At 38.5% G+C, this 144,179-nt stretch overlaps 4 protein-coding genes, 4 long non-coding RNA genes and 3 pseudogenes across 13 annotated transcripts; 8 read left to right on the top strand and 3 right to left on the bottom strand.

The window, feature by feature from the left end:
- Positions 1 to 4,970: 4,970 nt before the first annotated feature.
- Positions 4,971 to 9,175, top strand: LOC120292857 (annotated as a pseudogene).
- A 173-nt stretch (positions 9,176 to 9,348) lies between these two features.
- LOC120292858 lies at positions 9,349 to 9,886 on the top strand. Its single transcript, XR_005550473.1, has 2 exons — positions 9,349 to 9,437; positions 9,523 to 9,886. It is a non-coding gene; the product is annotated as an uncharacterized LOC120292858 (long non-coding RNA).
- Positions 9,887 to 11,101: 1,215 nt separating this feature from the next.
- LOC120292856 lies at positions 11,102 to 12,200 on the top strand. Its single transcript, XR_005550472.1, has 3 exons — positions 11,102 to 11,250; positions 11,700 to 11,777; positions 11,858 to 12,200. It is a non-coding gene; the product is annotated as an uncharacterized LOC120292856 (long non-coding RNA).
- Positions 12,201 to 13,113: 913 nt separating this feature from the next.
- On the bottom strand, positions 13,114 to 15,613 carry LOC120292855 (annotated as a pseudogene).
- A 297-nt stretch (positions 15,614 to 15,910) lies between these two features.
- On the bottom strand, positions 15,911 to 21,319 carry LOC104444704. The gene is given in 11 exon segments (XM_039310819.1): positions 15,911 to 16,050; positions 16,176 to 16,334; positions 17,331 to 17,507; positions 17,622 to 17,965; positions 17,968 to 18,257; positions 18,299 to 18,633; positions 19,533 to 19,597; positions 19,818 to 19,899; positions 20,324 to 20,393; positions 21,041 to 21,069; positions 21,182 to 21,319. Coding segments are annotated over 10 exon segments (1,668 nt in total). The 3' UTR covers positions 15,911 to 16,050; positions 16,176 to 16,196.
- A 17,909-nt stretch (positions 21,320 to 39,228) lies between these two features.
- On the top strand, positions 39,229 to 47,178 carry LOC104441298 (UTP--glucose-1-phosphate uridylyltransferase). 6 transcript variants are annotated; one of them, XM_039311419.1, is made up of 21 exons: positions 39,238 to 40,142; positions 40,447 to 40,559; positions 40,945 to 41,035; positions 41,747 to 41,807; positions 41,904 to 41,981; positions 42,064 to 42,114; positions 42,219 to 42,271; positions 43,052 to 43,124; positions 43,248 to 43,305; positions 43,489 to 43,535; positions 43,606 to 43,671; positions 44,550 to 44,582; positions 44,699 to 44,736; positions 44,823 to 44,877; positions 44,986 to 45,042; positions 45,141 to 45,224; positions 45,308 to 45,406; positions 45,489 to 45,593; positions 46,179 to 46,250; positions 46,342 to 46,387; positions 46,609 to 47,178. In XM_039311419.1, the coding sequence occupies exons 1-20, from the start codon at positions 39,469 to 39,471 to the stop codon at positions 46,366 to 46,368; spliced, it is 1,935 nt and encodes a 644-aa protein (XP_039167353.1). In that variant the 5' UTR covers positions 39,238 to 39,468; the 3' UTR covers positions 46,369 to 46,387; positions 46,609 to 47,178. The 6 variants fall into 6 exon arrangements, 5 of the variants coding, with proteins under 5 accessions (XP_039167353.1, XP_039167351.1, XP_039167352.1 ...); XM_039311417.1 differs by having other exon boundaries at positions 46,538 to 47,178; XM_039311418.1 differs by having other exon boundaries at positions 46,489 to 47,178.
- Positions 47,179 to 50,357: 3,179 nt separating this feature from the next.
- Positions 50,358 to 52,905, bottom strand: LOC104442838 (annotated as a pseudogene).
- Positions 52,906 to 63,609: 10,704 nt separating this feature from the next.
- On the top strand, positions 63,610 to 67,925 carry LOC104441297 (50S ribosomal protein L3-1, chloroplastic). Its single transcript, XM_010054383.3, has 2 exons — positions 63,610 to 64,216; positions 67,398 to 67,925. The coding sequence occupies exons 1-2, from the start codon at positions 63,676 to 63,678 to the stop codon at positions 67,685 to 67,687; spliced, it is 831 nt and encodes a 276-aa protein (XP_010052685.1). The 5' UTR covers positions 63,610 to 63,675; the 3' UTR covers positions 67,688 to 67,925.
- A 5,133-nt stretch (positions 67,926 to 73,058) lies between these two features.
- LOC120292742 lies at positions 73,059 to 76,009 on the top strand. The gene is made up of 3 exons (XR_005550339.1): positions 73,059 to 73,188; positions 74,345 to 74,406; positions 75,508 to 76,009. It is a non-coding gene; the product is annotated as an uncharacterized LOC120292742 (long non-coding RNA).
- A 16,440-nt stretch (positions 76,010 to 92,449) lies between these two features.
- Positions 92,450 to 96,508, top strand: LOC108958990 ((-)-germacrene D synthase). The gene is made up of 7 exons (XM_039310632.1): positions 92,450 to 92,657; positions 94,092 to 94,380; positions 94,567 to 94,942; positions 95,172 to 95,390; positions 95,481 to 95,619; positions 95,710 to 95,958; positions 96,067 to 96,508. Exons 1-7 carry the CDS (start codon positions 92,517 to 92,519, stop codon positions 96,358 to 96,360), a joined length of 1,707 nt encoding a protein of 568 aa, XP_039166566.1. The 5' UTR covers positions 92,450 to 92,516; the 3' UTR covers positions 96,361 to 96,508.
- A 31,733-nt stretch (positions 96,509 to 128,241) lies between these two features.
- LOC120292787 lies at positions 128,242 to 137,018 on the top strand. Its single transcript, XR_005550395.1, has 2 exons — positions 128,242 to 128,582; positions 129,199 to 137,018. It is a non-coding gene; the product is annotated as an uncharacterized LOC120292787 (long non-coding RNA).
- Positions 137,019 to 144,179: the final 7,161 nt, after the last annotated feature.

The following is a 144,179-nucleotide window of genomic DNA, read 5'->3' as shown; positions in this document are numbered from 1 at the left end:
ATTTTGTGTTGAATTGAATTATTTGTGAAATAGGGAATTATTCTTTAATGGAATAATCTTTGGTTATTAATTGGAAAATAACCTTAGGGTGTCGGTTGTGACACCAAAAGTGTTTTGGTGGACTATAGATAATTGTGGGATTTGTGAAAAAAAATTATAATATTTTGTAAGGCGATCGTGTAATGCACGCATTGGTATTTTTATCAGAATTAATAAAAATGGTGATTTGATTAAATGATCAACTTTTAGCATACTATGAAAGTATGGCTGGCAGTTTCTGGTGAGCTATAATATACTATATTGATAATTGCAGCAGCTTCTGGTGAGCTATAGTATACTATATTGATAATTGCGCACCTTCCTGTAAGCTATAGTATACTATATTGATAATTGTGCACAAGTGTGAAGCATAAATAGTATACTATATTAGTATAATTGCGGCATCTTATGGTGGCATATATAATATACTATATCTGAATTGAGGCAGCTTTTGGCGAGCATAAATCTATAGTATATTATCTCGCAAGTGAGGCAACTTACGTGAGCTATATACCTATTATCGCATAATAAGCAATCCTAAGTATGATCGGACTTATAGGTAGTATTGATTGAAACAGCCGGGGAATGGTCATCGTTGACATGTAATCGACTGTCGATTGATCATTGTTTGATCGATGTCGTGGAATGATTGATTGAATTGAAATGACCGATGAATGGTCGATTGAGATGAAATCGACCGGGTCGATTGATCAAGATATTGATCTCGATTGCTAGGGTATCTAACGAACTATGTTAATATGCAAGTGGAATCTAAGGCCAAGGTAGTGTGCATAGGCAGCCCAAATAGTGTATTAATTCACTAATCGAGTCTTAGGAGGTAGAACTTGCTAAGACGTAGTCTCATCCCGGTTCTGAGGCAACATTTCAGGACCCTGATGAGGAGCCTGAGGAGAAAGAACTTGAAAAGGAGCAGAAGGAGAACCCGATGATCCCAGTACGACCCGAATGAGGACCGAGATCCTAAGAACCCTGGTTATAAGTGGTTGAGTGTTAGACTAGGACTCGTGAATAATATTATATTATATACTATAAGGTGCTTGTATAAAAAGTTTGGTTGTGAATTTTTAATATAGAAAAATATGACCCTACTTTTCTATCCCATTTCTTTATTGTCTTGGGATTATAATTGCTTTGTATGTGCATATTAAAATGAAAAGAGGGTCGGTGATACGTCTTTGGGACATCGCATTTAAATTCGGCCAAGGTAGGGATGTGCGCGTCTTGCGAGGATCGGGCGTGACAAATATATCCTAGCCGATGTTGCTGAATGCTCGGTCATTATTAACAATGCGTCAAATATGTAGCTATTAATCATGTCTAGCTAGACAATCATAAGAACCAATCACAAAACCAACCTATCACATTCTTCTAACAATGCCGGTTCATGTTCATGAGGTAGATTCAAGACAACCAAAATATTGCAACTCATAGATGTAAGCAATAGCTTTAACTGGTTCATTGCCCGACACCATTAGATCAACTTGTCGTACAGAAGAAAGGGAAAACATTGATCCCCTCTCATCGTTGATAAGTAACAACAAAAGAGATACAAATCATATAGAAGTTGAGAGAAAAGATAAAAGAACACGGCTTAGATAAAGCAGCGATAAGAGGAATTTTCTAGACACATACTTATGTTCCAATGGGCTCTCTGCTAATTTTAATTTTATGAAGTGCATCTTTGACATCATTGGATGCAGCAGCTCTCTTCAGTTCTTCATCTAATGTAAAATTGAACCTTGCGCCAGAAATGAACACAAAATGATGAGCATTGAGGCACAAAAATGACTATACCATAGATAAAAGAAGCAAAAGCTCCCTTTTTGATCTCTACAAAATCTTGTACAAATCAAAGAAAATGAGCCTCCATATTGCATGGCAGAGAATGAAAAAGAAAGTAAGCTTCTTTTGTAAGATGAGCAGCAAAAATGCAAAGGTTTACAAAGCTCATCTAAAGAATAAGGAAGTAAACTCTCTCAATTCAGGGATTGTGCAGGGATGCAGAAAGATCCAAGAATCTTTGAAAGAAAAAAATCATACATAAAGTACAAACAGTAGGCTAATGGTTCCGGCACACTCTAGTGTAGATATGTATTTCATGCAGTCATTACTTCCTTGATTCAAACGTTTACCTACTTGTGTAATCACATGTTTACACACATAATACATCCATTTTGTACATAAAAAATGATGTGAATAGAAGGAAGACTACATTTGGTGCATACGGGTGTAATCGAGCGGTGATATGCAGCTATTATACAATTTCATGCAACTACTCCAAGGCAACAAACTATGGAATTCATGAAGGTTGCATAATAAATGGTCTTAGGCACACCAAAAAAGAATATCCAAAACTAAATAAATTAATAAAGAAAAGGTCAACAAAATTTAAATAATACAACACCAAAGCGAATGGCAGGAAGAAGTCACAGAGGATCATCCAGAAACGTTTCCTTTGGAGCTAGAGTGTTACAATTTTTTTCTTGATGAGATCGTTGAGTCTTGTACAGTGAACAAAAATTCGAAGATAGAAGAATTTAATATAGTCTAATTCCCAAAAACTTCTCATTGAGGAAGAAAACCAAGTCAAATTTATTCTAACCTCTCCCAGTTAAATCTTCAACCGAGCTAGTGTTGATATTGTAAAACATGCTGTCGGACAAAAATTTAGGTCATCAATTATTGGATCAATAAAGGCGGAATGGTATGAATAAGAGTTAGTTTTTGATGGAGACCAAGAATAAAGAGGTGGTAATAACTAGACTTCAGCAACGTCTCAAATTTAGAAACTCTCATGTGCTCGATCCTATTGGCATCGCTGGAGAACTAGCTATGTTCTGGCATGAACGCATTTTAATACATATGGAGCGAACCACTTAGAACTTTTTTTATACAACTTGCACGGATGCTCAATCTGGGATCTCTAGGCGTCTCACTTGTGTCCATGCACCAGCAACTTATCAATTTTGCCAACTACTTTGGATAGATCTTCGACAAATAGCTTATTCTTGTTGAAGCGAGAGCACCACTCCTTCATCTTCTTCACAAAGGACAAGGTCGAGATTGAGGAGGTGCGCATGGTCGTTGTGTGGCTCTCCCATCCGGGACTAGAGACCAAGGGCCTCTGGCGCCCTATCGCTAGGGATTGGTCAGTCAAGCCCTTGTAGTAAGGACTAGATTTGCAGTTCCGGACGTCGACAACGGCCTGCCTCCGGTTATGCTCCTGGAGATTCTCCTCAGTCAGGTTAGAGTGCGCCGAAAGCTCGCTCCGGTGGCCCCCAAAGGAGGGAAGGTTGGCGAAGAGCTTCTTGGTCCATGAGGCAGATAGTGGGAATGGCGACGAGTATGTGGATAGGGATGACCGCGGCATTGCATTTGCCGAGTGAGCAGCTGTTTGATGAGAGCTATGGAAGAGTGGTGGATGGCGTGGCGAGCATAGGAATGTGGTTATAACCTAGGCAAGGTAAGACAAGCGGCCAGCGATGAGTCCTAGGACTCTTGCTTTGTTTTGGCGACGGAAACTATGCCAAAACATTCATGACGGTACGACGACGACACGAGTTGAATCTTTGTATGATAATAATCAAGGCTGGAGCTTTTGGTCCTACTCTCGCTTCATTGGATTAGTTTTGACAATTGCCAGCTAAGGAAGGAGCATTCGGGCGATTTTCCGACAAGGGACGAGGGGAAGATCCGAGACATTGTTAAGATTCTTCATTGGGAAGATCCGAGACATTGTTAAGATTCTTCATTATTATATATGCATTTGCATGTAGACGGGATGGTGGCTTGGATGAATGTCGTGTGTTTTGCTAATAATGTAAGATACGTGTGAATGGGAACTTTGCACGTAGTGTATTTTACTATGAAAATCCCATTTTTTACAATTTGAATAGTTTTCATCAATGGCAATTGTTGACACCTAAATTTTTGCTACCCGTTTAGTCATTTGTCGTATTAAGAAATTAGGGATTAATTAACTGCATAGCATTTAGTTGTAGGTACATTTATTTTTTATTTGCATTTTATTGGACCGGTGGTGAATGGGTTTAAATTTATGTTTATGAGCTCTAATTGGGTAGGCCGGGCTAGGCCCACGAAAAGAGCAAATTAGCCCAAGCCCGTTGCTTTTTAATTAATTATCTTATGAGAAATTGAGATTTGATGCGATATTACGGTGGTTTTTGACATTTAAAAAAATATATTGCAATCTTATCTTTAGTCTTTTGCTGGTTAAATCATTCGGAATATTACGGAGGATAAGAAATAATCTAAAATATTTTGTTGTGGATAGAGATTTCGAAAGATTTTAGAGTTGGATAATGGATCTTGAGTGAATCATCTAAAAAATCTTCACAAAATTTTTTTTAAATTATTTTCAATCGCTGAGTCAATATATGAAATCTTCATTGGTAGAGCAGTTGATTCGTTTTGCTCTATAAAAGGGGGCTTGGAGGTCGAAGTGAAGAGGAGAGAGCTTTTCTTCCTTGTCCATCTTCAGCAAAGAGAGCTTTTTCTTTTTCTTTTTCCTAACAACTACATGGAAAAGAAAATATTGGGTGGGTTTAACCCAACACGTAGGCGGTGGGTTAAACCATTCGATGGTCGACACGTGGCGTCACGTTGGCGAGGGTGTCGGCGTTCAAAATTCGTGCGGGCGCGTGTGGGGCCCAACCACTCGATGCTCCCTGCTCTGCGACGCCTGCGCCCCCTGTCGAATCGTCCTCTCTCTCCTCTCTCTCTCTCTCCCCCTTCTCCGTTCCGTTCCGTTGCGTGCGGGGAGAACAAAAGTCGCATCTCTCTCTCCATTCTCGCGCACAGCTGCTTCTCTTCCCCTCCTCTGCTCTCTCTCTCCATTCCGACGAGCCCTCTCTCTCCATTCTCGACTCCGACGCCCCTCAAGCCGGTTGCCTCCGTCGCCCCCGACTCCGGCCGCCGACGACGCCGCCTCCTCCTCCGCCCCCGACGCCCTCTCGCGACTCCGACGCTCCTCAAGGCGGTTGCCTCCGACGCCACCTCCGCCTCCGCCCCAACGCCCTCTCGCGACTCCGTTGCCCCGACTCCGACGCCGACGCCCACCTCCGCCTCCGCCTCGGCCGACGCCCTTTCCACCTCCGCCGAAACCTCGACCGATCGTTCGGCTGCAGACTCTGCTCATATCTCACAGCGTCCTCGTCAGGTCGATGTTTGCCGCACCGCCGTTCACCAGATGAGCGGTCACCAGGTCTCTCTCCGTCCCCCGTCCCGCTAATCTAGCTCCTTTACGTCTCTTCTCGTTTTTTTGGTCCGTGTTTATCCGTGTCTTTATCTCCAGCCGATGGCGTTGGAGGAGAGATTCTAGTTTCTCTGGCTTTGCTTTAGTGTTCCTTGATTCTGTTGGGGACGCCCGTTTTCGAGAACGGGTTGCCTTTGTAAGTGAACCGTAGTTGAGAAGTTTAAACTAGTTGAACTTGAAGATTTGTAGCAGAGTTCTGAATTTGGCCATCATGTGTTTGATTAGAAATAGGTTATTGACCACGATGATGGGATGCCTCGAGTAAGGATAAAATGTAACGTGGCACCTTTTTGGATCATTGGTAACTTGATACTCTAAACGTCTTTCGGTTGTAAATCCATCTATACCGTTCATGTATGTATGGTGTCTCCTTCTGAATCATCTATCAAGGTTTCGTTTGCTTCATTAAAACACGCGAGTCGCATCACAATAGGAGAAGGGTCCTCTTATGGAAACAAATAAATCCGAGCACAAGTGGTTGGCATTTAAGTTTAGATTCCTTTAACAGCACTAAGGATTATCTTACAAGCCTCTGATACTACAGGGAATGCAACGCACCTATAGAGTAACAAAGACCTGCAGAAGTGCTATTTCGCCTATTTGAGAAGTACATGGCCTCTGATTGAGTTGAAAAAATATACATACTCTGATCATTTTCTAAATGGTCCAAAGTACAATGGGCGTTTTGAAATTTCACTTTCTTAGCGATGCCTGCGTTACATGACATGACTGCCAACCCCAATGGGAATAAAACCTTACTCCTAGTTTTGTTGATTTTCCGCTTGATATTAGCAGACTTTAATGAGACCTGTTATTGTTGAATGATTGATTGAATTCATGTGCCTGTCAAACTTTGCTTCTCTCTCCTTGGTAGTTATTGTCAACTACATCATATTGAATGTGCTAGATGAGTCCCAGGTACACTAGGTGACAGTGAGATTCTGCTGTTTGAGCATCTACATGTGATCTCATCTCAAGTTCTTGAGAAAGAAAGGAAATTCATAAAGCATTTATGATTGTTCTACATCAATGTGAATATTGCAGGCGGATGAATTAAATTAGAAATGCTGAGCATGATCTACATCGAGTTGAAAAAAGGCTATTACTTGAAGAGCATGTATGTCATTGTATCATAGTCATTAAACTAATGTCCAAAAAGAGTATGTGATAAGTAAGCACTGGTATAAATAGAAATTTTTTTCAAGCTACCCATTAAGTTCACATTAAATATTAAAATTAGATGAAGTACAAAAGAAAATAGAAAGACCTAACTGAAGTAGAAGACGGTCCTGTCAATAGCATGATAGCATGATTTAGAACAAGTCTGTTCATGTTCTCACATGAAATTCAAAGCATTCAAAAAGTGTCCTCTTCATATTTTTGGGTTAAAAAGAAAAAAAGAGAACACTCTTTGGCCTTACAGCATATGTCAACATCTCACAGTCATACTTGTCTTCTTATCATTGGCCTTATACATCTCAGTGTCCATAACTAACTCTCATTGACTAGGAAAATCGTCTAGATACCCGTTCTGCTTCAAGCATTTTGTTTAGTCATTACCTGTATTTTAGTTTCAGCAATCCAAGTCCTTGGACTTCTGTTATCCATGGAATAATCTACTGTCCAATTGCTGTGAGAACCTGTAATGTATCTATTTCTGTGTGGTAGCCTAGGAATTCAAAGGGATGTTGTATGATTGTCTATTTTCACAAACGCATTCAGTATGGGGACATATCATTGTTACAAAAAGATGCGGCGCTTGTTTTGGAAGTAATGTGGATTGCAAGGAGATTATGGACATTTTTATTTTCTTACACACAAGAAAAAATCAATGATGTATTTAAATTATCTTCTCAGTTTACTGAGAACTTTTTAATAATTTCAACATCTATCTATACTAACAATATCAAAATACTCATGTAATTCTTTTCTCATGTGTATATAGAAGAAACCATACTACAACATTTGATAATTTACATATCAGACTTTCAGCCTCATAGATTTCTTTTATTGCTTACATATATCATCTTTAATCTCCATTGAGCTCTTAAAGAGCTGGGACATTGGTTTGTCTTTTCTCAATCTGTAGGCGTTAATTACTCCTTTTGAGCTTTACCTTCTACGCTGTGCAGACTTATTCCGAGTCTCGGGGGCACAATTTTACATTAAATGCCACATGCATGTGCGGACGTGAGTGTTCCACTAAAGAACTGTGCCATCGTTTTGATGAAGAGATACCTGAAAGTGCTAGGCAACCTTCAGTCTACCCTAGGAATTTTGTAGAGTTTTGCTCATACAAGGCAATGAATGCGGCAACAAAAGCTCCTGATTCCTCTTCGCCTGATGTAGCATGAGTAATAGGTAGAGATGGTTGGTGACAAAGCTGGAGGCATTTGTTCATCTAGTTTTATTAAGTGACTGTTTGTTTTTCATGTGGAATTTAGTCCCAATGTCACTCATTATTAGCCCGTGCATATTAGTAGTAGGATTATGTCATTTTACTCATAAACGATAATGATTGGGATATTTTATTTCCTTAGGATATAGGGTTAATTAGTGTAGGTGTCAATTTGAGATGGATATTGCTATTAAAAGTTTTGAAATAGATGAGCGTTGACGTTGTAGAGAACAGCCGAAATCACTGTCAAATGCATTTTTCTATACAAGATCTATACACTGCTTTGTAGTATTGTCTTCTTAGACTGAAAGTTGAAAAAAAGGAAAAGCATGTAACTGTGTGAAAGCTAACTCGAAGTCACTGTCAAATGCATTTTTCTGTCAAGAACAGCCGAAATGTGACTTCATGTTTCTCATATTTCTCATCCATGATCAGAGGAGGTCACGAGATGCATCCTCTGGGACAGCTGATCAGGTGGAAAAGCATGATGAACAGAAATCTGAGGTCCCAGAGTTCTGCATTGATGCTGGTTCAGCTGGAAACATTGCCAGGTTTATCAATCATAGCTGCGAGCCCAATCTATTTGTCCAATGTGTATTAAGTTCCCACCAAGACATTAAGCTGGCTAGGGTGGTTCTATTTGCAGCTGATAACATACCACCATTGCAGGTAATTCATTTTCTCTTGTGATGCACTCTTCGCTTGGTAGCTATAGACTTAATTAAATATATTCAGCAGCACTGTGTCAAGTCGTAGCTCTCTCTGTCTGTACTTATGTGTGCGCTTACGAGATATAGGTGCATGCACATAGCTGCTAGTCTGAAAGCCTTGCTTATTCATGAAACTGACTGCTTTTATTTTAGTAAACTTTTGCTGATAGATTTGTTGAAAGTGTGGACCACTGGTTCTCGCTAATTTTGAGGAACTGACATCTTTTAAGCGGGTTTGTTCTGGTTCTTCTCAGCATGACTGACTCCCAGTTATTTCGTCTGTAGGAGCTTACGTATGACTATGGCTATGCGCTTGATAGTGTTTTGGCCCTGATGGAAAGGTGAAAAGAATGCTATGCTACTGTGGTGCAGCTGATTGTACGAAGCGCTTGTTCTAAAACATTAAAACATTCCAAGTGCTTGTTCCACCTTCTGTGGTTCTTATGCTTTTCTTAGCCAAGCAAATTTTGTGGTAATGTGCTATTGCGTAAGCTTGTCTGTTCCTGTAATCTTGTCTCTGCCGTGACAGGTTTGATACAGTAGGTTAGATTCTATAGCCAGAAACGGAGAGGGAAAGCAAATAGGTTCTGTTGTGAAAATCAAAGAAGTGCACGTCATTTGTCGGCTAAGGAAGTTTTGTGTATTTAGGATCTGTCATTTTCCCGTGTTACGATACTTTGGGCTTTGATTGCCCACTATATCTGCAAATGAAAATTCAGGGGTGAGAGGGGAAGCAACAAAAGTGCTTTTCCCTCACTAAAAAGACTTGGTTTTGTAGAACCTGTGCGGTTGATTTCTTATATTGTGAGCCCTTTGGTTTCCTTTCAAGTCACTCACGCCATGCGGTCACTTGAGTGTCAAGTGCCTTGCTGCTTCCATCAAGTGGTCCTGGCTGAATTATCTTCCGGGAAGACAACTAGGCTTGTGAAATCTCATGCCTGACAGCACAATTTTGCATGACACTTCTGACCTGCATGTCAAGAGAAAACGCAAGGTAATTCTGATGCTTCTGAGAGCAGAGTATTGTCATCACTTTTTGATATAGATTTAGGGTGACCAAAAATGTCATTTTGTTGCAGATTGAAGAAGCCCATGGGTTAACAAGATTGATGAGCAGTGTCCACCATCCTTTCACTACATACCTCATAGCCTCGCTTTCTCTAGTGCTTCTATCAATTTCTCCCTTTCTGAGATCGGAAATGAGAATTGCTGTTCAAATTGTTATGGTGACTGCCTGCCTTGTCCAGTACCCTGTGCTTGTGCATGTGCAAATGGGGGTGAGTTTATATACACTGTGAAAGGTCTTGTAAAGGAAGCTTTTTTGTTGAAGTGTATTTCTGTCAATCGCGACCCTAAAAAGAGCCACCACTTATATTGTTGGGAATGCCCTCTAGAAAAGTCAAAAGATAACAACATTTTAGAACCGTATACGGGCCACCTGAAAGAAAATTTATCAAACAGTGCTGGAGAAAGTGTGGTTGTGGTAAACATTGTGGCAATCGAGTGGTGCAGCGGGGCATAAGTTATAATATGCGGGTAAAGAATTGTTTTCGTGTTATTTTAAAGCTTTTGCCGGATGAACTGCCTAAAGGTGCATTTGTATGTGAGTACATAGGTGAAATATTAACCATCAAGGAAATGCATGAGCGAAATTTGAAGAAGGGTGACGCTGCGAAACGTACTTATCAGGTGCTCCTTGATTCTGATTGGAGCTCCATGTGTGTGAAGGATGATGAAGCTCTTTGTTTGGATTCAACGACCTTTGGAAACATTGCTAGGTTTATCAACCATAGGTATTTGTTTGTTTTGAGAAGTAGCATTCTTATGTTTATTTGGTTTTGAGCTCTTAGATTGTTATTGCATCTGCCTTTAAGATGGAAATTCCTCAATATTGGATGGTTTAATTCGTAAACGTAGCTCCTGGCAGAAAGTTCACTTTTAAGCATAAGTCCTTTGGTCTAAAGCTTTGAGAATCCAACTTTCAGCTGCGCATTGCAAGCTTATCTCCTAAAACAGCATAAAAATTCAAGACACCTGGAAAGGATTTCCCTATTCATTCATCGTAGAACTCATGTATTAAACCTGGTGAAACTGAGTTATTTGCTTTGTCATCTGGTACTGCTATTGTTTCATGAGGGACTGTAGAAAGCAGACCTTGACTCTTCTCTTTCAAACGACCATCCCTTGGTCAAGAGAATCAAGTTACCTCCATACCTTCACTGAGATATCTCACACATTTTATGTTTTTAAATTGCTTATCAAAAAAAAGACATTCAGATTTTTGGCCACTGTATGTGTTATTTCAGAATTGCATGATCTCTGTGATTTAATTGTGTAAAGTACAATTTGAGATGGAAATTGCTATTAAAAGTTTTGAAATAGATGAGCGTTGACGTTGCAGAGATGAATTCTAAATGCCCCCAACTGCAATGCATGAGCTTAAAGCTTTGAGTCATAATAACTTCCCATTTTGATATAGGTCAAAGTTCTCAACAAACTTGCTTCAACTCGAGCTTCAGGAGTAGGTAGCGGCAGCAGAGTCTTGACAGATTTGGTAGAGGGTCTAGAAGAAGCAGCCGTTGCTGTAGAATTGAGGTTGAAGATCAACCAGAGTCATCCGGACTTAAAGGAGGGTACGTGGTTTCTTGGTTTTCTAGCAATGTCGTTTTCTTTTTCCTTCTCTAAGATCCTGATAGTGTAGAGGTTACAGATCTTTCTGAGACTATGGAGAGGCAGTGTTGAAGCACTTGGAGAACTCTATTGATTTGGACCCAAAGCTTCAGAAAGCTCCAGTAAATTATAAAGGAGTAAGTTTTGAATCGATGAAGTTATTCTTAATAGATTGGACCTCATCATTTCAGCAGCTATTTATATTGTGTATTATCGTGTTCATATGCTGAGGAGACAAGTTAATGCTCTAATTCTCAATTAAAGTACATACGTTTTGAATGCTCTTGGGGATGGGAGCAAGAAGGAGAGTTAAACGTCACAATGGAGTCCATGTTGGTTCTTGATTTGTATCTACAAGAGGAGTCAAAATTATAGTCCACAATGAGTTGAGCAAAATGCTGTGTGCTTACCAAAATAATATCTGAACTAGTGACCTCAGAGGAGTATTTTACTATAAAGTAAATGCAGGTCCATCATGCTATCTAGTTAATTCCTCTTTTCTTTTCTCCTGAATAGCGCAAGACACTGGGTGAGCTTTGCATTTTGCATGTGATGCTGATCTCTAGTCTGATTGCTGCTTAAACAGGTCCGGGTATCTGGGTTTGGAGGATGGTTCCTTCTGAGGCTCTCGCTTTATGATCCTGTTCTTCCTCTTAACATTGAGGTAGAGGAATCTCTTACACAAGCTACCATAAAAATGATTTTATTGGATTAAGAATTCAAATCAAAATTTATCTGCTGTAGGCACCAACTCACGATGACGCTGTAAAACTTGGACTTGCTGTGCTTGGGGCTATTAAGGAGTTTGCAGCTTTGGATACATCCGCTTTAGACAAGTTTGTTCAAGTATCATGAGCCGATGATGCAGAGCGCTTTGGTACAAGTATCTTTCGGCACATTAGACTAGCAGTTAAAGTTGGCTTTGGTGTCTACCTCTATACAGTACGTATAATCAGTGCGTCAATCTCTGATGCTGAGGAGGTTCATTTTCCAGATGGTTTTGGTCACAGGCACTCAAAATAGTACTTGATGGCTATGTTTACTTTAGTTTTTACTTATGTTCCATGTATGCAACAGGGATGTTCTGATAAATAAACGTTCTTCGACTACAGAATTTGTCGGAGGGATGTTTGAAGTTGTGATGCAACTAGTTTTTCTCGTTTTTATAATGTTCGATTAATTTTGATTGCGCGTATCTCCTGATCATTGTTCTTTACATGGAATGTACATTTTCTGTGCTTAAATGTTGTGATGTTTCCCAAAGACATCCCACGCATCTAATGTTTGTAATGATGAAGACTCATATTGGATGTCTTGATGAACTGACCTAAATCTCTTGCGTCCGACAACTCTGGCTCACGTCCCGTTTCTTTCTGGTTCATGAAACTATTTTCTGAGCGTGAACTTAGTATTTGGGAGGTGGAACAGAGGCTGTCTCTTCCAAGATACTGATTACTTGCCCCGCTGTTGATCTAATATTGAGGTCAAGCGCCATGTACCACGCCAAATGGGGATCACATCCTCTGAGATTGTAGGCTATGTCAGAAAGAGTCGAGAGTTTATTGCGGTTCACAGTGCAAAGGTTTTTTAGTTTCGTCTCTCTTTTACTTTGTAGTGATGGCTGATGATAGCAATGAGGTTCCGCATGATGAAAGCCACTGCATGAACAAGACTATTATTGTACTTCAGCAAAACATACCGAAGCAGAAATTCCAGGAGTTGTCATGTGTGGAATCTCTGCTACTACACATGACAGTCTTCCTACCCATTGTTTACTGTTCTTGACATTAGACAATGCCACCTTATTGCATACTCCAGGGATTCTTTGGATGTTAATGTTCATTCAATGGATTGGGTCTATAAATGATTACCTTATTGTATTCTGAAAAATCAAAATGAGGAGAAACATGAAATTCATGAGAGCCACTATAAGGACTTAATGGGAAAAAATAACTATGGGGGAGAGGGAGGAGAAACATGAATCCTGGATCGAGGCAAAGTATTCACCTTCTTAACTTGTATGAATTTATTGGAAAAGAGCATTTGATTCAGGCAAAAAGCAACATAATAAAGTACAGAACCTCCTCTCAGCACCACTTGATTATCGTTCCGCTGTAGCTCAATACTACTACAAAACACGAACGTCACAGCCAAAATCGCAGAGCAAGACTTGCAAATCATGCTCAGCGGCTATGAATGATGAAAGACATACATATGTAGTACCATAACTCACACCCACATTACAACTTGAGGAAAACGAACTCCTCAATTGCAGAGATGTCCCCGATCCTCTTCAGAGTCTCCTTGCTGGGCTGGTCATCAACTCCAATTGCCATCACGGCTTGCTTTCGCAGTGCAATCCTACCAACGCTCATGAAACTGACATTGACATTCTCTTCTCCCAAAATGGTTCCTACTGTGCCAATCATACCTGGCTGATCAACTTGCCTGCACAATATGATGCTTCCTCCAAGCTCACATCCACTTCGAAAGATCCCACCTTTGTGAGATGTGGGATCCCATCCTTCACCCGCCCCTCAACCGTGATCTCCCCAGAATCTGAAATGGCGCTGGCAAATCTTGATTCCACATTTGCAATCTGAACCTGGACATACTCAAGAGGACTCTCTGGTGAACCATCTAAGATGACCCGCTCCTCTGTTATTCTTAGTCCTCTCTGCTAAGCAGTAAAATCTGCATTGACCAAGTTCACAAAGACATCGAATATGGGTTCAATTATACCCTTAGTAATCATAGCACGGAGTAGTCTAGTGTCGAGATCATCAGGTGCTCTTGCAGAAGCATATGTCACTTTTATGGTTTTTACACTCTCCCACCCCCAACTAATTGAACGGCCAATCTCCCAAGCTTCTCAGCAAGTACAACAAATGGTTTCAGCTCTGTAAGAACCTGCAGCCAAAAAAGGAAATGTATAAAGAACTCAACATTTATGTTACTCAAGCATATCTTGAGCCAAGTTCTGCCTTCTGGATCTTAAACAAAGCACCCTCAGCCATCAAAATCGTCATTACAGTCATCCAGAGTTACTTGTCTATCACACCACATTATTGACCCACTTCCTAAAGGAATCGACCAAGGGAAGCATCTCTTACAGTCTTCAAAAGCTCACTTCCTCTGCTCATCTTGTACTGAGAGGAAGCTGGATTTGGGCCAAAGCCAAACATCAACGAAATTAAACAATTGTATACATATCGGATGATTCCAATCAACCACCTCAGTAAAAAATGTTTGCCAGAAAAGATCAAACTTCTACTGAGCACTGACAATCATTCTCCTCCACGGTACATATCAAACAATTGGGCCAGCATATTTTACGGTCCTCAAAATCTCACTTCCTCTATTCATCTCATACAAAAGGAAGCTGGATTTGGGCCAAAGCCAAACATCAATGAAATTAAACAATTGTACACATATCAGAAAATTGCAATTGATCGCCTCAGAACAAATCTTTGCCAAAAAAAGATCAAACTTCTAGAGAGCACCCATACTCATTCTCCTCCAAATCACACATCAAGCAAGTTCCATCACAACAATTATGCATCAGAGCCCAAGCCATGATGAGATATGTCAAATACTGAGAGCACATATATTGAAGATTGAGAGGAAACATATTGGAGGATAAAAAGTTAGAAATAGACCAAGAGATGCCAAACAGCCAAGTTGTAGAAAAAGTTCTTGATACCTCAGCAGGAACCATCGGCGCATTGACAGCAGTAGCAGCCAACTCTCCTTTTAGAGCTCCAATGACAGCTTCAGCAATTTCAATAGCCACTCCTTCCTGGCATGTCAAGTGACCGTTTTATATGCTTTCTAATAATATAGACAAAGTTAAAGTTGGGTAAACTGTAACTGTTCACAAACCTGAGCTTCTGTGGTACTGGCTCCAAGGTGTGGGGTCACCGTGACCCTCTCGTGTCGTACCAACTTGCTGTCCTTCGCTGGTGGCTCCTCTGTGAAGACATCAAGTGCCGCCTGCAACAAGGCTAGTATGTGCTTCACCTCCCAAGGCAACAAGAAGGAAACTCAACATTTCAGATATGAGATAGCAATACCTGAGCAACAGTTCCAGCATCCAATGCCCTCACAAGAGCTTCTTCATCAATCACTCCTCCACGAGCAACATTGACAATTCGAACTCCTTTCTTCATCTTTGCAAAAGTCTCATCATTGAGAACCTTTGATGTAGCAGGTGTCAGGGGCATGTGTAATGAAATGAAATCTGCAGTTGCTATGGCTTCATCAAAGCCCACAAGTTCCACCCCCACCGCGCGTGCTTGATCTGCGGGGGCATAAGGGTCATGTGCAATCACATGCATACCAAGACCTTTGGCACGACGTGCGACTTCTGATCCAACCTTTCCAAAACCCATAATGGCAAGCGTTTTCCCAACAAGGGACACACCCACATATTTGTTTCTTTGCCACTTTCCTGCATCAAGCAAAACAACCATATGTCAAAGACCAACATTGGTATAGCCTTAAGAAAATGTTGGCAACTCACTTTGTCCCCTATAAAACTTAAGCATTGACATAACTAAGGAGGCAAAATCCAAAAAACCCGTGCATCTCCTACCAATAGTAGCATGACAAGCTGCTTTAGCTCTTGTTTACTGATTGCACAACTCAATTATTCTTCTAGTTTTGCTTTATGGTATGATGTTGAGCAAACATGCATAGTGGTTGAAATTGCTATTCATATTGATCGTGCAGTGCCAAAGGTCAATTCCTTATCTCTAAAGACTTGAAGGCAACCCCTTGCTTGCAGCGGCCAATTCCATCAGCTCCAGCTGTTCATCCTCCATAAGCTCCATGGATTCCTCGGCAATTCTGCGAGCAGTGGCCTTCTCCACTGCAGCTTTTCGTCTCTCTTCTTCTTTTTCTCGACGAAGCTCTTCTTTTTGTCTCTTTTTCTCCGCCTTCCAAACAAAAAAAACCAGAGAAGATGGTAAAGAAAAGAGAAAAGAAGAGATGCTACTTAACCAATCAAATAAAGCAAAAGAAACTAACTAGTGAAAATGCAATGTCAAGCTCAAATACTTACCTTAGATTCTTTCTGCAAATACTACTCCTGTCGCTCTGATTCTCGCCTTTGCTCACGTAGCAATCTCTCCTCTCTCTGCTGTTCACGCATCAACCTTTCTTCTTCCTTCCTTATTTCATGATCAAATCTTTCCATATCTTTCCTCATTCGTTCCTCAGACTGCAATAGAAAAATACAGGATATCAGTACATGCCAAAGTTTTCTCCACAAAGCTCACATATCCTTAACACTCAGCACAACTCTTCAAAAAGGAAAAGGAGGAAAAGTGAGGGACAGGGAAAGAAAATCAGTCAATGTCCAAAGTTTTCTCTCGATCTTCTTCACATTAACAGGTTTCAGTATCCTCTGTTTTCTGCACCCACTCTCATTCCATCCACTTTCCTTCATTTCGCAAACAAAGACTAAAGAGAATCGAGCCAAAAGGAAACTCCTTTTGTCCCTTGTCACACTTTCATTGAGAACTCATGACGATCGGCGACCCAATGTGAAGGAAGATGGAAAGTATGATGACGAAAACAATGCCGAATACCTCAATAAAACTCCAACATTCATGCAGAGAATATCCACTTAGGTTTAGTGCGATGGTTAATCTTTCTTTGTTTAATATCAGTTCTAAATGTGACCTTGTAAGCAAAGAAGGTTGTTATCTTTAAACGAAATCAATGTCATGAGTTCCCACCCATTGTAAAACAAGGAAGTAGGTACATCGACTGAGCTCTAGTCAGTATGACAGTTGTCCTCCACGAATCAATCGAACAAGAATGCACACTAAACCACAGCGCCAATGAATCGCCAAGTCACACAGATTTGATAATGCAGGCTACCTTTCCTAATACATAACATGAGGAGGCAATTATATTGTTGATGCAGGGAATGACCTCTTAGTAAGACCAAGAAAAGGCTGCAGCGAGTGAACGATAGAAAATGCTGGATCAGCGGAGATTGACTAATCAATGTGTGATATTCACTAATCGACCATATATAATAGAAAACTTCCCAGGGCAAAACTCTGTCAACATCCACGGCCATGTACCGTTCCAAGTGATTCACAAAACACACACCTCTCTCATTCTTCCTTCTTATAGCCAGCACGGAAGTAGACTCCATGCTATTTATTTGATACATGTACAAGCACGAACGTCAGCTAAAGGTTACCTTTATACCCAGTAGTGCCATTAACTGAAAAATGAACTCTGGGTGACCAGGCCAAGCCGCTCCTGTGACCAAGTTTCCATCGGTGAAGCAGCGATCGATTGGATCAGGTTCTAACCATGTGGCGCCGGCTAGTACCACGTCGAGCTTCACAACAGGATATGCTGTACATTTCTTCCCCTGCAACAATTCACGATGAATACACCGGTTATACCCTGATGATCTCAAGATACAATAACACAGAATGCCATTCAACTTCAGAAAATTTTCATGTCAAATACAGGAAGACAATACCTGTGTATCAGTGGATGCGTTATCTAGGAAGCAAATTTTCTCAAATTCAGACTTAACAAAACTAGGATGACCAAGAGAAGTGGCAAGCAGCGCCCAGGCTTCCATAGCACTTTCTGCACTAGAGAAAAGAGTTTTCATCTCCTCCGACTTCTTTTCATCCAATGATGATACGTCTGATGAGACTGCAAGATTCTCACTCTTAGAATACACAGAATCATCACTTTTCATTTTATTATCATTCTTTTCCATAGAACGCGCTTCCTTATTTAGCCGAGAAACTGCCGCAGTCAAAACCATCAATGCCCCCAAAACAGAATCAGTTTGCTGCAACAAATCTTGTGTCACTTTTTTATATCCGGAATTGAAGACTGAATTGCACTTCTTAGAAGTGGCCCGCTCTCTGCGGAATCATCAATATCTTGTCTACTCGGCCTTGCAAGCCCAGATTCAACGTAAGCTTTTTCTGCAACTTTCCGGGATTGTATGCCAATCTTATTTAGTACATCAAAACCATCCCATTTTACATTCTCAGGGACAGGAAGACCAAGTTTCTGTACAACCTTCTGATTGATAACATCTGCAAAGTTCTTCCAGAAATGTTTGTCAAACTGTATGGATTCACCAACTAGCATTTTTCTCCATTAGCATTCTCAAATCCAGTTGAATCAGGGGAAGACTCAACAACAATGTTCTCTTCATTCAGTCTCTGGTCATTCAGCAATGGAACATCTACAGATGAAGACTTCTCAGGTGCAGCAGTGGCATTGACCGATTCCCCTTCTGCTACATATTTACCACTATTTAAAAGCTTATCCTTCCAAGGATATGTCTCATTAAAGGATTTCAACTGCCCAAAAGCATATTCAACAAACTGCCGAGCCAGCACACTATCAGACCCAACAATTGATTTCAAAGTAGACTCAAACCCATTTTGCCTGAGGAACTCTGAAACAAATGGGAGCTTCCACCACTTCTTTCCCTCATCAATTTCATCAAAACTTTTATATCTAACCTGAAACAGCATCACCAGTGAGCTTGCTCATTTTTCCGGCATAACATACAGAAGGACGATAACTGGTATCTTAGTAAAGCATGGAAAGAAATCCACAATAATGAAACCAAGGTTAGAATTCTCATAAATGGAATTCAGATACTCATCACCAATTTTGCCTGGTTCAGATAGGATTCTCTAATATTCCTACCAAAGTCCAATAGTGGAAATATTTTTTCTCCTCCCAGCATTATTGTCTGATTTCTGAAAGATTGTTATTAAACTTGTTTATTAGTAGTTCTTATTCACACTTCATACATGTGAGACAATATACAAGCACTGCGTGTTTGTGTCATATGCATCTCAGTAGATACTCGATTTTGACATACAAGATCAAATGGACAAACAACCCCATGATTGATTCAATGTCTTTGAAACAGATAAGAGGTTTACTTTGTATTTCAATGTCATCTTTTCCACCAATATAATAAAGCAAGTTTAGCCTATTGGAAAGGGCTGAGCTGGAGTGTGTGCAGACTTAGATGTCCAGGGTTCATAGCGTATTGGTGTAAACTGGTTCTTCAAGCATCTAAGATTTACCCAGCGACTGTTTCATAATAACAAAAGAGAAACGATGTTACAACATCTTGGAGAAAGCTCTTATACAGTAATTGCCAGGTACTCAAATAAGCAAACGTTAATAAAAGCTCTTGCTAATGCTCAATGATTCACAGATAGATGCTGGAAGCTATAGGCCTAAACGAAAACTCTACCTTCTAATTGGAACTTCTCTTGAACAATTACAAATCATATATAGATGTTTATTTCAAGAAGTCAAGAGTCTTCAAACAGAAATCCTAATCGTCCTTTTAAGAGAGCTTCCAACTATGTGATTGATATAAAAATGTTTCCACACTTACCTCTAACTGTATCTTCCCTCTACCACCCATTCCTTCTAATTCCACAACCATTTCATGTGAATCTCCTGGAAACAGACATGCTCATCAAGAAAAAGTACAATTTCCATATGATAGTCATTTCATCCATTGCCAAGGTCATAGAGTATCAAATAATGTTTCACAGGAGAAAAACTGATCTGGTATATTGCTCATTTATTTGACTTCTGAACCACCAAACTAAACCACCACCAGCATTGCACAATAAAGTTCAAAATACAAATCGACAACAAATTCAATGATTCTCACCATCACACAGAAGCTCCAAACAGATTCCTGCATTGCCCATTCGCTTGTGTGGAGTTACCAAGTTTGCATCCCAAGCTGCCACCTAGCATCACACCACAGTGAACAACAAAAAGATCAACAATTATTCAGCTTCAGTTCATGCATTTAAGGATAGCTGTATCCATTTGCTGAGCGCCAAAATCAGCAAGGACTTGTACCCAAAAAAAACAAAATGGTGGAGTTGCTTGCTTCGTGTTATGTTAATGCAAGATATATGGCACAATCAACTTGGGATTGTATCAAATAAGGCAACAAATGAGCAAATCTCCTTAGCATGTAAAAAGGAGTCCAAAAATTGATGCAGCAGTTGGCCCCCTCAAAATGGCGTTCATTCATTTATTACAAAAGTAGCATCACATATTTTTAGGATAAGTCCTTCCTAAACATGCCAGCAATTCGGTCTCCAGTTAGTCCACAGATGCAAAGTGGAAAGGAAGTAATGGATACCACTCTGGTAGAGGATTAACCTGGAGGTTTTTAGTCGAAGGGAGCTTAATGTTAAAAGTGAATTCCTCATTCCATGTTGGCTCTTTCTTCCTGTCAGCAAATTTGATTGACAAATAAAGTTGCAATAAGTCTGTAAATCCAGAGTAAACTTAATTTTTCCTCCATATGCATCATATGCTCTCATCTCCTGTATTCTGTATACAGTAGATAAACTAAATTGCAATTAGCCAATGTAAAAGAGCTAAAGATTATTGCTTCAGAAGCTTCAGCAAAATTGTTTTGCAGAAACTGATGGGGAATGCTAATAATATGTCTTATCATTTAGGTCATCATGCGAGAAGCACAAAAAATAATTAGTAGCTGATAAATATTGTATTTCTCATTTTAAAAGTGAAAGCACCCTTTAACATTTTAAGGGAAGGAATTCCATAGCCTGCACCAACTTAATATAACCGCTCCTTGAGTACGGCTTTGTCAACTTGGGAAATTACATGGGCCGTGTGGGGTATTTTAGAGAGGAACTGCTAGCTACGTTTAGTAAAGAAGTGTGGAAATAAGTACTTGTGGTCTATGCGGCTGCTAGAACTGCATAAACTCCCAGAATTTCCGTGGCAATGAAAGTGCCGTTTACAAAATTTTTAGTTTTTCCCTTGCATACACAAGTTTCCATGTATGCCAAAATACTCTATAAGGTGGTAGGATAAAGTAAAGGAAGTACCTTGACAATAAGTAGACACCCCATTGGACCAGTTACAGCTCGGATGCCCTGAAATATATACAATAGAGCAAAATGAATCTCATAGACAAGGAGACAAAACATAAAGCAAGAGATCCATGACATTTTCCTTGTTTAGTCATATAATCATGAGAAAACATACAGCTAGAACAGCATCGACTGGTGGAGAAGCAAAAACATCACCACATATTGCAGCTGCTAGCATCCCTTCACCCACGAATCCAGAATGAGCTGGCTCATGGCCGCTACCGCCAACTGACAAAGAAATAGCATAGATCATTGAACTGGAGATTCTTATGAATAAATCATGGCCCGCTGTTGAAGTCCATCACTTTCCTTCTAAATGATTGAACTGTAAATGAATTAATTGGGTAGATGAAGTAGAAGCTGTGGGGAATGAGGAGTTGCGAACAGATCAACGGTTTCTAAATGAGAGGTAAAAAAGTGTTTCTGAATATAGAAACATTGGCAGGAACTGAAAGATAACAACCATATCACGCTGATGCCATGGACATCACCGACAAAATAAGAATTCAAGAAATTCAATGCGCACAATTAGATTCTAAAACATTAACATAGAAATGCAGGAAGACAACATTAACCTGATATAACGACGACCTTGTCATATGTAGCAGGCGAAATATCAGCCCGCAACACGACCTTCACCTGCATTTCCACCAATAGGATTGGAATGGTCGTGTGAGTTACCGAATAAACTGTAAGACTAATGAAAGAAGCATAAAAAAAAAAATTTACGAAAGGGCGTCGGGGGCGGAGGGCGGCGTCGTCGGCGTCGAGTCGGGCGACGGAGGCAACGGCTTGAGGGGCGTCGGAGTCGGGGACGACGGAGGCAACCGGCTTGAGGGCGTCGGAGTCGGGGACGACGGAGGCAACCGGCGGACCCGCAACACGACCTTGAGGGGCGGAGGCGGAGGCGGAGGCGGCGTCGTCGGAGTCGCGAGAGGCGTCGGGGCGGAGGCGGAAGCGGAGGCGGCGTCGTCGGCGGGGCGTCGGAGTCGAGAATGGAGAGAGAGAGCTCGTCGGCGAGAATGGAGAGAGAGAGCAGAGGAGGGGGAAGAGAAGCAGCTGTGCGACTTTTGTTCTCCCCCGCAACGGAACGGAACGGAGAACGGGGAGAGAGAGAGAGGAGAGAGAGGACGATTCGACAGGGCGCGAGGCGTCGCAGGCGTCGCGAAAGCGGGAGCGTCGAGTGGTTGGGCCCCACACGCGGCCCGCGCGAATTTTGAACGCCGACACCCTCGCCAACGTGGCGCCACGTGTCGACCGCTGAATGGTTTAACCCACCGCCTACGTGTTGGGTTAAACCCACCCAATATTTTCTCCAGGGAAAAGGAAAAAGTCTGCAGTGAGGGAGAGAGAAGACCGGTGAGAGGACGTGCGAACAGAGAGAGAGAGGACAGCGAGGAGAGAGAAAAAAAGGAAAAACAAAATCTACTATTTCTCCTCTTTGGTGTGCCCCTCGCCGACCTTCAACGACGGCGTCACGGCGTTCGCCACCGCCGCCCGCCTTGCCGGCGACCCGTGCCGACTTTCCGTTGCTCCACCTCCGAACCTCTACCCCACCGACGCCGAAGCTGCCCGGTCCGACGAAGCCCCGCCTTGCTACACCACGACGCCGCTTCTGTTCTGCCCCCAGCCGAAGCGCACCACGATCGCCCAGCGTAAATCCAGCGATCCGACGTCCCTTGCTCGCTACTCACTGCCGTCTCGCCGGTCTCGCCGCGACGGGCAGCCCCGCCGCACACCACTACTGCTCTACCGATCTCGCCCACGACGCTCCTGCTCCGACGCCAGTAGATCCCGAGCCAGTCGACACGTCTCCGCCAGCCCAGTCGTCCGCGACTCCCCCTGCCGACGCCGCTCCTGCCCTGCTCTGCCACTCGCCCGCGATTGCCCAACAGATCTCGCCTTCGCTCGCCGTCCATGAAGCCCGACGCCGACGGATTTGAGACCCTCGCAGCAACCGCGACCCGAATGCCTTTGCTTCGCCTTACTGTCGCTGATTTGCAGCACCAGAAGTCTCGGCGTCCTTGCTCGCCTCCGCCTGACACCCAGCCGACGCCGTGCCGCTATCCCTGCCGTGTCCCGACACCGCTGGAGCCCACATCGTCGCTGCTCTCGTCTCCCCGGCAGCCCGAGCAGCGCATCTCACGCTCCGAGCAAACACACGCCATAGCAACCGCATGTCCGCCTTGCTCCGCCTCTGCCCGAGCCGAGTTGAGCCGTCGCCGTCCAGCCGCACCGGTGATTCACCTCGCCGGAGCCCTGAACGCCTGCGATCCAAACCCCCTGCTTGGTGTTGATGAATTGGCTGCCCTAGGGTCCGTTTGGAATCAGCTTTGGAAGGAGCTTTGGCCATCAAAAGCCCCTTGGGCCAAAATAAAGTGTTTGGGAAAAACTTTCCAAGTATCTTCAAGGCAAAGCCAACATTTTGAAGGCCGAAAAGGCGGTGGAGACACGCCTTGGGCTTTGCATTTTCGGCATGCTACGCCCGCCTTTGTGCACTTTTTTTTCCCGAAATTATCCTCATGAATTTTTTGATTTTCCGGGTGCGTGCCCTTGTCAAGCCTTTGTTCATCTTCTCCGGGCGTAGAGACGCGCGACCTAGGCGATCTTCGTTGGAGATTCGGGCGACCTCCGCGAGTCGCAGATCAGTGGCCAACGCACGCGGTCGCGGCGGCCGTCGCACCGCCGCACCGCGACCTTCGCACGGAGCTCGTCGGGGCCGCGCGACCCATAGTTGCAGGTCTGGTCGCGATCAGATCTGGTGCCGGAGGCTCGAGCGGCGACCAGATCTGAGTCGCGCCTCGCCGCCCCCGGATCTGGGTCGCGGCGGCGCCGTGCGACCTCCCGCGACCTCGCCGCCCGGATCCGAGGGCGGTGAGGTCGCGCGACCCCACCGCGACCCGGATCCAAGCGGCGAGGTCCTCCCGCAACTTCAACGCTCCGGATCGAGGTCGCGGAGGTCGAGGCGGCGTCGCGCGACCTCGCATCCCGTCATCCGGGTCGCCGAGGTTGAGGCGGCGTCGCGCGACCTCGCCGCCCGGATCCGGGTCGCGGAGGTCGCGCGCCGTCTTACGACCTCACCGCCTCAGATCCGGGAGTCGGCGGAGGTCGTCGGAGGTCGCCGGAGGTTGCGGCGGTCGTTGCCCTTGCCGGTCAATTTTTTAAAATTTTTCTTTTGTCAATTTTTTTTTTTTTTTTTTTTATCACAAAGATCCTTTGTAAATGTAATTCCTAAACACTATTTTGTTCAAAGTACTTCACAAAGGGGCTTTCAAAGTACAATTTACCAAACACGGTTGCATTTTAAAAAACACCTTTAGCTCCAAGGTCTTTGCATTTTCCTAAGGACTTTCCCCAAAAATAGTTCCCAAACGCACCCTATTTTCCTTAGGTCGTTTATTTTTCTTTTATTTTTATTATTTTACTTTACTTTTAGTTAGTTTTATTATTATTGTTTAAGTTTGAATATTGTGAGTTGACTTTTAGGGTATGAATATTGTAGGCATTACTCACAGGAGTTATCCCTAAAATTATTGTAATTATTAATCGACCGTAAGATGTCGGGTCATTTTTTTTAATTATATTAATTCTTGGGATTTGTTGATAGTACTTTAATTTTGAATCAATATAATTATTAATTTGATCCGTAAAAATTCGGATCAGATTTTTAGTTATTTTAAACTTTTGTCGTGATAATTAGGGTTAGGATAATCGTTAATTTGACATATGAGACAACAGGTTATTTTTCAATTATTTTAATCATTTATTTGATTGAATATCTTGATTGTTTAGATTTAATGTTTAGTTGATAATTGCTTGTTTTTGAAAACCTCTAAAAAATCTAAAAATATTTGAATTAGGATTCAATTTGTTTTGGAATATTTCTTGTTATCTTGCATATCTAGAATATGGATTTTATTTTGAATTTAGAAAAATATAAAAGAAAACAAAAAGTGCATTCATTTAGGTTGTTAGTTTTATCATTATTTGAATTGCATGTGAAATTTTAATTTCAAAATTAATATAAAAACACAAAAAATCATTATGCATATATCATGTTGAATTAGGGCATTCTTTGCACGTCATTGCATATTAGATAAATTGCATGTTAGATTAAGATAATATCTTAGTTTAAATTAGGATTTAATGTGACTTAATCATTAGTTTAAAATTAGATAGAATTTTAATCTAGCTAGATCATTTTTGCATTTTTAAAAATAGAATTATCAAATGCACGTCGTTTAGTTTTTATTAGGTTCATTTAATTAGAACTTCATCGTCATTAGACTAAGTCATTTAATAAATGTCGCATGACATATAACTCGCATACTAAATTGTATGCTGCATGTCATCTTAGTTTAAATAATTTGTATGTCATTGCATCGCATTGCATGTCATTACAATTAGGTCATTTAGATTGCATTTAATTATTGCATTTCTTCATGTCATATAGTTTAGGTCATGCTGCCATGTCATATTAGATTATTAGCATGCATCGCATGATTTTCATTAAGAAAAGCGAAAACAAAAATTGGGTAATTGCGTGTTAATTAGAAATCATATCTAGGGTTGCTGATGTGAATTATGATTTAACAATGCAAATGTTTTCGTTGCTTCTAGGTATGTTTTTGCAATATTTAATTGTTTTCTTGAGTGTTAAATTGGTGGTATGCGCACATGTATGATCACCTCACATGTTAGGAAGTTAAATTAAAATCAATTCAATTGCCAAACATTTTTGAAAATGAAATAAAAAGGTACCGAAAGGGCACTAGGATAGTCTTGTGTAACCAAATCCCCGAACTCATAAATCTCTGGTTCGTAGGAGTAAAGTAAATCTCCCGTTACTTTACTTGGGTTTCTAATCGACCCACCAAAAATAGATTAGTGGCGACTCCTGGTTGAAAATCATTTGCATGTTAAGAATTCAAACCTAAGTCGCGAATTGATATGAGCTTGGGAGAGCCCGAGCTAAGCTTAAAGATTTAGTAATCCATTAACCTAGTTTTAGGTGGTGAACCCGAAAAATTAGGTCGCGACAGCAATAAATACTTTTATTTGAGATTTTCTGCACTTTAGTGTGTGAATATACCATAAGCCTAAAGAAGGGCAGGGTGTGACTAATGCCATCATATTCTTGAAATTCTTACTACAATTGTCATCAACATATATTTATCTGCATCTATATATGAATAATGGAAGGTATTGCAAATAGAGTAATCTTAGGGTTTTAGCGCTCTCTTTTGCCATTTCACTTAATTGGCAACTATACTTATCTCTCCCATCATAACACTACCTATTTATTACTCATCTCCCTCCTTAATCTATCTTCATTATTTCTCAATTTAAGTTGCGACATCTCTATGTTTCAAAAGTATCTCTATCTTTACTAATGAAGTCATTTTTTGCTAATTTATTTGTTTGATTGCTCCAAATTCTTAATTTTAAGTTTATATTGTAATTCTTATATTCCACTAATATGTTCTCTTTTTACTTAATTGGGTAGCATATGATTAAATTATTCAAACAATCCGTGCAAAATGTGGGTTGAAGTCTATTTAGAGTAAATTTTTTGCCTGTGCTTTTTCCACTTTTTTTTTACTGCAGACGTCCCCTACCACCTTGAAGTGATCAGATTATCCCCGTAGGATTTCTGATTAGTCTTACTTTTTTTCCTTTTTTTGTCTGGCTTCAATTTCACTAAAAGACAAAACTAACCTTGTCCTCTCAAACAATTCTTTTTTCACCGTAGCTAATAGCTACTTTTTCTACACCTATTATATTTCAATATTTCCTTCATGTTTGCCTTCTTATGAGCATATTCTTCATTATCCATTGGCATGAGAGTTTAACCTTTTGTTATAATTTGAGCAAGTACAAATAATACAAGGTAAGAGTAGTTTTGCCTTTTGGTAAAATTGAAATAAAAAAAAAAAAAGAAAAACAAGGTAAGAAATAATCGTAAAAGTCATAATTGGGATTCGCAAGTGATATGGTGGTTATTTTAAGGTGATAAGGGATGTTTGCAGTAAAATGCAGCACAAGCTAAATTCTTTTGTAAAAAATAACATATAATACTCTTCCCTTATCAATGTAATGATTGATAAATCAAGCTAACCTCTATCGCGTTAACCTATAGCTGAGATTAGCCATCCAACGAGAGTACAAATGGGGGTCGAGGATCTTTAATCTCGTCAGAACCCCTCGGAACTTTATTTCGTCACAACCGTCAAAATCCATCCATATTTTCTGTTAATATGTGCGATGCATGTGATTTAAAAGATCGACTTGCATTTCTTTTTTAATCTTGAATACGTCTCCCGAAAATTTGAAAGTAGGAAATGTTTTTTGGCCCCTGAATTTTCAAATTGCACCCCCTCCAAAGCTGTGGATTAAAGTTTGCTCTCTCATAACAAATTTTGTACGAAAAATAAATTAAAAAAAAAAGAATTGATGATAGAGAGATATCATCATTACAATATCTTTGAGAAAATTATTCAAAAAATTCTAAACCTATTACACTTTTGTCAATCTAATTGTAAACATTTCAATTTTGTCGATTCAATCCTAAACATTTTCACTTCTTGCCAATTTAATCCATTCGACTAATTTTGGTTGTAAATTCTAAATCGACCGATACTAACATGGCACCATTCGACTAATTTTGGTTGTAAATTGCTAATATGGACCACCGATACTAACATGGCACTTTCTTTAATAATATTTTCATAATATTTTGAATTTTTTATGATTTCTTCTTCTTCTTCTTCTTCTTCTTCTTCTTCTTCGTCACCCTGGGTGAGGGTCAAGTTTATGACATCCTCGCCTAGACGTGGATTGGGTCGTGGCATGCATCCTCGCCTATGGTTGCCTATGGTTGGCCAGTCAGAATCATATGTTAGAGATAGATGATAAAATTCTTTAGAGTCTGAGTTAGAATTAGTTTGGCTAGGGGTTTGATAATAAGGAATGACACAAAATGTTTGTTGAGACAAATATTTATTTGCCTAGGAATAATTTTTGGCGAAATAACCCTTCTTGTTTTAGATGAAGCACTGAGTTGATTTTTTTATAGTTCGTGCATTTTTTCTTTCTTCGCAAAAATCACCATTTCTTCTTTCTTTAAAAATGCTTAAATCCATGCTTGGATTTTCCCACTTAGTATTTCTTAAAATGCTTTTTCTATTTGGAAAGTTTTTCGCAAGAGCCATCACAATCGTTTTTAGAACATTTGATCTTCAAATGCTGGTGTGAACAAGCATCATCAAGTTCTCAATTGCGTCGAATGTAGGTTTTCATCATCTGGCGTTTCAGACACAAATCATCAAGGCAAAGATGAATCTCTTACTAGATTTCTCCAAAGGGAATATTCACAATTCTCCTTTGTTTGTTGAAAAAGGATCTCTCAACTTACTGGGAAAGCTCTCTGAGAATATAGGCTAGGAAAACTTGCTTTAGATTTGCATTAGCTTCAAGGTCATAGAAAAGTTTAAACATTTTTCGATAATGTTCATCGAGGTTTCTTTTTTGGAGAGAGTAATATTTTCTTTGAAAATATTCTCTTCTTTTGAGCTTAAGGAGATCGATAGATTTTCTAATGAAAAAGTGATGGACAAATGTCATGGCTTGGCCAAAATCTTCCAAAAGCAAAAATTGAACATGGTTTTGTTTTGCAACTAATTGTCACAAATGTTTAAGACTCCCAGTGAATCTTATAACAAATTTGAGGAGAACCTCATACTTATCATGGTTTGCAAGATTTCAGGTATTTAGCCAAGAGTAGAACTTTTCGAATCTTTCTGACCATTTGAAATAAGGAATATCACCAATGGTGAAAAACTATTTGGAAGAGGAGGTTGGAGTCTAGGATGAGTTATTTGGTAGAATAACCTCTGGTTTAGAAGGGTTTGATTCCATTTCATGATCTAGAGGATCGGCCATAAATATCGAAGAAGTGGCTAGTCCAATAAAAAAAGAAAAAGGATTCAATAGCAGGAATTGAGGAGGAAGAGGAAGATGAAAGTGATACTAAATTTGGTTCCGAGTTTGATTCGATCAAAAGGATCAAATTTAGAGGAAGTTGATTGTAAGTTTTCAAGGCAATAGGATCATTAGGATCAAGTTGCCCATTCTGGGATTGCTCAAATCTCTTATGAATGATTCCAATAGATTAGATAACATAATTTGATCTAGTTCCTCCTTTGTGGGAGATATTCATGTAGAAAAAATGACACAAATAATCTCTAAACTTTGGCCCGATATGCAACATTATCCTTGAACTTTAACCTAATATGTAATATCATCCTTGAACTTTTGGTACATATTAAATTTATTTCCTAAACTATATGAGAATGTTCAATATTTTCCTTATATTAATTGAAACTCATGAATAATATCAAACATCTTCATATAATTTAAGAACTAAATTAAACGTAAACTAAAAGCTTAGCAACCACATCAAATGAAATAAAAATTTAAGAACAATATTGCACATTGAAATAAAGTTGAGAGATAGTATTGAAAAAGGTTAAATGTTCAATGATTATACTATATAAGGATATGTTCAGCAGAAGTCTTAAAACCTGTAAAAAAGTGCAATCAAGTCCTAAAACTTGTCAAGTTGGTTCAATTGAGTTCTTCCGTTAACACTATTAATTTATACTAACGGAAGTTGTTAACATGGCTTATTTTAATACTTTCTCTCTCCTACGTGGCAACTAGGGCAAGGAAGATTGTCCAAGTCAGCAAAATGACGTAGTTTTGGATATTGCTCATTATCCAAAACGACATCTCCTCTCTCTTTTTACGTTTTCCTTCCATCAAACCCTTCCCTTACCCTTGTGTTTTCCTTCGGTCCCTTCTTCCCCTTCCAAATCAACCCTTCCTTCGTATGAACCCTAAGCCCTAAATCTTGATGTAGATCATGATCCGGTGCCTTGTGAGTTGTAGTTCTTTGTCAAACGTGAGTACGAGTAAGTGCAACACTCGTCCCACAAGAGCCTTAGTGGTGGATCGAGCGGCGTCGATGATGGAGAAAGTCACTATGACCGAGCCACGCTTCTCCCCACTCGTCTGAGCTAGGTCTGTATCTTCGTTATCGATTTCACCGTAATTTGTTGATTACGACATTTTGGGTTTTTAGTTTTCGAAATCTAAGCCCTAAATGTGATCCGTGTGCCGATTATCCCCAAAATTTCATTTCGAAACTTGAATGATATCTGTAAATCTTGCAATTTAGTTGTCTGTCATTCAAGTTTTGAGCCTGCCTTCTATTATAGGTCCCTGTTAAATTAAGGTATTTAGAATAGCACTTTAGGATTGAAAAATATAACTTTTTTGGGAATAAAAGGTGAGTTTTGCTACGGCAAGTTTTGATTGTTTCCAATCTAAGATTGATTTTGTTATATTGAAGGCATTGCCACTTACATAGAGTGCATGAGTATGTGCTTTGCTTTGGTGAGACAATTTGATTATGAAAGTTTGGATATTAATCTAATAATTGTGATCATAGTCTGATCAGCCAAGCTCGTAAGTTTATGTTGTAGGCTTTTAGCCTTTAGATCAATGAAAAGATGCAAATGTGCTCCCTTATCGAAAAAAAAAAAATTCCTTAAAAAAAAAAAAAAAAAAAAAAAAGATGCAAATGTGAAAAAAAAAAAAAATTCCTTACCAAAAAAAAAAAAAAAAAAAAAAGATGCAAATGTGCTGTGTGCATTGAACTTGTGAGTGATTGTAATCTCTATGGACTAGTTTTGCAGCATGAAAACTAATTGTAATATTGGAAATTCAGTTTTGGGTTTCAATTCTTCAGTTTGTTGGTTTTCTCTTGCCATGCTATGTGATGGCCAGATGTTGGTACATGCAAAGCCATAGGAGATAGGTATACTGTTCTGTTTCACTTGATTGAATAATTAACTTGATGCTGAGAGCATTAGAGATGACTTGATGATGAACGAAAGATGTGGTTTATTTATCTTATGTAGACTATGAATTAAATAATGTTGCATTGCAATTGATCATAAGAGTGTTGATAATACGTCGCAGGATTGCTCAAAGATTCATGTGTTGGGGTAAACAAAAGAAGGAAAGAGGAAAGAGAAGATACATTTTTCAGTTAATTGCAAATTTCCCCAACCTAGTGTCTCTTGCAGTTGCAAAGAGCTCCCCATCTTGAATAAAGTTTATGTCACACGGGTATGTTTACCCTACCCATTTCTCTTTACAAGTGAACTCATTAATGGTTTTTAGTTGAAATTTTACGATTGAAAGTGTTATTTGTTTTTATTCCTTTGTAGGTCCAACGGGCAACAACAAAGTTTATGTCACTGTTTTCTTTGGAGGTAAATTTCAAGTTGGACCACCCTTAGAATATGTAGATGGAAGGGTCGATGTTGTTGAAGTAGAATTAAGTACGGGTTCATTATCCAAAATAATTGAAGCTGTTGAGGTTTTGTGTTGGCGTAAAATAGAAAAACTCTTTTATAGAGTTCCTGGAAGTAATATTCTTGAAGATGGAGTAACTCTTAGGTACTTATGAGATAACTCCGATGTGATAGATCAATTTTATTATCATCTTCACTCTGAAAATATCAAATTGTATGTTGAGCATGTCAATGATGAAGAGACGCTTGCTAAGATAGGGGGAGTTGAGATGGAAACTAGATGTTTGTTTGATGTAAATATGGAAAGTGTTGACAATGTAGCTGATAATGTGTTTGAAAATATAATTGGAAATGTCGATGGTGATAGGAATCAGGTTGAGGGTGAAAGTATGGATGCGGAACAATCGAGTGACAATGATGATTTTGAATTGTTTAATGCAAAAAGAAATTTAAAGGAATTTTCAGTGAGACATAGACTCAAAATTGGAACTAACATTGAAGAAACTTCCCAATTGGACATTGACTCTCAAACTCCATTATTAGTTGACCCTCTAATGGTGGATACTTATGGGTACGAAACATAGTACTATGATTCAGATGAAGAAGAAAGTCTTCATTCAGATTTAGATGATGAGAGCGAAAAAGAAGAAAATGATGTTATTTCAAGGAGGAGTAGGTTTCCATTATATGATTGAAATGGTAAGAATCAAGTATTTGTTATTGGCATGACATTTGAAGATTCAAGTGAGTTTAAATATGCAATTTTGAAGTACTCGATGGCTTATCAAAGAGCAATTAAATACACCAAGAACACCACTAGATTTGTAAGAGCTAGGTGCGCCCAAGCTAATTGTAACTGGATGATTTATGATGCTCTCAATAGCAAAACTGGATTATTTCATTTGAAAAAGTACATTGATGAGCATATATGTGCTATCACTTTTGAGAATAAGAGAGTTTCTAGTTCTTTCTTAGCTAAACACTTCATGATTCTCATTTCTGCAATGCTTAAAATCAGTGCATCTTCGTTAAAGATATTAGTTAGAGAACAGTTGGGGGTGAATGTCACTGTGAGTCAATGTAGAAGAACAAAGTTAAAAGTGTTCAAGGAATTACAATGCAATTATAAGGAGTATGCACTAATGTACGATTACTTGTGAAAAATGAAAGTTGAAAGACCACTACCAGATTCTCTATCATTATTTGATAGGGCTTATATTTGCTTTGATGCCCACGAGAAAGGATTTTTGGTAAGGTGTCGGAAGATCATTAGATTAGATGGATGTTTTCTTAGGGGATTGATCAAGGGTGAGTTGTTGTGTGCTGTGGGGAGGATGCTAACAATCAAATGTATTCAGTAGCATGGGCAGTTATAAGAATTGAGAATAATGACACATGGAGCTGGTTTATTAACTTGTTGGAAGAAGATCTTGGCATGGGTAATGTTAATGGTTGGGCCTTAATAAGTGACCAACAAAAGGCATGTAATACTACTATTGCTCATCTTGAATTTGTTTGCCACAATGTATCTAATGATTTCAAATATTAATATTTTCTTCTTCTTCTTCTTTTATATATATTAGGGTCCCATTCCTTCAATAGTTGAACTTTTGCCAAATATAGAACATAGAATGTGTGCGGGGTATATATATTCTAATTGGGGTCAAAAATACAAAGGAAAGCAATTGATAAGACAATTTTGGAAATGTGCTAAGAGTACTAATATGTCAGATTTTGGGGTGCATAGATAGAGATTGAATGAAATGACTCCACGGGGTCATAATGATTTATTTCAGATTGAGCCAAAACACTGGTCTAAAACCTTCTTTGACACCAACATGAAATCCGATGTTGTTGATAATAATTTTAGTGAAACTTTCAATGGTAGGTGTGTGGAAGCTAGGTGCAAGGCCATTGTGAGTATGCTAGAAGATATTAGAATCATAATTATGAATAGAATGCATAGTCAAATGGATGCATGTGCTAAGTGAACAAGGAATTATGGTCCAAGGATTGTGCATAAGTTACATTATAATACATTGGCTAGTAGATATTGCTATTTGATATGGAATGGAGATCAAAGATACAAGATTATGGAAGATGATGACAAATATGTTGTAGACTTGAATTTGAAAACTTGATCTTGTAGAGCTTGGGAAATTAGTGGAATTCCAAGTTACACCACAAGAAAAATGATCCAGGTGACTACCTAGCCAAGTGCTTCAACAAGAATAAATACTTAAGTGCTTATCAATTCATGATGCCTATTAAGAGAGGACAGAAATTTTGGGGCAAAACTAATAAAAAAGCTTCTTCAACCCCCATCGATCAAAAAGATGCCTGGTAGGCCAAAAATGAGTAGAAGAAAGCAACCACTTAAGCTTGTAAGATAAAACATAATGACTAAAGAGGGTAAGCGAATGACTTATTCTACTTGCAATGTGGTTGGACATGATTGCAAAGGATGTCATCTTAAAAAAGTATTTCTTAACTAATTGATTTTGTTGATTCTAAGCTTGTTGTCTTGTCATGAATGCTTAATATATGCTTTTTAGGGTCATGCAAATGCACCTGAAGCTCAACATTATGCTCAATCTTAAGCCAATTCTAGTGGACCAGTGGATCAAGGCCCAAAAAAAGACAAGTAATTTGTGATAGATTCATGCATTGTAAGTTATAAATGTGAAGGTTTTGATTTACTAATGATGGATATATATTTTGGCTAAAGAATGATCCAAAGGCCGTGTCATTGCTTCTGCAGAAGCTAGTGCACTTGTACAAGATAATAGTGAGCAAACAAATTCTTCAGCCAATGCTTTTATAGAAGTTAATGCACCAGTAGAAGATACTTCTGCCAATACTTTTGCGAAAGCTAGTGTATGAATTGAAGATACTCCAACCAATGCTTTTGCAAAAGGATGTGCACCAATACATGATACTTCAGCTCTTATTAAGGACAAGAGCATCTAAACTTGAGAAGAATTGGTTAATAGGCTTCCTTGCATATTTATTACATTCATATATTTCTCATCCCTGTCGGGTTCAATTCCTATTCTTCTCAATTGCTTACGATTAAGTTTCAAATGTCACATTGAAATTACCTTCTTGCTTTCCTTACATTTTTTTCTTTTTCTTATGATGTAACCATAACTTTGTCTCCTCAAAAAGGCCGAGATAAATATTCCACTGCAATGGTCTTAATAAAATTAGGAGGCCAAGAGTTGAATAATTACTTCACATTTTAGTGATCTTTAGAAAACAAACCTTGGTCATGTCTTAAGCATTCGCCATTTCCAAAAGGCATATCAATGCATTGAATAACAGCCCACAAGAAATTTCTAAGACTTCAAACCATGCAAATCGTATGAGGTCTTCCATCTCGATTGACCGTCACTTTCTAAATGAAGCATGGCTCAAGAACAAGCAAACATAGTGAAAAGATCAGCCCCGTACCCACATAATTAATATGCTCTTTACATTAGGGGTGATGAAACAACATAGTTTTAAGTATGTCTTTTGATAGAGAAAACTTCATAAATACAAACTCATTTGAAGTTTTCTATGAAAAAAAGAAAAACCAAAACACAGAAATAAGCTTTGAGAGGCAACTAATTTCTCTTCAAAGCAGTAGTAACACCTAGATGATTTTTTTTTTTTTTTGGGTAAGAAGTAACACCTAGATGATTTCTCAAGCCTGAAAAACAAAAACAAGCAAAAAAAAAAAAAAAAAAACCCTAACTTATCAATTAAATGGTCCACATAGTGACGTCATTGCCCAAAATTGGATTTCTGCACCATTATGGTGCAAAGGCAAAAACCCGTCCTTGATTTTCTCCGCAACTCTTTTTCCTTATGTTGTTGCACAATCTTATGGAGAATAGAGATCTCAAGATCCTTTTCGGATAACTCATGCTTCAATCTTTCAATCTCTTGCAAGTGGTTTTACATTGATTTACTATTTGAAGATCCTTTTGTGGAGAGTAGATAACTCAATCTCTTGCAAAGGCAAAATAACTTATGTTGTTGCAGCAGCTTTACCACTTCAAAATCAGGTACCTAGGAAATGAGAAAATCAAGAGAGGTCCAACATGTTAAACTCATCAATAATGCACAGAATGCATCATCTACTTGCTATAATTCCACCAAAGGGAGGTCCAACATAAGAGTGGAGGTAAGACTTGTAAAGCAGTATAGCACATCCAAAAAGGCAGAAAACTTAGATGTGAGCATTTGAGTGGAAATTTCAAAATAACTAGATGCTTTGGCTTTGAAACACTAGAAAGTAGATTATTACTAGATAGGCATAGAAAGTGGACACAATACATTAAAATTTCAAGTTACTTGCCTTACACAAATTATTTAAAAATGGCTTTCTCTATAAAGATTATGCATTTAACTTTTGTATTTATGTGTCAATGTTAATAAATGACTCAAATTTTCAGACTTTGGCCACTACCAATGCTCTTCCTTGTGAGTAGAAGCTAGTGAAAAAGGCAAACAAGCCTCTAAATCTTTAGAAAATGATGGCTCACGGCTCAATGAGAATGCATCCGACAAACAAGGCTTTAACATAAACAATGTTAAGTAATAAATTTTCCTTTGATGGAACATTTAAACATCTTCATCCAAATAGCATTCACTAAATGAAAGTTTCTAGTTTGTGCTCTTGCATTGGATGTGAAAGAACACACGAAATGAATTAAGCTTCTTTACATTTCCATGCAACATGAGTTTCCTAATTTTACAGGACAAAAGAGAATCGAAATAAAGCAATTAAATACAAACTTAGAAACAAGGTACTATGGAAGACTTAGAAACTTCTCACTATCTTTCACATTAAATATAATCCCCATAATGATATAACACATGCATAGAAAAAATGCCAATTGATAGAGCGTCTTTCCTTTCTTTACTCGTGCAAGCTTTTCCTTTAAAAGTTCATTTTTCGCCTTTTGCACCTTCATTTTAGCTATTAGTGAGCTCACATAATCGTTGTCGCATTTGGATTGGCTTGACTTCGATAGTGCTTGATTTCTTTCAAGGAGGTCGACTATCATGTCCCTTGCTTGATCCGGTATTTTTGGGTCAACCCACATGAAGAAATTGCAGCAACCTGAACCATCAAACTTAGCACATCCACAAAACCTTCTTCCTGCCTTTCTCTTTGTTTTTGCAATAAGAAGAGGTGATCAAAGACCACAATAGTAGGTTAACTCTTATTCGACCTCATTAGGAGTTACACCACTTAATTAGAAGTTGTTACCCTCATTCTTCTTGTTTACAAGAAAATTTCAAGGCGACCAAAGTCGAAAGAGAGTGTAGGGGTTGGAGTAAGAAAAAGCAAAGAAAAACTAAACAAGGAAACCTAAACAACAAAGACTCAACTAGACCGAAAGACCCTCCATCAATCAAAGATAACGGACCAAGTTACACCGGGGTATCCAAGACATGCTTGAATATCGCTTTGTCTTTAATTGCCTTACAAAGATGCATCTTCATCAGGATAAAGTGAATCGATTAGGAAAAAAAGCATATGACAGTTGCAAACTAGCAAAACCTACACCATAGGAGAATAAAGACAAGTTAATTCATTGAAAAGTATCTTGAGTAATGAGAGAAATTGTTTGAATACATTAAGCACCAACAACATTCAACTTATTTAGGATGGGGAGCTTTTTGCAAGCGCAAGAGACACCTGCACCAACAGAAAGCAGACACTCAAGGCGACCAAAGTCGAAAGAGAGTGTAGGGGTGCCATGGATCCAAAGAGCAGCAAAGAAAACTAAACAAGGAAACCTAAACAACAAAGACTCAACTAGACCGAAAGACCCTCCATCAATCAAAGATAGACGGACTCAAGTTCCAGCTCTGTTGCAGCCTTCTGTTCGTCGGGGTATCCAAGACATGCTTGAACGTCATCGCTTTGTCTTTAATTGCCTTACAAAGATGCATCTTCATCGCCAGGATAAAGTGAATCTGATTCCGGAAAAAAGCATATGACAATTGCAAACTAGCAAAACCTACACCATAGGAGAATAAAGACAAGTTAATTCATTGAAAAGTATCTTGAGTAATGAGAGAAATTGTTTGAATACATTAAGCACCAACAACATTCAACTTATTTAGGATGGGGAGCTTTTTGCAACTGCAAGAGACACCAAGTTGGGGAAATTTGCAATTAATTGAAAAGTGCATCTTCTCTTTCTTCTTTCATTCTTTTGTTTACCCCAACACATGAATCTTTGAGCAATCCTGCGACGTAATATCAACACTCTTCTGATTAGTTGCGATGCAACATTATTTAATTCATGGTCTACATAAGATAAAGAAACCACATCTTTCGTTCATCATTAAGTCATCTTTAATGCTCTCAGCATCAAGTTAATTATTCACTCAAGTGAAACAGAACGGTGTACCTGTTTCCTACGACTTTGCATGTACCAAGATCTAGCCATCACGTAGCAAGGCAAGAGAAAACTAGCAAACTAAAGAACTGAAACCTAAAACTGAATTTCCAATATTACAATTAGTTTTCATGCTGCAAAACTAGTTCATAGAGATTATAATCACTCACAAGTTCAATGCACTTAGCACATTTGCATATTTTCATTAATCTAAAGGCTAAAAGTCTACAACATAAAATTACAAGCTTTGCTGACTAGACTATGATCGCAATTATTAGATTAATATCCAAACTTTCATAATCAAATTGTATCACCAAAGCAAAGCACATACTCATGTACTCTATGTAAGTGACAATGCCTTCAACAAAACATAATCAATCTTATATTGGAAACAATCAAAACTTGCCATAGTAAAACTCACCTTTTGTTCCCAAAATGTTCTATTTTTCAATCCTAAAGTGCTATTTTAAATACCTTAATTTAACAGGGACCTATAATAGAAGGTAGGCTCAAAACTTTAATGACAGACAACTAAATCGCAAGATTTACGGATATCATTCAAGTTTCGAAATGAAATTTTGGGGATAATTGGCACACATATCACATTTAGGGCTTAGATTTTAAAAACTAAAAACCCAAAATCTCATAATCAACAAGTTACAGACGACAAAGATACAAACCTAGCTTAGACGAGTGAGGAGAAGTGTGGCTCAGTCATAGTGACTGCCTCCATTGTTGACGCCGCTCGATCCACCACTAAGGCTCTTGTGGGATGAGTGTTGCACATACTCGCACTTGCGTTTGACGAAGAACTACAACTCGCGAGGCACCAAATTGTGATCTGCGTCAAGATTTAGGGCTTAGGATTCATACAAAGGAAGGGTTGATTAGGACGGGGAAGAAGGGATGGAAGGAAAATGCAAGGGGAGAGATAAAGCATTATCCTTTTTTTAGTGGCATGTAAAAAAAGAAGAGGATATGTTGTCGTTTTGAATAATGAGCAATATCCAAAACTATGTTTTTTGTTGATTTAGACAATTTTCCTTGCCTAGTTGCCACGTAAGAGAGAGAAAGCATTAAAATAAGCCATGTTAGCAATTTTCGTTAGTATAAATTAACGGTGTTAACGGAAGGACTTAATTGAACCAACTTGACAAATTTTAATATTTCATTATTTTTTGTAAGTTTTAGAATTCAATTGCACTTTCTTAACAAGTTTTAGGACTTCTACGGGACTTCTACGGAACATATCCCTACTATATATTAGGCCAAATTCCACATGCTATATGCTGCGTTATGCGTTTATACCCTTATTCACATAAAATGGACGAAACGCGTGCCGCTATCACCAACCGGGTAATCGAGGGATTTTCGGAGGAACTCATTGGTCCGTCATTCAAAGATACGTGACCGCCCGTAGCTCAGGCATCCCCGGTCTCATCGGCTCTTCGTCTCCGCCTCCCTAGGCCGCGTCGCCTGGCAGTAGTAAACCCTAAACCTCAGTCCCCACCCCGCCGGCGCACCACCAGTCGCCATGGATTCCATCTGACATTCCCGAGCCAAAAATTCCCCGAAACCTCGAGAAGGAACTCGGAGCCAATCCAAAGCCGCCGAGGATGACGCTCCACTCCATCGTCATCCAGAAGCTCCTGAGCACGAACGCCCACCTCGGCCGCCGCGTCGCCACCCCCCACCACTTCAAGCTCTTCGCCTACGGCACCCGCAACGGCATGACCATCATCGACTCCGACCGCACCCTCGTCTGCCTCCGCAACGCCTGCGACTTCATCGCCGCCCTGGCGCGCCAGCGCGGCCGCTTCATGTTCGTCAACACCAACCCGCTGTTCGACGAGATCGTGGAGCAGATGACGCGGCGGATCGGGTGCTACTCCCCCAGCGGCAACGCGCTGTGGCGGACGGGCGGGTTCCTCACCAACAGCTGCAGCCCCAAGAAGTTCCGCTCCCGCAACAAGAAGATCTGCTTCGGCCCCACGCAGCCGCCCGACTGCCTCGTGGTCATGGACACCGAGCGGAAGTCGTCGGTCATCCAGGAGGCCGCGAAGCTGCAGATCCCCGTGGTGGCGCTCGTGGACTCCAGCATGCCGTGGGAGTGCTACCGGAAGATACAGTACCCGATCCCGGCCAACGACTCGGTGCAGTTCGTGTACCTCTTCTGTAATATGATCACCAAGACTTTCCTGCTCGAGCAGAAGAAGCTCGCTGCTGCCAAGGACCGGCTCGGCATCGCCTCTGCCTCTGCCCCTGCCTCTGCCCCCAAGCCTGAAGCTCGGTATGCAATTTTACATTTTGATGGACCGCGTGATTCATTCTTGTTTGGTTTGAATTTCTTCAAATGATTTCTGGGACTGCATTATGAGGATTGGTGAAAGCTGCGCATGTGGGGAATTATTCTTTCTTTCATTTGAATGTTGGAAAGTAAGATCTTTTCAAATGCCTAGCACTTTCCTTTGTTCATACAGCTCCTGGTGTGCTAAATGCCTAGCACTTTCTTTTGTTCATGGATGTTTAGAAGTTCTTAATGTTAGCAAGTGGCTGAGTTTTTGGCTTTTACATGATTGAGTTCTGGATTGAAGGGAGGAGGCGCCACGCATTGAAGAGAGCAAGAGCGAGAGTGATAGTGGGACCGAGTTTGCAAAGATTCAAGTGCCTATAATTCCTTATGAAAGATTATCTCCTTTTCCTGAAGGTATTGTCCAATCCTTCAGTGCAGCTTCTGTGTATACATTTGTGGCGATTCTGTTTTTTTTATCTGATTCCATAGTTACAATCTAGAAACTGATATGATGGATGTCATGTACTGCTCTTTTCACTGGTACAAATGGATATAATGGGCTATATCTTGTACTGTGGATGATATCGGTCCAATGTTCCATTTTTCTTTTTCCTGGTTTTCTATAGTCTAGTTTGCTTTGATTTTATTTTTTCATTTATTATTTCTGTACGCCTCCTGAAACTGCCGATAATAAACCTGTCTAATCTGATAAAGTCTCCCATTTTTCATACCAAAAGAGAAGGGAAATAAAACATGACCATTTTCATAAGAAGGTTTTTTGTTTCTTGGATTCATACAGATGTTGCTGAAACTAAGAAGCTTTTGGACAAACTTGTTATCCTGAAGTTAAATGGAGCTTTGGGAACAAAGATGGGATTTGATGGTCCCAAGTAAGCATCATTCTTTATCTGGAAATTTCTCAAAACTTGGTTTTATTTTTGGATCTCTGCCTGAAATATGTATTGTATAATTTATTATTGCAATTGTATCTTACTTAAGGTGGATGATTCGTGTTCGCAAAAATTTGTTTATTTTGGTTTTCTTTGTGAAAGTTGGCTTTCATTTATATGAGGGTACCCTTTGTTTTAGAAGTTTTCTGGTATGCTGTAAAATAGGAATCCTCAGCCTCCCCAAGGTTCTATGTTGGAGTAGTCACATCTACTGCATGAATTTAATTGGAAATTGGTGCAAAATGGATATGTCCTCTCACTTTGTGAAGGTAGGGGTATCAGATTGAGAACCTTTACCTTCCTTTTTGGGGTTTCTCTCTCTGTTTTTTTGTTTTTTTTTTTTTTTTTGGGGGGGTGGGTTTATGCTGGGGTTGTGAAGATTGGGGAATGGTGATTTGATGGAGATGGGAATGCAAATCTATGCAGAGCATATATGATATTTTGTATTCCCTAGAAAGTTGCTTGAGGTATTGCTGATCGTGCAAATCTTTAAAGTTGGTCAAGATTGCTTATCCTTTTTCCCAAAAGCTACGCCACATATTCTGTGATTGTCTGTAGATGTGAGGAAAAATAAAACATGATGAGAATCATTTACGTACATCGGCAGTGTTTGATATGTGATGTTATCAAGTTCCCTTCTTACTAGTGCAGATCTACCATTGAAATTGGCAATGGAATGACAATTCTGGGCTTGACAGCTACTCAGATTGAGGTATATTGCCGTTTCTGTCGGTGATATGTAGTTGAAATTGAAACTGACCACACTTGGCCTTGAAAGGTCTAATTCTTCTGTTTTTGCATGTTGTAGCATCTTAACTCAAAGTATGGATGCAATGTGCCCCTGCTTCTAATGAATTCATCAAGAACACATGATGCTACCCTTGAGGTGAGAACTTTTTCATCTGCTTGTATTAGTTCTTGATTTTGGGGACTCATGAAACTTTCTATGGTCTTGCTTCCTGATCCAGGTTTGGGGTAAATATTCCCAGCCAAAAATTGATTTTCATGCTTTTGAGATGGTTCGTGTTCTCTAGTCTTTGTTTTGCCTCAGTACACAAAGAATTATATCTGATATACTAGCTTTTGTGGAAGAATTTTGTTAATCCTTATTTTTTTGACACAGAACCAAAACTCCCAACTGAGATCATCTGGAGAGCAGAGCAGCAACAATGAATTGTACGTTGTTCTTTACTTTAAATGTACTTGCTTGTTATTTTGTTGTACAGAGTAAATTTTGATTGTCACTGCCAGAAGTGCTGTTTCCAATTAATTAATAGGCTTGACTGGTGCAAAGAAACATCAATTCTGTGCCTAGGTACTTGCAACCTCATGCTTTCCTTGGCAATTAACAAAACTGGAACTGTGACTAAATGGTCAAATTAAGTGAATCAAATTGTAAACGAATCAAGACCAAGTCAACAAGCTTAGTTCATTTTCAATTTGCACCTTCAAGTTGAATCATTTTGTGTACTGATTGAAACAGTTTGGATTGTGAATCATACAGTTCTACAGCAGACTATCAGGTTATGCTGCACCTTTTTCTTCTCCAATTTATAAGAATCGGCAATTGATAGTCACATCAATCCTTTTAGTTCTTGGACCACTTTGGAATAAATTCATTTGTGTATCCTTTTTTGGTATGAAGACACTTTCAGTTGTTGAATTTATCTGTTTCAGTAAATCTTGCTGAACTGCTGTATTCATTGCCCATTGATTCATATACATTACTATTAACATACTTGTTCAGATGCGAAACTTGGTCATAAAGTAATTAATTTGGGTAATTTCACAAAAAATTGCCAATGTTAACATCAAATTGTTGTTAGATCAACCAATTTTCCATGTACATCGAGTTCATTTTTTTATTTTTTTTACTTGGTCATTTTGGTTTATTTCGCTGATATGTTTCAACTTTTTGTCTCCTGGGAGAAGCCAACTGATATCTTTTGGTGATAGGGCATATGCTAACCAGGGTGCAGTAATTGTATCATTGATGAGAAGTGGAACCCTTGATGTGTTACTTTCACAGGTTAATATTTTTCTTTTTTTTTCCTATATAGTTGCTATTTCTTTTTTGGTTTTATACTATCAATGATATTAGAATCATAAGTGAGCTATTAATTTAGAGGTTTTAAAATGAGTTGTTTTTCAGGGTAAGGAGTATATCCTTGTGGCGAACTCAGATAATGCCGGGGCGATCATTGACCCAAGTATCCTTGTACTTATGGTGATTGTTGACATTTACTTTGACTTTGATCCTTGTGTTTTTCTTTTTTTTCACCCGCCCCCAAGTTTTTTTTTTGGGAAGGGGGGGGCTGCTTTTGGGGTTCTTCAGTTATTGACTGCTTGTGGATATTGTGCTATCACTTGATATCCTTAACGTCTGTTTACAGAGATACTAAACCACCTAAGTCAGAACAAAGTTGAATGTTGTATGGAGGTAGGTAGCCAAGATTGCTTTCTGTTTTCTTTATGTTTCATTAGCAATGACTCTGGAATTTTTTGTTCAGGTAAGGCCCACTACATCCATTGATGTTAATGGGAACTTTGCAAATTTCGAAGAGAGGAAGTTCCAGGTGGGTAGTATATTACTGCTTTACTGCTCCTGTGGTCCATTTTTTTTAAACTATGGGCCATAATGCGGATGTCGATTGAAAGCCTTGTTAAATTTTTTGGAAAAGCTTTGTTTTACTGATGAAGTGGAACATAATTTTGGTTGTGCAGTTGGAGTCTAAATCTCTTCTCTTCCCTATAAATAAATGACTCGGCAACACAAACATTAATGGTGCCAAGAGGAAAAACATTAGGTGTTTTTATCCAAAAAAATGTAGAAGTTTTTTAAGGAAAATCAATGGAAATGAATTTTAAGAATTGATTTATGTCTGGATAATTGTAAGAGGACGAAGTGGTTAGAAAATGGATTGGAGGTGCCCAAATTAGAAAAACTTGAAAAGTTCAGAGACACAATTCGTGGAAAAAAAAGGGAAAAAGAAGACAGTTTGTTGGGATCAAACAGTTAAATAAATTTGTTTTAGTCAGTACGTATATGTATATACATAGGTTTATCCTTTCCCCTCATTGTGCATCTTGATCAATTGGATCGTTTCTTAATCAGGTCTGAGGGGGTACATATACCACAGACTAACAGCTTTCTGCTTTGTAATCTCTATGCCACTGGCTGTACTTTCTGTTATGTAGGTGTGTCATTGGTAGGATTTGCTTCATCGCAAGTGCTGTTGTATTAGCTTGGTGAATAATGATACGATTGATTAATAATGAATAGGAAATTGTTTCTTCCCATTTTTAGTATAGCTAGTTCTAGTTCTTGTTGGAACAATCTGTGGGGATGATGGTATGCTTTGCTTATGGTGGGGAGTTCTTCAAAAGCTGAAATGTAGCTCGTCCTTCAACAATGTGAATAATAATGAGTTTGTCCTTTTTATGGTGCACTCAGCTTGGAGAAATTGCTCAGAAGCCTTCTGAAAGAGTAAGCATCCCAAACTGTGACTAAGGAAGGTTGCTTGTTATATAATTGCTTTCATATTTGCGGCGTATCATTGTATTACATGTCTAACTTCAAGCTTTTTCTTCATCTTTTCAAAGTTGTCAGAGAAGTTCAAATTGCTTGATACAAAAAACATGTGAGTAAAATTTTACTTCATTTTCATATGGCTTGCTAAAGCTTTGAAATAAGCCTGAAAGCTCAGTTCTCTACTTTGTTTTACAGGTGGATCAATCTGAATGCCATCAAAAGACTTGTGGAGACTGATGCACTGAAATGGGTAAGTTTATTTAATATTATGACAATTTTCTTTTGCTGTTTTGTGAATTAATATTTAGATACATATTTATGAAAAGAAATGGCTAACTTTTTGCTCTTGTTGCTGCAGGAAGTAGATGCTGGTTCATCTCTAATGCAAGAAACAGCAGCTAGTTCAATAATACGAGTAAACGCCTTTCTTCATATGAGTTTCTTTTGCAACCTTTGTTGCATTTGATTGGTGCTTTTTTCTTATGGAAAATTATTTTCTTTCCTTTGATCCAGTTTTTTGAGCATGCAATTGGTATTTCCATCCCTCCATCCTGTTATTTTCCTCTAAATTCAACTTCAGATCTGCTTCTTCTCCAGGTATTACAAACTACAGAACATTCTCCAATCTGCACGTTGTACTTGATATGAGTGCTATCTTTTACTCTAATGTTCATATGCAGTCGGATCTATATGCCACATCCAATGGAGTTCTAATTAGAAATGCTGCCAGAACTAATCCCAAAAATCCTTCTATCGAGTTAGGACCTGAATTTGATAAGGTGAAAATTACTTTAGTTGTGTATTCTTATACCGCCTGTTACGGATATTAATGTTATGTTTCATTATATCTGCCTTTTTCAGTTGGATAGTTTTGCAAGCCGCTTCAAGTCTATTCCCAGTGTAGTTGAGTTAGATAGCTTGAATGTCACTGGTGATGTGTGGTTTGGAAATGGCATTAAGCTCAAGGTATGGACACTCTGCTTGGCGTCTGTTTTTATAAACTTTGTCTGATTATTAAGGACCCACTACAATTTTAGATGGAGGAAATGGGTCCTACAGTGCAACCCATCAGACCATGGGTTAAACTGTGAAGATTCACTTACTCTGTTTATTCCATCTATAGAGTATGAGTTGCAAGAAAATCGATGTTTGCTTAAAGATGCAGTATTGGCAATAGTGCTCTATTTAGATCTAGACTATCATGCAGACTCCGCTTTCCATAGAAATGATGCTATCTCATGTGTTAAATTACTTTCAGATGTAATTTGTAATCAATCACTGAAGAGAATATACTGTAAACTTAGACATATCAGGATGGGCGTATCTTGTCTAAATTGTCATGTAAATTAATCAATTAGTATTGTCATAACCATTTTGTTTTGTCATAAGTTTGTAGGTATGGTACCATCTTTGTTGATCTCACTTAAATAGCAATGGATTTTCACTTATTTACTTCAATGTTTCACAGTAATTCTGCAACTTAAGAATGATGCTTGGGGTTGTCTCTCGGAATTATTACTTGTTCTTAATTTTTTTGTTTTCTGCCAAAAGGGGAATGTCAGCATTGTTGCAAGACCTGGGATGAGGATTGAAATTCCTGATGGAGTAGTACTTGACAACAAGGTATTGCTGTGGGATTCTTAGATTTGTCATGGATGTGCTCCTTTCACTCAGCTCAGTTCCTGCTCTCTAATTCTTTTGCATCATTATTCAGCTTATAAACGGCCCTGAGGATATATGAGAAGATGATTTCAAGGAATGTAAGAGCACAACATTTTCATTTAAAGTGATTCATTCTTAGATAGTTTTGTTCCCATTACCGTTTTCACTTTCAATTTATATCTATGTACTGTGAAATAAGGAAATAAAAACCCAAGCAACAAGCTGAAAGAGGGCTATTTATGTGCCAGCAAGCATGTGTTTGATCCCATAAAGGATGAGGTCTTTCTTTTCAACTGATTCGGCGACTTTTTCATTCAAGGCAATGCAATTTTGATGTCAATTAAATAAAGACAAAAGTCAATATCTTGTGCGACAAGAAAAGAGATCTGAGTTGTTCTGGGGATAACATTGGGGCGGCAGCTAAGCCAATAGAAGGCTAGAAGGTGGTTGCTGCGTGATCGACTGGATCCTTTGAATATCCACCTCCGGCCTCTTGCTTTATCATGTTGGCTGTTGCATGGTTGGTGATCACTCGTCTTTCGTCTTTCCATAAAATTGTCGTGTAATTTTGTAGAGAACTGCCCATGAGAGATTCAACAGGTACAAGCCTGCCATTGATGTTATTCGGGCGGTATCAACAGTTATTCCTTTTCTAGTTGCCTTGTATTTTCAGCTAAAATGCTTGATGAAAGCTTCCATCATCTATCTATTTACAATGTACTGTAAGGGGAAGTTCCTCATCTTGCGCCATGAAGAGAGGTGAGAGTCTAGAGAGTGCCTGCGGATTTCTTTTCACCAGCCCAACCTTGTTTATTTCTCCTCATTATATAATCATTTCCTTTGTGCTGGTATTACTTTTCAACTAATATTTCCACATAATTTTCTTTTCTTTATGTACTTTTCAATACGTGGATTTGCAGAATCTATTGGATAGATCCCATTTTCATTATCTTTAGTTGTACTTTTCAATATGTAAGTTAATTCGTGCTTGAAACGGCTTTAATATGTGTATAATGTATATTGTCAGGGCTACACATTGATCCAACCGATTTGCAATTTGACATGGGTAGTCATCGTGGTAATCTTCAAATATGAGAAATATTTTTGAACAAGTTACATGTGGTTGATGTATATTTTCATATTGTGATCATTAGTTTGAATTTTTATAAGCTTATTTGATTGCAAGATTTTATAGGAATGTAGGTAGTAATAAAATGCCTATTAGACGCGTTCTAATCATTATGGCACGGCAACATGTGCAATGTAAGCTTAAGGCGCATACCTTTAAATATTGAATCCTATAGGGGCAATTCAACAATTATTTTAATGAGTTCTCAGAGAATAAATGAAATTCTATCGACTTGAATTGCTTCCTATGGTTGTGTGGAAACTCTTTTCTTATTTTGCTTTTAGAAATTTCTTTTTTCTGGGAATATCATACATATCAAGCATGATATAGATATATAATAAGAAAAAGAAAAAGTACTCCCGATCATGTGTGCTTTAAGAGAGTTTGGTGTTTACCCACTGGTTTCGTGCTTAAATTGGTGGGAGCGTTTTACGAGTAAAAATCATGAATGGACATGGACCAGGTCAACGTGAGGGAGAACACATTCAAGATTGCCAATAACGCTCGACCATAAACCAAAAATCCTAAGAAATGAAATTTTTACCACTTGGTCTTGCTTAAGGGTGAGTATTGATCTTGGCTCCACCTGAAAATTGGCTCAAACCGGCTAGTTCAAGTTCGATTCTCTGGTGGGTATGCTCATCTGTCATTCTCAACCCTCCAAAGATGGTTGCCAAACTCATTGGTCTTGCAATAAGTTGTATTGGCTTCTTTTGGAGTTTGAGCCCTTTGGGATGACCGTCTTCCAGCGTCACGCATGGGTTAGCTCTTATTGGAACGAGTCTCGTTTTAGTTTCTTAATTTTTTGTTTAACTGATTAGATGCCTGAAATCTGTGATAGCTTGTCTGAAATGACGTGGATTTTTGTCCTTATAATTCTCAGAATTTCATATACTATTTCGGGTTTGACCGAAAAGTACAGTTCATTTTTCTTATAGCAGCTTCATAGCTTTTGTGTTGGGTGGGGCTAGTTCCATGCTCTATTCGGCTAGAATACACCAATCTTGATCGTAGTCACTACAATGCAACATTATACAACCTTAACCATTTCTCTCTCTCTCTCTCTCCAACTTTTATCATCCTCGTCCAATGTGACAAAGTTGTCGAGTTTGTCACTGCCTCACTACTTGGTTGACAATTTCGCCGTTGCCACCCCTGTGCTTGCCCAAGTGGTTGTTCAGGCCATCGTCACTGTGCAGAGCCACCTCCCGTATTTAATCTTGAAAGACGAGCTACACAAGATAATTTGCTTTGAGAATGACATTTGAATTTTGTTCATGACAACTCAATGTAACTTTCCATTTTCTTCAAATAACCCAATAGAAAGCTAACGACAAATTGAGAATCTCATTCATTGCAAAGTTCTTGCCCTTGATAGGGAAAATTGTTCAAAAAGTTCTAAATCTATTACATTTTTGCCAATTGAGTTCTAAATCTTCTTACTTGATCAATTTAGTCATAAATCTTTTCATTTTTTTACCAATTAAGTCTATTTGATCAATTTTGACTGGAAAATATCAATATGGACGCCAACGGTACCACGTAGGACCGTTGGCGCTAATGTGAATAATTTTTAATAATATTTTAATACTTTTTTGAATTTTAAATATTTTTTTTCTTTTCTTTTTGGCTTTCTTCTTTGCCTTTTCCGATGGCCAACCAACCGCGAGCCCTCGGTGATGGTCATCCACCGGCCGGGCGAGGGCTCGCGGCCCTCGCCTGAGCTAGGGCGGCGGCCTCGCTCGCCACAGGCGAGACCTGGCTAGGCAAAGGCGAGCCTCGATGAGGGGAGCCCTCCCCTAGGCGTGGCTCGGGAAGGGTCACTTGGCGAGGTTGACTTGCACCCAGGCCAGGGCGGCCTTCCTAGGCGTCGGTTGGGTGTTGGTGATGCTGGGCGAGGCTGCCTTGGCTTGGGTGAGGGCTAGCCTCGCTAGATCTGGCGAGGGAGCCCTCGCCTAGACTAGATATGGCAAGGTGGACACTTGCTTGGGTGAGGGTGAGCCCCAACGAGGGCTCCCCTTGCTAGATTTGGTGAGGCCGGCCCTCGCCCAGGCTAGGGCGGCCTCATTCGGTGTTGCTATCACCCGGTAAGGCCGCCTTGGCTTGGGCGCAGGTCTGCCTCAGGGTCGGCCTCACCCAGGAGACCCTTGCCGGGCCGCGCTTGGGTGAGGTCTCTCCTCGCTAGGGCTCACCCTCCCCTGGCAAGCATCGCCTATGGCGGGTTAGGCCAGCTGGCTAGTTGTGGCCACTGGAAAAGATAAAGAAGATTTTCACGGGTTTTTGGAACGGGTTTTGTGGATCGAGCCACCGCTTTATCTCTTCATGAGACCGCTCGCATGAAGTATTCCAATAATTTGGGTTTCGCTTTTGAGATCTCGGGCAATTTGGAGTCGATGGCGGCTTGTTTGCTGTTGCTTGTAGTTTGCCAAGGGGGCTGGATGTTGTCGAGCATTCTCGCCTTTGGATGAAGTATTCCAATAATTTGGGTTTCGCTAGACTTGATGTAAAAGATGATCGTAGCAAATGTAAAGTAAGCAATTCCAGCGGATGGATCAATGCAAAAGAAAAGGAACAGGGAGGTCATGGATCAATGCATAAGAAAAGGAACAGGGAGGTCCTTAACGGTTGGATCAATGCAAGTTAGTAAATGCAAATCATCAAAAAGAAAAAAAGAAAAAAGCTAATATCATTTTCTCAACGGTGCCTATAAAAATATTTCTGCGTTTCCACTATCACCACTAGTCCTATAACATTAGCCACGGAACATTTCAGTCGTATTGAAGAATATACATCATTTTTTGTTTCTTTACTACTAGTCCCACATATGAAATCAGGAAACCAAACAACAGCAATCACCAAAATTTTTACACATACAAAAAGTTCGAGCGGAACTTATATGAGCGGAGTGGTTTCCATCGACGATCGTGTTTGGATCGGCATCATGCTTTTAGCACTATGCAAAAAGATGACAAAAGCAATAGAGATAAAGGCCAAAAGAAAGAAAAAAAAAAAAAAAAAAAAAAAAAAAAAAAAAGCTTTCACCCACGATTAGGAATGGCTAGTAGCGCAAGTTGGACTGGCCAAGGAGGGAGGGAGTGAAGGAGAGAGAGGAGATGCAAGCAAAAACGCTCGAAATAATCCAAATTGCTCCAATGAAAAGTTACCAACAGCCACCAAAAAGTTCATGCTCATCTAATGGTCCAGAGATATTCCAAAACCATTTTTCTTAATAAATTTATAAAGCCGCATGGGTAAAGAATGATTAAAAAACCTGCTTATGACTAAAGGATTGGTAAAGTAGTTCGTTTGTTTGAGTGTACGTGCACGTGTTGAATTTGTTCATTAGCAGTCGGCGCCGAGTAACCGAAACGGGCAAAGAGACACATCTCGACATACGAAATAAGTCGTTAAAGTTAACCACGAACCCCTCCGATGAAGCAAAGTTGGCATTAGATCGAGAAAAGGGCGTTCGAGAACACAAGACGCTCCGAGGCAACGCCTCACCAACTACATCGGCATCACCATTGAATCGAATCTGGTTAGGTTCGCCATTGCGAAAACAAGCAGAAAGGCAAGAGCAGCAGGCACATAAGTACATACGACGACTAGAGGGATTACACGAACTGTTGTTTATTTTCTGATGCGAGCGATTTCTATGTGGAGCCATTGGGAAATACACGTGAACTCTAGAGACAATACAAAACAAAGAAAAATAGATGATACAGGTAAAATATATAAAATATAAAATATAAATCACCACCTTAAAATAAAGGAGATTAAAATGATAAATGGGATTGCGTGGAATGATCTCCTCGGAGCAAGCTTTTCTGCGCAGCCAGTCCCAGTGCCTGCAGCTGGACCCAACACAAGACTTTACATCATCATCGAGACTAGTGGAAACACACAAAATTAAGAAATGCAAGCCAAATGCAGGTCAAGCAATTGACTTAGAAGCCGAGTCAAATCTCGAATAGTTCAATCATGGTGGCATATCAACTTTGAATTTTGTACTGTACTTGTATTGATTAGAATAATGTCATGTCCCTCCTACGTCCCTCCTTGATTGGGGGGAAATGAATGACCGACATCGACATGTTAAGATTGAATCAATTCCATTTAACTTATAGATTTTCGTCTCTCACAATTCAAACGAATCATAAGAATATGCATGGACTAATTGAGATAGTCGAGACAAAAGATTATATTAGCCTTACTATCTTGTCTTTTTTTTTTTTTTTTAATGCATAAGCAAAAATTCGCATTTGTCCATCAATATCAAGCTTATGGTGCTATAAATCTCTATTAAGTTAATATGTACACAAAAATTTACAGTTTTTAATAAGCCGATTATTCTTATGTTATAGAGGATCACTACTTTAAAATTGAACATTTTAAATTTAGGTGTCCTCAATGATAGGAAATGACGTCCCCCCAAAAAGAAAAGAAAAAGCCCTTCTATGCATTCACTTATTTGATTAACGGGTCCTAGTGTAAGCTTCTTTATAGAACACGAAAATAAAATAAATTTGGTATAGGACGATTATGGTTATATATATAATATATTAAAAAGAGAGAACCAAGAAAAAGACAATATGTTTCGTTTTTTGCACTTACGACACTCCACAGTAGCGTTGATGGTGGGGGAGCAGAGGCAGAGCATGGCCTCCGACTCGGCGTCGAACCCGCACGCGCCACCCGACCGCTTGCACCGGTCCCACGCAGTGCTCTCCGGCACGGCGTACGTCAACTCGATCCCGTACGTCCAGTCCAGCGGCCCGGACTTCTCCACCTCCCCGGAGTCGATCACCGTGGTGTAGTGCGTGCAGTCCAGCATGTTTATGCTCATGAACTTCACCGTCGCGTACCTCGTGAAGCAGCACGGCGGCGACGTCGACCTCGACGTCGGCGGGGACAGCGACGGCGACGGCGACGGCAACGACTGGTTGGCCAACTGCGGGGCCGCCGGCCGGAAGATCCGGAACGAGGCGCAAGCGCCGTACATCTCGTCGCAGGTGTGGCCGCCGACGTCGTGGGAGCAGAGGTACTTGAAGTGGTTGGCGACGGGGGAGTCGACAGAGCAGTTGAGGACGGCGAAGATGGTGTCGTCGGAGGGGGGGATGAGGGCGGCCTGACGTCGGTGAGGGCGAAGTCGTGGTGGGGCTGGAGGATAGAGCAGGTGGACATGGCGGGGTCGAAGACGACGACCTTGCGCTTGGCGTAGTCGATGGACTGGACCTTGTAGGCGCCGGAGGGGGTGGCGAAGAAGAGGTCGGAGTCGTTGCAGGAGAGCATGCGGCGGAAGCTTGGGAAGCCGCAGCCGTCGTCGACGGCGAAGGGGTAGGAGACGGGGACGGCCCCGCAGGAGGTGCGGCAGAGGGAGAGCGGGAAGGAAGGGAGGGGGAGGAGCGACGGGGTTAGGGTTATGAGGTTGATGACGGTGGTGGTGGTGGTGGTGGTGGGAACTCGGGGAAGCACTGAAGACTGCATTTGAGAGAGAGAGAGAGAGAGAGAGAGAGAGAGAAACCAAGAGGCAAGAAAAGAGGAGGACTGTGAGTCGCTTTTATCCAGGAATGGTGCCCACTTTGTTGACTATTTTGGCAACACTGGTCCAGAGCAAAGCCTTTTCAGGTGGAGAAACCACGAAATTCACTCTGTATTTTAGGGCCAATTCCATAAAAAAACACGAACTTTAGGTGTTGTCCTAAATTTGACCCGAACTTTATTTTGTCTTAAAAAAAAGCATGAACTTTAGGGGTTGTCCCAAATCTGGCCCGAACTTTATTTTGTCTAAAAAAAAGCACGAACTTTAGGTGTTGTCCCAAATTTGGCCCAAATTTTATTTGAGACAAAATAAAGTAATTCTATTATAAATAGGCTTCCTACAAGATGCACACGCTTTTAATATCTCGCTTTAAGGCAATGTAATCTTCTGTTTTCAACCCAGTTTTTGACATTGCAAACAGTTTGCCAATTGTTAATTGATCTAATGGCCTTAGCTATGTGCCTCGTCCCCTGGAATTGAAGCTGTTGAATTATTTTTCCCATGAGAATCATCTGTAAAGTCCACCTCATTGGAAGGCAAACTTAAATTTAATACTTCCTCCAAACACTCGAATAGAGCATCGTTTTGCTGTGTTGGATATTATTGCTGACGTGGAAATGACATGTTGGATAACTGTGGAATGAGGGTTAACGGATGGCAAATTTGAGACACAAGTGAAAATTTATGCCTTTTTTTAGACAAAATAAATTTCGGGCCATATTTGGGACAATACTTGAAGTTCGTGCCTTTTTTTGAGACAAAATAAAGTTCGTGCCAGATTTGGGATAACACCTAAAGTTTTTTTTTTTTTTTTTTTTTTTGATAACCCAGGGGAACCTCCGAACGCGCCGCGGGGAGAGTAAATAACAGTCGCGCGTTATGCATTGAAGCATCGCTTCCACGAAGGTTCGAACCCTTCCCCCTGCGTTTTACCAAGCCCTAACCAACGCTTCCACCGCGGGCGGTGGTGATAACACCTAAAGTTCGTACTTCTTTTTTTAGACAAAATAAAGTTCAGGCCAGATTTGGGATAACACCTAAAGTTTGTGCTTTTTTATGGAATTAGCCCCTGTATTTTAGCAAGACTTATCTAGAGCAAAGCCCTTTTCAGGTGGAGAAACCACGAAATTCACTCTGTTCTAAACTTTGCTTCCAGTTGTCTTCTATTAAAAGTTATTGAAGGGCGCGTTTGGTAACAATTCTGTTCCCATAAACAAATTCGATTAGAAATGATTTTTTTTTTTTCATTCGTTTCGGGAATAATTTTTAAGCATTTTAAGCTGTTCGGTAACTGTCTAAAATTTCTGATTTTGGAATAGAATTGTATTAGGTATCGTGCTCAAAATTTCTACTCCAAATTATTTTCTTTTAATTTTAAATATTTTTTTTTTCATTTTTTTTATTTTTTTCTTTCTCTCTCCTATTCTTCTTCTTCAAGTGGCCGATTGCCGGTCCCAAAGAACCGGCCGACAAGGGCCGGCGACCTCACCTACAACATATACATTCTAAATAAGAAAGAAATTAAACAAAACATAAATAACAACAATTTCGTTTTTTAATCATTCTTACATATTTCAATTTCTTTCTATTCTAATATTCTATATTCTATACATATTACTATTTGTATTTATTACATATTTTAGGTACTTTGGTATAGTTATTATATATTTTTATTATTTCATTGTAGCCCTCTAGTTAAGGTCAAAGCTTCCCGAAACACAATTTTTTTTGTGAATTGTGAAAGTAAATGATCATGCTTCTCTTTTTTACTAGTTTTGGCATTCGCCAACTAATCGATATCATCTATATCGTTGCCTATTTACATTTCTTGTTATAGTCAATCTTGTGGCTTTGAGATGTTGTAAGGAGCTCCTTTGTTGTTGAAGATTTAGATCATATAAAACTCATGGATTAATCACAAGAGGTTGTCTCCATTTGTGCATTTGTACTTTCATTAGTAGTGGACTCTTACCATATCCATTTTTAAGTTCATTTATATTGATGTGTAATTTCTACCAAATAATGAACAAAATAGGATATGGACATATTCAATTTTATTAATGCAAAATTCCCCAAATTTCATTTTCTTATCCTATTCTGGTTAGAAATCCAGACTATTAAAAACAGTTGTAGATTTGAGTATGTTCAAATATTTGTTTATTGATAATCAATAACACTTAATTAATTTGATTTTTATATATATATATATATATAGGTATGTATATATATGATAGATACTAAAATCAATCTTTTTATTTTTTACTAAGCTGAAAATATTAATTGATCGATATTCTTATTTTTTTTCCAATGGGCTTGATGAGTATATGTTGCCACATCTCCTCATTGGACTAACAATTAGGTTATGGCATTTTCAATGGATTATATATATATGCAAGCCAATTTAATAACTTAATTTCGTACTGCTACTATAGAGAACAGTGCATATTAAGGTGTGATTAAACATTGGATTTGCAGCTAAATGTCAATGTCTATTTTAATAACATGATTACTTGCTCAATTAAGATTACCATCGTTGAAATCACATGCCGTTTAAAGCAACTGCATTTAAGCTCTTGCCTAGTAGCCCCTTTTTAATAGAATTTTTATTAGATGGGTTTATATATTAAATAAGATGTGAGTGTCCTTAATTTGAAGTTAGGAAATCGACTTAATCAATTTATTTTTGGTCATGACACACCCCACCTTCGAAATAAAAAGTGGTTGAAGTACATTTGGTACAGTAACTAAATGAAAGCACAAAACAACATGATAGCCAGATGTTAATTAAAGAATAATGCTAATTTGATCAAATTGGCATATTAATGATGCAAAAAGAGTTTGAATATAGCTCTTTTACTAATTTTTAAGGAATAATGCTAAATATATAGAGAATTCTTGATATATTAATTGATGTGACAGACTCTCATCAGATTGGAATACAACTCAAGTGCATATATCTCACTATTAGTTTGTTACATTGCTTAGAAGTTAGGGCCTCAACCAAAATCATTTGCACGAACATTGCACGAATACTGCACGTAATTAAATAGGTATCTTTTTAGTATAATAGGTTAGTTTCATAAATGGGATGACACGAGAAAAATCGCGTCTTACGCGGTTGACTTGCTCAAGAAATTTAGACACGAATTGGCATGTTTAAACCCATTTATTACACCATAATATCGTGTCTAATGTGTTGACCTACCTAATCCATTTATATACAAATCAGCAAGTTTAAATTAACATCTTGAAACATGTGAATATGAGTTACCCTGTACAAAAGTATTTTACATGTTTCAGAATTTTGTTCATCGAATATAGTTGTGTGCAAGAGACCTTTGTTTCCTTGTCTTAGAGTAGATGGTTGTTTCCTCTCGAATATGCAGCTAAGCTGTGGTGCCATTTTTGGAACTTGTACACGCCTGTATACAAGCGTCGCCCACGTTTTCATGTAGTTAAATTCCTATGCGTGTGATATCTATAACTTGTCACTTGTCCATTGGAAGCATGGCCGAAGAAATTTTTTTTCCCTCCTACAAATTAAGATAGAGCACATATTTCTTTTTCTATATACCACTTAGAACTGCAGCTACATTCTCAAAATATTCACTAGGATTATTTAAAATAGACAAATATTGAGAACCTGATCGTACACATAGCGAAGGATCTCTTTCATCGTACACACTCAATCAGGGATGAGATGAGAAAATATGGCTCTTTGCACTGATAGTTATATCTAACATTTTTGTTGGGTAGATCTAGCATTGCTTTGCTTTTGTTCGGTAAAACCAGAATTAAATGAGAGAGAAAGAGGAAGAAGCTAGCCACCCAAGACGTGGGTATAAATAGAGGTCCCCTTTCTTCTCCAGAAAACACAACTTCGCTTTGGTTTTGGAGAGAGAGCTCCATTCTTTTATCATCACCTCTCTCAAATCTCTCAGAAACAGAAGAAGTAGATGACTCTCCGTGTAACTGGTTCATGCTTTCTCTATGCTGGACTAAGATCGCGGCGTGATGAGTTTTGACATCTTTATGCATGCAAGTGATGATATTAGTATTAGTCTCAGAAAACGAACGGCGTTCATGAATGTATAATGAACAAGTTCACTGAGGAGATTTGATTTTGCAGCAAAACTCATATCTTTCCTTTTTATGTTTGCATAATCATCAGGAAGGACGGTTCTTGAGTACCCAAATACAGAGAGTCACAGTATAAAGGAAGAGAGAACAAGAGGAGATCAGAATGTGGAGGCTGAAGTTAGTAGAAGGAGAAGACGGTCCCTGCTTATCCAGCACCAACAACTATGCGGGGGAGGGAGATTTGGGAGTTCGACCCCGAGGCCGGCACCGTCAAGGAGCGCACAGAGGTCGAGGCTGCTTGCCAGCACTTTTATGAAGTCTTATTAGATTTGAATATAACTCATCTACAAAAAGTCTCACTTGTAATTTGCTACATCACTCAGAAGTTAGGGCTAGGAATTGTCGATCCAAATCATTTGCACGAATATTGTATGATTACTGCACTAATTAAATAGGTTTTAGTTTAATATAAATGGGTTGGTATCACAAATGGGATGATTTGGTTGACCCACTTAAGCTGTATGGACATGAATCGGCATGTTTAAACTTGTTTATGACACAATAATATTGTGTCTTACGTGAACTGTTTAGACACAAATTGACAAGTTTAAATTAACATGTTGAAATGTGTGAATATAAGTTATTGTGTACCAACATACTTTACATGTTTTGGAATTTTTGTTCATTGTATATAGTTGTGTGCATGAGACCTTTCTTTCATTGTCTTAGAGAAGTAGGTTATTTCCTCTCCAATATGCAGTTAAATCGTGGTGGTATTTTCGACGCTTGTACATGGCTGCGTCATGTTTGCATGGAAGAGGAATTGCGGCACCAATAACACTTTTCGTCTCACAATTGATAGAGGAACTCCTAACTCAATCCTATTAATTTACGTGTTAGTAAGAATAGCATGTTTTCCTAATTAATTTTTATATAGGGGTATCTCTACTATTTGCATCCTTAGTAAAGGGTTTGCTGGGGGATGGTCTTTACATACTATCAAAACCTTTTCTCAATTGTTGTCCATTTAAAAAGTTGAGAGGAAAGCATCTTAAAAACGACAATGAAACATATTTATTACGAAAATGAGTAGAGTTTTTTTTTTTTTTTTTTTGAACAAAAAAAATGAGTAGAGTTTATATCGTGTTTTTGCAACACAACTTAATAGGACGATATGTGCTCTAATTAAAAGGCATTAACTATGTTTGCTTGCTGGGTGAGGATTCAAATGGTGAATACTGAATACTTCAAGATGCATCTAAGTAGAATTCAAGATTTTATATAGATTGCTGAAGAGGGAATGTAATTCACGTTGATTAAATTATTTATTATATTAGATGAATGTAGCCATTTACATAATTTCAAGAAATAAGGCCAAATATATGGAGAAGTTTTATAAACTTCATATATTAATTGATGTGACGGATTTAATTACAAATATAGCTCGCCTGCATAAAGTCAATTGTAATTTGCCACATTACATAAAAGTTAGGGCCATCAATTCTTAACACAACTCATTTGCATGATTACTGCACGTAATTAAATAAGTTCCCATTTAGCATAAATGGGATGACACAAGAAAAATTGTGTCATACACAGTAGACTCGTTTAAAGCTGTTTAAACATCGGTCGATACATTTAAACTCATTTATGACATGATAATATTGTACTCTACGCAAATTGACATGCCCTACCCATATAAACACAAATCAACATGTTTAAATTAACATGTTGAAAATTGTTAATATGAGTTAATTTTACGTGTTTCATGGGAAGAGGTTAATGTATCCTATTGGTTCACCCTCCTTTGGTTGGCTTTCTTCAGCCTTCTTGGTTATCGTTTGCACTAGGTTGTTGTAATTTTTTCTTCGAACATGTGGTTTTATCATTACCCCATGTGTATTACAATGTTGCTTGAGATGTGATTATCGACTTTGCCTATCGAATCGAGTCAAACCCATGTGTATTACATGAGACCTTTTTCGTTGTTTTAGAGTTGCTCGTTATTTCCTTTTCAATATGTAGCTAATTTTTTATTTTTTATTTTTATATAGTCATACTATATGTAGATAAGTTGTTGTGCTATTTTAGGAACTTGTACATGGCCGCGTCATATATATGTAGAAGAAGATTTGCAGCACCAATTACACCTCTTGTTTGATAATTGAGAGATGAATTTTTAACTCAACCCCCTTACCAAAAAAACAAAATTTAACTCAACCCTATTGCACCATCTCTTGGACGGCTCGACATTTAGGTGCCAAGGCACGAGCCAGCTTGCGCCGAACTAGTAATTGACGTGTTGATAAGATTCTACATGTTTGCTTAATTATTTTTCATATACGAGGGTCTTAAATTGACAATGAAACATATTCGTTATGAAGATTAAAGCAACCGATACATATGTCTACCGAAGGTGATGAGAAGATAAATTTGGGGTGCATTCTTTTCACGAAAAATGAGAGATTGGGAAAACATTTTGGGAAAACATTTTGGGAAAACATCATGAAAAACCTCAAACTTCGCCCAAAGTGACAAATTTATCCCAATTTTTTTTGTGACATGAAAAATTCCAAACTTTGTAAACTGTAACACATTTACTCTATTAAGGGCATTTTCGTCTTATTCTTTCTATTTTTTCTTTTTATTTATTTATTTATTTTTATTTTTTTCTTCTTCTCTCTTCCCTCCATCGGCCATGGCGGAGGGAAGCCGTTGTTCGGCGGGGGCACCCCTCACCGGCGTCAGGCGAGGGCACCCCTTGCTTGGGCTGGCTAGGGTTGCCCTTGCTGGCGCGAGTCCAGCGAGGGCTCCCCTCGCCAGGCCCTCACTTGTGTCGGTCGAGGGCCGCCCTCGCTAGATGCCGGCTTCCCTTCACCGACTCTGCCATGGCCAGTGGAGGGAAGAAAGAAGAAGAAAAAAAAAGTTTTTGAAAGTAAAAAGACCAAAATACCCATATGATTTAGGGTAAATGTGTCACACAAATAAAAGTTCTGGATTTTTTGTGTTACAAAAAAATTTGGGGTAAATGTGTTATGGTTAGCAAACTTTGGGATTTTTCATGTTACAAAAAAAGTTTGAGGTAAATTTGTCACTTTAGGTAATATTTGGGATTTTTGGTGGTTTTTTCCCAAACATTTTCTAAAAAATAATCACTTATATCACTTATAAAAATAAATAAATGAAATTTTTTTTTATCACCTAAAAAAATAATTAGGCATAAATTGTTATCAATGATGAAAGTATGTTGCATTGACTAATTAATCTAAACAATATAAGCAATCATTTTTTCGAAGATTTTTTCAAATTACTCATTTTTTACGAAATGAATGCACCTAGATTAAGTGTTTACATAATCTTCTTCTGCCCGATGAAATGATTCATTGAAATAGAGAGTCATCATTGATATTGACCCATATAAGATCTCTAGATGTTTGGAATTTCCTCTATTCAATCCTTTTTTTTCCTCCTTGTTGCTACATATATCATTCGTACAAATTTTGACTTTGTTTCCCAAGCCTATACTGAGTTACAGGCAAAATTCGAAAATGTCAAATCATGGAACCGTATCTTTACAACACAGCTTAATGGAAAGATATACGCTCTCATTAACAGGCATTAAGTATGCTTGCTTGTTGGGCGGAGGATTCAAGTGACAATTACTTCAACAAGCATCTAGCTAAGTTCAAGATTTTTTATGGTTTGCTGAAGATGGAACGAAGATTCACGTTGGTTAAATGATGGGATACAAGCTTTATCTGCTAGTAATCTAACCAACGAAGTAGGATCGGTACCTAGAAAGGGCATGACTCTATTAATAGATCACAGGTTAAATCTTTATCTCAGCTTGCTGGAATTTCCTATTGCACCCGCACATATAATTATAGGGAAAATGTCACAAATGGTCTCTGAAATTTTATGTAATGTTCAATTTCGTTCCTAAACTTTCGATTAGCTCAATTTGGTCCATGAACTATTAACAAATGTTTAATTTAGTCATTTCGTTCAAATCGTCAAGTGACTAATGTTTTTCCTTTTTTTTTTTTTTTCTTTTTCTTCTCTCTTCCCTCCGTTGGCCATGGTAGAGCCGGTGAAGGGAAGCCAGCGTTCGGTGAGGGTTTCCCTCGCCGGATGCCGGCAGGGGTGGCCCTCGCCCCTCGTCGGCATTGAGCGAGGGCCTCCCTCGCTAGATATGGTGAGGGAGGCCCTCGCCGAGCCCCGCCGCACAAGGCCATGAGATGAGGATGCCAACTGCATGGCTCCTCCACCACGTATGTACTTCCTCAGCCTCCCTCTTCTCTTCCTCACCACAGCTCCAGTGACACCAGCACCCAATCCCCTTACACCTGCTTCGAACCTCGGCCTCCCTCTGTTGGCACTACCCTGATCTCCTCCATCCTCTGCGCCAAGCTTGCGCTCCATTGTGGTGCGACTTGCGAACCCAGCAACTCAGCAAGGGGTGCCCTCGTGAGATCTGGTGAGGGAGGCCCTTACCCGACGCTGACGAGGGCCGCGCTCGCCTGCGTCGGGCGAGGATGGCCCTCGCCCAATGCCGGAGAGGGCGGCCCTAGCCAGTCCAAGCGAGGGCGATCCTCGCCGGACGCCGGCTTCCCTTCACCGACTTCGCCATGGCTAGCAAAGGGAAGAGAGAAGAAGAAGAAAAAAAAGAAAAAAATTAAAAAAAGATAAAAAAGACCAAAATGCCCAATTCCGTTAACCTTAATTAACGGAATGACGAAATTGATCAATTTTCAAATAGTCAGAGACTAGATCGGACTTTTATTGATAATTCAGGGACCAAATTGGATAAATTAAAAGTTTAGGGGTGAGATTACACATTAAGTAGAAGTTTAGGGACTGTTTGTGACATTTTTCCAAAATTATATGTTGGCATTGATGGCCAAGAAATGGAAAATTCTTCTAATGACTTCTGAAGCATGCACCATTGATTTTCTAGAGGATCTCTTCTTTTGATCAAGATCATGGTTGGCAAGTGTCCGATTGCAATTAGGGGTGTGCATGGTCTGGGTGGGCGGTTCCCGACCTAGAACCGAGAACCGCCTCCTAAGAACTGATTTTGAAAAATTGGAATCAGAAACCGCTCGCTAGTTGCATGGATCTACCCGAGAACCGGACCGCCAGTCTGGTCCGGTTCCCGGGTGGATCAATAGAATCGGTCCAACCTCCACGCCTTTCCCTTTTCACCTTCAACCAGTCGTGACCCTCGTTCTACTTCCGTCCTGGCCACCACCACCATTTTGGCCACCGCCTCCATTGTCTCCCACTCCTCCCTCGAGACCGACAATGAGGAGGACAATGGGGACGATGAGCCGTTCTTAGACCTAGAGTTCGCCCGTCCCCGAAGATGAGGATGATGGGGAGAAGCCTGAGGAGGGGGAGGAGGAAGAGGGGAGGTAGAAGCGAGACGAGTGCAACAATGAAGGTGATGATAATGACAGTGAATGCGGAGGTGGCGACGACGTGGAGAGAGAGTTCAAGTTCAAGGGAGGAAAAGAGAATTAACTCACTGTTTTGTCGAGTTTGGACTAGGACTCAAAGGGAGATGAGTAGGTTCGGAGATGAATCAAAGAGGAAGATGGAGCCCGGGGAGATTTTGAATTAAGAGAGACGAAATAAAGTAGGAGAGTAGTGAATTGAGACAAGATGATGATTAAAGCCTTAAATTTTAGATTTGTTAATTTCAATTTTTTAATATTAAATATTAATATATTATTATAATATAACCGGTTCGATTCGGGTGGGCAGGTGGGTGGATCTACCCATAGAACCGGGAATCGGACTGATACCCACCAGTTCTCATAAATTGGAACTGGGAACCGAATCGGTTCCCTTAAGAACCAATGGCTCTGGGCAGTTCTGGTCCGGTTTTGAGTGGTCCGAGCAGGTCCCAGTTTTTTTGCACACCTCTAATTGCAATGACACCATCTTCCACATCAGTTAATGCTAGTGGATTATTTAATTAAAGGATGACATTGAGACAATTTAGAAAAGTTAATAAGGACTAGATTGAATTAAATAGCGAGTTTTGTAAACAACATCGAGAAAAAAAGTTTTAAGGGCGAAAGATTGTGATCCCATATTTACTCATTTTGTTTGCTTATTTATTTAAGAGTTAATACTATGAAAATCTCATAATTGGTACATTACGACAAATCTACCTTAATTAATTTTTTGATTACCAAAAATACCAAATCAGTATATCAATAATAGATTTATTTTAAACTAATTTTCTATTACTAAATTGATATATTTATGATAAATTTATCCTCTGTTTTCGTTAGATTGGATTAATTTCACAAAAAAACCACAAACTCATACTTCTATGACAAATGGTTAGTGAAATCTCAAATCAGTGCAAATCAGTAAGTTAATAATTAAAATTTAATGAAAATTAATGAATAATGAGTGCATCAAATTTTGAAGTTGTTTGTGAGAACAAGCTTTTATTGGACGGTCCATGAGGAAATGAGGCCACTTCCAAGGACAAAATCGAAATTTCGCCGCTGGATAGCGTCTCCGCCCTCCTTCCCTGCTCATCCACCCCGAAAACGGATAAAGCGAAGAAAGAAGGATAAAACCCGCTGCTGCAACTCTCTCTCTCTATCTGCGCGAAGATGGCCACGCCCTCGACGCTCTCCATCGGCCATTGCCACCCTCACCCCTCTCCCTCTCTCCCCAGCAGGCTCTCTTCCTCCTTCCTCCCCCTCCAAACCGCCGCCGCCCCTCGCCTCTCCTTCCGGATCCCCACCGCCCCCCGGCGCCGACCCGTCGTAGCCATGAGCATGGAGGCCGGGATCGGCGTCATGGGCACGAAGCTGGGCATGATGAGCTACTTCGAGCCCGACGGCACGGTGGTCCCGGTCACCGTGGTGGGCTTCCGGGAGGGGAACATCGTGACCCAGGTGAAGACCCAGGCCACCGACGGGTACGACGCCGTCCAGGTCGGGTACCGGCGGGTCAGGGACCGGAAGCTCACCAAGCCCGAGATGGGCCACCTCCAGAAGGCCGGGGCCATCCCGATGAGGCACCTGCAGGAGTTCCGGCTCCAGGCCGTGGACGGGTTCGAGCCCAACCAGCGGCTCGTGGTGGACGAGGTCTTCAAGGAGGGCGAGCTCGTGGACGTCTCTGGGACCACCATTGGCAAGGGGTTTCAAGGTTTGGTGCCCTCTCTCTCTCTCTCTCTCTCTCTCTCATCTCTCTCCAAGATTTGTGAAGTGTTGTCTGTTTGAATTGAATGTGAGGTGGCAATGCGTCTTCTAGATATGTGATTGCAGCTTCATGAAAGGGTGTCAGTGTGATTGTGGATGACTGAAGCTGTTGGTTTCTCATGAGTGTTTTTTTCTTCTGGGTAGTTTTTTCTTCGGTCTCTAATGAGTGATTGTCTTGTTCAAGAATCAGCGATAACAGCTGATTTGTATTCAATAAGGTCTTATGAACTTAAAATTACTTTAGGAAATGTAATCATGAAGAGGAATTCAGATGCAATTCGCTCACAAAGATTACACTGTGGAACAATGTGCTGTTGTTGGTTGAGCTCTTGAATATGTTACTGCCGGTTTAAGCACTGGCAGTGATCATCATCTTTCTGAAAAGTTACAGAAAAAGTTGCCGAAAGTCGCAATCTCGGCTAAATTGATTTCAATAAGACTAATACAGATTTGACAATTCCTTAATATCTGTGGATGCAACCTCCCACCCACCCTACTCTACATGTCAAACGATGTCTCTTGTTCATCAACCTCTTGAAAATGAGCCTCCTCAGTTAATTACTAATGGAGTCATCACCTTCACCTTTTAAGTGTTAGCTTAGTGGGGAATTGAGCAAGACATTTTACTCATCTATTTGGTTGTGAAAGTGCAAAAAGCTATTCTGAACTGATAGGCAGGAAGATGCCTGGGCTTTTTAGATGCTTGTGAGGAACAGGGCAGGGTGCTTTTTTAGTCATTGCAACTTTTAATAACATTGAATGTGAGCCTTTGATCTAATTATGAAGAAAACAGATGTCCAAGCATATGTCTGGTCCATTTCTCCTAAGTTTTTGGCTTCAGCTTCACTGCTTTTGCTTCAGTTAGTGACACAAGGGAGGGGCTTTTGATCGTCTACCTCGCAGTTGTCTGGTGAGGTTTCTAAGTGGTTCTAGGTTGTTACTGTTGTGTCTGCTCCTTTTTGTCCAGTTATTAGGGATTGGACCATCTTCCAGTAGCATAATGTAGTTGTTCTTGCAGTACTGTAGAAGATACCAGTTTGAAAGAGCACATAATGCTGAATATTTAAAGAGTGCCATGTAAAATCTGGATTTTGGGAGTCGTCTCATCTTTTGTTGCGGCGGGGGATGCAATAATTAGGTAGGAAAGAGGCGAAGAAAAGAAAGGGTGGGGGGCCATTTGGGAAGATAAGTTTATGGGAGGCTAGATGAAAGCTAATATGCATAAGATTTACTTGAAAAGAATTTACAAGGTAAACTTAGTACGCATCAAGTTGTTAATGGGGGCAGCAGCGGCAGCGGCCATCACCAGCCCCCTTTGGATCCATCACTGTTTTCTTGAAATTAGCTTTGACAAAGATACTATTTGGGAGTATATAGTTTATGTGGTGTTTTAGTTCCCTTAATTTAATATCTGTTGGTTGTTTTGTGAATGAGGACTTCTTTCAATCTACCAAATTTCCATGAAGCCTTTTCTGGTGGCTATTCTTGATGACAGTGCATTGGATCTATCTGTACTTAGAGCCAGAAAGGTTAAGATAAAAGCACTATGCCTTTTTCTGCTGCCAACTTAGACAGCATGGAAGTTTGTTATAACTTGTCCCAACAAATCCCTTTATAGGAGAAGTCGTTACTGATTCTAGTAAAAGAAAAGACTACTGTTTCACATTGATTTTGCATCAGTCTTTCGTCTTGTGGAAGAGGTGCAGGAAGGAATCATAACTTGATAGATACTAACATGTGGGTGATAAATATGATTTAATTTTAACCAGTAATTTTCTTAGGTATATGCTCAGTGATGTGATAGTATACTTGAAAGAGCATATCTAAGTTTACATCGTTTGTCAGATGGACGCCAGATTCAAATTGCGGCACTCATGTCTCACCTGTACAATTACAATGGCGCATCATTAACTCATCGGTTCTTTGATTGAAATGTTTGCTTTGATGTTTAGTTTCATAGATAAATGGGGGAAAAAAAAGAGAGTCAAAATCTCTGTCTGTCTCTGTCTCATTCTCTCCACATGGGTGAATAGGAGCATGCACTGCACTTACGTAACGTGCATGTATCCATGCATTCGACCTGTGTACATGAACTGAAATGCATGAGCTGGTTGAGCCAATCCAGAATGTAGATGACTCAAAGCCCCAGAATTCACCCTTTTCACCTAACTAAGCATATTTTTTCTTACTCATGTTAGACTCACTGGTTGAGACATGTCTATCTCCAGAAGACAAAATTTTGATTGATGGTGGTTTTAGTTTAAATAATATCTCATTGAGAGGATTTATGGCAGTGGATTTGCAACTCCTTAAAGTTGCATAAGGCCTTAAGTTCATTTTGATTGGTGTTTTCTGTGTGGTGGTCCCTGTGTTTTGTTGTCAGCTAATGTGATTCAAGTGGAAATGAATTGGATGCTCTGTGTTTTTCATTGATGTGGATCTAGTCTTTTGTGCAAAAGCACGTGGGCTGTTTGCTGGAGTATGGAAGCTTGGGGCTTGTTTGTACCATCGCAAGTTTGTTCAGGTGCAATGGAAGTAGTTTACAGTTGTCGATATCTGTACTCCATAGGTCTGTTGATGATTGTATGTCTTACAAGCAGATTAAGCAATTTTCAGCATTAGGCATGGGTGTTCTTGTCCAGCTATCAAAAGGAAAGTGGATCCCCATTTCTGTAATGACACATCAGACTCATGATGAATAAGATCCCTCGAGCTAGGGCGTGAGCTTTGACATCAATGGGCTTTTACCCTTTGCATGTGGGGAGAGCACCTAAATAAGGGGATAGACTTCTGATTTATTCCTCAGACATAAGGTTTTCTCTAGTTTTCTAAATGGTATCATCAGTCTTGACTTCTTTTAGGCTTCAGATCATGAGAACTTCTGTGAGTGACATCTATAGCTGTAGAATTAGTATGTTGCCTTTCTTTAATCCTTAATTTCCTGATTCTTGCTAATATGGAGTCAATCGATTGAGGGGATGCTTCTTTTTCCCTGTTCTGGGGGTAAAATTCTTGATATGGGCTCCTTATTATTCAGGTCAAGGAAACATGGAAATGCTTCATATTTACTCTTTTCTATTAAATATATCAGACAGGCTGACCTTGAGTATTTATGTTTTTCCTGACAGGTGGGATCAAGCGGCATCACTTCAAAAGAGGTCTAATGACACACGGGTCCAAGAGCCACAGGCAGTTGGGTTCGATTGGTGCAGGAACAACGCCAGGTCGTGTATATCCGGGGAAGAAGATGCCTGGTAGGATGGGAGGAACAAAGAGAAAAATTAGGAAGCTTAAGATTGTTAAAATTGATAAAGATCTGAATGTAGTCATGATCAAAGGCGCCGTTCCTGGAAAGCCAGGAAATCTTTTGCGGATAGCGCCTGCGAAGATTGTGGGGAAGAACATTCCTAAGAGTTAGGACTTGTTGTGCTACGTACTTTCTATGTTGGTTTAAATTTTTTCTGCATCGGGTGGTAAACTATCAATTGCAAACCAATTTTTTTGGTTGATGGGGATGCCCTTAGATCCATTTAGCATTCATACCCCCCAATGAAATGGGGTGGTGAGCGAGACCTACACAGTTTGCATGATAATGGTGAAGAAAAGAAAGATGAAAATGTGATTAATATGCACCTAGAGAAGTTGATCTGTTCTAATTATTTGATTTTACTTGGCGGCAGCCATGATATACTTGAGAATTCTTCAGTTCTTGAAGTTGGTGGCACATGTATATTCGTCTATGCGCTTATAAATGATTATGCTCTTGAATTTTCTTCTGTAATAAGCTTACTCTGAATCAAGTCTTGACAAATGAAACTTGTGACATCGTTGGAATCTTGACAAATGAAACTTGTGACATCGTTGGAATCTAAGTCATGTCCGATGTTTGTCGAGTTATACAGTGCCTCTTTTATGGTCACCTTGGCAAGCAATTCACGTAAATAAAATGTCGATGAGATTGGGAATTCAAACTATGCAATCATGTCCGGATCGTGATGTGAGAATATTACACAGCCGAACAACTACTCCATCTTCTGATTAACATAGTAAGCTGATTCTGATATGGCAACGTATTGTCTTGAGTTGGTTTGCCGTCTATGGAGAATTTAATCTGGGGGTTCGTTCTGTTCTATGAATTTCCAGGTTAGACATGATAAGTCATCCTTGTCCACATAGTAAGTTTCATGAATCAGTTCCTCCGTCACAGGACACAGCGAGAGACATGGATACCTACATGTACAGTGCTTCAAGTATTTCATTCTTCATATTAGATGGCCTCTACTCAAAATTCACAAACAGCTTATTCTATCACCTCTTAGGTGGTAGATCAGTAAAATATCAATTCATATTTGTAGGAATTGGCGTTTGATGCAGAGAAAGCAAGTATTAGATTTGTTCTCTTTTTATGTTCGAAGATTTGATAGCATCGTAACATGCTAGTTCCTATCTCTATTTGGTACCGTAGAACACATGAGAAGAGTAGATTGAAGTTCTATGACTATGAATCTTATCACCCATGAAAAATATTCACAGGAAGCTAAGAGCATGCAGATAAAGAAAAACATTTGATTACATGCTACTCCCCTTTTATTAAAAATTATGGAGATGCCTTTCATTAGATATAAAATGTAGTAAAATTTCAAGTTAAAAGCATTGGCGGTGCAATAACTAGCGTATATAAAGACTTAACCAATCTCTCAAGAAGAGGAAAACATAATTGTTGCCTGAATGTGCTCCAAAGCTCTTAAAGTGATCACAGATCCATGATAGATATACTGTGTTGACTGAGTGGTCAATGAATAAAAACCTCCAAAGAATAAGGGTTACCCTCCTTTTTGTTACAACGAGAATTTTTAATGCATTGGTGGGTTATCAACAAGACAAAAGGGAAGAGCTTTTGCTACATTGGTGAACTAGCCACACACTTCCAATTGAAAGAATGTAAGCCAAATTGCCTAGAAATCATCTCCATTTGCATCTAACCCTTCTTCTTGGTCACATCTTTCCACATATCCTCATCATTGTTTTCCCCTACAGTGGCATAATATAAAGACACTTACACCACACCACACCACACCACACCAGAGAGAGAGATGGACAGAGGAGGAGGAGGAGGGCCATCCCCATTGGTGCCATCACTGATGGTTGGGGCATTAGGAGTGGTCATCCTCTAGCCAACTTTGATGTGGCTTGCAGAGCTTGTGCTGCCAATGTTTCAATCCAATGGGGATGATGGAGGTGGTGCAATGTCATTTGCGATGGTTCTCCTTTGCCTGTCCTTGCTGTTCTTCTTCCACTTCCTCACCACTTTCTTTCCCTCTCTCCACTTCCCAACATACGTTGGCAGCTCAAAACTCCATCACGGCAATAGCTCCAGCTATGATGGTGGGGATGATGGGTTTGGTCTAGGGTCTCTGCTTTTTGTGGCACTTTTCTTTGTTCTGTACGATATCTTGTGATTGAACCTATAATGAATTGGACTATTTGTGTTTCGAATTGAAGCCGGATTGTCTAGGTTTCTACACTTGCCATTATGAAAAAGTTTGCAAAGTATAATCTTTCTTCTTCTGTTTACAATGGAGATACCATAATTTGTGAATTCAAAGCAACATATATTGGCTATTGTTGGCACCTAAAATTTTGTTCAAAGATTTTCCTTGCTCTTTTAAAAGATTGAAGAGACTCAAAAGACTATATGACAACTTAATGGTTCGAAATTAAAGGGACAATGCCATAATTTGTCCATGTACTTTTCTTCACTTATAATTTGGTCCTTATGTTTTTCAATAGGACCAATTTATTTCTTCAGTTTGATTTGGTAAGATTGGTATCTGACTAGCAATCCAACTTCATCAGGGGACTTGTGTTTTTGGATGTGATTTTATATGTCATTGCCAAATCAACAAAATTTGTAAAATATATAGAAAGAAACCAGAAAAGGAAAATAAATTAGAAAAAAAGAACATAAATAAATTGGAGAAAAAGGAACAAGCTGGAAAGAGAGGGGGTTCCGTTGAGTGATGTTGTGTAGCTGTCTTCTTTTCTTGATCATGTATCTCCCTTTGATGGGTGTCGTTAAGCACCGAGTCACATGCTCTATATTCCAACGTGTGTTTGTTAGAGTACGAATTGACTTTTAGGACTTTTTATGACATCCTCAATTCAGACCCCTATCTAGACCATGAGGAATGAATTAAGGATCAGTATGCCAGTAATAAGAATAGGGTGTAACTCAAATGTAGGGATTATTCACGAGCTAACTAGTTGATTAGAGGAAAGCGACTTAGGATCAAAGTTGTGATAGACCGAAGTGTTCAACCATGCATGTACCATCATGAATCGATTAATGGACGGGTATAAATCGATTGAGCTCGAGTATATACCGGTCACAGGTGACACCGCATGGTCAATGTATCGTTCATGAACAACCCTCATCCGATCCCGAACAATCGTGAGTTTAGAGCGAGCTGATTGATTTCATTCGATTACATGACAATCGATGGTCATTCATAGATCAACCAAACTCAAATAAAAGTCACGTGTAAAACTCTAGACAAGCGTCAAACTTAGTTCGAGTCTAGCTGTGCGAGCTCCGTCAATACCGGCCAAATTTACGTAGGTTTGCATTAAGGTTGTTTTCGATCAGAACTTAGCCGCAAACCTTGGTTTGATTATGGGTATTGATTATGAATGTTATCAAGGCATTTCTATCCAATTGAAATGATATTAGTGAGTCCATTAGCGCATTAATTGGAGAAATGTGCTAATATAAGGATATAGACCTTAGTAGCCCTTGAGATGAAACCGGTTTAACTTCTTGAGATTAAATTGAGCGAGACAAAAATCAAGTGGTCATTATTCGAGGGTGTAGGCACCACTTTGGAGAGAACAAAGAGGAAGACCAAGTTTACTTTGTGCAACTGGACTAGTTACTCTTGAATTCGGTGAGTTATTTGCCAAGTATTCTTGAATGACAAGCTTGGACAAGATAAAGGGTTGAGATTGCCTCTTGCTTTTCAAGCCAAGAGGGCATCATGAGCTTAGGAAAATAATGCAAATTTGCATTAAATGCTTGAGTGACATATTTTCTCTCTCCTCTATTATTTCCTTCTCCTTCTTCCTTAAGTTCTATTCATTTCTCTCATTTCTCTCCCTTTCCCCCTCATTTGGCCAACCTCTCCCTCTCCTTCCTCTCCCTCATGTCTCCTTCTCTGTCTCTCCCTCTCTCAGCTCACCTGTAACATTCTCAACTTCGAGCCCTTTATAAAGAGAAGTCGGAACTCGGTTTCACCAGTTAAGCCCAATTGCATTTGGCTTTATTCGATTATGGCTTAGGCACGAACCTCGGGCCAAATAAGGTAATCGATCGTGATTAGACTCGATTGACTCCTGCCCAATGAGATGACCTTCTAATTGATATTTCCCTTGGTGTATTTAATGTGCTTGGAAGGTAGCCTATTAATGTATGATGACTAAGTATGACACTTGGCACAATTAGTCTTACTCTTGAAAGGTAATCATGAAATTTTGGATGGTTATATATTAAAGGGGGTGAGTCATAAGCTCATTAATGATAGGGAGTGATTCATAGCCTAAAAAAATGATGACAAGGGATCTTGAAGATCAAGTAGGGTGCCACCCCTTCTCCTTAGGCTTGCCACTTAAGGCTCCATAGGTTTTGACTCTTCAGATTCTCAAAATCCCTAGACCTTTGTCATTTTCTAATTTTACAGAGCTCTTTGTACTTTGAATTTGGAGAAACTTCCTTCATAAATGTTATTCAAAACATCTTACTATGTAACATACTTAAATTTTATATTTTTCTGAGGTGAAATAGTTGGGACGATGGTCCAATCAATTACTGTACAGAACTTGCCTGGCGTAGTAAAAACAGCGACCCGATCGCCTTCTCGATTTTTTATAAAAATTTTCCTTTCGAATTTAAACATGCTTTCTTCACAAAAATTTTAAAGGACATCCATTTCTACAACATATAGAAATTTCAAATATTTTTGTGAATATTTAGATTTTGAAATAAGTCTTTCTCTCCAACCGTTGAATCTGCTCGATAGACGAATTTTTGGGCCGTGTTCAGTGATTTTCTGCTCTTTCCACAGAACGAATTGGACTTGTATTTCTCATCAAAAATGTCATTTAGGGTATTATCTACAACATATTAAAATTTTATAATTTTTCGAGCTCATTTGATAAGGTATTAATACTGATTTTGAAAATCGCTCGAAACTGTTTTTACCCCAGGATAAGAAGGCCACACGCCCAACTTGGAAGGGGAGGGGCTGCACGCCCAACTTAAGGAGTAAAACTAATCTAGAGTCTTCTTAATTTAGGATGAGGATGCATTAAACACTTTTGGACTTTAGTCCTTCAATGGCAAGATTGAGGTGTCCCAAATGGCATATAACTAATCATTCCCTAGGATGAGACTAGAAGACCAAGTTGCTTTACATTTAGTACCCTCAATAAATGACTCGACTTAGGAAATATTAGAGGCCAATAATGGAGCTCTTGAAGAATATCTTGGATAACAATTATTAGGGGAGATAAGGAGGATCACTTCATATATTAAGAGCCATCAATACAAATCTAGATGGACCAATTAGGAGCTTGCCACTTGGAACTTAGAAGCCTTTGGAAGAACCTATAGACTTGCCATCTTACTTTTAGACTTTTCACCTAAGCTATTGACATTAAATGCCTTATCAAGACCATTAATGAGGGTGTTCTATAAATAGGGGAAAGGCTCATTCTCCCCAAAGCATGCACACACCCAAATTTCTCTTCCTCTCTTCTTCTTCCTTGGCCGCCCGCACCAACCCCTCCATCTTTCTCTCCTCGGCTCTCTCTTTAGGTGTCCTTGCCGCCGTTCGCTGCCACTTAAGGCCGCCGATCTAGAAAGTTGTAAGTACAACTTACTAATATATGGTTAGGGTGTTGTGTTACGCTCATCCAAGCGTGTAGTGAGTCCTTGATTGAAACGTTGTGACTATGTTCTTGCTTGAGCGTCAGTTGTGTTTGCTTGGATCAGTTTAGACCTTGTTTCTTGATTGAGTTTGATTTTAGTTTGATGAGTTTTGGCTTGTGCTTTGGTTTGAGTTGCTTTGGAAGAAGCCAATTCATGTGTTTATTGGATATGCTTTGATTTTTGCTTTGATACAAACCTATTTGAAAATCATTTTTGTGAAAGCTTGGTATTTCCTTATAAAACTATTTCCAACCGTTTTCACAAATGCATGTTCTAGTTCACATCCCGAGCTTCGAAAAGGAGTTTCGTTGGCCTTGAACGTATGTGAGATCACGTTGGATTAGTCCTTTCATGGTTCTGGCACGATATCAAGGTATTTCGTTCCCGAGCCAAGTTAGGTACTAGATCGGTGCTCAAACGTGTCGGATTGAGCCCCGATCCTTAATTCGTGCTCGGCATGTTCAACGTCTTGGTTCTGGTAAATCGTTTCACACATTTACGCATGGTATGCCTTCGGGCCCTTGAACTTAAAGCAAAGATAAGAATCGGATTGCGATGCTTGATGCATGGACATACGATAGACTAATTTATGCCGTCGACCAATGAATTCGGCGACGATGCCCCCTCGCCAACAGGATGCCCCCATGCCAACGGGATGCCTCGTTAATAAGAACGGGATGTTGTGATAATTCTAGCCGTCAACCTTCGATTAGGGGACGTTGCCCAATTAAGTTCGGATGCTCGGTGGATTCTGGAAGAGTTGATGGATTTCAACTGTTAATCAATAAATGCTTGCATATGAGTGAGGCGTGCATTCCTCGTATTAGAATTGATTTTAATTATCCTGGTTTAATATTGAGTGAGGTGTGAGTTCCTCATGTTGTGGGTCAATATCGAGTTATGCTTGCATATTGTTGACTGAGGATTTCTCATGTTTCATCCGAGATAAAGCTTTTATTTTGCTATTGATCTGCTATCGACTAATGTCTTGGATGCGTTATATGCTTGTTGATAGGCGAGACATCCTCCTACCCGGAAATTAGCGGGTTTTACTTATTGAGTTTCCCCAAAACTCACCCCTCATCCTTTCAGTCTTGTAGGCATGGAAGTCTCACGTCAATTTTGGGAGTTGCAATCTTTCTAGAGGAGCTAAGGTTTACCCTGACCTTTTGAAGATGTGGTAGTTGTAAATATAACGGCCTGTGATAGAAGGTCTTGTAAACGTAGCTAATGTAATTGTGTGTTTGTAAATGGTTGTTTTCCTAGCTGCTTGTTTTTGTCTTGGTGTTGTATGTACACTTTCGCATGTACTTAATGAAATGATAAAAAGAAATGAGATGGCGATATGCCTGGGATGTTGCAAAAATAACCCTTGCTAGTTGTGACCCTGGGAATGGAGTTGGGGTCGTGACATCACCCGTTCATTCACCCGCTGTTGTTGCACCATTGCTGCTACTGTGATGTCATTGCTATCATTGTCTACTTGCCGTCTTGTTGTTCACTGTCCTCATGCTGCCGCCAGGTTATGAACCTTGAGCCCTTGTCCACCCGCCATCTATGTCTCACATCTCGTTTGTTCGTAAGTAAATTTCATGAATGTCGGCTAGGTTGTTGTGTTATGTAACTTGGCTTAGGTTCGGTCCTAGTGTTATTAGAGCTATCCTAAGTAGAAGAGCTCATGTGAATAATTTTGTATAATTTGTTCATGCTATGCTTTTACTATAAGGTTCGGGAATAAACGAGGAGTGATATGTGATCATCGAGATTGTTCATATTGGCTTGATTGGTAGAATGGTCTATTTAGATTTGATTGCATGTGCTAAAAAGATTGCCATAATTATTGCTTGTGGACTGTTCATTATCGATACCTAGGCTTAGTCTTAATGTTTGATTGTTATGGTTGAATGTATAAGTGTTACGTGATGTAGATTATGACTATTGTTGGTTGAATTCTCAATGTGTGTTACTACTATATCTGATTGTAAAGGATTGTTAATGCAATATGGATGCGGTGTTTGCATATAGACGTCCATAGGTCATGGTCAATGCTTGAAACCACACCAAGCCTCCAAAGCTAGAATGGCGTTGGTTCTTGGACGTGCGTAAGTATGCCGGGCCAGGTCACTCTCTTTGTTCAGTGATATTAAGTTGTATTGTCTGATCCAAGTTTGTCTTAGGCTGGTGCTCGAACGTAACAAGTCAAGCAATGATTCTTGTTTTGTGCTTGTCATACTTTATTGATGCATTTCCAACAGGTCATGAATTACACATTGCTTGGCATGCCCTTGGGAACACTCATACTTTGGACTAAAGTGGAAGATAAAACCGGTTGTATGTTTAATTCGTATGGTCATACGAGGGATTCCATCTCCGAAGATTTCGGAGGATGATGCCGCCATTGAGAGACATTGGAGGGGTGATGCTCGAAGGATTTTGGAAGATGTTTGCGGGTATGATTATGGAATGATGCCTAAAAGGATGCGCGATGGGGGTTCGGATGCCATGCTCGATTGGGCGAGACACTACCCCAAATATTTCTAGAAGAGCTGTAGGGTTACAACAATGTGTGATTAATAATTCGACTAGAAATAGCATAATATTATAGGGTATTATGTGATTCTCAAGGCACTAAATATGTGTGAAGTATTTAAGTGTTATTGCATACTTTGAAAGTTGTTTTATGGCTCTTGCATGTTTGATACAACCTTATATGAAATGTGTGAGATATGTATATAATTTAATTGTCATTTATAGTAACTTGGAAGGCATGTGCATGCTAGAATTGTTGTTATCTATGAGGTGAGAGGTACATGGATGTTTTGAAAGTTGTTAATTGAGTCTCGAAGGCCATGGAAATATTTTGGACGCTAATATTTGACACGTGGGAATATCATTGGCTATTAATTGCATTATTTGTAGCACCTACGGATTTTTATGCTTTTATTTAGGACTTGAGAGACTTATGTATGATGCTAAAGTTATTAATTGATATGTTTAGAAGTTTTGTGAGTATGGGATACTTCGTAGATTTTGATAGGACGGTTGTCCAAGTAGAGGATGAATTACTTCATATTCATAGTTAGGGCAAAGCATATGCTTTGTTATTGATCTGCCATTGACATATTGGGGTCAAGTGTTCATAAGTTTCCGATGCAAGGCATTCGCCTATACGATATTTAGGTTATTTACTTATTGAGTTTTCAACTTAGTTGTTGTTATTTAACCTTTTTTAGGCCAATAGGTACAGATTTGCTGCCAGCTCATTTCATGCAATTTGGCGTTCTCATGAGTATGGAGGTCATAGTCATGAATGTGTTCAAAGAGGATACTGCCTTTCGAAGGATGACTACCACTGTTTGGGTGGATGAAGGCTATTGAGATCTTGTCCCCCATAGCTAGTGAGCTTGGTATGCATGGTTCGATGAGAATCTCTTTTGACCCCTCCGTGGGTTCCGTGGTCCGCCTGGATTAAGCGATGACGCTGGCCCACTAGACAATCTAGTAGGTGATGCTTAGGTAGCTGGTCCTCGTAGGAGAGCCACTTTTGGTTAATATCTTGCTAGAGGAGATAGGCTCACCTTGAAGGTTGTAAACCCCTCCCCCGTATCTCTTTTTGTGTGGGGCGATAATCAGAATGGCCCTGTGGCACCCCCTGACGACCCCCGATTCGTTAGGGTCGCCACATCGCTTCTTTCCTCATCCTGGATGTCCTTCTCCTTAGATCAATGGATTTTAGAGAAGTGATGTGGGGATCTATCATATACATGATTGGTCCCTGTGCAATGTATATGGCGGAAGCGTATCTGACAACTCCCCTTTTCCTCCACACATAAATGATGCACACACTAAACACGTTTATAGATAATAGCCGGACACTTTTATTTACACATATTTACTAAATGGACATTGTTTGTCGATACATCCAAAAAGCCGTAGTTTCCTATAGTCGACAATACTTCAAAAGTTAACCGACATCTTCAGCAGCCATTTACATAGAGTCCATCCTTCAATGTTGGCATCAAAAATTTTTCTCTTTGCTGTCCTCACCCTCGCGATCACTCCATGCCACTCGATCCCCCGTCGTTGTCTTCTGGTGGTGGTGGCCACAGCCCTAGAGTTTACCCGTTTCGACGGACAAATAGGACGACGTATTCTTGGAGTATATGACTTGAGGGAAGATTGGTGTCGATCATCACGATCACCCTCACTCGAACGTAAGTCAAGGTCCTGGTATTCCGACTGCTCCCACTGTAGGTCAATAGGGATCCCGTAGAATGTACCAGGAGGTGCGGACAGCAGAGGCATCTTTCTTACTTTGAAATATTTTAGTCCCCACGAGGGGTGAGTACAACCACTCAGCAGCTAAAGATCTACTAAACTATATTATGTAGAATCATTGTCATCTGATTTCATGCAAAATCCACAAAACACATCAACAAAAGAATAGATGCGCATTAAGTCAATAAAGCTTTTCAACGAAATGGCAAGCGTGGTTTAATAACCAGAACACATCATTTCAATCACATGGGTCCCGATTATAAGGCTAAACCGTTATAACATGTCCCATACCGTGCCACACAATTTTGTCCCATAATCAAGCGCAACTATTAAAATGGCGTAACTCAGCAGAATAATCGGCTTTAAAATTCAAAAGATTTTTCTCTTGGAGGATCAGTGTTTGCATCCCTCCAGGCATTCGCACCCAACCTAGCGTCACGAAAGCCTCCGATTTCATATTTCAATCACCGGGCATCCAGAGCGTGTTAAGTCACACCTCCAGGCATCTCGCACCCTCACCTAGCTTCATGAGGAATCACTAGGGCTCGCCAAATCAATGATTGCCCCTACCCTCCGAAACGTGTATCGTCATACATCCAGGCATCTCGACTCTCCCGGGGAACCTCTGGGGCTCATTGGTCCCTAGGCATCCAGAGGCATCGCCACTATGATCCTTCAGGCAACCTGACTCCCGGGGTATTGTTGACCCGAGGGTCCAACGGCAGCAGTGACACATCAAATTATTTCAATACCAAAACATTTTCAAATCATCGACATCTGAAATCCCTTGGATTCTTTTCGAAATTCCATGTTCACAATTCACCCTTCCAGCATTTTCAAAATCCACCAAAAGTAACCCAAGAATAGTACCCACACTTACGACAAATCATTTATCAAAACGATAAGTAAACTTGAAAACTTGCAAGGTAAGTCCAAAATCATCCCCCCACGAGAAGGAAGGGAGGTGGTGATTAGGATAACCCCATTATGGTTCTAGATCAATTCAACCCAATTTCAATGGTTTAGAAAAATTGATATAGAATTTGAGATTTGAAAGCACTGCTTGTTTTCTTAAAATATTTGAGGTCGCAGCTATGGTAAATAGAGTTTTACATACAATTCAGGAGGTTTTTCTAATCAATTTACGGCAAATTTCCAAGATTTCGTAGTCCCCGAAATCTATGTTCAATTTAAATCCAAAAAGTTGAAATCACAGATAGGAAACCCGAACATTTCCTCAATTTCCTAACCCCAATTTTCTCGGTCATCACCTAACCCGTATCCAATACCAAAGTCCACATTCTACTAATCTAACAGCACTTCCTCAAACAACAACACTACACTACATAGGTTAGTAGACTCTAACTTGCCTTAAATCCAATGGTGTTGACGGCAAGCGGATTGAGGAGCTCGTGGATCATGGACGTGGCTCGGCAACAGCAAGTGCGTGCGAGCGGTGTGTGGTGAGGCGTAAGCTGTGAGTCTCCTAATCCGGCAGCAACCGAAGGATGACGGTGAGGCTGGCGGTGAGACAGCTGACACACGGCATCGGTGGCTAGCGGTGGAGCACGGCCAGGACGGCACAGGGGTTTTGGTTCGGGAAGTTGCTAGAGCTGTCGCTGAAAATGGTGCAAGGCCGGGCATCTACGAAGAAGAAAGAAGGAAGATCGTTTGCTGCATGTTGACTAATTAGGAAAAATGGTGTTCGAGAATGAGGGCAGCACTTTCTGCTGCTATCTTCACCAATCGTTGACTCCATGAGTCAGCAATCCAAAAATCACGGTGGCAGCCGAAGGCGCTAGCAGCTTCCACGTTTGGCTCCCACATGCAAGAACGTGTCTTCTTGCATGTGAGGCTCTTCCTCCGTCGGTCACCAAGGAAGAGAGGGAGAGAAAACGTGGCTTCCGTTGGCTGCCACTCGCGTGCACAACGTAATTGCATGGTCAACCAATCTTGTATGGTTGTGGGGAAGTATTCGATCCTTCCTCAGCATGTGTGTATGAAATGAAGTCTCTCGGTTGACTTTGCAAGTCAATAAACCAAATTTCGTGGCAGCAGGGAACGGAGACAACTCCATGGCTCCGTGTCTTTGCGTGGGGAGTCCTTCCACTTCGCCCATGACACTTGCTGCTCCATGCACGTACGTGGCTGCAGCATAATTCAAGATCTTTCTTTGCTGGCCACCGAAGACTAGGTAACGTGGCTGCTCGGTCAATAACCCTCCTTTAGTTGACTCCTTAATTACGCATGCATGTGTTGGTCGGCCACGAAGGAAGGGGGAGGACGTGGCCGAGTGGGGCTGCTTCTCGGTCAACTACTTCTCTGGTTGACAAATTAGAAGAAGCGGCTTGGATGTGGCTGCTTGAGGGAAGAACAGATAGGATCAACGTGTCCCTCAGCCAGCCAATTTCGCACGCCGCTTGCTCCCTCATGCAAGTAGTGCGGTCAAAGTCTAATCTCCATCTTCTAGGCGTCGGTCAGCAGAGGAGAACGACGTGCATGGCTGCTGCATGGACAAGGTCTTCGAGTGTTGTTGTCCAAAAAAGAGAGATGGACGTGGCGTGACTTGATGCGGTCAAGGTCTTCGTCCATTGCATGAAAATGCATGGACTCACACGGCTGCATGGGGAAAGCAATTTATCGTGGTTGCATGGTCCTTCATGCATGGTCATCAATGAGGCCGTCTAAGAAGAAGGACGGTGGTGGCGGGGTGGTACGAAATCGAGGTCTTCAACTCTGTTGATTTGTGAGGCCGCTCAAGGTTAACGTGTCTTCATAGCTGACCGTGTTAAGCGAGAAAATTAGACGATGAGCTATCACGAGAACGTGACGAAACGTGATGTTTCGTTACGGCAAGTGTGGTGATGAAACGGCATCCACCAGTGATGCCAACGACGTAGTCGATGACAAATTCGTCGACCCTTCTCGGATAGTTATGTCCTCAAGGTATGGCGAAATCCAGATGTCACAAATCTCTCATTCTTAGAGAATTTTGTCCTCGAAATTGAACATCACTTACGTCTCCTTAAACAAATGAGGGTACCTTTGCCTCATCTCTTTTTCACTTTCCCATATAGCTTATTCCATGTCGTGGTGTAGCCCTAAGACCTTAACTAGCGGAATTTTCTTCATTCGGAGAACTTGCTCTTTCCAGTTCAGTATTGGATCGGCAATTTCTTGTACTTCACTTGCTCATCCACTTTAATGGCTTCATGATCGAGTATGTGACCAAGGTTAGGTTGATACTCTCTCAGTATCGACATATGGAAAATGTCAAGCAAATTTGTCATTTTAGGAGGCAATGCTAGCCGACAGGCTACATCTCCTACCTTTTCGAGAATCTCGAAAGGTCTGACAAATCTAAGGCTTATCCTACCCTTTATCCCGAATTGCGACATTCCTTTCATCGGGGATACCCTTAGGAATACGTGATCTCCTATGCCAAATCCTAAGGGTCTTCTATGCTTATCCGCGTAGCTTTTCTGTCGACTCTGAGCTATTTTAAGTCTTTTCCTGATGATCTCAACAGCCTTTGTAGTAATTTTATTAGTTCAGGTCCTATCAGTCTTCTTTCACCTAGCTCATTCTAGCAGACAGGAGTCCTACACCTTCTCCCATATAATGTCTCATGGGGAGCTATGCCTATACTTTGTTGAAAACTATTATTATACGCAAACTCCACTAGGTGTAACTTTTCATCCCAATTTCCTTTAAAATCAATCATGTAGGCTCTTAACATGTCCTCTAGTGTCTGGATTACTCTTTTTGTTTGCCCGTTCGTTTGCGGATGAAAAGCAGTATTGAATTGGAGCTTAGTCCCTAAGGCGGTTTGAAGACTTCGCCAAAGGTTTGAAGTAAATCTCGAGTCTCAATCCGACGTAATAGTTACAGGAATACCATGTAAGCATACTATTTGGCTTACATATATCGTAGCATATTTATCCATCGGATAGTCTACATAGATTGCTAGAAAATGGGTAGACTTAGTCAGGCGATCTACTATCACCCAGATAAAGTCGTGACCACTTGACATCCTTGATAATCCTTGCACGAAAATCCATCATCACATGATCTCATTTTCACTCTGGTATGTCTAATGGTCTCAACAACCCTGCAGGTTTGCAGTGTTCTGCTTTCACTTGCTGGCAAGTCAAACACCGAGAGACGTGCTTAGCTATATCCACTTTCATGCCATTCCACCAGTACCGTTGGCGTAAATTTCAGTACATTTTTGTACTACCTGGATGAATACTATAATTACTACTATGTGCTTCCGACATGATTTCCCTTTTTACTTCTTCATTGTCGGGAACACATAGTCGTCCCTGGCATCTTACTATTCCATCCTCAGAGACTTGAAATTCTGGTCTTTTTCCTAAAGACACTCTATTTCGTAATTTCACAATTTCTGGGTCGGATTCTTGCAGAATTCTAATTTTCTGGATAATTTCCAATTCAATCCTTAATGCGGTAAGCATACTGGTGAGATGGTCTATTTCAATCTTACCAATGGCTGGCGAGGGCATGCTGGCCCTTGCCTAGTGTTTAGCAAGGGTCGAAATGAAAGGAAAAAAAATAAAAAGAATAAAAAATTCAATTTTTTTTTTTAAACTTGTAAATTCATACCAACGTCGATTGTGCCGCATAAGACATTTGGTGTCCATGTTGGCAATTTCTAGCCAAAATTGGTTACAAGGACTTAATTGGTAAATTGTAAAAATATTTAGGACTAAATTGATACAATTGTAATATGTTTATGATCTTTTTGATACTTTTCCCCAAAATGATTGGTTAATAAAAAATCATTTATGGTCGAAGAAAATATGCATACTTAAAGTTAGAGGAATAAATCATTAACATGAAAAGGGGAAAGCATTTTTCGGAAAAATAATTTTTTAAAAAGTATTTTCTTTTACTATGAAACGTTTTTTAAGCAAGCACACTTTAAGATGAATTTTGTGAGTAACTCCACATTACCCTCACTGCCATAAACAAGTGGCAATTAGATTCTAATCACGTCCACTTGAGCCCAAGCACAATGCCAGCTTAACGCATGAATGAGCTTAATAAGGTATTTCATGAGTGGATTTACCTAAACTCGACCACCCTGGGGAACTCAATTTAGTAAATCCCAACACTGCTCAGAATCAGAGCTTATGAACCGAAGAAGGTGACCATGGCGTTTGCTCCTCCCCCATGGTTGACACAGGTAGTCTTGTGTTTTTTCCTTCTTTCTCACGTCTGATCAGAAATAAAGTAAGCAATGCAGATGGGGATAAAATGTCGGTTCATCGACAACAGCTCACCTTTTGTTTGGTCGTCAAGGAACCAAATCAGATGCAATAGAATAGGATTGGATAAAAAAAATTCTCATATTGCTTATATCCAATTTTTAGGATAATTATTGAAGAGGTCCTGAACCTATAACATAAGCGTCAATTTGGTTTTAAACATGTCAATTTAATCAAATTATTTTAAAACTTTTTGACGGTAAGATAATGTAATCTTTCTGCCCAATTTTAACTTAAAATCGCTGACATAAATATTGACCGTCTCATGTGATATGGCAGGATCATTGACACTGACGTAGACAATCTTTATAATTTCTTTTACAATTTGATGAATTTTTGATGACTTATTTTTTATTTTCTTTCCTTCTGTTTCCTTTCTTTATTACCGAAATGTGGCGATGGTCGGCAACACATCCAAAAGAAAAGAAAAGAAAAGAAAAGAAAAAGGCTTAAAAAATTTTAAAAAATTATTTACATTAACATCAATTGTACTACGTTGAATAATCGATATAAACAACAACATCAACGATTGCCAGCTAAAATTATCTATAATTGAACTGTTACCTTGTAGGTCATTCGCTTTTCGATATCTCTGCTTCATTTATTGAGAATAGTGCAGACTTCACTGCTTCAAGAGATATATCGACCTTGCTAAACGTGCTATAATTTGTTTATAGCGATTCTACTTCCACGACTTGTTAGTTAGGTTGACTAAATTGCCTTCACAAATCTATCGTCGAAAGATCACAAGACATCAACATCGGATGCCATGGATTGAGCATTTGGCTAGGGTTAACCTTACCCTGGAGGACTCTACATTACATCCAAAGAGTTGAGCCATTCGCCACTTTAGGAAAAAAATAAAAAAAAAAGGAACAACAACGACACTCCTAGATTTGAGGCTTGAAGGGAAGTCGCTTTCTAAAGGAGTTGTGTAATATAATTTGTGTGCACATAAAGCTACTCAATAGTTTGATTTTTCCCCTTTCATTACCATGGATGATAAAGCGACTTCATTGGAGAATCATATTCTCAAATTTGCCAAAAGAGATGACTTCTTAGTTGTTTCAGAGAAAAATGGATTTGGTTAATATTATTGGGAGTAAGTTGCAGAATATACGGGAGAGACGGGGGCTAAGATGTTGGCTACGGATCCAACGAAAGATGTCGGTTAGTGCTTTGACCCTGTCAGTTTATAGGGGTAAATCGGTCAATTCGGCTAAAAATAGTGGATTTTTTTGATACCGGCCTAACTCGTCCAACGCAATAATTCCTACTCAAAAGCTAAGTTTGGTAGAGAAAAACCACATGTGGTCCAAATAAAGGAGACGGACGCAGAGATGTTTGGAGGGGCAAGGCTTTCCCCCAGCTCCCCCCAAATCCATCCTTGCAAACAAACTCATATGCCAAAGAATACGAGACATTTGAAAATATATTCAAACAACAAAATGCAGTCTTGTCTCGACAATCAAAACATGATTTTCAGGGAAACTTGGGGTATCCTTGTCATTGTTGTTCTCTCTTTGCATCATATGCGTAATTCTCACAGGAAAGATATAGGAAAGAGTATTACTTTATTATAATATTTTGCTGATAGGTCAAAGCACTAACTGATATCTTCCGTCCTGAAGCAAACACCAGGACGACGCCTTTGGTGGGAGCCGTCCCTAAGGATGTATTCTGCACTCCGCTTCCACCAGCCATAAGAAAGGCATAATTGTTTCTTTAAGGTCTGCTGGCGCCGTAATGTAGAAAGCAGATTTTCCGGTACCATGCATATCGTGCTAAATGGTTAATTGACAAATCATGCAACAAACGCCGGAATTTGAAGGGATTCCTCATTCTGTTCTATGAGAATCAATAACATCTTGCATGAACTTATAAAGCAGAAAAGTTATTCACATCCAGCACCAGATATGTCAAGATAATCACTAGTGGCAATATCCTAGAACACGAATTGCTGTAGGATTATTCTCTAAAAGGTTCTAAACCTATTATACAATGGTTAATTCAGTCTTAAACCTTTCACTTGTGTCAATTTAATCCTAAATCTTTTGATAATTTGACAATTTAGTCCTGAACTTTTTAATCGTATCAATTTAGTCCTAAGCTTTTTGAAAGTTTGCCGATTAGTCCTAAACTTTTTATTTGGACAATTGGTCAGAAGGACTATTTTGGCAAATAGTAAAAAAAATTAGGACTAAATTGGCATATTATTAAAAGATTTAGAGATAATACCATAAAAAATCTCAAATTAGTACATCAATGACAAATTATCCTCAAACTAATTTTTTAACCACAAAAAATTTCAGATTGTTGTGTTTGTTACAAATTTACCTTGGATTAATTTCTGTTAAATTAGATTAATATAGAAAAAAACCACAAACTGGTAATTGTTACGTGTCATCCAACTGAACAATTTGATTGTAGAATTTAACGGAAACTAATGGAGGATAAATTTATTACTGGTGTAACTGTTTGAGATTTTTAGTGGTAAAAAAATTAGTTTAAGATAAATATGTCACATGTATATTACTTTAGAATTTTTTTGTGTCATTAACTCATAGATTTAAAACTAAATTGGAAAAATTAAAAGGTCTACGACTAAATTGGCTATTGTACAATTAGTTTAGGACTTTCTAGATAGGCCAACTATTGGGAGGCATTGTTCGAACTATGACATCATAAAATATAATATGACCCTATTATCACTGGACTACCATGCTCAACGGTCTTTATTATCTTATTAATGAGTGTGACTAAAAAAAGCTAGATTTGGCCACGATGGAAGCTTTCGTGAAACACAAAAACCATCAATGTCACAAAAACTACAAATTCCTTTTGGAAGCTGGTAAAAAATTGAAGGTTGTCGATGGAAAAGAGTTTCTTGATGAAGCGTTTGCTTTCAGTTTACCACCTTATAGCTTAGTTTGTCTGTGTTGCGTTAATTATAGCATGGGTTATAAAAAAAAATTAAATATTTCTTTTGCCTTCCCTCCAGATTTTTTTTAAAATAAAAAAAAATCCACTCCAGAAGGTTCTAAAATAAAACGCTGGACTTTACCAAAAATAAAAAATAAAAATAAAAATAAAACGCTGGATAACTTTACATGTTAATCACTGGATTTCTTAAGGGTGGAAAGTGCTCCTTATTACATGAAAGTCAAACTTTAAATATTATTTTACCAAAAAAATTCAAACTTAAAAAAGGAAAAACGAAAGAGTGAAGAGCAAAGTAAAATCCCTGTCGCTTCTCCTAGGCTTTCAGGTGTATGTAATTACTAATATTTATCAATTACGACTACTATTTTCAACAATTTTCCCGTACCATCATATGGCTTGAAGGAACTTTACAATTCTCAATCAATTTAAATCTAACCCTCTTGTGCATAATTTTTATTTTGCAAGTTCAAGAGACTCATTATCTCCAATAGAGCGATTGTCGATGAGCACATCAATGAAAATGATGTAAATTTTTTTTGGATCATCTTAGGATCATCTAATCTTAGCAGGTACTCTAATCCCCACTTGAAATTCGGTTGATGTATATTCGATTAAATCAAGGAAAGGCGGCTCACAAACTTTTGTATCTCTCTAACCACCGTGCGTCAAATTTAAGGTCGTAGGGCTTGTTAAATTTGATAGTCTCAAAACCATCTGGCCTTTCTTTTATGTTATCGATGAAGAAATTTTTTTAAAATTATCTCATGATTTTTCTATGTATTTATGGGGATTTGTAAAAATAATTCTTTATCTATAATCCCATGTTTGTCTACTTTCACTTTAGATTGAACCGATACGAAAGATATTTGGACTATCTCATTTATTTCTTTAGGAACTGAATTGCGTAGCATCCCCGATTATTTATAACTACTAATATTGTGGGTGCCAGAGCAAGACCATAATTGTATGTAATTTATCAGTTTGTTGAATCGACTATGTTAAACTTGTAAATTTATGTGTTAAAAATCTTTTTAATTGAAATTAGATATGCCAGATTTTTTTACTCATATTATAGTATATGTGAGCTTTTGAGTTATGAATCTGAAAATATCTGTAAGTTGAATCAATACCAGTATTTTCAAATTCACAAAAAGAAATAGACTAAATGGACAAAGTGGACAAAAGAAAATTGAGAAAGAATTTTAAAAAAATAAAAAGGAAAAGAGGGAAGAGAGAATTGTCGAGAGGAGAAGACAGCCGAATGGAGGCAGAGTTTTTGGGAACTCCAGGAGAGGACTTTTTAACCCACGTGCATTACCATGAACTCTCCTTTCACGTGTGGTAAGGAACTAGTTGTAAATTATGTCATTAATTTTTAGGAACTCTAGGTAAGACTATATAACTAATGTTTGTATTGATCGTTGGTTGTTGTTACCAAAAGAATGTCACTTCTAGTTGGTAGGAGGATGAAGTCATCCTAAACAAAACATCGGAGCTGCTCTAGACTCCTTGGTTTTAGAAATAAATTAAAAGCTTATTTGATTACTATTCTAGTTACCTATTTTTGTGTTCTTTCATTCCCGAAATAGAAAAAGAGTATAAAAATGGAAAAAATAGAAATTCGTTTGATAATATCAACTAATTTTATTTATTTATTTCATGGAACAGATCAGTGACAGGATTACATTTGAACAAAAATAATAAGTAAAAAAAATACTTTTTTATTCCTGGGAACAATTTCCAAAACAATGTGATTTTCTTTTTTTTTTTTCCTTCCTTTTCTTTTTCTTGCATGTTGCCAAACATTGGCAATAGCTATCAACCAGCTAGAGATGAGGGCCAATAAGCTTAATGTTGTCTAAATTTGGAGATGTTGAGCCTCGCCTAGGCAGATTGGAGTTTGGTGAGGTCAAGCCTTGCCGGCCATCACCAAGGCTTGACGACCAATTAGAGAAGAAAGAAGAAGGAAGGATATTAAATGTTTTTCTATTATTTTTCTATTCTGAGGATATAAATTTTAAGATTGTGTCAAAATGCGTTTTTTACTCAAAAACTCACATAAGAAAAAGAAATAAAATTTATTTTTGAATAGAAATTATTCTCAAAAACAGAAATGTTACCGTACGCAAAATGGATAAAAGGGATGAAATGGACAAATGAAAAGTTGAGAAAGAATAACAAAAGGAAAAGTGGGAAGAGAGAATTGTTAAGAGAAGAAGAGAACCGAGTGGAGGGAGAGTTCTTGGAAGTATGGTGGTCCCTCCTAAGAACCCTCCTTCCTTACGATGGTACATATAGATGTATATAATCATGTTAAGATCAGTTCGCTAGTCTATTTTAGGAACTCCAAGAGAGAGTTCTTTTTAACCCATGCTATTAAATGTCAGTTGTTGCTACTTGGTTGGTAACAACAATCGACATTTAATACGAACATTAGTTATACAGTGATACCTAGAATTCCTAAAAATTAATGACATAATTTACAACTGGTTTCGTACCACATGTGAAAGGAGACACGTGACACGCGACACGCGACACGCGACACGACACAACACGATATGACACGCCGACACGTCGTTTTTCAAAAAGTAAAAAATTTCAACACGTTGAGACTCGTTGTATATTAAATGTATGTGTATTTTTATGTATGGATAATAAATTATCATTTTTATGATTACTTCAATCAAATTAATTTAATTCAAATTCACAAATAAATAAATAATAACAAAGCCTAGAATGAATTTACACTAAAAACATTAATCCACCATTTATTAAAATAATTCATTGTTTCAATTTGACAAATTGAACTCCCTTCCAATAATTCATAAAACTTGGTAGGAAAAAAAATAAGCAATTCACATTTTGGATTCATGTATTAGACTTATCAGAAGTGAAGAGAAAAAAAAAACTTGGGATTGAATTGTGTATCACAAAAAGTGAGAGTCAGGAGAGAAGAGAATGTTAGGATTTTCTTCTTTCACCATTTATTATTATTATTTTCACATATATACATTTTGACTCATCATTTATTGAAATTTTTTAAAATTAATCTAGCGTGTCAGAATTATACGTTGGAAACTGCATGTCGGAATTCCGACTCGAGTGTCGGAGAGTGCCAAAAAGGTTGACTAGGTGTCAGATTTTTCAACACGTGTTGACGGAGTGTCTAAGAATGTCCGAAAGTGTCGGACACGTGTCGGAGTGTTCAACATAACAAGAAGACTTTGGAAGAGTGTCGGTGTTTCTTAGGTTACCAAAAGAAGGTCACTTTGTAGTTGGTAAGAGGATGAAGTCACCTTGTACAAGACATAGGAGCTGCTTGGGACTCCTTGATTTTAGAAATAAATTAAGCTTGCGAAGAGCTATTTTTATTTTGAATTTCAAAGGATGAGTTTAGAATAGTGCACGAGCCATCTAGTTAAGTAAGAAAAAGCTGTCATGACCATCGAAAATATGTACATTTAGGAAAATTGACTGACATTGAAGGGACTCCTTCCTCTTATAACAAGAGTAACTCTGGCCGTGTGAGGCTCGGCCTCGCCTTGGTTGGGTGAGGTCAACCTCGCCCAGATCTGGCGAGGCCGAGCTCGCCCAGCCATCGGTGAGACTCGGCCTTGCTGGGCCATCGCTAGGTGACACCTTCCTAGAGGTGGCTCAGCAAGGCCAAGTCTCACTAGTGGTTGGGTGAGTTCGGCCTCGCTAGATCTGGGCTAGGTTGACCTCGCCCAACCCTAGCGAGGCTGAGCCTTGCGTAGCCTTGCCCAGCCATGGCAAGGCTCGAGCCGACAAGCCTCGTGTGGCTCGGCGTCTCCAGGGGCTGGTGACGCTCTGGCAAGGTTGTCAGCCCTCGTCTGGCAGGTTGCCGGCACCCACCCTAGCCAAGATCGGCGACCAGCCAAAAGGAAGAAGACGAAGAAGAAAAGAAAGAGAAGAAGAAAAAATAAGAGAGAGAAAAATTGATTTTAGAAATTGTTCCCGGGAACAAGAAGTTATTTTTTTCTACTTCCTGTTTCTGTTCCAAATCTATTCCCGGATTTTTTTTGTTCCCGGGAACAAAAGTTTTACCAAACATGTTTCTATTCTTTTTTTAGTTCCCCGAAACAAAAGAATAGAAATTTTTGTTCTTGGGAACAGAAACAAATTTTACCAAACATGCCCTAAGCATCTCATGGATTTTAAGCGTAATTACTGGTGTAGATACATGATTTTTTTCTTTTCATTATCCAAATTGAAACCTGAACCAAACCGAAAATGTATGAAAACTTGGTTCAGTTTAGATCGGTTTTAGTTTCAATTTGATTTTACAGTTCGGTTTAGACACTCATAGTATGTGCCTACTTTTACATTAGAGCCAACTAAGGCGAAAGATATGTGGACTGCCTCGTTTATTTCATTACGACCTGAATATGAGTAGAACCACTGATAATACGATGGGAGTGAGAGGTAATAATTATTGTAATTTTTCAGAGTGTTGAATTGACTAAGCTAAACTTGTAATATTACGTATTAACAATCTTTCTAATCGGAATTAGATATGACATACTTTTTACTCATAGTATATGTGAGCTTATGAGTTATGATTGTGAAAGTAACTGTGAGCTGTATCAATACCAATATTTGGGTATACAAAAAAATAGACTAAAGGGAAAAAGTGGACAAAAGAAAATTGAGAAAGAATAAAAAAGAAAAAGAGGGAAGAGTACTTTGAAGGACGACACCGTCCCTCCTAGGGACTCTCCTTTCTTACCAAGGTACAGATAAATTTCTTTAAATTAGTACTGTTTTAGGAACTCTGTGGTCCGTGCCAAGAGGTCCCCTTTTCTTTTTCCATGAAAAAAAGGGCTAAAGCCGAATATCATAGTTTATCATCATAACTTACTGTAAATTATGTTATTAGCTTTAGGAACTCTAGGTAAGGCTAATGTGTATTAAATTTCAGTTGTTTGTTACCAAAAGAATTTCACTTTGTAGTTGGTAGGAGGATGAAGTTACCGCAAGATATAGGAGCGCTGGACTCCTTGATTTTGGAAGTGATTTTTCATTAAGGGATTGTCCATGGATGTTATTGACAAAATTGATGTTGGTGAACTTTATACAGGTGAAATCTTCACATTCAAGGTAGGAGAGCTCTTTAATCGAACCGTTGAAAGATTGTTCACTAGTGCTGGCATGATAATACACAAAATAAAAAACAAGTCCAACTAATGTTTATTGTCCTGCTTCTTGCTATTTTGATAAAATAAATTTTCAATTTTGGGTGTGTTTATTTCACTAAAATCTTCATGATAAAGAAAAATATTTTCCATAAAAAACATTTTCAAAGAAAATAGCTAATTTTCATTTGTTTAATGGTTTATGAAAAATGATATCATTCTTGTCAAAAGCGGAAGTTGTCTTCCCCTAATTTAGGTTTGTTGGTTTCCATCCATGAAAATTATTTTTTCATAAATTGATTAGTTTTCCATCATCTCAATACCGACAACAAGATTAGTATGCAAGGGACAAAAATAGGAATGTCGTGACTCAGTAACTGAATCCAAGATCTTAGAGAGCCATTTGACTACCAAATAAGGGCCTGTTTGTTTGTGTTCTTTTTTTTGTTCCCCAGAACACAATTTCTGTTCTTTTGTTTCGGGGAACAAAAACAAAAAATCTATTTTTTTTAGTCTCGGGAACACTTCTGAGAAATATTTTTCTCTCTCCTATTTTTTCATTTTCTTTCTTTTCTTCTTTTTTTTTTCCTTTGGCCGGCGACCTCGCTGAAGCATCGCCGGGGCGGCGTACCTTGCCATGGCTAGGCGAGGCTGGCGACCGGCCAAAAGGAAGAAAAAAAAAAAAAAAAAAAGGAAAAATTTAAAAAATATTAAAAAATTGAAAGAAACAAAAAAATTATACAAGTTTACTAAACGTGTTTCTATTCTTTTTCTATTTCAGGAACATAAATTATACAAGTTTACCAAACGCGTTCTTCTGTTCAAAAATTGTTCTCCGTAACAGAAATAGTTTTTTCTATTTCTGTTCCCTGGAACAAATTTTGAATAGAAACGTTACCAAACGCACTCTAAGTAGGCGATTTATGTCAAATTGATATGCTCCGTACGTTTTATGGACAGACTCAACCTGTCACAAAGAGATAATATTGCTCGGTTTATATGAAAATATACAAATTCCCCGGAAGAGAACCCAAGATCTTGTTGTGACTCAGACAACTAAATCCAAGAACCTAGCAAGGCCAATCAACCACCAAGCAGGCAACTTACGTCAAAATGATATGCTTCGTACATTTTTATGAATAGAAGCAGCCTATTGAAAAGAGCTACGGCATTAATGGAAGTATACAAATTCCCCGAAAGAGGACCCTAGATCTAGTCATGGGCACACAAAATCCATCAGTTCATAAGAAATAAGTTTTCATGAATCATTCTGATAGAAAATAAAATCATATTTACTACATCTAAATTTACTAATATAAGATGTTGTACAAAGACGGGTGGGGTGGACAGGACCAATTATATAATAAGAAGAATATCTTCTTTTCTCCACGAAACAATCTTCACTCGCGTTAATATTCATTAAAATGTGATTGGTTTGCTCTAAAAATAAGTCCAAAAGTGACAAGGTGGCTATGAACATGTTGCCTATAAATACCCATCGAGTGTTGATGTTCTGCAACACAGCGAAATCCTCTCCTCAGTCTTCAATTCGCGTATTCGTTCGACATCCACAGACAAAGGACGAAACAAGCGGGGAGCATGTCGGTTCAGGTTTCGGCAATTCCATCTTCTTCTCCGAGTAAAGGGAGAAGCGGCGGGGTCGAACGCCGGTTGGCCGAATATCATGAGAGCGTATGGGGCGATCACTTCATCAAATACGCTTCCCCCTCCTACTCAACGGTTAGTAATCCTTCTTTATGTCTACTTCCTCTGTTTTCTTGCAATTGCATTTTTCTTGTGTTTGCGATAATTGATAGCGTCAGAAATCTAAGGGTCTGTTAGTTCGAAAAAATAAAATAACAAAGCCTGTTTTCGGGAGAATGTTTTCCAACTTTTCAGTATTTGGAGGACGGAAACCTGATTGATCTATGAAAAAACATTTTTCATGAATTGAAAACGAAAAATTTAAATTGAGTGAAAACAATTTTCCCTTTAACTAGAAAGAAATCGCTTTCCCTAAACCACTTAACAAGTGAAAACTAACCATTTCATGGAAAATAATTTCCTTTATTATTGAATTTTCGATGATACAAACGTAGCCAAAATTTAAAAAAATTTCTTAGCCTTTCGTCCAGGGTTGAGTGAGAAAAAAGTTTTCTTCCTCGTGGACTTTTTTCCTCTTAGCCTTCCCATGCGGGAGAAAGAGAATGCGGATACAGCGTTCTAGTTTCTTTGGTTTAGGACAAAGTCTTAGCAGCATGACTATATGGTTGGCTTGATTATTTCCACCGTAATTCAATTGTCCATTCAAGAGAAGTAATAAACAATCGTACTGGATTTGACTTTTAATCTGTCTTTGCTTTCTCGGGCATTCGGCTTTTGTCTTGATCTCCATCCTCTTTATTGATTCGACTATCCCACCTAGGTTTACGAATTTCTCTATCAATCTATTACCTTATCTTATCCTATCAGTTTCCTACGCGTGATCCTTAATCGATCTAGGAGTTGTTCTCAGGTGTCCTCGGAAAATGAAAATAAAAATAGGTTCTTACATGCTTCCAACCCATTACTTGGATTAAAAAAGAAGAAGAAGGTAGCAACGAAGAAAAGAAAGAGCTATACCATGGTTTTTCTTCTTCTAGTGAAGTGAAGTTCATTCTCTTGATGAACGAAGTTGATCAATACCGTTTTGGCTGCCAAATCATTTGAATTAGGTCTGCCGCATTAGGCAGTTCCCTCACTGTGTGTCACGTTTAATTTCTTCCTAACTCAAGAGTTTGATTATGCCAAACATGGTCATGTTTAAACTATATTATATGCACCCGATGTATGCAACAGTCCCTCTTTCAGAAAGATCAATTGTATAACTCCACCTAAATGGAATGATTTGGTCATCGATTATTCAGTTTTAGAGAATAATGTTAGATTTTGTCTCTTTGGAAGTTTCAAAATGAAATGATTTGGTCTTTATCATTAAATCACTTTTCTAAAAGTACATGCTCGTTGTATTAATGAGCATGCACAATTTGCCTTGTTTTCATATCTTTTCATGGGTTTGTAACCAAGATAACATGATTATTATTTTTCACAGTAACTTTACTTTCCTTTGAGTCTTTTGAAATGTACGTATCTCATGCTTGCTTCTATTTACAATGGCATATTATATATGTGCAGGAGTTCAAATTCCTCGGAAGAGTGGAGGAACAAGTTGAGGAATTGAAAGGAGAGGTGAGGAAGATGGTGACTAATGCTATGGATAAGCCTTCACAAATGCTTCACTTGATTGATCAAATTCAACGCTTGGGAATTGACTACCATTTTGAACGAGAAATAGATGAGCAACTAGAACGAATCCACAAAAGTTACTCACAACTTGACCATGGAGATTTTAAGGGAGATGACCTTCACATGGTTGCTCTTATGTTTCGATTGCTGCGACAACAAGGTTTCAATATTTCATCGGGTAAGTCTTAACCTAAGTGAGCCAATCCAATAAGTTCCCATAAAATTCTTTCTTTGGAGAATTATTATTGCTCATTCAAATCTAAGGAGAACAAGTGAAAGAAAATCTAGGACATTAGCTAGGTGTATCGCCTTCCTAATTTCTAATCGATTACCTATTTTTTTCCCATGTTGTTTGGTCGCACAGAGGTTTTTAACAATTTTAAGGACAATGAAGGCAACTTCAAGAAATCACTCATCATGGATGTGCGCGGATTGCTAAGTCTATATGAAGCTTGTCATTTAAGGTGCCATGGCGATGCTATTTTGGAAGAAGCACTTCCTTTTGCGATAACTCACCTTGAATCAATTGATGAAAGGAAAGTAAGCACTAGTCTTGCGAAACAAGTGAGTCATACCCTAAAGCAGCCACTTCGCAAAGGTTTGCCGAGACTTGAGGCAAGGCATTATATTATACTCTACCAAGAAAAGCCTTCACATGACGAGGTATTGCTCACCTTGGCTAAACTAGATTTCAACTTACTGCAAGAGCAACACCAGAAGGAACTTGGCGGGATTACCAGGTCAACTAACTTTACATGATAGTATAATCTAAAATTAGCTTCTAGATTATGTTTTAACAACATCCGCTTTTTCTAGTTATGTTTTCCAAAGGTTTACTTATATGGTTTCAATTTATCCTTCTAAATAGTGCTTTTGAAAGTCCTTTACAAGTCAAAAAGATGAGTTTAAACTATGTGAATTTATTAGGCTAATGTACTTCCAATAATGCGCATATTCATATAAATATAGGTGGTGGAAGAATATAGATGTTGCAAGGAAGTTCCCATTTGCTAGAGACAGGATTGTGGAGTTGTTCTTCTGGATGGTGGGAGCATATTTCCAACCGGAGTTTGCAATGGCCAGAAATATACTTACCAGAGTGACTAGACTGATTTCCATTCTCGACGATATTTATGACGCCTATGGCACATTGGAGGAACTTGTAACCTACACCGAAGCAATTGAGAAGTACGTCATCCGCATTCTTTTTTCTAGAACTTCTGAATTTGATCAAGTATGTGTAGAGTAAGTGCGTCAATTTTAAGGACTCGAATTCAGGTGGAATGTTGATGCAATGGATGGACTACCAGAGTACATGCAAGCTCATTATAAGGAGCTTCTCAATCTCTATGATGAAATTGGGAATGATTTGGCCACAAAAGGAAGATCATACCGCCTTGCTTATGCAAAAGAAGCCATAAGCATCGTTGGCACATTTTACATGCATCCAACACAAATTTCATTTTTCTTAGGAACCCAACGTTCTTGTTCATGTTCAATTTCTTAGATGAAGAAGCAAGCAAAAGGGTACTTTCATGAAGCCAAATGGTTCCATTCTAGCTACACACCAACACTGGAGGAATACATGCCCCTTGCATTATTAACGACAGGATATGAAGCATTATCGATCACAGCACTTGTAGGAATGGGCGATGTTATTACAAGAGATGCTTTTGAATGGTTGCTTAGTGACTGCAAGATTTTGAGGGCTTCACAATTCATATGTAGGTTCATGGATGACATTAGTTCTCACAAGGTATAATAAAAAAATAATCACCCTCAAATGCTCTAATAAAATTAGATTGACCACCACTCGATCGGAAAATGATGTTGACCTAATCACGCCAATGTTGTTGAAATATAGTTTGAGCAAAAGAGGGGACACGTAGCATCTTCGGTGGAGTTGTTGATGAAAGAAAATTGCATCTCGGAGCAAGACGCTGAGGAGGAACTCCAGAAACGAGTTGTTGATGCATGGAAGGACATCAATGAAGAGTTTCTTCGTCCAACTGCAGGCCCAATGCCGGTTCTCACCCTGATTCTCAATCTCTCACGGGTGATCGATGTGTTATACACCAACGGAGATCATTACACCCACTCCAAGACTAAGCTCAAAGAGCATATCGCATCACTCTTTGTTAATCCCTTGCCGATTTGAAATTTGAACAAAATATCGTTACACCAATGTTGTATTGAAAATAAAGGGTCTATCAATCATGCCTTTGAACTCTCTATTATTCTAGAATGCATGAGGAAAGATACTTCAAAAGTGATGCGTGTATCCATAATTTCCCTTTTGCCTTCATAAGTTCTATGGATCTTATGATTTGTAATATTTCATAAAAATAAAATAATTTACCTTACCTAATGGATTGTAACTTTTCTATAGCGTGAGGTGATTATCCTCACTCATAGTAAGTTATCTATAAAATATTCTTTTGCAATTTTTATTTAAAGGACATAACTTCTTTTTCCGAGTCCCATGGTTGTAATATTACACAAAAATAGGAATCTAGCTAAATTAACAGAAATTTATTTTATGCTATTGTTAGTAAAATAACTAATTGCTCATTACACTTTGTGAGTTTTTTGACATGTGTGTCAGCAATTTTCCTTAATCATCGTATTTTTCTTAATCATTGTGAATTTCATCAACTTTGCATCCATAAGTTTCCTTTGATGTCATTCGGTTGCAGCAGAAAACCGGTTTTGCAGAGCACGTCTGACGGGATCAAGTTTTTTCCTTTCTTAGCCAACGATGATCCACCTCGAATGCAGGACTAGTCCCCTAAAAATGCTCATAATTTATGGCTTTTTTATGACGAAGACTCCTATCTGAACCACAAATGATCGAAGATTGATTGAGATTGCTCTGTGGTTCCACGGTCAGACCACAAAAAGTGCGCTGAAATTCAATGATAATAATTATAAAAGACCAAATGAATATAAGAAAACCTAATTGCTGTTCGATAAAGCCTAATTAACATGGCCTCTGCTGGGAAAAAAAAAAAACCTAGTCGACAGCATAAAGCTGCGACAATAGCTACGTCCTAAGCTGGGACAGTTTTAAGAGAAATATAACACAGAGATATCACACGACCAAATTTAAGAGGCGCACGGATTTGGTCAATTTAATAGACAAATCCGTTCTCTACGTTTTTCCTTTTAATGATTAATTTATGTATCATATCCATGGTGGGTCAAACATACCATCTCACCGAATGCCTGAATATATTATTGAGAAAAAATCATAAAAAAATCTCAAACTTTACCAATTGTGACACATTTATACTAGATTATATTTTTTGACACCAAAAATCCCAGACTTTTACTTATATGGCATATTTACTCCAAACTTTTTCCTATGATACCAAAAATCCCAAATTTATATTTATGCGACACATCTACTCCATTTTTTTTTTTTTGAAATACCAAAGACTCCAAACTCTTTTCCATGGCACCAATTTTTTGGGAGGTAAATGTGTCACACGAATACAAGTTTGAGATTTTTAGTGTCACGAAAAAAATTTGGGATGAATGTGATACAATTGGCAAGTTTGGGTAAATGCGTCACGTAAGTATAAGTTTGAGATTTTTAATGTTAAATATAAAGGTAAGAGTAAATGTGTTGCAGTTGGCATGATTTGGGGTTTATGGTGGCTTTTACCCCCAAATTATTTGAGTCTTTATCCAGATATTAGTCCCGTATTTTACGGGTTATGATAATTTTTTATATTATTCAATCTATAATTTATTTGGAAAAATCGTATCAAACACACCATTATACTAGTGTTGTTAATAGACTTGATGCTGGCTTGCTGCCATCAAAAAGACAAAATGTGCCCTATTTGGTTCAATATTTGGAATGGGCTTTGGGGCTCTAAAGTACCTTGCACAAATGCAAATAGCATTTGACAAATTTTTTGAAGAGCCTTAGAGAAATGCAATTGCATTTCCAATGGGCTTTAATGGCCTTGGAGCCAATGCACCTCAGAACAGCATTCGCATTCTAGCGTTTTCGGAATGCTGAGGGGGAGTTAAAGAAATTTTTCTTATTTCCTATCTGACCCTCATTTACTAATTAGAATTCCCATTTTACCCTAGTTAAAAACAACATCGTAATACTGATCAGTTTCTCCTCTCACGAAGCTTCTTCATCGGATTTCACTCTTCCTCACGGAAGTGCTCAGGTGAAGATTGCATTTCTCCCATTTTTCCTTTCTTCTTCCTTCGTCAACTTCGTCGCCCGTTGTATCTTTCCCTTGGAACACAACTCTTTGTCTTCGCTACACGTCAGAGGGAACAATCTCTCTCTCAAAAGATGTGGAAGAGATTTTTCTTGTTTTTCTCAACGACGGTTTTATTATTTTTGTTTGGTTTATGCTCTGTGGAGACTTTTTTTTTTTTTTTTTGCATCGTATCCATATATTTTTCTAGTTCGCAATGCTGGCATCAAGTTGATTTCACTTTTCTTGTTTGTGGGGGAATGAAGTTTGTAATCTTTTTCGTTTCAAGCTTTTGTTCTGTGTAGCTTGTCCTTTTGTGGTGGCATTGAGTTATTCTTTGGGGTTTTGTTGTGTGGAAGCTTGTCCTTTAATCTCTCCAGATTAATATAATTTTGCTTGTGGTGCCCACAAAATGTTTGGTTTAAGTTCCAATAGAAAGGTGATTTCACCCATTCCCCTTCTCTCTGAACCCCTATTTTACTTTGACAATTCTAACCACTCTTCTTCCTAGCTATGTTCTATTCAATCTTCTGTTTGTTTTCTTGATCTCGTTGCATTCCGAACTCGAGTTCCTAAGAAAGAGTCTTCCTTTTTGCCCAGTTATTTGCTTCTAAGGCCTTTTGTTCATGTGCATCTTCTTTAATTTTCTAATTTTCCTTTATTGGATATGAAATAAATGCAAATTTGGTTGTGCCCATTTGGTTGATTTTTATTTTAGCACTTATGACATGAGAGTATCTGTTTTGGAGGACTGTGGAAAAACATACAGATATTAATTAGCTATTGCTTCCTTAGGAACTCAGATTGCTAATTACCTTTCAAGCTACGTTGCCAATACTATCTTGAGGCTAATAAGATCAAGTTATACAAATGAAAAGCCCTTTATTATTGTGTAGTGCCAGTCTGTAAATTACCTCTTTGGATCAGTTAATCTGCTAGTTTATTTTCAAAAAAGCTGTGGATTTTTTTGTCATGTGAATACCCTGTTGTAAGCATATTGATCTCCCTCCTGTCTCTTGGATCCAGCTGAAGATTGTAGCGTGTCTTTTGGGATTGCTATAAACATCCACAAAATTGAGAGGTTTTAATTTTGTACACCTGGTTGATGATCTTAGAGAAAGAAATATTGCACTTTCTACCACTTTGAAATTTGTTGGGCTACCATTCCAATCAACAATGATATAATAAAAGGGAGAAAAGTAATCCCTTAACCTATGCATCTGTCTTCCAATTTCAATCAACAACAGCCTGGTATTTTCTTTTTTCCCTTGTGATTTAATGGTGTAGGAGATGAGCAAGTTCATAAACCACAGCAGCGAAGTGAAAGCAGCCACTGCTGCTAACAAGGAAGGCAGTTAGCTAAGTATTGTCAAACCACCACTCGTATCTACTGCAAATGAAAAGAAATAAGTCACCGTTGGAAGATATGTATGTATCTTTTCGTGAAGGCTAAAGAAGGGAAATTCTGTAACTTAAGAGTACAAAAAAATATAGTAATGGACTGTGCCATCGCTTTTATCACTTTAATTGCATCTTGGACATCGTTTGAGCAGGATATCACATTTTTTGTATGTTCTATGGTAGAAGCATTGCAGTGGTTTAAGCAACATATGAAACTATTGATGACTTTGGTGAAAGCTTCCTGAAGGGTTTGTTATTAGAGAAGTTTATGAGCAAATAGTGTAATCTAGTTAAATTGTCAAAGATTGCGAAAAATTCAAAGCATTTCCAAATCATGAAAGAGCTCCTTGATATTTATAAAAGTAAGATTTGGATCCCGATTATGGATATTCAGTTGACCATGATGCATATCTTGAAATTGTATGTTTACATTATCAAATAGCCATAGGTTTAAGAAATAGTTAAAAAGGTTTTTAATATATAAAGATAACGTATATCTTTCCTCAGGACATACGTGACCATGTTTATTATAATAAAATTACTCTCTTTTAATTGAGGAAGATCCATTTTGATGTGATTTTTTAATTTATAAATTTGTTAATACGTCTCTTTTACATTACTTTTAATGCAAAAGTAAAAGTTATAGTCATTATTTTTTTTTTCCAATTTTAAACAAATCAAAGTTAAAAAAAAAAAAAAAAAAAATTCAATTGGCACACCAAAGGACTTTCCAAATATATGTTAACCGAGCATGCATTTCTCCCAAATTTGCATCCTGGGACAAATTTTAATTACAATTTACCAAATAGTATTTACATTTCGCCAAAACCCCTTCAAGCTAAAGACCTTTGCGTTTCCCCAAGTACATTTCCCCAAAGCCGAACCAAACATGGATTGGAGGAATTCAAGAGAGATAAAGGCGAAATGGTTGTTACTAGGCTGAGCTCGCTAGTTGCCCAAATTTTCATTGGCTAGCGAGCTCTGGTCACATAGTCAGAGGCATTTTTGTCTAATAACAATAATTTCTTGAGAGGAAATTCTTTAATGGTTTTCTATGTAGTAAGAGTGAACGGTTTCAAGTTCCGTATAAGTTTTACCTGAACTTGTGTACAGTTGCTGGAATGTATCCACTTGAACAAGTTCCTTACTTTTTTACACTTAAAACCTGCACTATCACAGGTTCTAGGATCGATTTCAAGTTCTACTCAAGTTTCACCTGTATTATTAATTGAATGATTACAATGAATCATTATATTTAATAATCATCACATATTGTTAAAATCCATTAACCACAATTTATATTTAAACACATGAAGAATATGAAATATTGACATAATAAAAGTCTTGATCATAAAATGGAAGTTTAGACTAGTTGTTCCAAATTATACACTAAATATTGGTGCTATAGAATATCGCAAGATTGACTGAAGACATAGACCAAGAAAACACAAAAACTCATTTTAGGTTCCAAGATTTAGGTTCTAGCTAATCTGAAACTTATTCGTTGAAACAGATTCCCAAATTTTTAGAACCTAGAACAAGACAAATTCCCATCGGTCTAGTTCTTCAATTCCTAGTTCTACCCTAAAATCATGCTCATTCCTACTATGTAGTATCCCAACCAAGCAAAATGAATAGATGATGAAAATTTAAAATCTTGGAGAGAGAGCTTGCCAATTTGCGTCGGCTCTAGTAAGAAGAAAGACAAGGGGGCATCCGTTAAGGAGAGGAAAATGGGGAGGGAATGAGAAGAAGCTCTTTTGTGTGTGCATGTTACCGAAAGAGAAGTCATTAAGGGATTTTAATACAATAGACTTGAGGATTCAACCTGGAATCGACTACTCGATTGTGCTCATCTGCAGAGATCATTACGGCACAGTAAAGATCGATTAGAGATTAGAGATAGGTCGGTTCGACTGAGATGTGTGGTTAAACATAGGTGATTCCACCAAATTGAAAAATTATCATCAACCGACATTGTTAGGAAAATCCCTTATGATGTTTTGAAGATGAAAAATTAAATCAAAGGCTACTAACGTATTTAATGGTTGAGTAATAGACTATACAAATGATAGAACATGTAAAGAATATTTTCAACCAGAAAACAGACTCTATGTTGAAGTAGAATATGCTCAGACTTACGTCCAGATTCTAAAGTCTATTTCAGTCTAAAGACACTCAAACTATACTTCAGTCTGAAGACACTCAGACTCTATTTGAGTCTGAAGACTCTCAGACTTTACATCTAGAATCAGACACAAGTTCATAACGTAGCAAAGTCAGAACGAAATAGATTCAGAATGAAACAAATTGACAAAATGCAACACAAGCCCCAAACATATAACATCTAGTGATTTGGTTTGGATTATACATTAAGATGGATTTAATTGACTCAATCTAATTGATTGACAATTGAATATTGAAGACAAGAACTTTCTATACAAAGAAGCTCTATTTATGGAAACCAAAATTCTATTTGTATGGGCGATCAAAATCAATTTGGGATTCTACTTTTATCACTTAACACGACCAAATCTTCTAGATATAGATCTGTCCAATGGGTAGACTGGAAGACAATCCTCTAAGATACTATCCAATGGCTAGTTTGGAAGTGGAGGAGTATTTAAGAAGATCAAGGACCGATGAGCAAGTAAGAGACGAAGTGTAGAATTTATAATTCAAAAGTCTGAGCAACCTTCGATCATACACTTGTCTTTGGTGAGCTTAAACGTTTGTGATCATGAGAGAAATACCAAAAGAGTGACTTAGTGAGATAATGTACTGGTGTTCACAACATCCAATAGGTCAACTCCTGTTCAAGCCCTTCAAGGACAGCCTTTTAGCAGAAAACCACTCAGCCCTTTAGTTCAGAACCTAGAGACACTCAGAGATGCTGGGATGGAAACGTTTCTAATCTACCCAAGCTACATTTCTCGGAGGATCCTGCCAGGCTAGAGAAGAAGAGGAATTTAGAAAGCCATAGAGAGGTTTTTCATAAAACACTCACTTTACTTCAGGGGACTCTGCCCAACACATTACACCCTATTTGCCTTATATAGACAATAAGAGGTCTCAAACATATAAGGACCATGCACATGCATCCTGAAACAAACAAAGGCACCGGAAACTTCCAGGAAGGAATTATTCGCACACTATGAACAGTAACTGTGAATAGTACTTTCCCTAGCCTAGTGCTATAGTGAAAGTGAACATTACTTGCTATAGTGATCTTGTACGGACACTGGTCTTCTTCAGCGGTCTCGTCTATCACGAGCGTTGTAATCATAGTTGGAGTCATCCGAGCTATGTACTATTGCTAGGCAATGTTCATCATACTTTGAGAAAGCATGATGTCATGATTCTTCACGATTTTTGCGAACTACTCAAGAAGTTGACAATGTGACTGCTCATCGGGATTGCAGAGCAAGATATCGTCAATGTATACGGCCGCACTTGACAAGATTGGTTGGAAAATACGATACATGGCCTTTTGGAAAAGGGATGGTGCTACCTTTAGGTCAAAAGGAAGAACTTTCCACTGGAAGTGTTGGTTTGGGATACCGAATCCTGTTTTGGATCTGTCTTCAGGATGGATGCCCAATTGCCAAAATCTAGCTTTAAGGTCAAATTTGGAATAGATGTGGGCCTTAGATAGTCTAGTAAAAAGGGAATTTCTAGACGGTAGAGGGAACTTATCATCTTGAAGGAAAATGTTAAGGAATTGGTAATTGATTATTAGTCTCATTTTTCCTCTGTTCTGCTCAGCACGTTTATTGAGATAAAAGGCTTCACAAGCCCATTGAGAATTGAAGATTTCAATAAGGCATTGTTGCAATAGTTCTGAGCATTCTCTTTGAGCTAAAGAGAAAATGCCTACAGAGGAAAAGATAAAATGCCTATAGAATCAAGTTCGATTGTTATAAAAGAAAGGCCAGATCATATGATGTTATCCAATCCATTAGAATCTTTTCTAAAGGATTTGGGTACTCAGGAACAACAACCTGATCCTATTGTCCAACAGCCTGATCCTGCCATTCCAAATGATCAGATTCTATTTCTAGTTGAACAAACTTTTCCTAACATCTTTAACACTGAATCAAACTTAGTATCCCTTTCCTCCTCTTCATCCTTCTCAATTCCTATTGTTGATTCCCTCCCTATTACGCCAGTAACTTCATCAATATTCATGGCTGATCCTCCAGATCAGGATATGGAATCAAACTATTCTAAGCCAGAAATTGTTCAGACAAACAATCCTAGACACAATGTGTCCATGACATCAAAACAGTTTTTCACCATCGATGATATCCCCTGTCACAAATGGCCAGAAAGACTCGGAGAATTTCATACTTGGTTAAATACTCAGTCCATCACCAATCATGATATGAATGATGTCCTTTACAACTTTGTCACGAGGTTCACAAGAAGCCTCAAACTTTGGTGGAAATCAGTGTCAGAACAAGACTGGATTCATTTTCTAATGTCACCTGATTTCAACCATGCCATCACTCTCTTATATCATTTCTTTGTGGGAAAGCCCACTGACCTCATAGAAATGAAAATGAGAGAATTTTTCGAAAGAAAATGTTGTTCTCTCCAAAAGAAATATATTGATAAACATTATCGAGAAATACTTAAGCTTTTTTATCAAGTTAGAGTTGATCCAAATCTGAAGCATGTTTTCCTGAATTCCATTCCCAAATGGTTGAAATATCTTTTTTTGGAAGACAAAGGAGAATACGGGATATTCCTTTGGGAGAAATACAGCATCAAATCCATCTATGCCTTGAAGAATTGTGCCTAAAGCACCAGATGGTCTGCACTTACATCACAGATGACAAAGGACTCAAGGTAGCTCGCTCTTGCCAAAAGTTAAAAATCAAATGTTCCAAGCAAGACTGTGATGGTACTTGTGGAAAAGCTTAAAAAGAAGCATTTCAAGAAGTTCTGGTTAAAGAAATCCAAACATGGCCACAAGAACTTCCGAAGAAAGAAGAAATGGAGATACTTACGCAAAAGGAAAGATCGCACAGGCCATAAGAAGTCAAGCCGATGTTTCATCTGCAATCAGAAATGACATTTTACCAAAAATTGTTCCCAAGCTAGAAAATGTTAGCATCATTTGATACATCAAATTGAGAATGAAACGGGTATTTCTCTTGAAAATGATGATATCGAATCACTATGCTCTACTGATGAAGAACCATCTGAATAAACTCTTTGTGTCATTCCATGTTATCACACTTCCAGTGAAACTAAGTCAGATTCGGAGTCTGAAGATATTTTTCACATATCACCCACATCTTCATAACCAAGCCTTGACATATTTTCAAGTCAAACTCACTGTCCCCATTTCCCTGTAAAAATCCTCACCTCCAAGTTTGCCAAACCTATCCCTGTTATTGCTCTCATTGATACCGGAGCAAATTGTTCAATCTTGGATACCAAAGTTCTCCCTGAAGAATACTGGACTCTTTATGTCCGATATTCCAACTCAGCCTCAAGAGATACTTTCTCCACAAGTGTTAGAACCACTCCCGTAACTGTTCAGTTCTTCCCCTAGTGTTCCATAATCTTTGGATCCAGTCTTCCCAACAAAGACTTAATCATCGGTTGGGACATCTTGACTCAAATCTCTCAGCTTCGCATCATTCCTGAAAAATGTCTTAAGTAGAAGACCAATTCTCTAAATTCATTAATATCCAGAGACTCTTTTCCATTCAAATGAGTTTGTTAGACCTAATCATGCAGAAATTGTTAGAATCTTGTTCAGAATCCCATTCTGAATTCGCTCAAAAGTGTTCTCACCCTTTATGGGAAAATCCAAAGTTCTTTGTCCGCCTTCCATTAAAAAAGAATGAAGATATCAATCCTACAAAGGCGAGTCATATGGGAATGAAGCCAGAACACTTGGCTTTAGCTCAAAGGGAATGCTTAGAACTATTGCAACAAGGCCTTATTGAAATCTCCAATTCTGAATGGGCTTGTGAAGCCTTTTATGTCAATAAACGTGCTGACCAGAACAGAGGAAAAATGAGACTAGTAATCAATTACCAACCCCTTAACCTTTTCCTTCAAGATGATAAGTTCCCTCTACTGTCCAGAAATTTCCTTTTTACTGGACTATCTTAGGCCCACATCTATTCCAAATTCGACCTTAAAGCCGGATTTTGGCAATTGGGCATCCATCCTGAACACAGATCCAAAACAGGATTCCGTATCCCGAACCAGCACTTCCAGTGGAAAGTTCTTCCTTTTGGCCTAAAGGTAGCACCATCCCTTTTCCAAAAGGCCATGTGTCATATTTTCCAACCAATCTTGTCATGTACAACCGTATACATTGATGATATCCTACTCTACAGTCTTGATGAACAGTCACATTGCCAACTTCTTGAGTAGTTCGCAGAAATCGTGAAGAATCATGGCATCATGCTTTCTCAAAGTATGATGAACAATACGCAGATCGAAATTGAATTCCTTGGTATGCACCTCAATAAAGGAACATACTATCCAAGGTCACATATTGCTCAAGAATTATTGAAGTTTCTTGAAAAAAAACGTCACCACAAAACAAGTTCAGCAATTTCTTGGGATAATTAATTATCTCAGAGATTTTGTTCCAAACATTGCAAAACTGTTGATTCCACTGCAAGCAATGCTGAAGAAGCATCCCCTACCCTGGGGAAAAATTCAGACTAAGGCAATTGCTGAGCTTAAGGAGATTATGCAAAATCTCCCACCATTGCAAATACTATCAATAGGTAGAAGAATTCTCCAAACTGACGCTAGTGATGAATACTGGGCAGCCATCCTGTTTGAAAAAATTGATGGTAAAAGACACATTTGTGCTTACAAAAGTGGAAAGTTTTCTTAAGTTGAAATGCATTACCATTCGCAGTAAAAAATGGAATCAAGAAGCTTGAATTCCATCTCATTGGCCATCATTTCCTAGTAGAATTGGACATGGCATCTTTTCCACAGATGACCAAGTTTAAACAGAAGCAAATCCCAAATTCTCAATTGCTTCGATGAGCTGAATGGTTTTCAAAATATTCTTTTGAAACCAAACACATTCCAAAAAAAAAAATGTGCTTGTTGATTTCTTGTCAATTTCAAAGGCACTAGCCGAAATCAACATGTACATCAAGAGACCTGCTTTCCATATACTCAATCATGGCATAAAATACAAGATTGAGAAGATCAAAGATTTGCAAAGCTGGAAATATCCCTAGGAGATTATTGAACAAATCCAGAATAACAGTCTCACTGAGAACCTTGGAAATCTTATGTGGCAATGCCACACAGACCTGTTCAGACTCAATGGATGTTCGATTCTTTATCTTTTTGGGCTAAATTTGGATTATCCATTCATACATCCTCTTATCTGGAAGGAAGATGATTTTATGGATCATCTCAAGACGTTATTATGGTACTTAACCAATAAGTACTTAATAGCTATCGAAGTTCCAAAAGAAGATTCATTGCCAACCTCACAAGAATATTCTTACTCGGCGGAGGTAATGGTGAAAGAGAAAGTGATAAAAATATCTTAGACTTTCTCAATTGGTTCTATCATTCTACTCACTGGAAACACCTCTTGGAGAAAGAACTAAGAACCATGACACCAAATCCTGAAGTCCATACCATCTTGTTTTTCCAACGTCCATGGCATTTTTTCAGTAATGACCTAGCACTAGAAGCTCATTTGGACAGTAGAGAAGCTCGAATTCACAAATCTTATTCAGGACCTGTTGGATGTTGTGAACACCACTACCGAGAACTCCAGAGAATTCTCTGCTAAGAAAAAAAAACCATTCCTGAAGATGTCTGGAACTATAATGTACCCACTGCATGTGATCATTATGACCTAGCACCAGAAGCCAAGGAAGCACTCGAAGAATTCAAGCAAGCTACGTCATCCCTAGGAACATGAAATGACAGATGCAGATGATGTTGTCCAATTCACTTAGGACCCCTATGCATGTTGGGGAGGTCCTCTTTCCCAAGATCCCTATGATTAAGGACCTTCGTCCTTATCCCAAAGCATAGACATGTCCTTCTATGCATAGCCATCTAATTAGCCCCAACCAAGCATTCCTGCCGACACTACAGGAGACGATAATACAAACTAGGCACAGGAAGAAGCATCCCACTAGGCACATGAGGAAGCCTCCGCATCCTCATCACGCTAACTGAATTAGATTCTCACCAGAAGACCTTGAAGCACTTGAACAAAAGTATGATGAACATTGCCTAGTAACAGTACACAGCTTGGATGACTCCGACTATGACTACAATGCTCATGATGGACAAGACCGTTGAAGAAGACCAGTGTCCGTACAAGATCACTGTAGCAAGTACTGTTCACTTTTACTGTAGCACTAGGCTAGGGAAAGTACTGTTCACAGTCACTGTTCATAGTGTGCGAATGATTCCCTCTTGGAAGTTTCCGGTGCCTTTGTTTTTTTTTTTTTTTTTTTCAGGACCCATGTGCATGGTCCTTGTATGTTTGAGACCTCTTATTGTATATATATAAGGCAAATAGGGTGTAATGTGTTGGGCAGAGTTCCTTGAAGTAAAGTGAGTGTTTTGTGAAAAACCTCTCTATGGCTTTCTAAACTCTTCTTCTTCTCCAGCCTGGTAGGATCCTCCAAGAAATGCAACTCGGGTAGATTAGAAACGTTTCCATCCTAGCATCTTTGAGTGACTTTAGGCTCTGAACTAAAGGGCTGAGTGGTTTTCTACTAAAATGTTGTCCTTGAAGGGCTTAAACGGAGTTGTTCGCCCACTGTGGGAAGGAATACTTGCAGAAAATTGACTTCGTCCTCCCTGGTTCTAAGTCTAGGTCCATTCATGGCACTAAGTGTTTACATTCAAAGTTGTAATCTCTTGTTGATTACATAGTGGAATCCAACTAGGGCTGTTAGCATGGGAGATTGGACGTAGGCTTAATCTAAGCCGAACCACTATAAACCTCGTGTTCTTATTCTCTTTCCTGAACTTATTTACTTTTTTCGTAGTTCTATTTAACTGCTAAAGTCTGATCTCGCTCAAAGTTTGCTGCTCTTCAAACTCAGTTTCAAAATTGAAATATTTCTACTATTTTTTACGAATATTTTTCTTACACCTATTCACCCCCTCTAGGTGTTCATACTAGCACTTTCATTTGGTATCAGAGCTTGTATGCTTAATTATTAAAGTGTTTTACTTCTAAGCTAAAGATCTTTTATAGCTAGTATCTTAGCACCAAGACTTATGGAATGGCAAAGCAACACCAAGCCACCATATTTTGATGGAAACGAATACAACGTGTGGAAGAACAAAATGAAAGCATTCCTAAGATCCAGAGATCTTGCATTGCGATGTTGTGGAAAAAGGAATCAATCCCACTGTTGCATCTACATCAAATAAGAATGGCAAAGACAAAGAAACCAAACCCCTCGCTCTTATGTCTCGGACGGAGATGTCTAAAAGAGAAACTCTTGATACAAAAGCCATTTATTCTTTACGTTGTGCCTTGTCTCCTAATAAATATAACATAATCTTTTCATGTGAAATAACAAAAGAAGTTTGGGATATACTTCATGTTACATATGAAGGGACTGATCGTGTAAAAGAGACAAAAGTAAACTTCCTGCTTGGCCAATATGAATCCTTCAAGATGAAGCAAGGAAAGTCAATTGGAGATATGTTCAGTCATTTTACAGAAATTGTAAATGATTTAGCATATCAAGTTCAACCAATTTCTTCCCCAATGAAGGTCAACAAACTTTTGCAAGGTCTCTCAAAAGATTAGAACCATGTCAATGTTGGAGAAATCTTTCTGGAATATTTTGAAGCTCACAAAACGTTTCTATCAGTCTGGTCTGAAGATTTGCAGACTCTGCTATTAAAGTCTGAAGACCTCCGGACTGCCAGACTCAAGATTCAAAGTCTATTCGATTGACAGTTTCTAATCCGTTGAAGAAAGGCTATCCGTAAGCGAGTGCTTCTCTAAGGATTTGGCCTTATCGGCGGAGAAGATCTCTTTATTTGGATAAGACATAACGGATTCCTTTATTCAAATCAAGAATGATTAAAGATCCGATGATTGACGAAGTATTCCTAGAAGGTTCTACTTATGGAAACCAAGATCCTGATTGTATGGGCGAGCAGGATTGATGGGCTATCGACATGTTCCTTTAATAGCTCGAATAATCTTCCTAATTGATTCTGTCCAACGGGAGGATTGGAAGAATTCCTTTGGTAAGTGCCAACAGGTATGATGGCACAAAGGAGTATAAAAGGAAGACGTTCCAGTTGTTCGAGGAGTGCACGATAGAAGAATTCCAAAGTCTGAAGCTCTTTGATTCTTAGTCAATTCATTTGCTAAGCGAAATCTTGTACACAAAAGAGAGTCTATACTTTGAGAGACCTTGAGGAAGTGTGATAGAATATCTACACTTTGTGGAATCAAGGGAAAGCAAGGTCTTTGTAATATCTCTTTTGTTCATAGTGAAATCCAGCCGGTAGGGTCATCGGTGCGAAAGAGTGGACGTAGGCTTGGAATAAGCCGAACCACTATAAACCTTGTGTTCAATCTTCTCTTCCTTACTCTCCGCTTTACTTTGATCATAGTTCGATTTGTTAACTAAAGGAGAGCTTCCTTTCTGTTGTTAGTCCAGTATTGCTTTCATATCTCAAGAAATTATTTAAACACCTATTCACCCCCTTCTAGGTGCTATTACTAGCTATATCAATTGGTATCAGAGCTTGTGTACTCACTTTGTTTGAAGTGTTTTACTTCAGAGTTAAAGATCCATGGCTAGTATGCTAGCTCCAGGGCTGGTGGAAGAGCAGAGCAATACCAGACAACCTTACTTTGATGGAAAGGATTACAACATCTGGAAAAACAAGATGAAAGCGTTTCTACGATCAAATGATCCTCTAGAATGGGACGTTGTAGAAAAAGGAATCACTCCTAAAGCTGCATCTGTCACAGAGAGAGGAAAAGAAACTGTTGAGTCAAGTGAAATGACTCAGGAAGAGATAATCAAGAGACAAGCTCTTGATGCAAAAGCAATTTATTCTTTATATTGTGCTTTATCACCTACTGAATATAACATAACATCTTCTTGTGTTACAGCAAAAGAAGTCTGGGATAGATTACATATCACCTATGAAGGAACTGATCGAGTGAAAGAGACCAGAATCAACATTCTCCTCGGTCAATATGAAGCATTCAAAATGAAATCTGGAGAATCTATTACTGACATGTTTAGTCGTTTTACAGAGATTGTGAATGGCCTTGAAAATCAAGGGCAACCAATTTCTGATCCCATGAAAGTAAACAAGCTTTTGCGTGGACTCTCCAAGGATTGGAATCACATAAAGACTTCAATAAGAGAGACATAAAGAATCATGCCACTGTCTGTCGTGAGTTGGTTGGAACTCTTCAGTCTTATGAAGTGGAACGAATCAATGAAGACGAAGATTCTAAAGGTAAGAAATCCATTGCATTAAAATCCAATGATGATTCTGATGTCACAGATTCTGAAGACAATATGGATGATGAGGAGCTTGCTCTCATGATAAGAAGATTCAGAAAGCTTAACGTAAAAGGAAGAAGATTCAATCCAAAGAAACAGAGTTTTCAAAAGCAACAAATCAAGTCTGTTGATGATGATGAATCAAACAAAGATGTAGTCTGCTTTGAATGTAAGAAAAAGGGACACATTAGACCCAACTGTCCTCTTCTGAAAAAAGAGAAAGGAAAAGCTGAAAAGTATCGAAGGCTCTTAAAGCAGAAACCTGGAGTGATACAGAATGTGAAGAAAGTGATGATGATTATGCCAATATATGTCTAATGGCACAATTAGATTCAGATTCAAACTCCGAGACAGACTCAGATTCAAAAAGTGAATTTGAGGTCACTATCAAGAAAAATGTAAAATGGTATCTGGATAGTGGATGCTCAAGACATATGACAGGAGATTCAAATTGCTTCATAAAACTCGGAAAAGTTTCTTTTGGAGGAAACAGCAAAGGAAAAATTTTGGGATTTAGAACTGTAAAGATTGGAAACCTCACAATAAGCAATGTTTGCCTAGTGGAAGGACTCAACTACAATCTGCTCAGTGTCAGTCAGCTGTGTGACACTGGTTTCGAAATCGACTTTCAAGAGGGAATATGTTCAGGAACAAGTAAAGATTCTACTCAGTCATTCATGGGCCGAAGACATGGAAATATCTACCTCTTGGATGTGAAACTAGATGAATCGCAATGTCTAATCTCAATTCAAGATGAAGCGAGCTTACGGCACAGAAAGCTTGGGCACATCAATATGAAGCAGATAGCCAAAATTTCAGCGAAGAAGCTTGTTCGTGGTCTACCCAAATTGTCATACCAAAAGTATGATCTATGTACACCATGCGTATTGGGAAAGCAGGTAAGAAATTCCTTTAAACCAATAAATCAAGTTTCCACTAATCGTGTACTGCAGCTTCTACATATGGACCTTTTCGGACCTACTAGAACTCATAGTATTGGAAGTAAGAAATATTGCCTAGTAATTGTGGATGATTACTCACGATTTACTTGGGTATATTTCCTGGCAAGTAAGTCTGAAACTTTCTCTTACTTTGAAAAGTTTGCTAAAAAGGTTCAAAATGAAAAATGGTATGTTATCTCAAGTATAAGAACAATGGAGGTGAATTTGAAAATCATGATTTTACAAAAATACTGTGATGAATCTGGTTTTTTCAGCATGTATTCTCCTCTCCATATACTCCAGAGCAAAATGGAGTTGTGGAAAGAAAGACTAGATCGCTTCAAGAAAGACTAGATCGCTTCAAGAAAGAAAGACTAGATCGCTTCAAGAAATGGCTAGAACTCTTTTAATTGAAAATAACATCTCTTCACGTTTTTGGGGTGAATCAGTTTCAACAGCATGTTACATTATAAATAGAGTTTTTCTAAGGCCTATTTGGAAAAAACCCCTATGAGTTATTCAAAGGAAAGAAGCCTATTGTTTCATATTTTCATGTGTTCGGATGCAAATGCTTTATATTGAAAAATGCAAATGATAGAGTTGGTAAGTTTGAAGAAAATCAGATGAAAGAATCTTCCTTAGATATTCTACCTCAAGCAAAGCTTACGAGTCTATAACAAAAAGAGTCAATCTGTGGAGGAATCAATGAATGTCAAATTCCAGGATTCTATGCAAAATGAATCGCTCGAGACTTATCTTGAAGAATCGAACTGCTCCAGACTTTACAAAGTCTAAATCTCAAGAAGCAACTCAGACTCTGAAAGACCAACATCAAATGGTTATTGAAGATTCAAATGAAGGAAGTGATCATCAACCCGACAAATCAATCAGTAACTGGAAGCATAAGTCCAGTCATCCCAAAGACCTCATTATTGGCGACATTAATGAAGGAATTCGCATAAGATCTAAAAGGCGCGAAGAGTCTAGTGTTGTGGCTCTTATTTCTGAAATAGAACCAAAAAGCATAGAAGAAGCTTTATCTGATGAAAGCTGGATTGAAGCTATGTAAGAAGAACTCAGACAATTCAGTATCAATGATGTCTGGGAATTAACTCCTAAACCAAAAGGTAAATATATTATTGGAGCTAAATGGGTTTTTAGGAACAAGAAGAATGAAAAAGGTAAAGTTGTAGGAAACAAAGCAAGACTCGTGGCCAAGGGATATACGCAAGAAGAAGGGATAGACTATGACGAGACTTACGCACCAGTAGCAAGGTTAGAAGCAATTCGATTATTGTTTGCTTTTGCTTGTTATAAGAATTTCATGTTATTCCAAATGAACGTCAAAAGTGCTTTCCTGAATGGATTTATCCATGAGGAAGTTTATGTGGAATAACCACCTGGGTTTGAAGACCCAAGGAAGCCAGACTCAGTATTTAAACTGAAAAAAGCCTTGTATGGATTAAAGCAAGCACCTCGAGCGTGGTACGACAGACTGAGTAAGTTTTTAATTCAAAATGGCTTTGAAAAAGGTAAAGTAAATACTACTCTATTTATCAAAAGAGAAAGCAAAAGTTTTCTGTTTGTTCAAATATATGTCGATGATATCATTTTTGGATCCTCAAATGAAAGTTTATGAAAGAAATTCTCTAAGTCTATGCAGGATGAATTTGAAATGAGTATGATGGGTGAACTAACCTTCTTTCTTGGACTTCAAGTGAAACAATTGAAGGAATGGACTTTTATTCATCAAGAAAAATATGCTAATGATCTTGTCAAAAAGTTTGGACTGGAAAATTGCAAAAAGACTGATATACCAATGTCAAGTTCCTTGAAGATCGACAAAGATGAAAGAGGAAAGAAAGTTGACTAGAAGCTATACAGGAGTATCATCGGTTCACTTCTTTATCTTACTGCTTCTAGACCTGACATTTTGCTTAGTGTTTGCATTTGTGCCAAATTTCAAGCAGACCCTAAAGAATCTCATCTAAGTGCTGCAAAGCGTATTATCAAATACATTGCTTCAACTTCAAGCATCGGCCTTTGGTATTCTAAAAAATGAGACTTTACTCTTCTTGGATATTCAGATGCAGATCTAGCCGGTTGCAGAGTTGATAGAAAGAGCACCTCGGGTACCTGTCGGTTACTTGGAAGTAGGACAGTGTCTTGGTTTTCAAGGAAGCAAAATACGTAGCTCTTTCTACGGCGAAGCAGAATATGTAGCTCTCGAAGCTGTTGTTCACAAATTCTGTGGATAAAACAACAATTAAGAGATTTTGGAATTGAAGATTCATGCATGGAGATTAAGCGTGACAACACCAAAGTGCAATCAATCTTACCAAAAATCCAATTCTTCAAGAGCAAAGCATATAGAGATTTGACATCACTTCATTAGAGATCATGTTCAAAATGGAGAAGTTTCGATTCAGTTTGTTGACTCAAAGAACCAACTAGCGGATATATTTATTAAGCCTTTGGAGAAAAATCAATTTGAAATCATCCATTCCAGACTCAACATCTTGAAGCTTGAAGAAGTTAAAGTCTAGAGACTCTCAGTTTCAAACAATCATGGTTCTTGACTGTAAGTTATTTTATTTTCTCTTATATTAAATTTCGTAAAGGTATGATCACTTATCCATTCATGATTGATTTATGCTATCTTCAATTTCCATGAAAAGTGCAATTTTTCCTTTTCAAAATGAGTTAATGGCAGTTATCCATTTTTTTTAAAAAGACAGTTATTTTTTAAAAAGGTATCTTTTAACCTTCCTTTACGACGTTTAGCATTCCCCCGTTTCGACTAAGCTATAAACAATCGGTTCCTCTTCACTTAACTCCAAAACCCTAAAAATCATCGATCTTCCACAACCTGTCTTTCTCCCTTGTTTAATCTTCAAAAAGTTGTCATCTTTCTTGGGAAAGTCAAGCAAGGAATCTTTCAAAGACTGAGAAAGATGTCATCTTCAAGAAAGTCTTCAAGGATTGCAAGCAGGGGACCACGGCGAATGAGTAAGGGGCCTACTCACTTTGATCTCACCGAGGAAGAGGAGTCACCAAGTCAGTAGTAGAGCCCACAACATTCTCAGCAGCATCATTCTCCACCATCTAGTCCACAGAATGTTGTTCATCAACAAGAGGAAGAAATCGCCGAAGACACAGATCCTGTAAGAGTTCAAAAGCCCTCTTTTATTTATAAGCTCTACCGTGCTTTAAAGAGCATTGGTACTCCTTTGAACTACATCAATGAGTTTCTTAAGAACAAGGGATATGGGAATGAGTACATCTTTTTGCAAAAAATGGAGAGTTTGGAAATTGCTCCTAAGGGGATGGCAGAAAAACCCTTGCAAATATCCCAAGTGATCCGCGTGTTGGAGGTTTTAATCCGATAGATGAAAATGATGATGACAGATTGTACAAAGAATTTCAACCAAGAATGGGTGTTGCGGCGAGAATTCAAGGAAAAAGAACAAAATTGTTTAGATCGAAGGAACAGAAGGATCTATACTCCAAATTGTTGAAACGTGGGGTGATAAACCCTAAGATGTGTAGATTTTGATTTCCTTGATGCTGTGAATGTCAATTTGAGAGAACAGTTCAGTTTTCTTCAACTTGAACAGTTCTGTTCCGACACCACAGAAGCCTATGCTCAATTAACTGCATATTTCTATTCAAATCTTAGTTTCTTGGATGCGAATAGAATCTCCTTCAGTGTCCAAGATCATGACTTTGTAGTGGATGTGGATATGTTAGCAGATGTTATTGGGGTTGAGAGAGGGAGATATCAACCCATCAGTGTCTTTATAGCTCGTGCCACATTGGAACTTGTTAAAGACAGAATAACAGAGGGAATGATTTCATACTCAAAGATGCATGCGTTCAACATTCTGCTTCACAAAATTGTGATAAATTGCCTCAGACCCAAATCAACTTCAAAGACTGATGTTTCTAACTCAAAGGCAAAGCTGATGTGCGCAATTAATGCTGGAAAAAAGTTTTCTCTTCCTCACACTATTCTGTTTCACATGTATATAGCAGTGGTGAAGGACAAGGGCCAACTTCCTTATCCAGGTCTTGTGTCAAAGATATTCAGACATTTGAATATTCAGCCTCCACAAATTCTCTGTGTTCGACCTTGTGACAAAATGGTGGTAGGACTGAAAATGGTGTCCAAAATGCGTTTGAAAGATCTCGACAAGGCGTTGAAGAAATTTAAGGAGAAAACCCTTGTCAAATCTCATCAAGTCTCTTCTGCAGCAAAAAGAAAATGGAAGGAGCCCATGGTTACTCCATCCAAAAAGAGAAAAGCTCTCATTACTGATGAAGATGATGAGGATGACCTCACAATTTCTGCTATAGCATTAAAGAAGCTGAGTCGTTCTATTCCTGAATCAGTAGAACGACAGGAGAAAGAAGCAGAGGAGAGAGTAGAACAGGAGAAAAAAGCAGAGGAGAGAGAAGCAAAGGAGAAGGAAGAAAAGGAGAAAGAAGCTGAAGAAAAAGAAACTGACGAGGAAAGGTTTGAAGAAGAAAAGGAAGGAGAGCATGAGGAAAACTCTTCTCCACCTGAAGCCATGGAGACAGGGGGAGATAATGAAAACAGAGGAATGTCCTCATATCCTTTTAACAGTGAAGGAGTCAGTCGCTCTCCAGCAGATCCAGAAGACATTCATGCCTCTCAATTTCCTGAGGAGGGACAAGGTGCTTCATCGCCAAATCTGCGTGATTATGCTGATATACCATCGTCTGCCTTTACTTCATCAGATCGTGCCGAAGCCAATACGCAGACTGATAACTCAGCAGATTTTTGCAGAATCATTGATGTACTTTTGGAATTGTGGGGTCAGATATATGCTTTGGAAAGCGAAGTTCAGAACTTGAAGAATGCAGGACAAGCTTCTTCCGTTTCATTGTCGATCGAGATCCAAGCTCTTGCTCTTCAGATTCAAGCCAATGCTAAAAGTGAAGAGGTGGATCATCTAAAGGAAGATCTGAAAAAGCTGGAAGGCATCATCCAGTCCATGGGAGATTTCCAGCTTGTTCGCATTCCCAAGCAAACTTGACTCCATTCTATTCCCATCTCAACTTCTTTTTATGATGATGACAAAAAGGGGGAGAGATGCGAGATTTAAAATCTTTGAACTTAAACTTGAAACTTGTTGAGACTTAAACTTGAAACTTGTTGAGACTTGTTGAATTTTTAGTTTGTTTTGATGTGTGACTTGTGTGTCTGTGTCTGGAATGACTAAACGTGGATTTGGATGCTGTTTATATTAAGCACTATTGATATCTTATGAATGGCTTTACTCTCATGAAAGACTAACCTATTTTTTGTGGTTGCAGATTCTAGTGTTATCATTAAGCTATTAATCTTTATTAGATATTCATATTTGCTTGAGTAATGTTTTGCAGGTCAAAGTTATTCAAATCTGCAGGAAAGTTTTGTCACCATAAAAAATGGGGAGATTGTTGGAGCAATCTTTCGGAATATTTTGAAGTGACAAAACGTTTCTATCGATGCAGTCGAAGATTTGCAGACTCTGCTATTAAAGTCTGAAGACCTCCGGACTACCAGACTCAAGACTCAAAGTCTATTTTGATTGACAGTTTCTAATCCGTTGAAGAAAAGCTATCCAGAACTAAGTGCTTCTCTAAGGATTTGGCCTTATCGACTGGAGAAGATCTCTTCGCTGGATAAAACATAATGGATTCCTTTATTCAAATCAAGAATGATTAAAGATCCGATGATTGACGAAGTATTCCTGGAAGGTTCTACTTATGGAAACCAAGATCCTGATTGTATGAGCGAGCAGGATTGATGGGTTATCGACATGTTCCTTTAATAGCTCGAATAATCTTCCTAATTGATTATGTCCAACGGGAGGATTGGAAGAATTCCTTTGGTAAGTGCCAACGGGTATGATGGCACAAAGGAGTATAAAAGGAAGACGTTCCAATTGTTCGAGGAGTGCACGATAGAAGAATTCCAAAGTCCGAAGCTCTTTGATTCTTAGCCAATTCATTTGCTAAACGAAATCTTGTACACAAAAGAGAGTCTATACTTTGAGAGACCTTGAGGAAGTGTGATAGAATAACTACACTTTGTGGAATCAAGGGAAAGGTCTTTGTAATATCTCTTTTGTTCATAGTGAAATCCAGCCAGTAGGCTGTCAGTGCAAAAGAGTGGACGTAGGCTTGGAATAAGCCGAACCACTATAAACCTTGTGTTCAATCTTCTCTTCCTTACTCTCCGCTTTACTTTGATCATAGTTCGATTTGTTAACTAAAGGAGAGCTTCCTTTCTGTTGTTAGTCCAGTATTGCTTTCATATCTCGAGAAATTATTTAAACACCTATTCACCCCCCTCTAGGTGCTATTACTAGCTATATTAGTCAAGACCTCAATTCTGGAGACTCAGAGGATTATGTCACTTTCCGTTGATGAATTGATCGGCACTCTTCAATCCTACAAAGTGGAACAAATTGTTGATGAAGATCCCGAAGGTAAGAAGTCCATTGCACTTAAATCTAACGCGGATTATGATGATACAGATTCAGAGAATGATATGGACAATGAAGAACTTGCTTTTATGATTAAGAAATTCAAAAAGCTGAGTAGAAAAGGAAGGAAATTCGATGGAAGAAGACGATACAAGTAGAATTGGCAGAAAAGAACAATGAAAGAAGATGATGAGTAAGAAAATATATGCTTGATGACACATTCAGACTCAAACTCAAATTCGGAATCAGAGTCTGACTTAGACATAGACTCAGAATCAAAGTCTAAGTCTGACACGGACTCAGAATCAAAGTCTAACTTAGACACAGACTCAGAATCCGATGAGAAAATCGAGGTAAGTCATTCAGAAATTCCTGCTAAAGTTCTTAAGTATATAAATGAGCTTTGCTCAAATCTCATATCTTCTCTTAAAATGATCTCCAAACTTAAAAAGGAAAATTCTTGGCTTAGGCAACAGGATCTTCCTCGAAAAGAAAAGTTTACAATTTTGCAAAAATATTTTCTACAAATGAAAGAAAGTCGAGATTACTTGTCAAAGAAAATGATTCTTTAAAAAAGCAATTTTCAAATATTTCGACAAAATTTTCAAAGGGTTCAAAAACATTAGAGCATATCATTTCCATACAAGTACCTGACTATAACAAGTTGGGACTTGGTTTCAATAAGGAAAGTGATTCTCTAATAGATTTTCCTAAAATCAGGGAGAGACCTAGACAAAGACCTCCTAAAACTTGTGTACAAGAAGAATTTTCAAAGGATCTTTACAAAACCTGCTGGTCAAAATGCCCTCAAGTGTTCAAATTGTGGATATTCAAAACACTATGAGAAAGAATGTCCTAAAGTATGGAGACCAATTAAGAAAGATTGGGTAAAAACAACATACCTCTACTAACTCTCATGGACCCAAGAAAAATGGGTACCAAAGAAAATGTGAGTTATTTTTGCAGGAAATAAAATAAAAGAAGAAAGAGAATTTGGAAATGAGTTGATTGCAAGACATTCAATAAGGCAAAAATGATTGCGAATCTACGCAAATTTTGGTACAATAAGAAAAGAATCTCAGGCAAAAATTGGTAATGATTTTTCTTTTAATGGTACATTGCAATCATATACCTTGTGTAAGAGAATTTTTTTTTATCCTGGCTTGCAAATCTCTACATACATTTATCATGATTTTCGATGATTGCCTATGAATTATATGGCATTGCATTTTATTTTTTAAATTGCTTGATTTGGTACGATAAAAATATCTACTTTCTTTTTGCGAAATGCATCAATAATATATTTTTGAGATTTATGCTTAAGAAAATTCCTTTAATCTTGAAAGATATTATTGCATATTCATGGATATTCTTACTATATTCTTAGAAGATATCTTATATCTAGAAAGTTTGATCCGCAAATCGGAGGAATGTATTACGTGATATTTTTGCAAGGATTGTTATCCATTATACAAGAATTTGCAGGTAACAAAAGAATCTTCCATATGGATTTTGGAAAGCTCGATCTGAAAATTATGAAGATTCTATACTATCTTTCGGAGGTTCAAAAATTCCCTTCCTTGTGCAAAGCTTTTGCAAATTATTAAGAAAATCCCTAATGTGTCGTATGAAAGGTTGAGTAGTTCTGAATTTTAATTTTATATATGCTATTCAATTTATTTACTTGAAGAAAGGGCATTATATATTATATGGATATTATTACAGCTTATTTGTGCAAAATGTTCGTTAAGTTTATGCAAGTTGAATTCAAGAAGAGCTTGATTAAAGAAAATAAATTCTTCCCTCGAATTTCAAAATACAAATGATTATTGTGCATATTGTTGTTACGAAGGAAATAATAGAAAAATATTCTGCTCAACGTGCACAAGCATCCATGATTGTTATAATAGAAATATTCCCTCGAATTTCAAAATACAAATGATTATTGTGGATATTGATTGTGATCTTATTATGATGGAAGGAAGGAAAATGGTAAGTCAATTTTATAATGCATCCATGATTTTTATTGGATATTTGCTGATATATATGATCGAAGTGAGCCATATTCGACTTACTTTGTAAATGCTGATTTTTTTAAAATTATGTTTCATGCAAGATATATTTGTTATCATTTTATATTCTCTACATGATACTATTTCTATTGTTATTGCTTTTTTATTATGATAAAAAGGGAGAGAGAATATAAATATGCATATGTGTTGATTGGTTGATATATAATATTGAGCTGCGATTATTTTCTATATATTGTTATGCTCAATCTATTTGCTATCTTTTGATTCAAATCACATTTTTTGTAAATCTAAAATTTGATGATTGATTTATCAATATTTTAGTAAGTGTGATTACATATATGCATATTCAGATGTTGTTTTGTCATCATCAAAAAAGGGGAGATTGTTAGGAAAATCCCTTATGATATTTTGAAAATAACAAAATAAATCAAATGCTACTAACGTGTTTAATGGTTGAGTAATAGACTATACAGATGATAGAACATGTAAATAATATTTTCAAAGTCTATACTTGTAACAATCAGAAGATAGATTCTATGCTGAAGTAGAATATGCTCAGACTTATGTCTAGATTGTAAAGTCTATTTCAATCTGAAGACACTCAGACTCTACTTTAGTTTGAAGACACTCAAACTCTATTTCAGTCTGAAAATTCTCAAACTTTACATTCAGAACGAGACATGGGTTTAGGACATAGTAGATTCAAAATGAAACAGATTCAGAACGAAACAACTTGATAGAATATAACACAAGCCCCAAACATATAACGACTAGTGATCTGGTTTGGATTCTTCATCAAGATAGCTTTGATTGACTTAATTTAATTGATTGACAATTGGATATTGAAGACAAGAACTTTCTATACGAAGAAGCTCTATTTATGGAAAACAAAATTCTGTTTGTATGGGCAATCAGAATCAATTTGGGATTCTATTTTTATCACTCAACGGCTACCAAATCTTCTAGATACAGATCTGTCCAATGGGTAAATTGGAAGACGGTCCTCTAAGATACTGTCCAACGGCTAGTTTAGAAGTGGATGAGTATTTAAGAAGATCAAGAACCGATGAGCAAGTAAGAGATGAAGTGTAGAATTTATAATTCCAAAGTCTAAGCGACCTTAAATCATACACTTGTCTTTGGTGAGTTTAAGCATTTGTGATCGTGAGAGAAATATCAAAAGAGTGACTTAGTGAGATAGTGTGATCTACCACTAAGTGTTTGCATTCAAAGTTGTAATCTCTTGTTTATTGCATAGTGGAATTCAGCTAGAAGGCTGTTAGCGTGAGAGATTGGACGTAGGCTTGATCTAAGTTGAACCACTATAAACCTTGTGGTCTTATTCTCTTTCTTGAACTCCTTTATTTTGTTCGTAGTTCTATTTAACTGCTAAAGTCTGATTTCACTCAAAGTCTACTACTCTTCAGACTCAGTTTCAAAATTGAAATATTTCTATTGTCCTTTGCGAAAAATTTTCTTATACCTATTCAGCCCTCTTTAGGTGTTTATAATAGTACTTTTAGACACTAGACTGATTTTTCTGCATTTTGGTACCTTGTGTCCGTATTTGAAACTTCGAGATTTTCATAACCACTGAGTATCGCTAATGTGTCAAAGAGATTCATTATGGCTTAAAGAAAATCGACCACGGGTCATTTGCACTAAAAATTTCGGAAAGCTACTCGGTAGCCTAGGTCATGCTAAAATTGAGTCAGATTGAAACTAACTGTGAATTTGAATCTGATTAAGTTCTATCATGTCACGAGTCATTTTAGAAACGTCAATTCATACTCCAAAGATTTTTCTGCAAACCGAGATTTTTGGCAGAAAAATCAAGATAGGGCCATTTTTGTCCAGAAAATTTAGGGGACGATTTTTATCACAAAATTGGGATACAAGTAGGTTCTCTTAGCAAGGAAAAATACCATTTTGATTGAGGACTTGATAGTGGAATTTTTCTAAGCCGAATTGACTTTAATTGGGGAGAGATTAGTTCAATTTGAGGGGAAAAGACTTCAAATTCGTAGCCCCCCTTGGCCCAACCTTTGGACCACTTCCAAGACTTCTAGAGGAAGCTATTGGTTTGGAAAATTGTTGAGGAAGACAGCAAGCATTGGTGAGACAATTTCAAAGAGACAAGAAGATAGAAGAAGACCAAGTGGCCCCCTCCAAGTTGGTCTTTGTCCCTTTTTCTCCTTCCCCTTGCCGTCGACCCCTCCCCCTCCTTCTTGCTTGTTGTTTTGAGCTAAGCAAAATCAAAGAACCGAACGAGCAGCTGTCGCATGCCACCGAAGCCACCGCAAGCCACTCGCTCACCCGTCGTGTCCCGCGAGCCTTGCCTGCTCTTCTCGCCTCTCTGCTCGACATCCGCACAACTCTGTCCATCCTGCTTGCTGCTTGAGGCTGTCTGACCATCGCACGTCGCCGTTCAGCCACCGCCTGCCACCGGAGTCACCCGCCTAGACCCACTGCCGCCTCCGCTGATCCTTGCTCACCCAACCAGCCGCTCAGCTCCCTCTTCTGCCCATCAAGCAGAACTGAGATTTCCGGGTTTGCTGGGCACTGTTTGGCCCACTTTATAGCCCTTCTGGACCTCAAAAGGTGCTTCTGCTTTGGAGTTTATGAACCGCCTTCGCGTCCACGTCGTCATGGTCCCGTTGGATCGCTAATATAGTGAGTTTACTCACTAATCCCTGCTTAGGAAATTAATTATGCTTAAGGGTTGATTAGTTTAGACTAAGTATGGTTTATGTGGTTAGTTAGAACGGATTAGTAATTTAATTGTTTGATATTGCATGTTAGGTGGTTAGAATAGTGCAATTAGCAAGTAGATAAGTTGTAGTATTTATTTATATAGGTTTGGAAATTTTTCAGGCTCGTTTCAATATTTATTTAGGCTTTTCCGGCCTAAGTTGCATTTATTAGTATTTAATAATTAACTTTTGTAATTATTCAATTAATTATTATTTTTCGAAAATTAGACCGGGATAGCTGGTGACCAGAATTTTATGCTAATTGCAATTTTGTGATTTGTTTAATTAATTGAGTGCTATTTTGTGCAATTTGAGTGTGATTTGTAATTTTGGAAATTTATCCCAAAATTTAATAATTTCGATATTTAATTAGAAAATACTAGGCATCGGTTTGTAATGCCAAAAATGTTTTATGGACTATTGAAATTAGTGGGATCTTCAAAATGGAAAATATTATATGTTGGCTAAGGCCAACCGTGTACCCCACACATGATTATTTTTATTGAGAATGATAAAAATGGTGGCATTCTCATATGGTAAGAACAATATACTATATCAACCTACGAGCTTCGATATAAGCTTAGTGTGAGCAGTATACTTTATCAGCTTAGAGAGAGCATCATGGGTATACTATATCAGCCGGAGGGCTTTGATATGTTAGCTTAGCGACAGCAGTATACCAATATACTATATCAGCCTGAGTGTTTTGATATGTCAGCTTAGTGAGAGCAGTATACTTTATCAACTTAGTGCGAACTATACTATCTATTTTCTACTTAGAGTAAGCAATCCTTGATATAATCGGACTTTATAGATAGTATTGGATGGATTGACCGAGTGATAATCTTGATGACATGGAATCGACTGAGTCGATTGATTGATGGCTCGATCTGTTGTGATGATTTGATTTAGTTGATGTGATTCGATAATTATATTAATTGTACCAACTTGCAGGAAAGAACTGAGGCGAAGATAAGTCCTCTAACTTATGCTTGTGCTTAGGCAGCCCTTGGGGTGTATTTTCTTCCTAGTCGGGTCTTAGGGGATGAACTTGTTGAGATGTCGTCTCACCCCATTGTGGGATAACATTTTTAGGTCCCTAGATGGCGGTCGTGGAGAATCTTAAACCCCGGAGTCTAGGAAGGTGAAGATCGAAGAATCGGCAAACGTGTCTGACTAGTGGGTCATAGGACAGTTCCCTTTTTGTTGAACCGATATTTTTGTAAACAGACTGGTTTAATATATATACCCGTGTGTTTATAAAAGGCTTGTTTTGGTAATAAACTGTTGCCTGCTTTTCTATCCCATCTTGTTGTTGTCTGGAGATTATTTATTCGCTTCTGCATGCGCATTAAAATGAATGGGTCGGTGATGTGTCCTGGAATTGCTATTTAATTGACCACAGAGAAATGGGCACGCGCTCGGAGGATCAGGACATGACAATAGAGGGGCGAGGAAGAAGATGATGGAGATCTTTCATTAAAAAAAAAGGCAACCTAAGCTGATCGAGAATGAAGAGAAAGAGCCTAACAAATATTTTTTAGCAAAGTTCATTTGACTGTTCTATCAAATCACTTATTTGAGACCATTTCAGATCCTTATTCAAGATAAATCTCACTTTCAACATTTTTTAATAAAGGAAAATGACACAAATGGCCCATGAACTTTAGTTTAATGTGCAATGTCGTCTTTGAGTTTTTAATTTATTCAATATTAACCTAAAATTTCTAGTTTTTTTTTTTTTTAATGTGGTCCTTGAAACAATTACAAGTTAAGCATCAACATTGCATATTGATCCAAAAAAACAAGGATTATAATGTCATGTGTGATCAACTCAGCAATTTGATTGTAAAATTTAAGAGAAATCAATAGAACATAAATTTATTACAAATATACTAGTTTAGGCTAAATTTATTAAAAGTGTAACAATTTGTAATTTTTTGTTGTCAAAAAATTAGTTCATAATAAATTTATTATAGGTGTATTGATTTGGAGTTTTTCATAATATTAACCTAAAATTTAATCATACATTAGATATTAAATTGAAGTTTAGAGATGATTTGCGTCATTCTTCACTTTTGAAAGGGTGTCATCACTTTAAGGAGTTTCCCATCGGTGTGGAGAAAATATGGAGGAGACCCAGCAAAGAAAGAGAAAGAGAAGGAGAAGGGACTCCCAATCATCTCGCTCCACTCCAATCGAATGGGCCGATGCAGACACCGCTCTGTGTCTGCTTCTGGCTACGGTCTCCAAGATCAAGGCGGGAGACCACTCCGACCCTCTTCCTTCCTCGTCGTTAGTCAGGCGATGCTTGCAGAAAGTTCTCTCCTTTCTCTCCAAACCATTAATTCGGTTTTTGTTTATTTGATTAAATCAAGAGAAGGCGGCTCTCAAACTTTTGTACTCTCTAACTGACGTGCGTCAAATTTAATATTACCGTTAAAGAAAATTCTTCAAAAATTATCTCATGATTTTTCTATGTAATTGTGGTGATTTAGATGACTAATTCTTTATCTATAATTTCACATTTGTCTACTTTCACTTTAGATTGAACCAATGCAAAAGATACGTGAACTATCTCATTTAATTCTTTACAAACTGAATTAATTATAATCATACCATGGGTGCGAGAGCAAGACAATAATTGTATGCAATTTTCAGTTTGTTGAATCGACTATTGTAAACTTGTAAATTGACGTATTAAAAATCTCTTATCGATTAATTATAACTACTCATACCGTGGGTGCGAGAGCAAGACAATAATTGTATGTAATTTTCAGTTTGTTGAATCGACTATACAATTGTTGTATGTAATTTTCAGTTTGACGTATTAAAAATCTCTTATCAAAATTAGATATGCCAGACATTTTCCTCATATTATAGTATATGTGAGCGTATGAAATATGATTCTGAAAGTATCTGTAAGTTGTATCAATAACAATATTTTCAAATTGAAAAAAAAAATGGACTAAAGGGACAAAAGAAAATTGCAAAAGAATAAAACAAGGAAAAGAGGGACGAGGGAATTGTTAAGAGAAAAAGAGAAACGAGTGGAAGGAGAGTTCTTGGAAGCATGGCACCGTCCCTCCTAAGAACTCTCCTTTCTTGCAAAGATACAGATAGATTTCTATAAATCATGTGAAGATCGGTTTGCTAGTCTATTTTAGGAACTCCAAGAGAGGACTTTTTAACCTGTGTGTATTAAATGTCAATTGTTGTCACCAGGAACTCTCCTTTCGCGTGTGGTATGGAACTGGTTGTAAATTATGTCATTAATTTTTAGGAACTGTAGGTAAGACTATATAACTAATGTTTGTATTAAACGTCGGATGTTGTTAACGTCACTTTATAGTCGGAAGGAGGATGGAGTCACCCTAAACATGTTTAGACGTACTGGACTCCTTGATTTTAGAAATAAATTAAGAGCTTAATTGGTAACCATCCTATTTATCTATTTTTCTGTTCTTTTGTGCTCTAGAGCAAGAAAAGGACAAAAATTGATTTGATAATGTTAGCTAGTTTTTCTCCTCTCTCGAACAAATCAATGGCTATGGATTAGAATTGAAACAGAAACAAGAAGGAAAAAAACTTATATTTTTGTTCTCGAGAATAATTTCCAAAACAAGGTCATTCTTTTTTCTTTTCTTTTTCCAGCTTCCTTCTTCTTCATCTAGCTTGCTGCCGAGCATCAGTGATGGATGGGGATCGGCCATAGATGAGAGTTGACAAGGTTGACCTCACCAGCCCCTGACGAAGCTCCACCTCACCTAGATTTGGCGAAGTCGAGCCTTGCCCAGCCATTGCAAGGTCGGATTTGCCCGGCCTGGCGGGACCAACCTCGCAATAGTTGAGCGAGGTCAAGCCTTGCTGACAATCGCCGAGACTAGATAACCAACTAGAAGAGGAAGAATAAGGGAGGAAAACAATAATTAAAAAAAAAAAATTAGAACAATCTCAAAAAATTATTAAAAGACTAAAACAAATTCATGTTACAAAATAATTTGAGGGTCTTTTCAAACGTTTTTCAATTCTTTTTCTATTTTGAGAATAGAAATTTTAGAGTCATACCAAACACATTCTTCTATTTAGAAACTCTTCCAATGAATATAAATTGAAAAAAAAAATATTTTTCAACAAAAATTGTTTTCGAAAGCAGAAATGTTATCGAATGCAAAAGGGATAGGAGGGACAAAATGGATTAAAGAAAATTGAGAAAGAATTAAAAAAAAAAAAAAAAAGGAAAAGAAGGAAGAGAGAAATGTTAAGGGAAGAAGAGAACCGAGTGGAGTGATGGTTCTTGGAAGGATCACACCGTCCCTCTTAAGAACTCTCCTTTCTTACAAAGGTACAGATAGATTTCTATAAATCATGTAAAGATCAGTTTGCTAGTCTATTTTAAGAATTCCAGGAGAAGACCTTTTAACTCATGTGTAGTAAATGTTAGTTGTTGTTACCAAGAACTCTCCTTTCATGTGTGGTACGGAACTAGTTGTAATTATGGCATTAAGTTTTAGGAACTCCAGGTAAGACTATGGGCGTGCATGGAAACGCTCCAAAGAAGTGTTTCTGGAACACTTTTGTACAGATTTTGTTCCCGGGAACAAAAAAAGAACAGAAACACGTTTGGTTGGGTTTATGTTCTTTTTTTGTTTTTTTGTTCCCGGAACAAAATAGAAACAAAAAAAAGAAACAACAAATTGTTGTTTCTAGCCTTGAGAAACACTTCTTGGACGCTCGAAAGGAACAAAAATGAAAAGAACAAAAAACGAAACGGGAACACTTCGTTCGTTCGTGCTCTCCTTCGTTCGTCCCCTTCTCCTTCGTTCGTCCTCCTTCTCCGGCGACTCCTCACTCGGCCAACGCTCCGGCGAAGAACGACGCCGACGCACCGGCTGTCTCCGGCAACTTTCCGGCGTGTCTCCCTTCTCTCCGGCGCCTCCCACTCGGCCTCGTCTCTCCGGCGACTCACTCCGACTCCACCGGCTGAAGCTCCGAATCCAGGTAGGTTTTCTGGTTCTCCTCCTTCTCCGGTCAACAATGGGCTTTGGCGAGGCAGATCTGGGACGGCTCGCTCGAGCCTCAAGCGAGCGTTGCTCGCCCAGATCTGCGGCAGATCTGGGACGGCTGCTCGGCTGCTCGCTCGAGCCTCTGGGACGCCTGCTCGCTCAAGCTGCTTGCTCTCTGCCAGCTCGAGCAGCAGCTCGAGCGCTCCAGCGAGCTGCTCGAGCTGGCATAGCAGCTCTGCCAGCAGCTCGAGCGGCAGAGCAGCTCTGCCAACAGCTCGAGCGAGCAGCTGCTCGAGCTGGAGCTGCTCGAGCGCAGCTCCAGCGAGCTGCTGCTCGAGTTCAGCTGCAGCTCGACTGGAGCTGCTGGAGCTGCTGCTCCAGTGTGGAGCTGCTGCTCAAGCTGCTGCTCGAGCAGCAGCTGCAGCGAGCTGCTGGAGCTCGCTCGAAGCAGCAACTGCTGCTAGGTGGATCCTTCAATTCCGTAGGGTCTTCGAGTGATGTTGTGCTGTTGCTTGATTCAGTTTTGGAAGGGGGGGAATTTCAATTCATCGATTGGATTGGGGTTTCCTTCGATTGTTGTTTTGTTGCTCATGGTGATGTGGTATGGATAGGCTGGTGAAGCACGTGGCAAGGGCGTTCAACGACGATTTCACCACCAAGGGGGAGAACCAGCCGAAGTCGGGCCGCAGCGTGGTTGTGTGGCATCGTAAGAAGGTAATAACTAAGGGTAATGCTGCCTTGTGTTGGCTGAATTTCATGGTTGCATTCTATATGTAGCATTACTATGTATTTCTTGTAGCTCAAAATGCAACGTATGATCTGTTTTACACAAGTTAGTTCAACATTTTTGTCTTTTACCAAACGTGTTTCTGTTCTTTTTCTATTCTAGGAACAGAAATTGACTGCAGTTACCAAACATGTTTCTGTTCTTTTTTTATTTCAAGAACAGTTTTTTTTTACACTTACCAAACGCGTTCTTTTGTTCAAAAACTGTTCCCCGGAACAGAAACACTTTTTTTTGTTTCTGTTCCCAGGAACAAAAAAAGAGCAGAAATGTTTCCATGCGCTTCCTATATAACTAATGTTTGTATTAATTGTCAGTTGTTGTTACAAATAAGAAGTCGTTGGTAGAAGGATGAAGTCACCCTAAACAATACATAGGAGCTGCTCTGGACTCCTTGATTCCAGAAATTAATTAAGCTTTCGAAGAGCTATTTTCATTTCGAATTTCAAAAGATGCGAGTTTAGGATGGTGCATACAGGTAACGTATGATTCCCGGCCATCTAGGCAAGTCAGAAAAAGCTGTCATAACCATTGAAAATGTTTATATTTAAAGAACTGAAGTGGCATTGAATGGACTTCTTCCTCTTATAACAAAAGTAACTCTGGCCAAAGATATAACATATATTTTTGGGGGGTCATTTTTTAAGTGCGTGTCCATGGCATAGTTTAGTGTGAGTGCATTATTCTAAAAGATCTCACGCCTTTAGGAAATGTTTGATACAAGTCATTACGAATTAGTCCCATTATAAATGTAAGAGCCTATTATTGCAACCCTATTGATTCATGATATAACTCGAACTTATGATCTCATAAAAAATAGTGTGCCGTCATTATTACGAGGCTACCCCACTTGATTGTCGTCATTCTCTTATCCTTGAGTGCAACGCAAAAGGCTAGATTTGGTCACAATGAAAGCTTTTGGGAAACACAAAAACGAGTAGTCGCAGAAATTGTTATATTAATTTGAAAGTCAGTCATAATTGAAGGTCGCTAAAGAAAAAGAGTTTTATACTAAAACGCTTGCCTTTGATATCACTCACCTTAAGTCTTAGTGTAATCCTTTATTCAAACATGACTGAAATTAACCTTATTATATACATAGTTTCACCACCTTATAGCCTGTTTGTTTGCATTAGGTTAGTTCAAGTACTAGTTATACCAAAAATTGAAGTACTTTATGGAACTACCTTCCCAAATTCTAAAAGTGACAAAGGATTATTCTAGAAGATTTTAAAAAATGTAAACAAAAATTCCGAATCACTTCAAGTGTTAAGAATTGGATTTTTGAAGGTTTCAAGTGTTCCATATTATATAAAAGCTAAACGTTGATATCACTTTACCGAAAAGAAAAAACTATTACAAAAAAAGGAAGAAGAAAAGAATAGAAAACGAAGTAAAAGCACCGCCACTACACCTAGCTTTTCTGTTGGAATTTTTAGCATGTAATTAAAGGCCGGTCAAAACCCCATTTATCCCCGAGTATCTCGTGGATTTTTTCTCTATCAATGTTTGCATCGGACTTGTGTTTTGTAAATTGTTTTTGGTGGATGGCGCCTAATATGAATCGGAATATGACTTTATCTAAATAATATACTCGGGTGTTATTTGCGCATTGCTGTGTGATAAAAAAATTTATCGATCAATAATCAAGGCATTTAGAATGACTGTTTAGAAAGATTTCTATGAAATCAATAATTCAGTTATTTTTTTCTTCAGTTTTTCTATACCGTTATATTAATAAATAATTTCAAATTCTCATTATTCAAGTATCCTTTTTCTTTAAATCCCTATTTGCCTCCTTTAACATCATAGCCAATCAATGTGAAAGGTATGTGGACAATCTCTTTTATTTCTTTAGGAATTGAATTTGAGCAGCACCACTGATTAATTATGACTGCTCATACTATGGGAGTGAGAGCAAGTCCATACTTATATGTAATTTTCAGTGTGTTGAATCGACTAAGCTAAACTTGTAAAATTATAATCTTTATATATGCCAGACGTTTTACTCATATTGTAGTGTATGGAAAGTATCTATAAGCTGTATCAATACCAATATTTTCAAAAATAAAAAATAGACTAAAGGGAAAAAATTGGACAAAAGAAAATTGAGAAAGAATAAAAAAAAGAAAACGTGAGAAGAGAGGGAGAGAGCTGTCGGGCGAAAAAGAGAACCCAGCGGGGGGAGAGTTCATGGAAGGATGACACCGTACCTCCTAAGAACTATCATTTCTTACAAAAGTACAGATAGATTTCTATTAATCATGTCAAATCAGTTCAATAGTCTATTTTAGGAACTCCAGGTAGGACTTTTTAACCGATGTGTATTAAATTCAGTTGCCGTTGCCAAGAACTCTCCTTTTTAACAAGACACATGAGCTCTCTTTACTCCTTGATTTTTGAAGCAAATTAAGCTTTTAGAAGAGTTATTTTGATTTCGAATTCCAGAGGATGTGAGTTTAAAATGGTGCATCCATGTATTGCTCCCATCTAATTAAGTAAGAAAAAGCTATCATAACCACCAAAACTGTTTAGATTTATGAAATTTGACGTGATATTAAAGTTATGTTAGATATAATTGATACGGCAAATAATTCAATCTCTCTTATTATACATGACACAAGAGTAATCATAGCATTAAAAAAATTGAAGTTTTATTTATTTATTTATTAACGAGTGTCCCTAAGTCATTGTTTAATAAAATCCTTTTCTTTTCTTTAATAATTTAAGTTTCCTATACCAAAGACCATAGAATTATGAAAATTTTGATTGGTAAAGCTTGATCCTCCAAACCAACAATTAATTGAAATATGGTTGTTGCGATGTAGATATTGGGCAAAGATAGATCATTAGGGCTTCTTGAAATATTCACTACCCAATGGCTCTATAAATAGGGTTAATACCACAACAAATTTCCAAACGAGTACCCAATTGATACTCTAATCTAAATCCACTCTTCATTGACATTTCGTCTAATATCTCAATAAAATGCATGCATGTCTACGGAAGTAGATGATGACATATTTGACATATGTTAATAAGTATGCATGTCTATGGAAATACTAGTTTGAGATTTTTAATAGTATTAATCCCAAGAAATATGATTTTAGGAGGAAAATAATAAAATTTATAAAACTTAATGATGACTAAATTATACCGGTGTATACATCGCATGCTAGAGCACGCGAATATGTTTTTAGTATAAATATAAAGTTTTCATGCCGTTGCAAGCAATCGGATTTAAGCCAACATTTTGGTTAATTGGACAAGATGTCAAGGTGGTTGAAATATCTTCTTTTAATGTTTGAGGGCTTAAGGTGTCAACATTTACTTCCCAAACTGGGGCAACCTAAGAACCATCACAGGCTTAAGGCGGTTGAATTCTCTTCTTTTTAAGTTTACATTTGTTTTCCCGCCCTCAAGTTAATTACTTTATCTTCTAGAGAGGCAAAAATATATTCGTGGGTTTGCGAACCCAATCAAGGATGCTTATATTGGTACTCTCGTTTTTGTCTTATCCTTATTTTTCTTTCATAAACGAAAGAAAGGAACAGACGATCAGCGTATACCTTCCTATACGGGATCTCACGCCGTTACGAAATATTTGATATAAATCCTTACAACTTAATCCACTTATAAAGGTACGAGCCCGTCATCAATATGCCATAAGCAAAAAATCTCTCCACATAACGTAAGAAATACACAAAGCATATACTAGAGAATTACTCATGAGATAACTCGAACTTGTGATCTCATAAAAGATAGTGTGCCCTCGTTATCACTAGGTTACCCCAGTGCACCTACCTTTTCATTTGGAATTTTTTAGTATGTAATTAAAGCCCAATTAAAATCCCATTTACTCCTAAGCATCCCATGGACTATTATTAAGCCTAATTCCCGGTGTAGATAAATTTTTCATAGGCAAGCTTATCCATTCTTGATTTGATTGTTAATGAGAGAGTGAGTAGTTAAAATCCTCTAATCAAAGATGGATAAGACCGCTTGTGTAGTGTTTTCTTTATACCATTAGTGCATACTCTATTACTGCTTTCGTTGGACTTGTGTCGTGTTAATTGCTTTTGGTGGATGGCACCTAATATAAATCGGAATATGACTTTATATTAGTAAAATACTAGGGCATTATTTGCGCCTTGCCGGGTAATAAGGAAATCTATCGATCACTAATGAAGGCTTTTAGGATGATTGTTTACAAAGATTTCTAAGATATCAATAATTCAGTTAATTCTTTCATCAAATTTTCCATGCCGTTACGTGGACAAATAATTTCAAACTCTCATTATTCAAGAATCCTTTTTCCTTTATTCCTTATTTGCCTAATTTTACATTAGAGCCAACCAATGCGAAAGATATGTGGACTATCTGGTTTATTTCATTATGAACTGAATTTGAGTAGTACCATATATTAATTATAGCTGCTAATATTATGGGAGCGATAGCAAGTTCATAATTATATGTAATTTTTCAAGGTGTTAAATGGACTAAGCTAAACTTGTAAAATTGCATATTAACAATATTTATAATCGAAAATTAGATATGCTAGACATTTTACTCACACTATTGTATTTGTGAGGTTATGAGTTATAATTTTGAAAGTATCAGGGAGTTGTATCAATACCAATATCTTCATATCCGAACTAAAGGGAAAAAGTGGACAAAAGAAAATTGAGAAAAAGAGGAAGAGTACTTGGAAGGATGACACCCTTATTCCTACTAAGGACTCCTTTCTTACAAAGGTACGGATAGATTTCCATAAATCATGTCAGATCAGTTTACTAGTCGGTAGGCCTTTGAAGTATAATCTGTCAGTTGTTGTTGCCAATAACTCCACTTTTCTTTTTCTATTAAAAAAAAGGAGCTAAAGCTGAATACCATAATTTATTATCATAACTTATTGTAAATTATGTCATTTGATTTTAGGATCTCTAGGTAAGACTCTACAACTAATGTGAATTAAATGTCAGTTGTTGTTACCAAAAGAATGTCACTTTGTAGTTGGTAGGAGGATGAAGTTACTCTAAGCAAGACATAGGAGCGCTGGACTCCTTGATTTTAGAAGTGATTTTTCATGAAGAGATTGTCCACGGATGTTGACAAAATTGATGGTGGTGAACTCTATACAGGTTCAGACCCAAAAAAAAAAAAAAAAAAAAAAAAAAAAACTCTATACAGGTGAAATCTTCACATTCAAATTAGCAGAGTTCTTTAGTTGAGCCATTGAAAGGTTGCTCACTAATGTTGGCATGATAATGTACAAAATGAAAAATAAAATGAAAAACTGGTCCAACTAACATTTATTGTCCTGCTTCTTATATTTTGATAAAATAAATTTTTAAATTTGGAGTGTGTCTATTTCACCGAAATCTTCATGATAAAGGAAAACATTTTCTATAAAAAGCATTTTCAAATAAAATAATTAATCATTTGTCTGATGGTTTATGAAAAATGATATCATTCTTGTTAGAAGCGGACATTGGTTTCTTCCAATCTAAGTCTGTTGGTTTAAATCCATGGAAATCATTTTTTTTGTACATTAAGGGCCTGTTTGGCAAAAGTTGTCTTTGTTCCCCGGAACAACTATTTTTGTTCTTTTATTCCGGAAAACGAAAAAAGAATAGAAACCTATTTAGTAAAACTTTTATTTTCCGTCATTTAAACATGGGCAACATAAATAGTATGTAAGGGCGAAAATAAGAATGTTGTGACTTAGACAACTGAATCCAAGAACTTGGTAGAGCAAATGGACCACCAACTGAGTAGGCAACTTAGTTCAAAATGATATGCTTCATATGTCTTATGAATAGACTCAACCAGTTACAAAGAGCTAATTATCACCCAATATGTAGGAAAGTATACAAATTCCCCGAAAGAGGACCCAAGATCTTGTCGTGACTCAGACAACTGAACCCAAGATCTTACTAGAGCTAATGGACCACTAACTAAGCAGGCAACTTATGTGAAAATGATATGCTTCGTATATTTTATGAATATACTCCACTTGTTACAAAGAGTTAATTATCACCTAGTATGTATGGAAGTATACAAATTCCCCGAAAGAGGACCCTAGATCTAGTCATGGAGACACAAAATCCATCACTTCATAAGAAATAAGTTTTTGTGAGTGATTTCAATAGAAAATAAAACCATATTTACTACATCTAAATTTACTAATATCCGATGTCGTACAAAGGCGGAGTGGATTGGACTGATTATATAATAAGGAGAATATCCTTTTTTTCACCAATCTTCACTCACGTTAATATTCATTAAAATGTGATTGGTTTGCTCTAAAAATAAGTCCAAAAGTGACAAGGTGGCCATGAACATGTTGCCTATAAATACCCATCAAGTGTTGATGTTCTGCAACGTAGCGAAATCCTCTCCTCAGCCTTCAATTTGTGATTAGTCCGGCATAAGCACGAAAATAGTGGGGAACATGTTGGTTCAGGTTTCAGCAATTCCATCTTCTTCTTTGAGTAAAGGAAGAAGAGGCGGGGTCAAACGCCGGTGGGCGGAATATCATGAGAGCGTATGGAGCGATCACTTCCTCAAATACGCTGCCCCCTCCTACTCAATAGTTAGTGATTCTTCTCTAAAGTGAAGTTCATTCCCTTGAAGAATGAAGTTGATCAATAATGTTTTTGCCGAATCATTTGAATTAGGTCTGCTGGGAATAAGTACACTAATGGTGCCATAAGTTATGTACGGTACTCACTTTGGTGCCAAAAGTTTCCGTCGGATCACTTAAGTGCCAAAAATTTTGAAAAACGATCACTTTGGTGCCATCGCCAATTTGGTTGGCCGGAAATCTGACGTGGCAGTTTTTTTATTAATTTTTTACGCCGACGTGGATCACCGGAGAATACAATCAGCATACAAAGAACAAAACGATGCCGTTTACCATTTTCCCCCAAATAAGAAACCCTAAATCCTCAATTTTGATTAGAACTGGAAGTTGAAAACCCTAAATCCCCAATTCGATCATTTCGAGTGCATACTTCGATTTTCTCCCAAAGTTATCAGCTTGCTCTTGCAAATGGAGAACAAAAGCTTCAGCAGCGGCTCACATTCCTATAAGAAAAGTGAATTAGATGGTGAGTATTACTGTTATTGTGGGTTACCGAGTCCGAGAAGAACATCTTGGACTTGGTTGAATCCCGGGAGAAGATTCCATGGGTGCGGCAGATATAGAGAAGGCTTGAAGTGCCAATATTTCAAATGGGTTGATAGGAAATTCTCTAATCGAGCGACAGAGGTGATATTGTAGTTACTTGAAGGCCAAAATCAACCTCCACCTATGTTAATGGACGAGTTGGAGGATGTCGACTCAATGCAAGCTCAAATGAAGGGTTTAACATCTTTGGTGGACCATTTGAAGAGGGAGGTTTCAAGGCTGAAAATCGAAAGAAACTTTTATCGAGCGTTGATTGTGTTCTTATTCTCTTGGGTAGTTTATTCAAATGTAAAGTGAGTAATGAGAAGAAGTTTGTATGTCTACCATAGTCAAAGATATGGAATATGCACTTGTATTGGATTATTTATAAGTAAAATGTGTTTTTTGGTTTGTTGCAATTTTTGTATGAAGCAGAATGTTTTGTTGTTGTAATCTATGAGTAGAAATGCAAGGTTGGACTTGGAATGCATTAGTTGTGAGCACTTAAAAGTTTTGCTATTTAGTTGTGTATTGTCAATGTTTGTTTTGGTTAGTTTTTGCTTCAAATATAATGGTGTGCTGCATTTTTTATTTAGTAATAGTTTGCTGCATTGAAAGCTTTTAGTAATGGTTTGCTGCATTTTTTTGTTTAGTAATGGTTTGCTGCATTTTTTATTTGGTAATGGTATGCTGGTTTGTTGGTTTGCTGGTTTGCTGCAACTGCAAACCATGGCCGAAATTAAAGGATGGTGGCAAATTCACGATTGACCATTCTAGTGCCATTAGTTGTAAATAGTGATCACTTGAGTGCCAAATTTTTATAAAAATGATCATTTAAGTGACAGTCGCGATTACAAAGTGATCACTTATGTTGCACAAGTTTTTTTAAAAAGAACATGTTAGTGCCAAACGTCACATTCCAAATGCACATTGTTCTTGCACCTTGTTCTTGCACTAGTTTAGTTGCCGGTGCATCTTCTTACACCAACCCAAATGCAACAAGATGTACCAGCACCCAAAGTGTTCTTGTAGAAACACATATAATCATAACCCCACAAATTCATTATAATCCACATCTTTAACCAACAACAGCAACAGTGCAGCAACAGCAACGTTGCAACAACAGCAAAAATAAAATATATGGCAGCATAACTGACTTACTAGCATTCTAGCCGAAACCAACACAAGAGAAAATGAATAGTCATTCCAGTACTTGCCATTAACATTGATTGATTGTTTACAAAAGAAAAGAAAAACATGTCTAACTTCACTCCCCAATCATCGAAAGTTCAACACTCTCTTAAAAAAAAACAATGACATTGCGGGCAACAACTACCATCAATGATATAATATCCAACACACACACTCCTAAAAAAAGAAAACATGAAAAAGACCATGTCCAGCACCCTCCCATCAGTCAATATTGACAACACCTTAATCTCCTTTTCCTCTTGGAGCTTTGAATTGATTCATAATATGAGCACTCTTTCGAACTGGATGTGCAGGTTCTTTAGCTGGGCTTTTTGTCACCTCATTTTCCTTTTCCTTGTTTTTGACTACGGCTATTTTTGTTCTAGCATGTGTCATGTGTTGGTCCATATCATCACTACCGCTCCCAATCGTTGGTTGAGATGGAACTGGTGCTGGGTTCTTTTTGGATGGTTGTTTCGCAGCTATACTCGCCATCTTCTTCTTCTTTGGAGCACTCTTCTTTGGCTGCACCCTTGATTCTTGAGTTGTCCCACCTTGAGAGAGAAGTACCTCCGAAGTTCTTCCAAGCTATAAGAACATAGTGATATTGTCAACCAAATGAATTGAAGTACAACAAATTAAATGCATGAGGCCTATAAATCTTACATTCAAAATAGTCATTCCAGTACGTTCATCTGTGTAAATCTCATAACCATATTGCCTTAATCTTTTTCCAAGAGCCCCTCTTGTTCGCTGTGGTATATCATTTTCAGCAACAATAATCCTTGTAGCAACCTCTGCAACTTGTGTAGTTGCTCGTCTTCTCACCTGAGAAACACATAACAAATGTAAATTTTAGCCCATAAAAGACCAAATATAGCAATGTACAACTTATAGGATATTTTTTTCTTGTTTGCTCAACAGTGGACTCAGTTGTTGTTGTTGCTGTCCTATCCATTCCAATCCCTATCCCTACACTTGAGCCTACAACAGGGCCTTTTTCTGGCCCTTTAATAGGTCTTACAATAATGTACTGTATTAGGATTATGACCAACAACACTATCGAATAAGAACTGTAAAGTTACTAAGACAAAGAGGATACTTACCTTACAGCATGGCTTTCTGTTTGTCCTTTAGTAGGCATTATAGCAGGGCCTTCTGTCCTCCCTTCAATAGGCCCAACAAGAAACTCTTCAATAGGTCCTGTCCCTAGCACTAAATCAGCCATTACATCTTGCTGTTGATGCTGTTTTTTCAGCTCACAACCTTTCTTATTGTGCCCTTCCTTGCGACAATAGGAGCATTTCATCTTTGATCCAGTCCTACTCATCCTTTGACTTGATGCCTCTTCCTGCTGCATTCTTCGTCTCTTTTTTGGCCTTCCTATTTGCTTCTTCAGCGGTAAAGGTAGAGGGCTTTCATGATTTGTTGGCTCCCAAAATTTGCTGCTTTTGATAGGCTGCATCATGAATTAGTATGAAGCAAAGTATGAGTTTTTTTGTACCAATCATGTTGGTAATCATCTGGGTTTTCTTGTTCCATCTGAATAGCACAAATGGCATGGGCACAGAGAATTCCATTCAGTTGCTAGGCTTGGCATAAACACTTTCTTCTATCCAGGTTGACAACATACTTATCCTGATTTTGAATAATCTCATATCCATTATCTCCATTCCAAACTGGATGGCAGAACCTACTAATAGCAATATTTGCATCCAATCTCTTCACAATCCTAGGGCCACAGTCTCGACTCCATTTTGTAGCCTCATCTCTTTGCCTATGCAGTCTAGTCATAACCATAACTCGAATATCATCAAGCATGCCGATGATTGGTTTGCACTTGGCCTCTAATATTCTACCATTGAAAGCTTCACTGAGGTTTTTATCAATGATATCGCATTTGAACTCTTCGCTGAAGAAGGCTCGATACCAGTGCTTAGCTTCTATCTGGAAGAGTGCATCAAAACATTCATTTGTCAGCTGCAACAATCCTTGTTTGGCTAATATGAAATCAGCCATATTCGTACTCTTTGCTATCTGCCAGAACTGCTTTTGCAGCCTATCTTCTTTAAAGTTCCTTGACCAATTTGCATATATGTGCCTTGCGCACATTCTATGCTTAGTATGTGGCATCAATTCAGCCAATGCAGGAATAAGTCCCTACAAAAATTCAAATCAATAAATACAAGTAAAAAAAAAATATGCAAGTGATTAATGTTAAAAGGGAGTGAATTAATTGACAATGAAATTACCTTATGTTGGTCGCTCATGAATGCCCATCCTCCCCCATCGGTTATCTCAAGATTAGCCATTAATTTTTTTAGAAACTAGGACCAAATATCCTTGTTCTCTATCTTTACCACCGCCCAAGCTATCGGGAACATTTGATTATTGGCATTTGTCCCCACAGCAGCCAACAACTCCCCCTTGCATAAACCCTTTAGAAAGCATCCATCCAATCCTATAACTCTTCTACAACCAGCCAAGAAGCCCCGTTTACATGCATCAAAACAAACATAAAATCTATCAAATCTAGGCCCAAGATCAGGGAGTGGCCTCTCCACAACCTCTACATATACCATACTAGATGGGTTTTGAAACATGCATTCACCAGCATAATCCCATACTTGCGCATATTCTTCCTTATACCCACCTATCAATATCTTCATCACCCTCATCTTCACTCTCTTACATTGATTCCTCGACACATTAACCCCGACTTGCTCCTTCACTAACTGTTGAAATTGAGGACTCTTGATCTCGGGCCTTGCTTTGATAGTATTGAAAAAATGCTTTGATAACCACACATTTGTTACCCTTTTATTGTTAAAGATAATTGGACAAGTATGCTCCTCTTGAAAGGACCTAATCTGGAATGACCCATTCTAACTAAGCGCGACATAGAGCTTCCACGAACAATTAGGTTGTGAGCACTTAGCTCTCACAAACTCCTTCGTGTTTCTAATGAATTTAACGCTCCTCTGTTCACCAATTGAATTCTTCACAACAGCTTCCTTGAACTGTTTGGCATCGTCAAATCTCATGTCCACCGACAAAACAGGTTTATCAACAGTCGGATCATAGCAAGGGTACTTACTTTTTCTTCGAGGAGCGGGTTCTTCATCATCATTGTGAAGCTCATTTTCCGAACCAGCAACTTCATCGCCACAGCTTTCTTCATCTTCACTTCTATTACCCTCAGCTGGATCTCCATCCCTATTTACTAGCTCGGGCCTTTTTGCTGAAGCTGTAAGTTTTTTTCTCAGAAATTCCCTTTGCTTTTGTCTTGACTGTGCGAGTTCATCATCATCTTCATCACTTGGGAAATTTACTAAAGCCAAACATTCATCTTCCGATTCACTAGATAAAGCAATTTCCCATTCTAATCCAATGAAGTCTTCATCGCCCACATCTTCACCAAAATCTTCACCCAAGATTTCAGGACATCTCCCTTTTTGTTCATTTTTATCAATATGACTTATCTCCCTCTCATTTTGCCCTCCATTTAACCTAAACTCATCCCCAACCTGATTACTCGCTTGAACAAGATCTCTCACTTCTCCTCCTTTAGTGGTGGTCTGCTCATCCCCATCCTCATCCTCATCCTCATCCTCACTATCTGCTCATCCCCATCCTCATCCTCATCCTCATCCTCACTATAATACTCAACATATACCTTAGCTTTTTCACCATGAAGATAATGGTAAATGATATCCTTAATACCATTATTGTCATTAAAAAATCTCAACCCATCCTTCAATTCTTTCCCAGGAACACAATAATGTAGTTTTTGCACTTTGCATCGTAAAAAATATACCAAATCCCTCATAAAATCAATATATGATGGCTTCCAAACATTGATATAAATAGTACATTCATTTCCACCACTATATTCACAATCTTCGGTGCCAATAACAAACTCTCCACCATAGCAAACAATGACGCCTACTTGATTTGTGTCAATGTCGATGTTGCACCCAATGAAAAAAAAGAAAAAGAGTTATTGTTGTTTTGTTAGAAACACATGACAGAATCGGCAACTTCACATGCAGGTCCTTGTCGTTTTGTTGTCAAGGAACAAATGCGACTAAAATCTCCCCAATTCGGTGCATTTACAGAAACAAAAAAAAACCGAATTAATTAAACAAAGTGAGGTCCCCACCACCCATTTTTCAATTTAATCACATTCACATTCGGTCCCCCACAAAAGCAGTCCAATTAATTAAACAAACAAATTCGGTCCCCCCACTATTTCCATCTAAGTCAAGCCCCTCCGCACCCTATTTTTCTATTTGGTCCCCACAACAGAAAGTGAATGAACGATGGAAGAATCAATTTTTCTATTCCGTCCTCATAAAAGTGACATCCCCACCACTTTTCCCACTACTTTCCCCTTGAGCCGAGCCCTCAATTTGCCCTTTGTGCCCTAACTTGCATGTCAGAATCCTAAATTTTTCGCAAAATTGATCCACGTAGAGAACATGACAAACCTGAACGATCGTGAGCGACGGCGCAACTACAGTGGTGGCCGAGTGACGGCAGGCGAGCGAACGTCGGTTGAGCGAACGGCAGTGGGTGAACGACGGTGGGTGAGCGAGCTACGGCCGACGTCAAGGAGAATCGTATACGAACCCTATTTTACTCCCTCTTCAGTGACATCGTTTTTTGCTATGGAGCAACGCGGCGTCGTTTCTTATGTGAATCCATAGTGGATGGCAAGAAACGACGTCGTTTCTTACGAAGAAATGAAAACGGCGTCGTTTTATGCTATCCACTGTGGACAATCTTAAGCCAAGTCAATTTTTTTTAAATATAAAAGCCACGTAATTATTTTGGCCGGAATTTCTCGCCGGTGGCACCAAAGTGATCGTTTTTCCTCCAATTTGGCACTTAAGTAATCCGCCGAAAACTTTTGGCACCAAAGTGAGCGCCGTACACAACTTATGGCACCATTAGTGTACTTCTCCCGGTTTGTTGCTTTAGGAAGTTCCCTTAATGTGGGTCGCATTTAATTTCTTCCTAACTCGAGAGTTTGATTATGCCAAACTCAGTCACGTTTAACACGTTCAAACTATACTGTATGCGCCCGATGTATGCAACAGTCCCCCCCTACAAAAACATCAATTTTATAACTCCACCTAAATGAAATGATTTGGGCATTGATTATTCAATTCGATTTTGTCTCTTGGGAAATTTCAAAATGAAATGATTTGGTCTTTACAATTAATTCACTTTTCTAAAAGTACATGCTCGTCATATTGAGGAGTTTACATAATATGCCTTGTTTTCATATCTTTCATGAGTTTGTAACCAAGATAACATGATTATTAATTTTCACAGTAACTCTACTTTCCCTGGAGTCTTTTTAATTATACGTATCTCATGCTTGCTTTTATTTGCAATGGCATATTATATATGTGCAGAAGTTCAAATTCCTTGGAAGAGTGGAGGAACAAGTTGATGAATTGAAAGGAGAGGTGAGGGAGATATTGACTGGTGTCGTGGATAACAAATGCTTCACTTGATTGATTAAGTTAAATGCTTGGGAATTGAACAAGAAATTGATGAGCAATTAGAACGGATCCACAAAAGTTACTCGCAACTTGACCATGGAGATTTTTAAGGGGAAAATTATCAAACTAGTCCTAAATCTATTACAAATTTTCCAATTCGGTAATAAACATTTTTTTTTTTTTTTTTGCTAATTCAGTCCTAAATTTTTTGCAATTGTGCTAATTTAGTTTATCCAACCTTAGCTAGCTTATACTAACATGGATAATTTTTTATAATAATTTAATTCTCAATTTTTTAATTTCTTTTTCTTTTTCTCTTTGTCTCTCTTTTTTCGTCCTTCCTCCTTACTCCTTCCTCTGGCCAACGGCTAGCCAGAGGCAAGCGTCGGCGAAGTTAGCCTCACCAACCAATGGCGAAGGTGAGCATTGCCTAGCGATAGTGAGGCCACCTTTGCCATGGCTGAGTGAGGCCTTGCAAGATTTAGCGAGGCCATGACTTGCCCATGGCCGATGAGGCTTGCCTAGGCCAAAGGCTGCACAAGGTCAAGCCCTTCGACCTTGCCACATCTAGCTAGGTTGGGCATCACCATGGCTAGTGAGGTTTGACGAGCCTCACCTAGCCATTACCCAGCCATTAGTAGCCATTGCCTAAGGCCGTGCAAGGTCGCAACCTCTAGTGAGGGTGAGCCTCACCCAGCTACTAACAGCCCTCGTGAGAAGGGTTTAGAACTGATTGGCCAAATCTTTGGCTTCTGGCTTATGGACAGAATTGGCGTAATTACAAAAAGTTTAGAACTAAGTGGCTTAAAAAAAGGTTTAAAACTAAATTGGAAAAATTGCAATAAATTTAGGACTATTTTTTGTAATTTTCCCGATTTTTAAAGGAGACAACCTTCACATGATTGCTTTTATGTCTTGATTGCCGCGACAACA

Source organism: Eucalyptus grandis, chromosome 4 (assembly GCF_016545825.1).
Source record: "Eucalyptus grandis isolate ANBG69807.140 chromosome 4, ASM1654582v1, whole genome shotgun sequence".
Lineage (NCBI taxonomy): Eukaryota > Viridiplantae > Streptophyta > Magnoliopsida > Myrtales > Myrtaceae > Eucalyptus > Eucalyptus grandis.
Note: the sequence above shows the minus strand (reverse complement) of the source record. Positions and strands in the feature narration are given on the sequence as shown.

What these genes read in the sequence shown, in the direction of transcription:
- LOC104441298 (XM_039311419.1), top strand. Translation starts at nt 39,469, where the DNA reads ATGACGCTCCACTCCATCGTCATCCAGAAGCTCCTGAGCACGAACGCC. An exon ending in AAGTTGAATGTTGTATGGAG is followed by an intron (nt 43,536 to 43,605) that starts GTAGGTAGCCAA and finishes TTTTTTGTTCAG; the next exon opens with GTAAGGCCCACTACATCCAT. An exon ending in GAAATGGCATTAAGCTCAAG is followed by an intron (nt 45,594 to 46,178) that starts GTATGGACACTC and finishes TTCTGCCAAAAG; the next exon opens with GGGAATGTCAGCATTGTTGC.
- LOC104441297 (XM_010054383.3), top strand. Translation starts at nt 63,676, where the DNA reads ATGGCCACGCCCTCGACGCTCTCCATCGGCCATTGCCACCCTCACCCC. An exon ending in CATTGGCAAGGGGTTTCAAG is followed by an intron (nt 64,217 to 67,397) that starts GTTTGGTGCCCT and finishes TTTTCCTGACAG; the next exon opens with GTGGGATCAAGCGGCATCAC.
- LOC108958990 (XM_039310632.1), top strand. Translation starts at nt 92,517, where the DNA reads ATGTCGGTTCAGGTTTCGGCAATTCCATCTTCTTCTCCGAGTAAAGGG. An exon ending in CTTCCCCCTCCTACTCAACG is followed by an intron (nt 92,658 to 94,091) that starts GTTAGTAATCCT and finishes ATATATGTGCAG; the next exon opens with GAGTTCAAATTCCTCGGAAG. An exon ending in AGGTTTCAATATTTCATCGG is followed by an intron (nt 94,381 to 94,566) that starts GTAAGTCTTAAC and finishes TTGGTCGCACAG; the next exon opens with AGGTTTTTAACAATTTTAAG.